This window comes from Sus scrofa, chromosome 1 (assembly GCF_000003025.6).
Source record: "Sus scrofa isolate TJ Tabasco breed Duroc chromosome 1, Sscrofa11.1, whole genome shotgun sequence".
NCBI classification, from domain to species: domain Eukaryota; kingdom Metazoa; phylum Chordata; class Mammalia; order Artiodactyla; family Suidae; genus Sus; species Sus scrofa.
This window is the reverse complement of record NC_010443.5, coordinates 99,835,009-99,970,187: the sequence shown is the minus strand read 5'-3', so window position 1 is coordinate 99,970,187 and position 135,179 is coordinate 99,835,009. Positions and strand designations below refer to the sequence as shown.

Here is a 135,179-nt window from a genome sequence, read left to right as displayed (position 1 = left end):
AAGGTGGCCAGCCACAGCCAAGGAGAGAAGTGTGGAATGGATCCTTTCCTCACAGCCCTCAGAAGGAAGAAACCTGCCCACACTTTATTTTATTTTATTTTACTTAATTAATTTTTCTTATTTTTATTTGTTTATTTATTTATTTACGCTTTGCTTTGTAGGGCTGCACCCAGGGCATATGGAGGGTCCCAGGTTAGGGGTCAAATTGGAGCTGTAGCCGCCGGCCTACACCACAGCCACAGCAACACCAGATCCGAGCTGAGTCTGCGGCCTACAACACTGCTCACAGCAAGGCCAGATCCTTAACTCACTGAGCGAGGCCAGGGATCAAACCCACAACCTCATGGTTCCTAGTGGGATTCATTTCCTCTGCGCCATGTAGGGAACTCCCCACAATTGATTTTAAACTTACAGCCTCCAGAACTTGAGGCAACAGATCTCTGTAGTTTAAGCCACCCAGTCTGGCATTTGTTATGGCAATCCTGGCAAACCAATACAGGGCATACTGTAAGAAACAGATATATCATGCCCTAGAGTTAGGGAGCCTGGGCTCTTGCTCATGACAGAGCTATTTTAAAAAACATGAGCTCTAAAAGTTAGGTTGTTGTGTCTAATACATTCATTTTAAGAATCAAGTGAAGATGTTCATTTAATTTTTATGTAATTCTTTTATTTTTTTAATTTTTATGCCTGCAACCATGGCATATGGAAGTTCTTAGGCTAGGGACACCAGGAATCAAAAACAAGCTGCTGTAACCTATACAACCTGTCACAGCTGTGGCAACATCAGATCCTTTTAACCCATTGTGCCAGGCTGAGGATTGGCCAGGTATGGAACATGTACCTCTGCAGAGATCCAAGCCATTGAAGTCTGATTCTTAACCCACTGGGCCACAGTGGGAACCCCAATTTTTATGTAATTCTTTGAGAATTAAGCTTTGAGTGGGAAACTGAATTCCAAGAAAATGCCAAAAGGTTGAGATATTACCATGCAACAGAATAGTTTATGTGTTCGGTTTCAATAAGGTTTCAACTAAATCAAACTTTTACCTAGAACACAGTGTATTTGCTGCCTTCACATTGTTGAAATGCTGGTTGGAAGGCACCCTTGCCACATGGCCACTAGAGGGCAGGGAAGCATCATTCTTCTTGAGGGCACTAGCAAAACAAAATGTCAACCAAATGTGTGGTCACAGATACAGTCTACCTGCTATAAAAATGTTTGAAAATAAACTTTTAGAACTTGCTTTTTCTATCATATAATAAGCACATGTTTTTAACTGAAAACTTGAACATCACAGAAAAGTATAAAAAACAAAACAAAGGAGTTCCCTGGTGGCTCAGTGGGTTAAGGATTCAGTGCTTTTCACTGTTGGGGCTCAAGTTGCTACTGTGGCGCAGGCTCCATCCCTGGCCCAGAAATTCCTGCATGCTGTGGGAACAGCCAATAAAAAAGAATACAGTGAAAACTCTCATTATTCTACCTGTTAGAAACAAACATAGGAGTTCCCGTCGTGGCACAGTGGTTAACGAATCCGACTAGGAACCATGAGGTTGCGGGTTCGGTCCCTGCCCTTGCTCAGTGGGTTAACGATCCGGCGTTGCCGTGAGCTGTGGTGTAGGTTGCAGACGCGGCTCGGATCTGGCGTTGCTGTGGCTCTGGCGTAGGCTGGTGGCTACAGCTCCGATTCGACCCCTAGCCTGGGAACCTCCATATGCCGCGGGAGCGGCCCAAGAAATAGCAACAACAACAAAAAGACAAAAGACAAAAAAAAAAAAAAAAAAGAAACAAACATAGAGTCCTGGGCTACTCCTAGGATAAAATGGATAAATGTGGACCATTCCTAGAATTCTCTGTAAACATCCTCTGCTCAGGCCTTCCTTCTCTCTCACTATCTATGATATCACCCAAACCTAACCATAATGCCACTTCCAATCCAACATCAAACCATAAGCCCCCTTTTAAATGTAGAATGGCTATTTTTTTGAAATTTGTTAGCACTGTGGGTGAAAGGTTTCATTTACCACTGACATCACTCACCATGGATACCAAATCGTGTGACAACTGCAGCAGCAGGTATCCATCTAAGTAAAACTGATAAAATGTCGTTTTTGGATATATATATATATATATATATATAGCACTGACATCTGAAGAGATTTCACAGAACAACTAGGCTTTGATAAAATGTCCATTTCAATCTACTGCATATATTTTAAGATTGGATTGTTGAGCTTTTCTTATTATTGAATTTTGAAAGTTCTCTCTATATTTTAGATAGCTGTCTTGTGTTGGATGTGTGTTTTTCAAATATATTTTCCTAGCCTTTGTCTTTTCGTTCTCTGAACAATATCATTCATAGAGCAAAAAAGTTTTGAATTTTTTCTTTTCCCTTTCTTTCTTTCCTTCTTTCTTTCTTTCTTTCTTTCTTTCTTTCTTTCTTTCTTTCTTTCTTTCTTTCTTTTTTCTTTCTTTCTTAACTTTGGCTACACTCATGGCATATGGAAATTCCTGGGTGAGGGATCCAATCCAACCTGCAGCTGTGACTTATGGTACCTACAGCTGTGGAAACACCAGATCCTTAACTCACTGGGCCACAGTAGCAACTCTTAAAAGTTTTGAATTTTAATGAAGTCCAGCTTATCTACTTTTTTGTATTTACTTGGCCATACTTTGATGTCATGTCTAAGAACTCTGCATAACTTTGGGTCATGAGGATTTTTCTCCTATGTTTCCTTCTAGAAGCTTTATATATCCATGCTTTACATTTAGATGTATTTTCAGTAACTTTTTGTGTAACATGTGAGGTTTGGGTTGAAGTTCCTCTCTCCTCTGTCTCTTTGCATGTGAAAGTCCAACTGTTTCTACATTATTTATTGAAAAATACTACCTTTTTTCCCATTAAATTGCCTTTGCGCCTTTGCAAACAATCTATTGGCTATATTTGAGCGAATCTAGTTCTCGACTTTTCTATTCTGTTGCATTAATATCGTTCCCTTCACAAATACCATCCCACCTTAATCTCCTTAGTTTCATGTCTTAAAACCACGTTGTGTGAGTCCATCAAATTTCTTCTTTTAAAAATTGTTTTGGCTATTCTAGCTCCTTTGTTTTTATGTAAATTTTAATATCAGCTTATGTTTATATACACCAAAAAATCCTACTGATATTTCACCTGGATTGTGTTGGATCTGTAGCTCAACCTGGGGATGATTGACATCTTAAATTTATTGTCATCTAATCCATGTACTTGGCCTGTTTCTCCATTTAATTACGTGTTCTTTGATTTTTTTCTTATTAGCATTCTGTAAATTTCAGCATACTGATATAGCACATATTTTGTTAAATGTATACCTATGAGTTTCATTATTTTGGAATTATTATAAATGGTATTATTTTAAAATTTTTGGTTTCAAGTTGGTATGATGTCCATATGGATACATGATTAATGTGTCTGTTGACATTTTATCTTGTAGCATTGCTCGACTACTTATGTTCTAGGAGTTTTTTTAAAGAAATTTTCAAAATTTTCAATGCAGAAAATCATGTTTGAGAATAAGGGAAGTTTTATTTCTTCCTTTCCAATCTGTATGCCTTTAGTGTTTTTATTGTCTCATTTTCCTGACTATGGTGTTTAACAGGAGTGGTGAAAGAAGATATCAGGCAAGGGACATCTGTTGCATAACAGTGATAGTCCCAGAGTGTCAACCCTGTGTGGTTTGGAGGTGTCAGAGTAGTAGAGAAAGACATGACTTGCATAGATGGTGAATGGAACAAGGCATTCCTCATGCAGAGAAGAGACAGACCAAGATCAGCTTCAATGGTGAGTACCTGCCCCTCCCCACCAGCAGGGCTTATCCCACAGCTGACACAGGGAAAGATACTTCCAAAGAGATACGCCTAGCACTGGCCACGAGGGCTCTTTATCTCTTTGCCAGGATTTGTTCCAGGCCCATAGGCCACTCATATACCACTGTGCAAGGAGCAAGAAGCTGCACATGACTGCCTTTCTCAACAGCAGATATCCTTTCATTGTTTCCAATCTTAAGGAAAAAGCTTTCAGCATTTAATTTTTTTTTCTTTCTCTCTCTCTCTTTTTTTTTTTTTTTTTTTTTTTTTTTTGGTCTTTTTCCCTTTTCTAGGGCCACTCCCACGGCATATGGAAGTTCCCAAGCTAGGGGGTCTAATCAGAGCTGTAGCCGCCAGTCTACACCATAGCCACAGACGGCAACGCAGGATCTGAGCCGAGTCTGCGACCTACACCACAGCTCACGGCAAGGCTGGATCTTTAACCCACAGAGCAAGGCCAGGGATTTGAACCCAGAACCTCATGGTTGCTAGTCGGATTCATTAACCACTGAGGCATGATGGAAACTCCTTTTTTTTTTCCTCACTATTTTTTAAGTGTGATAGAGTTTTTACGGATGCATTTTATCAGGTTAAAAAATTGACCTTGTACCTTGTACCTTGCAATTTTGTTTAATTTGTTTATTAGTTCTCTCTCATAGCTTATTTTTTGTGTATTATTTGGGATTTTCTTTCTTTCTTTCTTTCTTTCTTTCTTTTTTTTTTTTTTTTTTTTTTTTTTGTCTTTTCTAGGGCCACACCCGCAGCATATGGAGGTTCCCAAACCAGGGGTCTAATTGGAGATGTAACCGCTGGCCTAAGCCAGAGCCACAGCAACGCAGGATCCAAGCCACATCTTCGACCTACACCACAGCGCATGGCAACGCCAGATCCTTAACCCACTGAGCCAGGCCAGGGATCAAACCCACAACTTCACAATTGCTAGTTGGATTCGTTAACCACTGAGCCACAATGGGAACTCCTTTTTCCCATCTTTTCTAAGGACTAACTTTTGTTTTTGTTGATTTTCTATATTATTTTTCTCTTCTCTGTTTCACTTATCTCCCCTCTAATCTTGATGACATCCTTCCTTCTGCTAACTGTGGGTTTAGTTTGCTCTTCTTTTTCTAGTTTAAAATGTAAAGTTATTGATTAGAGATCTTATTTATTAATGTAGGCATTTATAGATATACATTTTTCTCTGAGCATACCACAAGTTTTGGTGTGGTGTGTCTTCATTTTTACCTTACCTAAAGAGAAGCAAGGGTAAGAATTTACTTGGACTGCTCTTCAGAAACTGTAAGCAAGAAGACTAGGGTGGGAGTTCCCGTCGTGGCACAGTGGTTAACGAATCCGACTAAGAACCATGAGGTTGCCGGTTCGGTCCCTGCCCTTGCTCAGTGGGTTAATGATCCGGCGTTGCCGTGAGCTGTGGTGTAGGTTGCAGACGCGGCTCGGATCTGGCGTTGCTGTGGCTCTGGCGTAGGCTGGTGGCTACAGCTCCGATTCGACCCCTAGCCTGGGAACCTCCATATGCCGCGGGAGCGGCCCAAGAAATAGCAACAACAACAACAACAACAAAAAAAAAAAAGACAAAAGACAAAAAAAAAAAAAAAAGAAGAAGACTAGGGTGAAATACTTAGGGTGTTGAAAGAAAAAAAATCACCAATCTAGAATTCTGTGTCTAGTGAAATTGTTATTCAATGTGAAGGAGAAACAGAGACTTTCTCAAACAAAATTTGAGGAAATGTGTCGCCAGTAGAGCTGCCTTACAAGGAATGATAAAATAAGTTGTTTAGAAAGAAGGGAAATGATACAGGGCAGAAATTCAGATCTATGTAAAGAAAGGAAGAACATTAGAAAAGGCAGAAATGAGGGTAAAATAAAACCTTCTATTTTTCTTATTCTTAATTGATCTAACAGATAATTTGTTCAAAATAATAATGATAGCAACAATGTTTTTGGTAATTATAGCTTCTTGATAAGTGAAATGAATGATATAGGAACTTTCATATGCGGCATGTAAATATGTATGTGCTCAACAACTGAAATGCACATTTATAATTAAGCACACCTGGCTGTTCTCCACGGAGACTGAGCAGACCTTCAGATCTACAACTCTTTTTTTTGTGTGTCTTTTTTTTTTTTTTTTTTTTTGTCTTTTTGTCTTTTTGCCTTTTCTAGAGCCACTCCCGCGGCATATGGAGGTTCCCAGGCGAGGGGTCTAATCGGAGCTGTAGCTGCTAAGCCTATGCAGCCACAGCAATGCCAGATCTGAGCTGCATCTACAACCTACACCACAACTCACGGCCTTGCCAGATCCTTAACCCAATGAGCAAGGCCAGGGATGGAACCTGCAACCTCATGGTTCCTAGTTGGATTCGTTAACTACTGAGCCATGACGGGAACTCCCAGGTCTGCAACTCTACTTGTCAGAATTTATACAAGGCAACAGAGCTTTCTATGTGGTTTTCAGGTTGTTCACTGAGATGGGTAATCTCAGGTAGCAGGGCTGGGATGGTGTAGCCTGACTCCTTCTCTCCTTGTCCTCAAGGCCCCCAGGACAATGGGGACTACTACAACCACAGAAGATTCTCTAGGAAGTGGATGTTCCAGGTGTTCTCAGGTGGCCTGACCTAGAGGACTGGTGACACAGACCCTGTGCTCCAGCTTGGCCATGAAAAGGATTTTTTCAACTTTGCACTCCTGGTTGTGTCACAGTCTCCTGAGGCCCTTGATGCCCTTCCTCGATTCTGAGAGGTCAACCCTGTTCCCACCTGGGGCTGCTCCTCATTGCACCTGTGTCCAGACTGGAGCCAGCTAGGCCCTACTGCGATCTGCCTCTCCTGAGGAGGAGCTGAAGTTGAGTCCTTCAAGGAGGACCCAGGTTTGAGCGTGAATGAAGAATTCAAGTGGTGGCTACAGACCCTGCAGAGGAAGGTATCCCACCCCACCCTACCCCCTACCCCACCTGTCCTGGGTCCCAGGGGCTGGGCTGAGAGCCACCCCGGGAATGGGAAGCATCTGGAGGAGTCTCCTTGGGAGAGTGCCTGGCTTGGGACGGCCTGGGTCTCTGGGTCTCCCGTTGCGGTGCAGAGACCCTCCAGCTCTGGGTGCCTGCTGAGCATCAGGGAATGAGGATTCTTTCTTTCTTTCTTTCTTTCTTTCTTTCTTTCTTTCTTTCTTTCTTTCTTTCTTTCTTTCTTTCTTTCTTTCTTTTCCTTTCTTTTCCTTTCTTTGTCCCTCCCTCCCTCCCTTCCTTTTCTTTCTTTTTTTCAGCTGTGCCTGGGGAAGGTGCAAGTTCCCAGGTGCAGCAGCCACAGCCTCTGGAAATGCATCTTTCCCAGGAGTGGGTTCAAAATGGACAGTTGCCACTCTGCTGGTAGGAGGATTCCTGGCAGTGCATTGTGCCCCTATGGCCCCCAAGATCTCCATTTGTGGCCCCTCCCGCCTATGCCCTGGGGTGGAGCTGCATGAGGAGGGCTTCTGAGTGGGCAGGGAGGGGAGGGGAAGCTGCAGCCACTGCAGGAGGGAGGGGGACGGTAACCCAGGGAGAGCGTGATAACAACAATCTTCCCCACGTACTGTGAAAGCCCCAGCTCAGCATGAAATGGGATCCTCTCTGCCCTTTCTACTTTGGGTATTCTCTTCTCTTTCAGCATCTCTGGCCGAAACCCCCAAGGGGACTCCAGGATGCAGAGCTGAGTTCACCGCTGCTTGGAAGAGAGAAAAATCACAAGTTTTCCATTCCCGTGGTGAGGGGTCCAGTCCCCACCCCACCCCCACCTCCCCACACCCTTCTCTGCATGGTGCTGCCTAGGCAACCAAACTTCCTGTTACTGAAGGACCAGTAAATTGTCCAGGCAGCCACTTGGCACCTTGCAGTGAGAGATGAAAAGTCCCACTCCAAAGGCTATCATCATGGTAAATGTTGCTGTGTTGGGGATACATGTGGGACCTCAGGCCTGGCCCAGAACAGTGGACCCAAAATCAGGCCTCCCCTTAAAGGGAGAAGGGAATCCAGTGTGTCTTGCTATTTAAAAACTCAGGAGAGCTCCCGCAGTGGCACAGCAGGTTAAGGATCCAGCAGTTGCCTCTTTGGCCATGTGGGTTGGATCCCCCACCAATGCAGTGGGTTAAGGATCCAGTGTTGCTGCAGCTATGGCTGTATGTCTGCAGTTGCAGCTCCGATTGGATCCCTGGCCTGCCAACTTCCATATGCTGCCAATGCAGCCATACAACCAACAATCAAAAAAAGTTCAGGAAAACCTTTTCCTACCCACAACCAGCATGGGCTCATTTTATACAACCTGCCTATTTGGAGAACTGTCATCATCTGGAGTGTTGAAAGGCTTTCACACTCTTAGACAACCCTGGGAGATGGTAAAAAATGTCCTAAAATCCTTTGGTGATGGTTGCACAACTCTGAATATCCTACAACCATTAAAAGTTATACTCTAAGTGGGTGGATTTTATGGTACGTGAATTATATTTTGATGTAGGTGTTTAAAAAGCCTCAACAGTAATACTCAAAACTCATCACTTTGTTATCACTCAACTACGTTTTACTCTTATTTGGTTCTTTTTTTTTTTTTTTTTTTGTCTTTTGTCTTTTTTCTTTATAGGGCCGCATCTGCTGCATATGGAGGTTCCCAGGCTAGAGGTCTAACCAGAGCTGTAGCTGCCAGCCTACGACACAGCCACAGCAACGCCAGATCCGAGCCATGTCTGCAACCTACACCACAGCTCACGGCAAGGCCGGATCCTTAACCCACTGAGCGAGGCCAGGGATTGAACCCAGAACCTCATGGTTCCTAGTCAGAGTCATTTCTGGTGCACCACGACGGGAACTCCTCTTATTTGGTTCTTGATGTTACTTTGTTGTATCTATGGTGGAAATGTTCTACAATGCTGCTACTGCCCATCTCTTCCAATTCTGCTTTCAGTCACATTGGGTTGGAGGCTTTCACTTTGCCATGGTTGATGTATTAACCGAGGAAAACAGTAAATGTTACAAACCCAGTCTCCTTTTATTTCCCCAGAGAGCAAAGTTTTAAATATTTTCCAGCAAACCACTGATTAGGGGTCATCAGTCTCTGGAATACTCTTCTGCGTTTTTGCCACATCTGGCTCCTAACTCAAATAGCTCTGCCACACTTCTGTGCCCACCTCCCCCCTCAACACTGCTTTCCCCTGTTCAGCCAGAGTCTAGGCAGCTATGTGTGCAGCCAGAATGCTGAATCCCCCACTCAAAACTGCTGCTTTTGATTTGTGAACTGTAGTAAGTTTTTAATTTCACCTATATATATTCAAAAACACAATCCATCCAAACCAAATAGTTCTGAGTACATTAAAAAAATAAAGAATGGGGAATTCCCATCATGGCTCAGCGGTAATGAACCCAGCTAGTATCCATGAGGACATGGGTTCAATCCCTGGCCACTCTCAGTGGGTTAAGGATCTGCTGTTGCCATGAGCTATGGTTTAGGTTGAAGACGCAACTTGGATCTCCTGTTGCTGTGGCTGCGGCATAGGCTGGAGCTGTAACTCCAATTAGATCCCTAGCCTGGGAACTTCCCATTACCCTCAGCAGGTCCTGGCCTTCCATTCAAAGACTGGGAGCCAGCCTCCTCAGACTTCCAAGGACAAACCTGGAAATACCTGTTTCACCAAGTGTCCCCCCAAAAGGAGCTTGCACTCCTCTAAAAGACCAATCTGTTCTCTTGAGCCAAATCCCCACTCTGTTTTTTTTCTTTTTCTTTCTTGCAGAAATTCCCCAAGCCAGGAATCAAACCCACACCACAACAGCAGTGACAACACCTGATCCTTAACCCATTGAGCCACCAGGGAACTCCCCTACTCTGATTTTATATAGGAGTTTGCCCCTTAGAGTCTCCCCTCTCTTTTCTGAATAATTATCCACTTCTTCATCAGGGAGTCTTTTTCTCCCATTTCAGTAGAGATGCTCCCACTCTGTCAATCAGCCAATGGGCTAGTCAAAAAAATACTACAAAATCTCTCACATGGAAGGTGTTCTTAGAACTCCATGGAAGGGGTCCGTATTGTCTATCATTCCTTACCCTGTCTGCCAGGCCAAGGAGGGGCTGCCCTTTGGGGCCTCAGTATCCTGTCTTCTGAGAAGGGAACAGGAAGGACATTCTGGGCCACCTGATTTTCAAGAAGGTTTTTTTTTTTTTTTTCCCCCTACTCACTACTCGGGTAGCTCAGAGTGTCATAGCTCAGTACCAGTTATGACCAGTATGGCAAGAGCCTGGCCTTTCCAGTGGCCCCTAATGGCTCTGTTCTAGTCAAGCTCCTTCCCTCTCACCAGACTCCAACCTTCTCACCGAGCCACGACTATGACTATAACCTTGCCCCTGGACCAGAGCACACAGAATCTGTCATCAGAATGGAGTGTCCTCACCAGCCTCTACCCTCTATAAAGTGGTCCTTGTGCTTGGGAATATTGGAACCTGGTAGGAGGCCCCATCGTGCTGTGTTGGCCCTTTCTCATTGAACTTGCCTCTCCCGTGGAGGAGTTTGTGTCAAGAGTCCCAGATAAATAAACCACCCACAGAACCCCCTTTTGAAAACCCCAACTACAGTTTAATTTTGTTGTTTCTTGCAGGGCATGTGAACTCCCAGAAGGAAGTGAGTATTTTGCCAAATTCAATTGAAAGAACAAACAACTAAAGAGGGGGGAAAAAACAAGAGAATGTCAAAATATTATAAGAAAATAAAGTAACAGATACAGATTTTGTGGCTGAAAACTAGACAAGCAATTTGGGTAGGGTAATCTACATCTAGAAAAATATACATACAGAATCCAAGGTATATGGATTAAAAAGGATTTCAAAATGGTTATTTATAGTAACAGCCTTAAGAGGGTATATTAATCAGTGAATGACACTACTACTGGTGTTGTCTGTCTTTTGTGAAGGGGGCTGACCTTCAAATTAGAAGGGAAGTTCCAAAGCATGCTAGCATCTAACCTTGGCTTTGCTGTTGGCAGGAAGTGCTGGAAGTACTTTTTTTTTTTTTTTTTTTTTTTTTTTTAAGCTGGAGGAAAAGGGAACCCTGTTGTGTACTGGTAAAGCAAAATAGTCATCCACCATCATATGAAAAATAGAAATTTTTATCTAATGCAATGGATGATCTAGCTCAAGATGAGACAGGAGACAGTGTGCTAAAATCTGATGGCAAACAAAGGTAAGATTAAGAAATGGCTTCTAGGAATTCCCTTTGTGGCTCAGTGGAAATGAACCCGACTAGTATTCATGAGGACATGGGTTCAATCCCTGGCCTCGCTCAGTGGGTTAAGGATCCCCAGTTGCCACGAGCTGCAGTGTAGGTTGCAGATGCGGCTGGGATCCTGAGTTGCTATTGCTGTAGGGTTAGGCCAGCAGCTGTAGCTCTGATTTGACCCCTAGCCCAGGAACTTCCATATGCCGCACTTGTGGCCCTAAAAAGCAAAAGGAAGGAAGGAAGGAAGGAAGGAAGGAAGGAAGGAAGGAAGGAAGGAAGGAAGGAAGGAAAGAAGGAAGGAAGGAAGGAAGGAAGAAAGGAAAGGAAAGAAATACCTTCCATGCATACATCAAATCCATGGCACTGTCAGAAAAAAGCTGGTCTAAAGTTGAACCCAGGTGTATGATTGTTGTAAACCCCTTTCTTGTGACCTGGAAGATTTAAGCTGATCTGCCAAAGAGACGAACTTTTTAAGGGGTTGTATGAGTGTGATTTTCAGGTCCTCTCTATTAACATTAGGTTTCTAAGAATGGCAAGGGCACTGCCCCAGAGCAGACTTAAATGAAGCCCACAGTGGAGTGGGCTTAAGTCTTGCTTATCTGACAAGATTTGTGTGTGGCTTTTTTCCAATGGAAGGAAGCTGAAAAAACAAACAAACAAACAAAAAAACACCTCGGGGTAGCTGAATATATAATAATGATAATTTCCATTTGTAAAAGCAGTTAAAGTTAGTTTCTAGTCTTGTAACCAGAAACAGGCTCCTTTGTCTGACATGCAGCAAGCCAAATGCTGAAATGCTCAGGTTGATAGCAAAGAAAGAGATTATTCATGAGGCAGCCAAGCAAGAGGATGGAAGAGCAAGTCTCAAATCCACCTCTGTGAAGGTAGGGAGCTCAGGATATTTACGAGTGAAGAGTATGGGATGATCGGAGGTGGAGGAGAAGACTGGAGGCAGAAAAAAAAAATGAGGTTATTCGCTGCTCTGCACAGTTGCATCTGAGTTACATGGTTCTGGGACACATGTTTAGAAAAACACAGCGTTAGCATGATCTGATGGTGGAGTTTCTGGTCCTCTGACCAAAAGTTCATCCATCAGACATTCTTAAATGGTTGGTGATCTCAACCAGTTTGAGCTGGGAAAGAGCTAGCTCCAAGTACCTGAAAAACAATTGAGGTAACTGTGGCTATAGTGACCCAGACATCAGAGGTGTTATCTATAGAGGGCAGATAAAGGAGTCTTGTGACATATCAAGATGCATGAAGATTGGAGTTTGCAAGAACAATTAAAGTGAGCTTGATCAGTGAAGGCAGGTTACAATTTACTATTTATTAGGCAAGCAAATTATAACTTAATGGACCTAATTCTTGGTTTCAGTATGAAGAAATACCACTTAAAGAACTATAAATCTTTAATAAAGATTTTTGCATTTCATGTAGTGAACCATTAAAATATTATACACTTGTAAATTCAATCAAATGCTATAATTTCTCCTTAAGATAATGTAATTTTTCTTAAACAGGTATGCATAATCCTCAGAAGTTTTGGTTTTGGTTTGGTTTGGTGTTTTGCATTTTAGGGCCAAATATGCAGCATATGGAAGTTCCCAAGCTAGGACTCGAATCCGAGCTACAGTTGCCAGCCTATGCCGCAGCCACAGCAGCACTAGATCCAAGCTGCATCAGCAACCTACACCATAGTTCATGGCAACACCAGATCTTTAACCCAATGAGCCAGGCCAGGGGTCAAACCTGCATCCTCATAAATATTAGTCGGGTTCACTACTGCTGAGCCACAGTGAGAACTCGTTCAGAAGTTTTAAAAACCAGATCCAGATGTAGATTTGTTATTCCTGATGACTCATCCTGAGTTCCTAGAGAAGAGCTACAAGGTGAATCTTTCTGCACACACAGAAGCACCTTCTTTGATTTTTCTGGTTACATTTTTCCCAACTCCCCTTGGCTCATTGGCATGTAGGTCTCCATGCTATTTATGAAAGGGAGGGCAGTGGCTTGTTGTAGGAATCTCTAAGTTTCCCCTTGGAATATTCTTTCTTTCTTTCTTTCTTTCTTTCTTTCTTTCTTTCTTTCTTTCTTTCTTTCTTTCTTTCTTTCTTTCTTTCTTTCTTTCCTTTTTTGGCTGCCCCATGGCATATGGAGTTCCCTGGTCAGGGATCAGATCCGAGCTGCACATTGGATCCTTAACCACTGAGTGATACCAGGGATTGAACCCATGTCCTCATGGATAACAGTCGGGCTCGTTACCACTGAGTCACAACAGGAACTCCATCTTTCTTTCTTTTTTTGTTTTGTTTTGTTTGGCCACACTTGTAGCATATGGAAGTTCCTGGGCCCAGGATTGAATCTGAGCCACAGCTTCGACCTACACCAACACTGGATCCTTAACCCACTGTGTTACAGTAGGAACACTGAGCAAATTCTGTATCTTGAGTGTGGTGGCTGTTATATGATTGTATTTGCTCAAATTCATGGACCCATGAAGTAAAAGGAGTAAATTTTATTTTCTGTAAATGAAAATAAACGTAAAAAATATATTTAATTCTGACTAATTTAATTCTGTTCCCATCTTTGTAAGTGAAGGGCACAGTTTTAGGACTGCAACAAGCATTTCCATTGTTACTTTCAGTGTAAACACAGCTCATATACTATGTACAGGCAAGATTAGCAAAGAGCTAGGAAAATGAAGTGTGGATTGAGGTCCATTTGGGAAAGCGTCCGCCATCTCAGAAAGTGATCAGTTAGGAGAACCTGGGGCAGGAGTTCCCTTTGTGGCTCAGTGGTTGACGTGTCTGCCTGGGAACCCTGAGGTTTTGGGTTCGATCCCTGGCCTTGCTCAATGGGTTAAGGATCCGGCATTGCCATGAGCTGTGGTGTAGTAGGTTGCAGACGCGGCTCGGATCTGGTGTTGCTGTGGCTCAGTCGTAGGCTGGCATCTACAGCTCCGATTAGACTCCTAGCCTGGGAACCTCCATATGCTGTGGGAGCAGCCCTAGAAAAGGCAAAAAGACCAAAAAGAAAAAAAAAAAAAGAAGAAGAAGAAGAACCTGGGGGCATCTGAGGGACCAAGAAGTATTCTTGTTGGCACAGGTGCTGCAACTAGAGAGGTGGTGTTGTCACTGCATAAAAAGCTGATCTTTTCAGAAATAAGTAAGGAAGAATGAGCCTATGGAAAAATAATCGCAGGAAAGACAAAGGATGTATTTTAAAAATCCAATTTATGAAGTACAGAGAAACGGATTGCAGGGGCCCAGACAAGAAGAAAAGGTCAAATTCCAGCTCTCCTCCCACCAAGAATCACCTCTGTCCTGATTGCCAAACTGAAGGCCATAACCAAAGGTAATTAGCAAAGGGCCTGTATGTGTTCAGTGACTAGATTTCAGAGTGTGTTCAGTGACTAGATCTAGCTTTTAGCAATAGACACATCAATGCTGTTTTCCTCAGCAATTGGATAAAGCTTTTCATGTCTGCAATCCTCATTTGTGTCATTTTACACCATGCAAGTTTTAACATGGCATTTCTTGTGTCACTCACTCTCATAAACAGTGTAATTATGTAACATGTAACAACAAAGGAGTTTCAAACATCATAAAAAGAAGGGCTCAGCCCAAAGATTCTTCCTGATAATACATGTATGTGTGACTGGGTCACCTTGCAGTACAGTAGAAAATTGACAGAACACTGTAAACCAGCCATAATGGAAAAAATAAAAATCATTATTAAAAAAAAAAAAAGATTCTTCCTAATGGATTGAAGCAGCTGCTTGTACAGGGCTGAGATTAAAATCACCTACATTATTTCTTTTTATTTCTTTTTTTATGTTTTTACTTTTTAGGGCCGAACCTGGGGCATATGGAAGTTCTCAGGCTAGGGGTGGAATCAGAGCTGTGTCAGCCTACGCCACAGCCACAGCAACACAGGATCCAAGCCATGTCTGTGACCTACACCACAGCTTGTGGCTATGCTGGATCCTTAACCCATTGAACAAGGCCAGGGATCCAACCTGCGTCCTCATAGATACTAGTCGGGTTCGTTACCGCTGAGCCACAGTGGAAACTCCAAAATCACTTACATTATTAAAGAAGAGTTGCAAGTAATCTTAAAGTACTATAATGATAGAAAAAAATCAGTGACTTCCCTCTTCTTATTCTTGTTAGATTAAAGGAAAACATTTATGAAATGAAACAGCAACCTTTGAATTTGAATTCTTTTTGCAGTATTACAAATGATTTCTCAAAAAATCTTTTATATAATGAAGAAATATAAGCAAATATATTGTAAATTTATAAAGATGACATCAAATAATACAGTTAAGAAAAACAATACAAAATTTTATAGCTGCATTTGTTTTGTTTGTTTTTTTGTCTTTTTGCCTTTTCTAGGGCCGCTTCCCAAGGCACATGAAGGTTCCCAGGCTAGGGGTCGAATCAGAGCTGTAGCCGCCGGCCTATGCCAGAGCCACAGCAATGCAGGATCTGAGCTGCGTCTGCAACTTACACCGCAGCTCGCGGCAACACCGGATCTTTAACCCACTGAGCAAGGCCATGGATCGAATCCACAACCTCGTGGTTTCTAGTCAGATTCGTTAACCACTGTGCCACGACAGGAACTCCTGCTTTTGTTTTTTGAAATGCAAACAAAAACACGTCCATGTTAAGTTAAAACACTAAAAACTATTCCAAACTATTTCAAAGAAATTACACTAGAGTGATTTTTTGTTGTTGTTGTTTTTGTTATCAAAAGAATACTGGGGCAATGACAGTTTTTAAAATAGGCACAAAGCAAAGACATAAAATGATAGCCTACCATAAATAGTCTGAAAATTGCAAACAATTTGTTTTATGTTCCTAAATAATCAGGAGAAGAAAGTAAGTCAGCAGACAAAGGAGGGAAACAAAGCCACATCCCAAAACTAAAACAGACAACTTGGCAAGTGGTGATAACTTCAATTCAGTCAGGGTATGAAAGGCTTTGCCTGGGAGAGATTAACAATTGTCACACAGTGGCTTCCAGCAGATGCCTCTTCCTCTCCTAGTACTCAAAGCCCCCTGAAGGTAAAGAGGATGGAAGTTGATGCAGGTCCCCTGTCCAGGACACCTGAAGGGATGCAGGTTTTCTCAGGCTCCTGCTCCTTTGTGTGTTGCAGCCTCCTGAGGCCCATGATGCACTTCCTGGCTGCATGTTGTCAACTTCGTTCCCACTAGGTGCACTTTTGGTGCCACTTGTCACCAGACCTGAGCTGGGTGGGGCTGGGTTGGGACTCCGTGATCTGGCTTTCCCTAGGTAGGGTCAGAGGGTTGAGTTCTTGAGAGGGATGGGAGCGGCTTGGCCCAGGGCTCCTGTTTTACGTCCCTGTTGTTAAATTAACATCTATTAAGTAGAGCTTAGGGCACAGGATGGTGAGCTGCTGGTTCAATGATAGACCACAAGAGTAATTGGAATGGAGAAGTTTATTACTCACAGGTCCTGGAGAAAGTGCTACCAAACCAAACTTGAGTCCGCTTGCCCATGTGCTGTAAAGCCAATCTAGGAGTTCCTGTTGTGGCGCAGCGGAAAGGAATCTGAATAGGAACCATGAGGTTGTGGGTTCGATCCCTGGCCTGGCTCAGCGGGTTAAGGATCCGGCACTGCCGTGAGCTGTGGTGTATGTCACAGATTTGGCTCAGATCTGACGTTGCTGTGGTTCTGGCATAGGCTGGCAGCAACAGCTCTGATTAGACCCCTAGCCTGGGAACCTCCATATGCCATTGGTGTGGCCCTAAAAAGATAAAAGGCAAAAAAAAAAAAAAAAAAAAAAAAAAAAAGCCAATCTACTGACACAGGGTTATGGTGAAGGAAAGTTCAGCGTTTACTACAGGGCACCCAGCAAGGAGTCCAGTGTCAGTGCTTAAAGGCCTGAACCCCCAAAGCCTCCCAGGAAAAGGTTTTTAAAGACAGGGTGAGGGAGGGAGTTTGTGCATGTGTGATCAGCTCCTGGACATCCTTCTGATTGGTTGGTGATTAGGTAACCAGGGGTCAACATCATCAACCTTCTGGTTCCAATTGGTCTGGAGTCTATATGCTTAAGGGCAGCATAAAGTTAAGTTGTTCCACCTAGAGGGCCTTTTGTTTTCTACAAAATATCAACCTTCTGGTTTCCAACCTGTTTGCAGTCTGCATGCTTGTACGTAGCATAAAGTTAACTTCCTCTACCTAGTGGGAGCTCAGAATATTATCTCTACTCCTTGAGGAATAACTAAAGGTCCTTGACTTTGTTTAATGGCTTGACTTGTTTAACAGTCTTGCTTGACTGTTTTCCCTTCTCTCTACATTTTCTCACTTTTGTGATTACATTTACTCTTTGACTCAAGTTTCTCTACAGACAAAAGGCAGGCTGAGGACATGGGGGCAGTTGAGGGGATGGGGAGTCTGTTTTGGGAAAGCCTGGTAGGGACCTGCTCTACAAAAGCACACTGCATTTATTCAGTGGCAAGCAGGTCAAGGCAGAGTGCAGAGAGGTACAGGCCTTTATCAGGGTCTCTGGGTGGAGTGCTCTGGGGTTCCCAGGCTTGGGCCAGATTGGTCAATTCAAACTAGAGTGGGGGTTTGGTAAGTCACAAGAGGTCTGTCTAAGGGGTGCATAAGGCACACAGGTGCTGTTAGGAGTAGGGGTGGTGGGGACTGTTGATCAAAAGAGCTGTTGAGGAAGTCATATCAGGGAACTTAGGTTTGCTTGTGACTCTGGCTGCCATCTAGGCTGTGTGCTTGCATGAGGGGGACTTGGGTCAGTTTAAGGCCTCTGCAAGCCACTTGGCCAAACAAAATGAATGAGGAGGCAGCAATACCTGAGAATAGTTTAGTTAAATTCTCCACATGTGACTTGGGAGTGAAGGACATCCAACAGCAGGCTGCAGACCAGCTGTGGACTGGGCCAGGAAGACACAGGCCCCCACTCAGTGCCCAGGGAACTGACTGAGAGCCACCCTGGTCATGGCAGCAGCTGGAGTCTTTTCCCCAGGACAGTTCAGGGCTCTGGGACAGCTTGGGCCTCCTGTCACTGAGTGGAGACCCCTCCTGTTCTACGTGCAGGCTGATGGCTGAAGGGTACAGGATTTCCTTTAAGAAACCCAACCCCCCAGGACCGGGTTCACAGTTTGGACAAATCTGCACAGGGCAGATGGATCCCACGCAGGACTCAACTTCCTGGGGCTCTTCTGGCCATTGCGGGACTCTTGGAGCACCCAGGGCTGCGACTGCTGAGTGAAGAGGGGGAAGGACACGGTGGCCACAACTACGATCTTAGCTCTCCTCCACCTGATCTGAGAGGGGCGCTCCTGACCGCCCACCCCCATTTTAAGCCAGTATAATAAGAGCAAAATAAGAACAATCTTTTTGACGTGCTAAGAAAGCCGGAACTGTGCCCTCTTGGAAACAGGTTATCTAACCAGGCCTTTATACCCATTATAAGATACAATTAGCTGTATAAATTAGAGCTGTATTTAGACCTTCGACTTCTCTAAGATGAAAGATGTGCTAAAACATAGTTTGCCTTTCGGGCAAAATCCGGGAAAATATCCAGCAAGGCTGGCCTAGGTGGAGGAGTGAAACTTGAAGACACAGAACCAAGCGGAAGTAGCTTGTTTCCGCGTCCCAGATTCCCACGGTCACGCTGCCTACTTCTGGCCAGATGTAAACAGGCAGTAAAGGCTAGGCGGGGTGTGGGTATCCCGGAGCAATCAGAATGCGGCACTTTGAAACACTCCTCACTGGTCCATGCGATTTATTGCGTCCTGCAAAGTCCAGTGGCTCTGAAAATATAAAGGCAACTTTCTGGTTTCGTGGGGCACAGGAAGGTGAAAGACCTGACATTCCCTACTTGAGGACCCAGCAACTGAGGAGCTGGAGAGGAGGGAGCTGGACCTGGGGGAAGTAGTGGGGGAGAAGGGAGTAATGACCTGCGCCCTAGACCCTAGAAACTTGTTCCACTGCTTCCAATATTTAGTTCCAGCCTAGCCCAGCTAAGAGTAAAAAAATGCTAGAAGACAACACAGGCAAAACATTCTCTGATATCAACCTTACAAATGTTCTCTTGGGTCACTCTCCCAAAGCAACAGAAATAAAGGCAAAAAATAAACCAATGGGACCTAATCAAACTGACAGGCTTTTGCACAGCAAAGGAAACCATTAAAAAAAAAAAAAGACAACTTACAGAATGGGAGAACATAGTTTCAAACAATGCAACTGACAAGAGCTTAATCTCTAAAATACACAAACAACTTATTCAACTCAACAGCAAAAAAGCCAACATCCCAATGGGAAAATGGGCAAAAGACCTGAATAGACATATAACACATCTATTTTATTACATAATTGGCAGAGTAAGCTATCACAATAGTAGATTAACTGTCCCAGAGGCCTCACCCATAGGAGTCACTTTCATTCCCCCACCCCTTCACTGTGAGTTTTGTCCAAAGGCTATCAGGACATAGTGTTACATTCTAATGAGGAGCTTGAGTTGCTGGAGGATGGTGGAGGCTGGTTGGATGGTTGGAGCAGTTGGGGAGCCTTTTTTTTTTTTTTCCTGTATAGCTGGTTTACAGTGTTCTGTCAATTTTCTACTGTACAGCAAAGTGATCCAGTCACAAATACATGTATACATTCTTTTTCTCACATTATCATGCTGCATCATAAGTGACTAGACATAGTTTCCAGTGCTATACAGCAGAATCTCATTGATTCTCCATTCCAAAGGCAATAGTTTGCATCTATTAACCCCAAATTCCCAATCCATCCCCTCCGTCCCCTTCCCCCTTGGCAACCACAAGTCTGTTCTCCAAGTCCATGAGTTTCTTTTCTGTGGAAAGGTTCATTCACCCTGAATATTAGATTACAGATAAAAGTGATATCATATGGTATTTTGCTTTCTCTTTCTGACTTAACTTCACTTAGTATGAGAGTCTCTAGATCTATCCATGTCGCTGCAAATGGCATTATTTTGTTCTTTTTATGTCTGAGTAGTATTCCATTGTGTATATATACCACATCTTCTTAATCCATTCATCTGTCCATGGACATTTAGGTTGTTTCCATGTCTTGGCTATTGTGAATAGTGCTACAGTGAACATACAGGTGCATGTGTCTTTTTCAAGGAAAGATTTGTCCGGATATATGCCCAAGAGTGGGATTGCTGGGTCACATGGTAGTTCTCTGGTTAGTGTCCTGAGGTACCTCCATACTGTTTTCCATAGTGGTTGTACCAATTTACATTCCCACCAACAGTGTAGGAGGGTTCCCTTTTCTCCACACCCTCTCCAGAATTTGTTATTTGTGGACTTATTTGTGATGGTCATTCTGACTGGTGGGAGGTGGTATCTCATGGTAGTTTTGATTTGCATTTCTCTAATCATCAGTGATGTTGAGTATTTTTTCATGTGCTTGTTGGCCATCTGTATATCTTCTTTGGAGAAATGTCTATTCAGGTCTTTTGCCCATTTTCCCATTGGGATGTTGGCTTTTTTGCTGTTGAGTTGAATAAGTTGTTTGTGTATTTTAGAGATTAAGCTCTTGTCAGTTGCATTGTTTGAAACTATGTTCTCCCATTCTGTAAGTTGTCTTTTTTTTTTTTAATGGTTTCCTTTGCTGTGCAAAAGCCTGTCAGTTTGATTAGGTCCCATTGGTTTATTTTTTGCCTTTATTTCTGTTGCTTTGGGAGAGTGACCCAAGAGAACATTTGTAAGGTTGATATCAGAGAATGTTTTGCCTATGGAGAGTCTTTTTAATCCTTAGGCTCTTTGTCTACAAGATGCCTCCTCTACCCCTGTGCATCTTCCAGTGTCTGGAGAACACCTGAGTTCTGAGGCTTGCTCTTTCTTCCTCCTCACATGCTACAGCTTAGCCCTGCAGTCCTTGGTGCAGTTAGCTACCCCCATGCCCAAAACACCACCTACCTCCATCTACCTTGGGAGAATGATGACGTGGGTATCTGTATTCAACAAAACTATAAAAAGTTGATTCTTTCCTCTCCCTGGAGTTCCCTAGTATTCTTGGTTTTTTCCTTTTAAAGCAGTTAAGGTCAGATTGAGGCAGAGATAAGAGAGAGAGAGGGAGAGGGCAAGAGAGCGCAAGCTCAGAACCAGTAAGCAAGGCTTTCATATACTTGAAGTTACTCGCAGCTGCCCACTCAGGCTCAGCATACAAATTCATAAAGTTTTTAGTCTGCCCAAAGCTCTATATCCTCATTGCTGACATAATTTATTTTCAGTTTTTTGATCCCCTGATTCAACACCCATAGCTCACATTGCCTTTTGACCTAGGTGGAAGGGTCTTCTGTTCCTTATCCTGATAACATTGCTTTCTTCTCTTTCACTGAAGGTGAGTAAACTACCACCAAAGCACCATTCAGTTGGTTTCTTTCAAACCTACTTCTTGCTGCCCAACCTATAAACATCCATTAACAGGCTGGATGATGGGGGACACTTAATCACCCATCATCCACCCCTCAGGCAAGAGCATTTGTTACTGGATCCCAGGAAATCTTAGTGCTCACTGTTCAAACTGTCAAGTGGTCAAGCATTCCCTAACGTAGTGTGGTGGCCAATAAAGCTATATGTATCACTACTACAGCTGTTTAGTTGCTTAGCATGCTTCCATAGACTCAGCTGGTAAGGAGACAACAAGCCCAAATACATTCAGACAATTTATTACATTTAGCAAAAGCAAAATCACCCTAGTATCAATTTCCTGCACCCCTAGTCTCATGGAAAACACTGAAACAGAGGAGCCATATGGTTGGTAGTAAAAATGGTGGTGACTCTTTCGTTGAAAAGTCAGCTCTAAACTGCACCCAAGTGCTTACTGCAGCCACATCCAAAGAGGAGGCAAAATGAATCTGCTACTGAAAAGGAAGATGACAAATGGTCTTTTGGCTATTTCTCTTAAGGCTGCTTGTATGCCTTAGTTTGGGGGAAATCCAGGGCATTCTACCAAGACTCAGCTACATTGCAATTAAACTTTGCCTACGTAGCCTATTTGGAGATGTATAAGGTAAACAGGGTGCTGTGTTGTAACTATTCCCCTGAAGTGCTTCAAATGTTAAATCAATCTTGGATTCCTGGGATCATTCCTGGCATAAATACAGTAGTATATGGTGTATTAACATTTTTATGAATTGCTGGATTCAATTTTCTTATATTTTGTTAATGACTTTTGCATCTATGTAGTATAGAATTTAACCTTGCCCAAAGAGAGGTCTGGCCTTTGCCCTCCCTGGTTTTGGGTGGTATTATATAAGCCCTTCAATGTTATTCCTCACAGGAGTGTCTTTTTTTCCCCCCTGGGTGTCTTTAGTCACTTGATAGTCAAACAATATGATTTAGGGTTGGGGCTGGCCATGCCACAAAGTCTAACAAAGTGATTTAGGGTGGGGACTATGGGTCACCAGGAATCAGCCCTGAGGAGCTAAAAACTGAGATCAGGCACATGGGCAGGCAACAGTGCCTATGTAATGGAACTCCAATAAAGAGTCTGGACACCAAGGCTCAGGAGAGCTTCCCTGGTTGACAATTCTCCATGCATATCGTCATACATTGTTCGTGGGAGGAGCTAACCCTGTCCATGGTTCCTCAGGGAGAGGATAACTGGGAGATCTGCATTTAGAAATCTTCTGGACTCTACTCTGTCCTATGACTGATTTTAATCTGTATCCTCTTCCTGGGCCAACTGTGGGTATAACAACTTTCAGTGAGTTCTGTAAGTCCTTCTAGCAAATTAGTTGGAGACCCCCAGACTTGCAAATGGTGTTAGAAGTAAGCACGGTCATGGGGACCCTTAAACTCTGTGGTGATGTCCAAAATAAAGGTGGTCTCTTGGAGACTGTTCCTCAAACTTTGCAACATTTATGCTTATGGGATACATTATTTTCTTTTCTTGTAATGTCACTGTCTGGTTTGGTATCAGGGAGATGATTCTCAAAAGGAATTGGGGAGTATCCTTCCTCCTTTATTTCCTCAAAGATTTTTATATAGGATTGCTATTTTTTCTTCCTTAAATATTTGACAGAATTTACTAGTGAAGTAGTATGGGCTTCAAGTTTCCTCTGTGGGCTGGTTTTTAATTAGAAATTCAAATAATGTGATATCTATATGGCTACTCAAAGTTTCTATTTCTTCATATCTTAGTTTGGTAAGTTGCCTTACTAAAGACAAGGGATTTGTCCATTTTATCTAAGTACTCAAATATATTACATTAAGTTGTTATAAAATGTGTGAATAATGTTGTTTTTAATATCTGTAGGATTTGTACTGACGGATCTTTTTTCATTCATGGTGTGGGTAATTTGCATTTTCTTCCTTTTTTTCATTAAATAAATCACACTTAATTTAATAAATCATATTTTTAAAATATGGTAACTGACTATAAATTTAGTTGATTGAATGTAATTAATTACATGATATTAAATTTTAGTTTAACGAATTAAAGTGAATTTGAGTTAAAATTTAAATGTGTAAAATTAAATTGAATTAATAAAATGTAAAGCAATAAATTAAACCAAAATTAAATTGAAATTAAATGATACACAAGGCATTGAATTTAATACATTAAATTAATATTACATTAATTTAAACCAAATTAAATTTAATAAATCCAAATTCAATTATGTTAAATTTAATTTGAGTAATTAAAGTTGAATTATATTTTTTAGGTGAGAAATGAAACACAGCCCAAAGGACAGAAAATCAGTATTGTAGTGGGGAGGGGGAAGGGCCCTCCCACAAGAGGGACGACAATATGCAACAGGAGCATCTGTGAGTGCATGCGCAGTTCTGCAACAGTGTAGCATAAGCTGTATCCATGAGTTTAGGCGTTTCTCTAACTGTCTGCTCAAAATTTATAGAACACCTTATATAAGGGGGACGAAGGAATTTAGACGTAGCCGGAAAACTAACAGAATATACAAGGTGACGCCCCACTGCATTCGGGCTCAGCCTTTGGATATGAATCTGCTGAGCCAGTGCCAACATGAATAAACGCTGCTTCCTGCCAAAAAGGATTCTCTGTACGAGAATCCTACAACAGTATAACCCAGACTTACAGACCCCTTCTTAGTGAACAGGCCCATGTAACGAATGAGTTCCCAAAGACAAAGAGAGACCCAAGGCCACAGACTACAAGGCTCAACAAAACAACCCCTGTCTTTAAAAAACCAAGCACTCCCCTGTGGGGGGAGCCTGAGTCTTGCTTGCTCAGAGCTCCCTACTGCTCAGTTGGTCAATAAAGCCTGCTCGCAATCTCATTGCTGCACCCCCTGCCTCCTTCTTCCCCACCGTTCTAACATACTTGGTGCTGGCCCTTTTTAATCCCTAGGCCTCCACAAACACTCCAGGCTTGAAGGGACAATTGAAGACGCCAGCTAGGGCTACTCTCTGGGGTATTCTGAAGGCCCCTCTAAGTGCTAGGGCAAGTAGTTTCAGCCTGAAAGGGTGGAAGCCTCTCTGACCCACCCCCTGCAACCTCTTCTCCCTCCCCATCCTAAGAGTGCCTGTGTGTAAATGAGATATGTCCCAGATCCAAAAGGAATGTGGAGCCCCAATCCACAGTTCTGTTACTATCCCTTGATGACTTTTGGCCCAGCTGAGCCAAAAGACCTAGTTGGGAGTTTATATCGACCTGTAAGAAGCACCTATCCTGGGATTTCCTGCAAGGGAGATGGCTGGAGATGGATGAAATGAAAATACTCTCTCGCCCTAACCCAGTCTTCCAGAACTCATTTTTCCTTGCTTTTGGCTGACTGAGCTCTGAAATTGCAAGCACCCTCTGACGATTCTTGCCATACCATGCCCCACACCAGCCTCCAACTCACAATGCGTGGAAGGCGAGTAGAGGATTGGGGTTCTCTCTCTCTCTCTCTCTCTTCTCTCTCTCTCATTCGCATACCCGGTCTGATCTCATTTCCCATTTTTCCTCTCCTCACCAACAAATCTAGGCACCTAGTCATCTGGGTCTCATCTGGCCTCAGGGGCCATTTGCATGCTCCCCCTCCTCTGGAAAGACTTTTCCTGATCAGGGGCAATCCTCATTCACGTTCAGACCCTGGACTTCACAGGGCAACACCCCTCTGAATGTCTTGGTGGTTTTTCTCCTTCAGATCCTAAGCCCTCTCAGGAGAATGCTTCTCAGAGGGCCTAGGTGGGCTTTTAACCCCTTACTCCAAAACCTGTACTCCCAAATTAATGCTATGGGCACCAACTCCTCTCAGCCCCCACAAGATACACTTCTCAGGCATCTTCTCCACCACCTTTCAATGCTGGGACTTTGCCCAGACGTTAAACCCAAGCACCTCATATTTTTCTGCAATGTGGCCTGGCATCAATATAAACTAGATAACAGAAGCCAATGGCCTGGTACATTTGATTTCCAAATTTAATGCAATCTTGAAAATTTTCTCCAACAAAATGGGAAATGGTTGGAGGTTCTATATCTTCAATCCTTTATTTATCTAAGATCCTGACCCTCTTTTTGTTCCACTTGCAGCTCATGCCAGGTTCTTTACTAAACAAACAACCTCCTCCTCTCATCTCACCCTCCCCACAAACTAAGACAGAAACACCCCCTCATCTGTCTTCTACCTCAGACTCTGACCCTATAGACATACCTTAGCTCCCCTGATCAACTCTTATCAGGAAGCTCCCTCCCTTCCCCCTGCTCCCACAGCTCCCCTTACCCCTTATCCACCTGCCCCTGTAGCCCCTACACCTTCTTTGTCCCCCTCTGTTAATCCTCCCTCTATTTATCCTCCCCTTCCCTGCCCCCAGAGTCCCAATTCTCACCCCAAAAAGTGGTGGCTCTTCTCAAAATAACAAACTCTTTTATCCCCCTTTAAATATAAATGAGTCCTACTAAATTAAGCACATATGTAAATTCTCAAAATATAAAAGGGAACTAACTGGCCAGAATTAATTTTAGGTTCATGCGAACTGGGAAATACTCAGTATTAAATTAATATATTGTGTTAAAGCTAGTTTGTTGATCTAATTAATACAGACATGTTTTTAGAGTTATCAACATTAAGTATAATACCTTATTGTGGAGTTCCCATCGTGGCGCAGTGGTTAACGAATCTGACTAGGAACCATGAGGTTTCGGGTTTGATCCCTGGCCTTGCTCAGTGGGTTAAGGATCCGGCATTGCCGTGAGCTGTGGTGCAGGTTGCAGACGCAGCTTGGATCCTGCGTTGCTGTGGCTCTGGCGTAGGCCGGTGGCTACAGCTCTGATTAGACCCCTAGCCTGGGAATCTCCACATGCCGCGGGAGTGGGTCTAGAAAAGGCAAGAAGGCAAAAAGGCAAAAAAAAATTTAAAAATAAAAAATAAAATAAAGGTCTGTCTCCAGCCTAGATAAAAGGTTTCTTACCAGGAATTCTTAGTGCCATATACACAAAGAAAGAAAAAAAAAATTAACTCTTAAATTCACATTTCTCACTTAAGGGCCTCTACATTGAACTGGCTTATAGAGAGAACTACTGACTTCAAACGCACTCTAAAACAAGGCTCAAAAAAAACCCAAAAAACAAAAACCAAAAACACCAAGGCCTGGACAAAAAGAAGGTGGGATTTGTGAAGCCTTAAAAGAAAGTTGCTGCTTTTATAAAAATATGTCAGGACTAGTCAGAGAAGACATAAAACGTTTAAGAAAACAAGCAATTTGGTTCCAGCAACAAGGAACTCAAAATTTCTGGCCTTCTACCTCCTCCCTACTCTCCTGGCTAGATCCTTTTCCTACAAATCTCGTCTTTATTTTTCTTCTCCTAATAGGTGGACACCTCTGTTTCATATATTTTCTTTTTTACAGAAAACCATTGAATCGATCACAGACAAATGGGTCAACTCCATGCTGGCCTTAAGGACCTACAGGTACCACCAAATTCCTTGCATCTCCTCCACCCCCTAAGTGACAACAGGAAGAAGCTACAGAAGAAAAGAACATCACCCATTTTCCTATTAAGAACAGGGAGGAATCTTATGTGGGAAATGAAACAAGGCCTAAAAGAACAAAAAAATCAGCAAAACCCAGCCAAATCCAGACTTGCAGCCTCCTTCTTATTGAACAGGCCCATGTAACAAATGAACTCCCAAAGACAAAGATAGCCCCAAGGCCAAAGACTACATGGCTCAACAAAACAACCCTTGTCTATAAAAAACCCAGCACTCTCTGAGTCTTGCTAGTCAGAGCTCCCGACTGCTCTGTTGGTCAATAAACCCTGCTTGCAATCTCATTGCCTCCTTTTTCCCCCCGCTGTTCTAACAATATTCCCTTAAGCTTACTTTCATACAACAAATTGTAATTAAGTTAAAATTAAATTATATAATATTCATTAATTGATGTTAAAGTAAATTTATCTTGAGAGTTTTCTTATGGTGTAGTGGGTTAAGGATTGGTGTTGTCACTGCAGCGGCGTGTGTTTAATCCCTGACCTGGGAACTTCCACATGCCATGTCTGTGGCCAAATAAATAAATAAATTTATCTAAGTACCTTCCAACACATATTCAATTATACAAATGTTAATACATTAAATGAAAAACTAAATTAAAAATTAAATGATATTAATTAAGTTACAATCAATTAAGATTAATTCAATGTTAATACATAAAAATAAGGCAAGTCTTATGCTGGATGTGAAAGTCTCTGTTTAGTGGGTTAAAAACCCGTTTTGGGAGGAGGAGAGGGTCACAGATACCCATGTTGTAGCCCCTGTGTCTTTGTGTCTGCGACTGTGTTGAGGGGACCACAAGTAAAAACTCTTAGGAAAGGTGAAAAAAAATCAGATCTAAATGAGTACCAAACAAGTTGCTGTAAGTTACTATGTCCAGAGTCAAGAAATCCAGAAAAAAAATTCTCAGCCAAGCTTAAAAAAAATCTAATTTTTCCCAGACCTCTCTCTCCTCAACCCAAAACCAACAAAGTCACTTTTGACTTTGAATGTGAACATGTGGCCATTTACAATGACCACAACTTTCCCATCCAGTGGTGGGGTAAGGGGAGGGTGTACTGACATTTTTTTAATCTCACTTGATTTCCATGGTTGCCCAGGTTAGATCATTACATCATTACCCTGAGGAGATGCCTAGCTCTCTGATCTGCAGATTTTTTTTATTATACACACTTCCATTTTTTAAAAAATTAAAAATTAACTTTATAGGAGAGAACACTGTATCATATATGAAACAAGAGAACTGAAGTGGACATCACCAGGAATTGGGCAAATCTACACTCTGGTGGTCACCAGTGTTAGCTATGCAGCAGTAGGGAAAGGATAGAGTTAAACCCAAGTGTGTTTGGTTTGCAGAAACTAACCATTAAGTTTCAGAAAGTTCCAGACACCAGATGTTCCAAGAAGGCTAGGATGCATTCTAGTAAACAAGATACTACAGTGAGAACAAGTAATCAAGAACAGACTTGCTTGAAGCTTTGGGCAACCTAGAGCAACCTCTGCCTATTACAAGGATCATGCCTACTCCTAGGCTTAAAAATCCCCCATGGAGACAGAGCTTTGAGGGCTATCTCCTGTCTCCTTACTTGTCATAAGTAATAAGAAATAAATGCTTCCGGTTTAACTGAAAGTTCTTGGTGTGTTCATCAGTGAAGCACCCCAAGTGACAAACTCATTGTGTCTGGTCACACAGGGTCAGGGGAAGACTTGATGAAGCCTTTAAAATTTTTGGTCCATCCATTCTCACCACACATGGTCAGGTCATCATCATTTACTGCCAGTCTGTGGTTTCTCTGGACTAATTCTGAGGGATGAGGGCTGCTGCAGAGGCCCAGAGGCTTAATCTTGCTAAGCCTGGCTAACATCTGATAGGAGGAGTGACAGCTGGAAAGAGTGGTGGGAAGAGTCAACAGAGATAATCAATAAACTATACTAAGGAACAGAAGAGCTGTTGTTATGATTGTGGCACGTGGAAGTTCCCTGGCCAGGGAGTGAATCTGTGCCGCTACAGCGACTCAGGGCAGCTGCTGTGACAACACCAGATCCTTAACCCTCTGAGCCAGCAGGGAACGCTGAAGAGAGTTTTATTTGAGCCAAGCTGCGGACTGGGGCAGGAGTGCAGCCTCCACCAAGGAAGTAAGGGCTCCAGAGAAGCATGGTTTTCAGCACAGTTTCATACCCTGTCAGAACAAAGAGAATACATCAAACACGACAGGGGTACCTTTCTTCAAGGTTTCAACAGACCCTAGTTACAAATTAGCATATAGACAGACAGCGAGCGTTACCTTGACATCTGGAACAGGTACTTTAATCTCCAAGAAGATCTAGCATTGGTGTCATAGGAAGGGAGGCATTTCTCCCTACTGTAAAAGTGGACATTCTTTATATAATGGTTAAAGCAAAATACAAGGTATGTTTGACTGTTCTAGTTCACATAAAGTTCAGGACAAATCAGGTATAAGCCCGGCTGGCTTCATTAGTCCCCAATATGCGAAATTTTCTTCCATCAGAGGTGATATGGGAGGCGTAACAACAGGACTGATTTCCTTCCCAAAGCAAAGCACAGCATGCCTGGAGCCCATTATTAAAATACATGTGGAAGGGAAAAATGACTGAATAAGAGCGTCTCAATCGGGTAACGTTGCCAAAGCTGCCCCTTCGCCTGCGAACATCTAGACAGTACCAGCTGCTGGCATCGTAATCGACCGCCAAGATGGCGGCGCCCTCTCAGAAGCCGTTTAGGACGCTGCCATGTGTTGCCTATGAACGGAGGGACTCTGCCACCTTACGGAATCGGATTTCAAGATGACGGCGTCTGCTTGGAAATCGCTCAGTAGGCGCGACCATATTGCCTAAACGTCTGGGCCGTACAAACAGTCCTGTACGGACAGGACCCGCAGACAAGGTGGCGGCGCCCTCGGTAGAGCGAAATATAGGCGTGGCCATGTTGCTTGCGAACTTATGGACGCGGCCACCGTACGGTCTCAGTAGTCAAGATGGCGGCGCCTGAGAGACAGTCCGGGCTTTTAGGCGTGCTACTTGCTTGTTTGTCGCGGAGCGGACGCACTGGGCCTGCGCAATAGGAGTACCTTGCTTGGGAGGCGCGTCTAAAAGCGGAAGTGCTTGTGGGCGCCTTTGCAACGGCCGCGGACGCCGCCGAGCGGTCTGTGTAGGTTCGCGGGTCTCTGGCGGGGTTTGTGAGGGGCTTCGCCAGGAGCGGAGAAATGGTGAGTGCGAGGTCCCAGGATGGGTCGGCGGTCGAGGTCAGTGGGGTTGGAAGCGGCGGGTTCCATGGGCAAACGCATAGGGGGTCTTTGGTGAACCGTAAGAAGAGTCTCTGGGCAGAATGGAGGGGGCCCGTGGTAAGCCTTAACAGGAGTCTGTGGGTAGAATGATGGGGGGCTGATGGTCAGATTTTTTATTTATGCGTAAGCCACATGGGAGTTCTGTGATGAGGGTCCGTAATGGAAGTTTAGGGGGGATCCGTGGTGGTAGTTCCTTGGGGGTCCGGATGGGGGATTCTTTGTGCGGAGTGATGATAAGCTTGCGAAGAGTTGTCTTGGGCAGTCTGGAGTGAGCAGTGTGAGTCCGTGTGGAGGGACCCAGGGGGCGGGGCTGTCTCCGAGGTTAATAACCGGGCATCTGAGGGGAACCCAGGTGGGAAGGCTGAGGAATAAATCATATGGTGTCTGTGAGACCCTGTGGTGGGGATTTGTGGGGAGCCATGTCGGAGGGCAAAATATGGTGAGTGGTAGGTTGTTTGTAACTAGCCGTCAAGAGTGGGAGAGTGGAGTAATGGGCTATCAGTGGGATGAGTGATTGGAAGTCTGGGGCAGAGTAGTGGGTGTCAGAAGTGAGTCATGGGGGTGATCTGTGGGGACTATGGTGGAGAGGTTGATGAGGAGCCATGATGAGACTATTGGCAGAGTGTTGGGGTCTGTGGTGAACCTTGATGGAACTGTACTGGAGGGATGAGGTGCCATGATGGGGGTTCTCTAAGAAGCCATGGTGGGGATATCCCACAGGAGGGGGATGCTTCAGACCCAGAACCTCCAGATGCTGGGGAGGACAGCAAGTCAGAGAATGGGGAGAATGCGCCCATCTACTGCATCTGCCGCAAACCAGACATCAACTGCTTCATGATGTGAGCTGGGGGAGAGGTGGGCAGGATTGACACCTGGCCAGGTTGCGGGGAGGCCGATGGGGCAGGACCCCTCACATCTCCATCACTCACCCTGTTTTCTGCAGCGGGTGTGACAACTGCAATGAGTGGTTTCATGGGGACTGCATCCGGATCACTGAGAAGATGGCCAAGGCCATCCGGGAGTGGTATTGTCGCGAGTGCCGAGGTGAGGGAGTGGAATGGACAGGGCAGGCAAGTGGGGCTTCGAGGGAGGAGGAGGAGCCTTTATGGGAAGGTGAGTCCTGGGGAGCGGTGATATGTGTCTGGGGACAGAGTGATTATTGGTTGTGCTGAGCTGGAACGGAGGCTTCATTGTGAGCTGTGATAGAAAGTCCCACTGGCAGGGGCAGCTCTTCTGGGGGTATGAAGACAGAGCAGGTGGGTGGGACAGAAGAGGAGAGAAGGGGAAGAAAGACTTCTGGGACCATCCATATCTCCCAGTGCCAACACATGCTGGCTGTATCCTCTGTCCCACAGAGAAGGATCCCAAGCTGGAGATCCGCTATCGGCACAAGAAGTCACGGGAGCGGGACAGTAACGAGCGAGATGGCAGTGAGCCCCGGGACGAGGGTGGAGGGCGCAAGAGGCCTGTCCCGGAAGCGGACCTGCAGCGCCGGGCAGGGACGGGGACAGGGGTTGGGGCCATGCTTGCCCGGGGCTCCGCCTCGCCCCACAAATCCTCTCCACAGCCCCTGGTGGCCCCACCCAGCCAGGTGAGTGGCTTTGATGTCTGGAATAGGTGAGGGGATCCTATCTCAGGCCCTGCTCTGGTTCCTAATTTCTGTTCTGGGCACCTCGTCCTAGCATCACCAGCAGCAGCAGCAGCAGCAGCAACAACAGCAGATCAAACGGTCAGCCCGCATGTGTGGCGAGTGTGAGGCCTGCCGGCGCACTGAGGACTGTGGCCACTGTGACTTCTGCCGAGACATGAAAAAGTTCGGGGGTCCCAACAAGATCCGGCAGAAGTGCCGGCTGCGTCAGTGCCAGCTTCGGGCCCGGGTGAGCATGGGCAGGGCTGGGCAGGGTCTGGGGGGGCCATTGTCTTCAGAAAGAGATGATTAAGGCTAGGGCGGGTGGGCTGGGTGGGGTGGGGCATAATTGTATACAGATAGCTGGGGAGGAGCCCGGCCTGTCCTGATGAATGGGGTGCAACCAGGTGTGCTGGGCTAGCAGGGGAGCCCCCAACCTCAGCTGGGCAGGGTAGGACCAGATGTTTCCAGGTGGTCAAGCATGTCAAGGCAGGTGGGGCAGGGCTGAGCATGTCCTAGTGATGGGGGGGCAGGTGTGTTTAGGGAGTTGGTGGGGTCAAGCACTTGTGGAAAGGGTAAGGGCAGGGCCACCCTCCATCCACCTGGGGCTGACCTGGGCCTTCCTCCTGCCGGCACAGGAATCGTACAAGTACTTCCCTTCCTCGGTGAGTCCAGCCCCCCAGGGCGGGCGGGGCATGCGGGCAGGGCGGTCAGGGCCAGTCCTGAGATTCTGCCCCGCAGCTCTCGCCAGTGACGCCCTCAGAGTCCCTGCCAAGGCCTCGCCGGCCACTGCCCACCCAGCAGCAGCCACAGCCATCGCAGAAGCTGGGGCGCATCCGTGAGGACGAGGGGGCAGTGGCATCTTCGGCAGTCAAGGAGCCACCAGAGGCTACGGCTACGCCCGAGCCGCTCTCGGACGAGGATCTCCCACTGGACCCTGACCTGTACCAGGACTTCTGTGCAGGGGCCTTTGATGACCATGGCCTGGTGAGCAGGCAGAGCGTCCCATGGTGGAAGGGTAGAGGTTACAGAAGCAGAGAATGTCCATAATGAGGAGAGAGGAGGCAGAGGGTATGGAAAGCTGATTTGGGGACCGAGTGGGTGGTGGGGAAGTTAGGAGTGGAGCAGGCGAATCAGTGCCTGCCTCACTTGCAGCCCTGGATGAGTGACACGGAGGAGTCCCCATTCCTGGACCCCGCGCTTCGGAAGAGGGCCGTGAAAGTGAAGCATGTGAAGCGTCGGGAGAAAAAGTCTGACAAGAAGGTGATGGAGGCAATGGAATTGGGGTGGGGAGGGAGGCCGAGAACCAGGAAGCGGGGTGGGTGGGGGTGTAGGGGGAGACAGGACCTGGGGTTGACTTCAGCTCTGCCCTGACCCGACCAGTCTTCTCCACAGAAAGAAGAAAGATACAAGCGGCATCGGCAGAAGCAGAAGCACAAGGACAAATGGAAACACCCTGAGCGCGCTGATGCCAAGGACCCAGCATCGCTACCGCAGTGCCTGGGGCCTGGCTGTGTGCGCCCTGCCCAGCCCGGCTCCAAGTATTGCTCAGACGACTGTGGCATGAAGCTGGCAGCCAAGTGAGTCATTCCTGGAGGGCTTAGGGGGTCAGCGAGCACAGAGTAGGGCATGACCAGAGCCCCCTTTATGCCGACCAGTCAGTCACCTCACCTGGCCACCTGCCACCATTCAGTCAACCAGGCACCCACCTGTCCATCCAGTGACTTACCCATCCATCCATTTGCTCATCCACCCAGCTATCTCCCATTCAGTCACCCATTTACTTGTCCCTTCCCCATTGCATCACCCACCCATTGGGTGTCCACTTCCTCACCTTGTCGCTGGCCTTCTCCCCTGCCTGCACCGATGCTCTGCCTCCCTGCAGCCGCATCTATGAGATCCTCCCCCAGCGCATCCAGCAGTGGCAGCAGAGCCCCTGCATAGCTGAGGAGCATGGCAAGAAGCTGCTTGAGCGCATTCGCCGGGAGCAGCAGAGCGCCCGCACCCGCCTTCAGGAGATGGAGCGCCGATTCCATGAGCTTGAGGCCATTATCCTGCGTGCCAAGCAGCAGGCTGTGCGTGAAGATGAGGAGGTAAGCAAGCACGGGCACAGCAGCTCGGGGCCTGGTACCAGGTCCTGCCTGGCCTCACCGTCCCTTCTCCCCGGTGCAGAGCAATGAGGGTGACAGTGATGACACAGACCTGCAGATCTTCTGCGTCTCTTGCGGGCACCCCATCAACCCACGAGTTGCCTTGCGCCACATGGAGCGCTGCTATGCCAAGGTCAGGGTGTCGGCCTGAGGGGGCGGACGGTGTGGGGACAGCATTGGGTCCCTGGGGACAGATGTGCCGTCTCGCAGGGGCACACGGCATACATCCACAGTTCCCTCCGTTTGTGCTCACCCCTCCAGTATGAGAGCCAGACGTCCTTTGGGTCCATGTACCCCACACGCATCGAGGGGTAAGTGTGGGCGCTGCTGGAGGGTGGGGCTTGGAGCAGGGGGTGTTAGGGCTGGGGTCAGAAGTGGAACGTTGTGGGGCTTGGGCAAGGAGGTTGTGCCCCCTCTGCTCCCACAATTCCCTTCTCTGCTCCACACCACCAGGGCCACCCGCCTCTTCTGTGACGTCTATAATCCTCAAAGCAAGACGTACTGTAAGCGGCTCCAAGTGCTGTGCCCTGAGCACTCACGGGACCCCAAAGTAAGGGTTTCTCTCAACTCTCCCATCTGCTTCTTCCTCCCTCCCTCCCTGCCCCATAGTCACCCCTTCCTCGCCCTCCTTCCTTCCCTGTAGCCTGCCTCCCCACTCACAGCTCCCTGTCCTCTTCACCCTCATTCCTCTCCTCTGCCTGTTGCATCACCTCCTATTCCTCCCTTTATCCTGCCTCTTCATCCTTGTCCTCCCCTTTGCATTCCTTCCCACCTTCCCCCGAACTCACCACTCCCTCTTCCTCCTCCCTGACCACTCCCCACTCCTGCCTCCTTCCCACCTCCCCACCCCCATCTCCCCGCAGGTGCCAGCTGATGAGGTATGTGGTTGTCCCCTGGTTCGGGACGTCTTTGAGCTCACAGGTGACTTCTGCCGCCTGCCCAAGCGCCAGTGCAACCGCCACTACTGCTGGGAGAAGCTGCGGCGGGCCGAGGTGGACCTGGAGCGCGTGCGTGTGGTAGGTTCTGATGCTGGTTGTGGCCAGGGTCAGGCAGAGGTCACCAGAGCCCCTTCTCACGGCTCCTTCTGCTCCCCGGCAGTGGTATAAGCTAGACGAGCTGTTTGAGCAGGAACGTAATGTACGCACAGCGATGACCAACCGAGCAGGCTTGCTGGCCCTGATGCTACACCAAACCATCCAGCATGACCCGCTCACAACCGACCTGCGCTCCAGTGCCGACCGCTGAGCCCCAGTGGCCCAGATGTCCTCTTTCCCTGCACTCCTGGCGGGAAGGGCCCTGGATCCTCGTTTGTCTGTTCTGCCATTCATGTTTCTCCGGTGGCCCCTGAGTTTCTCCTGGTGCACATCCACCGTCTGACTGCCTGTTTGCCCTCACCACAGGGCCTCGGAATTTTCTCACGTTCTTGTGTATCCCTCTGTTTCTCCATTCTCTGTGCCTGGGAGGGACTGTGGAGTCTGCTCACCCTGGCCTCCCCCAATTCTGGTTTTGTTAATAAAATTTTGATGAACCAAGAAAGTCAACTACTGATGGTCTCCAAGCTTTATTTAGTTGCAGCTGCGTTCCCACGCCCCTGGAGTAGAGTGGCACACTGGGACTCAGGAGGGGCTGCAGTACAGGTATAGGCTGTAAGTATCTGGTTGCCACCCACTCCGGTCTGCAGGCCCCCCTTGGGCCGTGGGGATATGACCTGCTGAGGGAGAGCCCAATGACCTGTATTCTCAGCCTGTCATTGTGGGACAATGTGTATACAGTTGGCGCTCATAACATGTATGATTGATTTATCATTCCTGTGTAAACAGGAATGTTCTTTTGTTTGTTTTGTTTTGTTTTGTTTTTAGGGCTGCACTAACGGCTTATGGAAGTTCCGAGGCTAGGGGTCTAATCGAGCTGCAGCTGCCAACCTACACCACAACCACAGCAACCTGATCCTTAACCCACTGAGGCGGGGCCAGGGATTGCACCCGCCTCCTCATGGATACTAGTCAGGTTTATTAATCACTGAGCCACAGGGGGATCCCCCAGGAATATTCTTGTTTACTCCAATTAATATTTTCCAGACTAGGAGACCCCATCGTGGCACAAAGGAAACAAATCTGACTGGGAACCATGAGGTTGCAGGTTCGATCCCTGGCCTCGCTCAGCAGATCAAGGATCCATCATTGCTGTGAGCTGTGGTGTAGGTTGCAGATGTGGCTCGGATCCAGCATTGCTGTGGCTGTGGCGTATGCTGGCGCCTGTAGCTTTGATTCGACCCCTAGCCTGGGAACCTCCACGTGCTGCGGATGCAGCCCTGAAAAGCAAAAAAAAAAAAAAAAAAAATTTCCATCCTAGAGTTGTATTAAGTGATGGACACAAGGTCCATGTCTTTCCCCACAAACCCCTCTTTTGGGATGTGTAAACATCAGGAGCCACTGAGTTTGTGCTCAGAACCCTAGCCCGCCCTCTTGTTGGGTCCAGTAGATCCACAGCGCTCCCTTTCCAGGATGGACCTGCCTTCATGGGTTGTAGGGACCCGCCCTTCTGTTTACCTGCAGCGCAGCACTGTCCCCTCCCCAGCCCCTGCAGAAAGAGGTGTGGCCATTGTGGGGACTGACTTGTCTCTGCACCTCTAGGAACTATTCAGCAGGGAAGAGAGTTATGTTTAAGGCAGGACATGGAAACAAATAGGAAATATTCCCTGCTTCTATTAGGTCCTCCTTAACAGGCAGCGTGCATCTGCATTATACATTAACCAGACCTCCTCAAAGGCAGGAATGTCTGCTCAACCATAAAGATCACTGTCTTTTTTTCTCCCTTCTCTTTACGCCAGCACTGGAACTCCTTAGACGGTAACATTCGTGATCCTTTCCTAATTTTGTAAGGGGTCATGGTGACCTGCTTCTGCTGCCTAAGTGCAGGTCTGGACTATGTATCTTTGGTGAACTTAATGTAAGATGTCAGTGTGTTATTTTAGTATATATATTTTTTTGTCTCAAAAATGTATATTAACTGTGCCTTCAACTTACTAACAGGCAAAATAGTCCTCAGAATTTTCCGAAAGAATGTTTCTGGGGTTATAATCCTCGAATTGGCTCAAATAAAACTATTTCTCCTTTACACTGACTATTGATTACTTTTTCTTCAACCTAAGTCTAATTCTGTTCAATGCCTTTTGTTTAAGTGGATATTGTTGAATACGAGGCAGAGGCCTGGAATTGTGAATGGTTTTTTGTTTGTTTGCGATCTGAGCCTCAATTGCGGCAACACAGGATCCTAAACTCACTATGCCAGGCTGTGGATCGAACCTGTGTCCCAGAGCTCCAGGGACACTGCCAATCCCGTTGTACCACGCAGGAACTCCAACAGTCACTTTAATAGGAGCGGCTGACACAGGTATATGCTGACAGGGAAAGATCTTACAGGTTTACATTTTATAGGTCAGATTGACTTGTTACACAATCATTGGACATGTGCTTTTAGCAAGAGAATTAAAGCAAGTAGTGATACATACACTACTGGGTAGGAAAAAGTAATATCTATAATAAAAATAATGATCATTTGTAAAACAGTGAAAAAAAGACCTAGTCCTGAAGGGAGCCATCTAAACAGGTCCTTAAAAGGGTTTGTTTTTCTTTCTTTCTTTTTTTGTTTTACTTTTTAGAACCACACTCGAGGCATATGGAAGTTCCCAGACTAGGGGTCAAATTGGAGCTACAGCTGCCCACCTACACCACAGCCAAAGCAACTCCAGATCTAAGCCACGTCTGCGATCTACAGCACAGCTCACAGCAATGCAGGATCCCCGACCCACTGTGAGAGGACAGTGATCGAACCCACATCCTCATGGATACCAGTCAGTTTTCTGCTACGCCACAAGGAGAACTCCTTTCTCTCTTTTTTTCTCTCTTTTTTTTTCTTTCTTTCTTTCTTTCTTTCTTTCTTTCTTTCTTTCTTTCTTTCTTTCTGTCTCTCTCTCTCTTTCGTTTTTTTTTTTCTTTCTTTTTCCTTTTATGGCCTCACTTGTGGCCTATGGAAGTTCCAAGGCTAGGGGTCTAATTGGAGCTACAGCTCCCAGCCTACACAGCCATGGCAGTGCTGGATCTGAGCCCCATCTGTGACCCATGCCGCAGCTTGCCACAATGCTGGATTCTTAACCCATGGAGCGAGGCCAGGATTGAATCCACATCTTCACGGACACTGTGTCAGGCTCTTAATCCACTGAGCCACAATGGGAAGTCCAAGAGTTCATTTTTCTTACATCTTATAACCATTTTACCTTTTGGAGAATTTTTTCTGGACACATCTGTACTTCTCCAGAGGTATTGATATAAGTGCAACAAGTAGCATGAGCAATAGCACAAACAAATCCTTGTTTAGCTAGTAGAAAATCCAGGATAACTATTATCCAATACTGCTGGGGCTAAGGAATTTAGGGTTATCTGCTGTACTACAGTGCTTTTTGTAGACTTTTTGACTCTTTGACCAACAGTGGCTGATAGATTTATGAGCACATCTCTGTTTGCATATACTCTAGGAATCAAGATTACCAAACCACTCTGTCACCAGGTATCTTGGTATCCTGATAACATGGATCTCTTGATTTTATAATGGTGAGAGAAAGGAGGTCCATTCGTCTTTTTTATATAGACAATGGGATAACATAACATTCCAATAAGCGTAAACCTTCTACCTGCCAGCTCTCAAGATATCTATGTGCTCATTCTGGGAAGGCGGGTCAATTCCAGTACCACATTTGAAGACAAAACCTGAGAGTGTGACTGCCCAGAGAGCTCTGCTTCATAGCCTCATCAAATGGAAGTTTTGCTAACATGGCATTAAATCACAGGTGCCTTCTCTTGCAGGCTTTTCAAGAGCCATCTGTATGGTATTTGACATAAGGAATTGCTGGCACCAGTTACTTGTGTTTTTCTCTTCAAGACATTTGTTAAGTAAGGGAGGGAGCAAAGGGGTCCTAGGGTATGTTGTGTTTATATGCTGGGGAATTTGATCCTACCAAGTTAAGCCAGAGGAAGGTCCATCCAGTAAGTGATAACATTAGGAACATTTGAAAAGTTAGTGACCAGAATTATGAAGGGTCTTGTTGTGACTGAGGAATTTGATGGCAAACCCAACTGTTGATTAAATTGCCCCCAGTAGCTATTCTATGTGGCAAATTTACTAAAGAATTTTCCTTCTAACCTAAATACTGGGTCAAAAGTGTAGCTGGAAGTAAAATAATAACTCTCAGTGTTGACAGAGAGATAGACAGTTGGTAAACAGTACAATCGAACTAGTAGGAGGGGTCTTACAGGCCTAGTCTAGACTTGGATTAGCCATCTGTTACTGTTGTCGACTTCTCGTTCTAGCTTGGCGATGTTTGTCTTAGTTGCAGCCAAGTGTTTCAGAAACCAGATCACAGTCCATTGAGGAGAAAAACCCATTTTAAAAATGTTAAACATGAACCCAGAAGTTCACTCCTTTGAGCCTTGCAGCACAGAGGTTAGTTAATAAAACCTGGGAGTTCCTATTGTGGTCCAGTGGGTTAAGAACCTGACTAGTATCCATGAGGATGCAGGTTCGATCCCTGGCCTTGCTCAGTGAATTAATGATCCACTGTTATGGTGAGCTGCAATGTAGGTTGCAGATATGGCTCAGATCCTGCATTGTTGAGGCTGTGGTGCAGGCCGGAGCTGCAACTCTGATTTTGACCCCTAGCCTGGACACTTCCATATGCCACATGTGCAGCCCTGAAAAGAAAAAAAAGTGATAATAATAATAATACCTGATATGACCCTTTCCAATGCAGCTGCAAAGAATCTTGTATTTGATGCCATTTCCAATTGTCGAAATCTCCAAGTTGCAATCCGAAATCCTTAAGGTCTTCATCTCCCTGGAGCTCACTGTGAAAGGAATTAGTTACCAGTTTTTTATTTTCTCTAAGTGCCTTAACAAATCCCTGATAAAAATGCAAGACAGCACCCTTAAGCAACGCTGATTCGTACATGCCTTCATCTGGGTGCGTAGGTCGTCCCTGGCTAGAGGTCAAATCAAACCTGCAGCTGCTGGCCTATGCCACAGCCACAGCAATGCCAGATCCTTAACCCACTGAGCGAGGCCAGGGATCAAACCCGTATCCTCACCAACACTATGTTGGGTTCTTTACCTGCTGAGCCGCAACAGGAACCCTGCTGAGCCGCAACGGGAACTCTGCAAGTACATCTTTATAATCCACTGTGGGAAAATGTTGCCAAAACTATTGTTTTCCTCAAAAAACTATCTTTCAGCTACCTGATTAGTTAAAGATGGTACATGCTGGAGTATACCATTGTGCTCTTTCAGGTACTATAGTTTTGTTTTTTTTTAATCGGTTCAAACCATATTTGTGTGATAGGGTCAAAAATTCTCCCCTTTTGTTGCCACCTCTATTTCTCTTCTTTAGTGGCAATTTCTTGAGCCTGTTGAAGGAAATTTTTTACTGGGTTAGCAGGGTGAAGTTTTAAATTTGTTTGGCTGCAGCATCAGGAAGTTTATCTCCTCAAGCTTCCTTAGTGTCAGATTTGGAATATCCTGGTGTTTTAACAATTGCCAAATGTTTTGGTAGTTGTATAGCACTTAATAACACTGCAACCTATTTACCACTCTTTATAGACTCTCCTGAAGAGGTTAAAAACCCTTGTTTTTAGAGCATTCCAAAGTTGTGTGCTCCTCCAAAGACAAAATGACTGCCAATGTATATATTTGCTATCTGGTCTTTAGCTAGTTGACAAGCTCACTTAAGGCAATTAATTCAGCTTGCCACATTGACTTTGTTTCCAGTAAATCAGAGGTTTCAATTAGGTCCACTGTGAATATTATTGTGTAATCCAGCTTGCTAATGTCCCTGTGTTCATTCTTTATGTAGCATCCTTCTGTAAACCAAATTAAGTCAGCATTATCGATAGGAATTTCTCATAAGTCGTACCTGGAGCAAGAAGATGATCTGTTAATATAATGCAGCCACAATTGTTTTCCTGTGGTGCTGGAAGCAAAGTAGCAGTGTTAAGATTATTGCATTGAACAAAAGTACTACTAGGTACATAAAGCAACAATACTTCGTAAGAAGCTAGTCAGCTTACAGAATAGTGCTGAGGGAGGTGAGAGTTTAGAAGAAACTCAACTGAGTGTGAGACATAAACAGTTAAAGGAGATCCTATTATTATTTCTTCAGTAGCCTTACACAAGAAAGACTTTGCTGGAGTTCCCATTGTGGCTCAGTGGTTAATGAACCCGACTAGTATCCATGAGGACTTGGATTTGATCCCTGGCCTCACTCAGTGGGTTAAGGATCCAGTGTTGCTGTGAGCTGTGATGTAGGTCACAGACACGGCTCAGATGCCGAGTGCTGTGGCAGTGGTGTAGGCCGGCAGCTACATCTCTGATTTGATCCCTAGCCTTGGAACCTCTATATGCTGCGGGTGCAGCCCTCAAAAGACAAAAAGAAAAAAAAGCCTTGCTGAAATAACCCTCATTCAAGGTGAAAGTCCTTTGGATACAAAGTCTGACTGCTAAACATAATATTCTATGGGTTGATAGTGATCACCACGTTTTTGAGTAATATACCTAAAGCAATTCTTTATCTTCAAGCACAAAGGGAAAAAAATGGCAAGTTATAATTAGTGTGACCCAGAGCCAGTGTCTGAATTAAGATGGATTTTAAGGTGTTTATGGCCTCTTTTCCTTTCGCATTCATTCAGTCAGATCAGGCTGGTCACACCTAAGTAATGCATTTGAAGGATGAGCAATAAGTGAAAAATTAGGTACCTAATTCCTACAATATCTAGTCAGACCCCCAAATCCCCTTGATTTTTTGTTTGTAGAAGTGAGAAAGCTAATACTCCTTTCAATTTTTTTTTTGGGAATCAATCAAGAGTCCTTCCTAGATATTAGACAGTCCAAATGTTTTACAACAAAAGAGCAAGATTGGACTTTATCATTGGACAATTTGTATCCCTTGGAATCTCGTTGCTGTAACAGATGGAAGGTGTCTTTTTGAGAATCTAATTCAGTTCTAGAACATGAAAGCAAATCATCTACATACTGAATTAAAGTAAAGCCACCAGGGAAGTTGACACCAGCTAAATCAGCTTTAAGAATTTGGGAAAAGTAAGTGGGGCTTTCACTATAGTCCCATCACTTGGTCATGCAGGTGTATTGATGATTTTTGCACACGAAGGCAAAAAGGTATTGACTGTCCTCTACCAGAATACTAAGGAAGGCACTGCATTAATCAAGTCCTGAAGCATAGCAGCAATCAGCTGGAATGGCTGAGAGCAGAGTGTGCAGATTTGGGACCACAGGATATCGTGTGAATCATAATATTATTTACAGATCTCAGCTCTTTAACTCCAACCTTTCCCATTTACCTTTTCTCAGGAGTAAGATAGGTATGCTACAAGGACTAGTACAGGAAATGATAAGTCCCTCAAGACACTTGTGAATAATAGATCTTATTTCATTTAATTTTTTTTTTTTAAGAGCCCTACCCCCAGCATATGGAGGTTCCTAGGCTAGGGGTCGAATCGGAGCTACAGCTGCTGGCCTACACCACAGACACAGCAACGAAGGATCCGAGCAAGCTGTGTTTACAACCTACACAACAGCTCACGGCAACGCCAGATCCTTAACCCACTGAGCAAGGCCAGAGGTCCATCCTGCAACATCATTGTTCCTAATTGTATTTGTTTCCACTGTGCCCCGGCAGGAACTCCCCATTTAATGCTTCTGGTTTAAGTGATATTGTCAAATATTAGATAGAGGCTTGGAGTTGTCAACTATCACCTTAATAGGAGAAGCCAGTTTAATTTTCCCAATATTTGAAGAGGAAGATGACAATAATTTTTTAGGCTCTTGCTAGAACAGGTCATTAATTTTTTCTTGGTCTGTTTGAACTACTGATTTCATAACCACCTATTTTTCAGTAATTAGATTTTGATCAGCATTAAATTTTCTAAATCTAGAAGTATCTTACCTTTTTATGAAAAGGGAGTATGAGCAGCGCAGGCTTCTAAAGGGTCTCTTCCTTATCGAATGAATCAGGACACATTTTACTAGGAGAAATACAAGTCTCCCTGTGATAGTTCCTAATTGAAAAGTTATCAACTCTGATTTAAAATTTTGCATAAGTAAATTAGAAAGCCCTACCATTCAGATTTACTGTTTTCCCTGAGTAGAAGGTGATGTATAAATGCAGGGTAAAGAACAGAGATTGTAGCCCCAGTATCTAAAAGAGCCTTTGAAGTTTTCTCTCTGATTGATATTCCAATTTCCCCTAACTTATTCTTGCCAAGGAGGGGAAATATCCTCTTATAATCCCGGGAGCACCCTGATCCCTTTTTAGTTTTGTCATGTTCCAAATCCTGTTTAAATTTATGGCACTCTCACTTGAAGCGACCAGGACTTTTGCAATAAAAACAAATGCAGTTATTTTGATTTTGGCCAGAGTTAGAAAAAGGTGATTTAATAGGACCACTAAGTTGTTGTAGTTGTCCATTAATACTTTAGTGACTCCTTTTCTTTCTTTGGAAGGTCTGAGAAGGTTTCTGCAATAATGACAAGCACATTAGCATATATTTTGGCTCAGTCATGTCTTTTAATTAGCTTTGCTATTGTTTAATCTAATCCTTTTCAGAATTCCCTTGTGGCACAGCAGGTTAAGGAACCAGCCTTGTCACTGCAGCAGCTCAGGTTGCTGCTTTGACCCAGGTTCAGTTCCTGGCCCAGGAAATTCCACACACCTTGGGTGTGGCCCCCCCAAAAGGTAAATAATCCTTTTTAAAGATTGAATCTAGAATTTGATCATTTTGATGATTTTGAAAACTTTCAAGAGCTGTTTTCTGGAGTGCTGTTTGAAGGTTTTCTCAAACCTCTCAAAATGATCAAAAATAGTTTCTCCAGACTTTTGATTATATTGGTGGACCATTGTGGAATCTATTTTCTCAGGTAAAATTTGGGGGATTGCTTGGTACAAGTTATTAGCAAGTTCTCTACACCTCTGGAGATGTGTCTGCTAGTGCTTCTGAAAATCTTCCATAAGTACCTTCCATTCTGCCATTTGTAGTCTTTCCTTGGCTTTACATATGGACACCAGCAAACACACAAGCTATAACAAATCTGAGTATCCTGGCTCTTGTGTCCTAACAGATTGAATCCTCTAGCAAACCCTAAAAGATCTTGTAAAGGGTCTGGGAAATCTTTAGTTAAATTTTTAAGTTCATCCATGTTGCTGCAAGTGGCACTATTTATGAAATAATGCCATTTTCAGGAACATGGATGGAACTAGAGACTCTCATACTGAGTGAAGTCAGAAAGATAAAGACAAATACCATATGATATCACTTATATCTGGTATCTAATATACAGCACAAATGAACTTTTCCACAGAAAAGAAAATCATGGCCTTGGAGAATAGTCTTGTGGTTGCTGGGGTGGCAGGAGCCCGGGGAGGGGCGGGGGAGGTGGGAAGGGAGTGGGATGGATTGGGAGCTTGGGGTTAACGGATGCAAACTATTGTTTTTGGAATGGATTAACAATGAGATCCTACTGTGTAGCGCTGAGAACTATGTCTAGTTACTAACGATGGAGCATGATAATGGGAGAAAAAAGTATGTATACAGGTATGTGTAACTGGGTCCCCATGCTGTACAGTGGGAAAAAAATTGTGTTGGTGATATAACAATAAAAAATTTAAGTTCAGTTGTAGTCCAGGGAGTATGCATTACTGTAGGCTCATCTCTTCCTGTAGGTCACTATTTAAAGGGAGCTGCAATGACTTTAGTGCTCTCAGCATTTATCCCCTGGGGTTTAGTTAATTTCTCCTTTGGAGGTGGAGGAGGAGGTCAAGCAGACAAGTTGAGGTATGGAGGTTCAGAAAGGAGAGGATATAAAGGTGTCAAAGGAGGATAAGGAGGGGAAGGAGGAGGAGGAAAGAATAGGTTACCTTCTGACCTTTTCTCCAATTTAGCAAAAGTTTCTAATAATTTTCAATTAGTTTCATGCCAAGATGACATTATATCATTACCATGCTTCAAAGCTGCTAAGTACCAATTGAAATATGCTTCCCAGCCTGTCTATATAATTTTATTACTGGCTTTTTCCAGTGGTGCACACAAGCAAACTATTTTGGTAAGATGAATGTTCCCCACTTTGGCCACTTAAGAGTTATCTTTAATTAGATCATCCAATTTACCAAGCTCTTGCAAGTTTCAGCTCCATACATATTGTACACAAAGCCAGCCAGAGTTCCATGGATGGCTGCCCCCCTGGGAGCTGGTTGGCTTTAGAAGCACAATTTACTATTTCTTTTTTGTTTTGTTTTTTATTATAGTCACAGTTTCTAAGGGCAGTGCAGTCGGCCAGAAGCTTAGCACCTCAAGGAGTCACCCTTGAGTCAGTTCAGATCTTTTGTGTCTCAGTTTCTTTCCTGTCAGCTGTCTAAAGCCACCAATAGTGGCTTGGACCACTGAATGACCAATTCCTTCTCCTTTTTTGCTGTTTTTTTTTTTTTTTTTTTTTTTTTTTTTTAATAGGGCCGCACCTGCAACATATGGAAGTTCCCAGGCCAGGGGTTGAATCAGAGCTACAGCTGCTGGCCTATGTCACAGCCACAGCCACACGGGATCTGAGCCACATCTTTGACCTACACCAAAGCTCACCACATTGTTGGATCCTTAACCCACTGAGCAAGGCCAGTGATTGAACCCACATCCTCATGGATCCTGATAGGGTTCGTTAACTGCTGAGCCACGAAGGTAATTCTTGACCAATTCATTCATAAATGCATCCCCAGTTGAATTGTAAATTACCTAGAGTGTTATAAGGGTGTTTCTTATATGATAGCTACTCATTATAAAGATGAATCCTCAGACACTTATGCTAGGTTCTCAGTCACCGGAGAAGGTCTTATGGCTGGAAGGAGGGAAAGTCCCTTTTCTTCAGAGCCGAATAGTCCCTCATTTCACTGTTAAACAGTTTGTTCAAGCCATCTATACACAATCTTTCCAACTTGAGCCAAATTAAAAAGTCCAGCCAACCAAGTTCACTCCAAAGTTCCTTCTTGACTTTCTCTGCTAAAGAACTTCTAAGTCATCACCTAGGAAGTTTCCCCTTGGTTCCTTTCACCTGAAAATGTACTGGTACCCCTTAAGGTTATAAGTCTTAAGATTTTGACAGACATCATGCAGATATCAGGAGACCTCACCAAAGCAAGTGAGGAATACAAAAAACTAGTGGGGCTCAAAGGGCCAGGGCTGGTACCAAGTGCTGGTTTGGGATAGACTCCAGATGTCCTCTGGTGGGTGTCTTTTTTTTTTTTTTTTTTTTCACTTTTGGCTGCCCTGTGATATATGGAGTTACCAGGCTAGGGATCAGATCCAAGTTGCAGTCACCATCTAAGCTGCAGCTGCAGCAATGCCAGATCTTCAATCCACTGCACCTGGCTGGGGAGAGAACTTGCAACCTAGTGCTAAGACACTGCTGATCCCGTTGCACCACAGCAGGAACTCCTGGGTGTCTCTTATACCCTATTAACTACACCAAGCAAGTGTAGACAAAAAATGGATCAATAGCGATCTAAAGGAGAAATAGAGAATTTTAGCTGAGCCAATCTGAGGATTATAAGCCAGAGACAGTCTTTCAGAAAATGCTAAAGATTGTTCCACCTGTTAGAAGTTGAAGGCATAGTTTTATACATTTTTAAGACAAAGGATTGTATATAAAATGAAAACTGACTGGAGTTCTCTGATGGCTCAATGGGTTAAGGACCCAGCATTGTTACTGCTGTGGCTCTGGTTACAGTGGTGATGAGGATTCAATCCCTGACCCAGGAACTTCTGCATGCCACAGGTGTGACAAAAAAGAAAAATGATACATTGACATTTTATGTAAAGTTCACCAAATTTTTTCACTGCACTCAGAAAATATGTGCTCTGTTTATTATCGTGATTATTGTGGGTATTATTATCCTTTTTCTGGCAATCAAGCTACTCATGGTATGTATCCCTGTTTGCTTTAATTTCACTGCTAAAAGTACAAGTACATTGTGGCTCAGCAGTATGGAACCCAACTAGTATCCATGAGGATGTGGGTTCAATCCCTGGCCCCTCTCAGTGGGTTAAGGATCCAGTATTGCCATGATCTGCAGTGTAGTTTGCAGACATGTCTTGGATCTGGCATTGCTGTGGCTGTGGCATAGGTTGGCAGCTGCAGCTCCTATGGAACCCCTAACCTGGGAAATTTCATATGCCACAGGTGTGGCCCTAAAATAATAATAAAAAAAAGTACTGTACAATGACTTTGTAATAAGTTAATATGACTGATAAAATATAAGCCTATAAAATGTTTCCCTGTTAGCATATATCTCTGAGTTGGTCACTATGTTCAATTAATTAATTTCTCCTTTAGTTTGCTTAATTCTGAAATTTTTATGATAAGGAAAGCAGTGTTGCAAAACCAATTGTGTTTTGACATTTTAACTGCTTGGTAAAGAACCTATACTATAGTCCAGTGTAACTGTTGTTTTTCTTACTTAGATGAGTCCTCTAATATAACATCTATATGAATCACACGAAAAATTGAATTTTTGCATTAAGAGATTCCCTTCTTAGTCTATTTCTCTGTACATGGGTCAGCTCTGGGGGCTCATACCTTAAATCTCTTCCTATGACTTTATTATTTTTGTTGGTTATATTTATTATGTTCTGTAATATTTATAAAAGTAATAATCTATTGTGTCTTTGGTGCATATCCAAACCTGCAATTAAAATAATGACTTGAAATTATTGATCATATTTATAATTCTATATAAAGTCCTGAACATGAACAAAGTGCATAGGAGGGTAATTGGACAATAATTGGCATGAGTTCTATTGAACAGCCTGAGATTGACAATGAGTCCTTGCCTTGTATTTTACTGGTACTAAACCCCTGAATGATGGAAAGAAGTGGGCTAATGGGACCTGCTATTGAGGGATAGGATGGATCCAGGACAGGGAAGCAACCACCCTGGTGTTGAGGGACCAAGCAGTTGCTCACCTAATACTTTCTATTGAAAGATTAATGATCAAAAGGGGAGAATGATGGAATAAAATTTATGTTTTTTTCTTTGTTTTGTTTGTTTTTTACTTTTTTTTTTTGTCTTTTTGTCTTTTTCAGGCGGCACCAGTGGCATATGGAAGTTCCCAGGCTAGGGGTCTAATCATATCTGTAGCTGCCGGCCTATGCCAGAGCCACAGCAACACCAGATCTGAGCTGCGTCTGTGACATACACAATAGCTCATGGCAATGCCAGATCCTTAACCCACTGAGTGAGGCCAGGGATTGAACCCACAACCTCAAGTTTCCTAGTTGGATTCATTTCCGATGCAACAGGATGGGAACCCCTTAAATTTATGTTTTGAGGCAGGCCAAGAAAATTTAAGCATAATGTACTCTGTGCTTATACTGGTCCCTCCCTAATGGGCAATGTCTATCTGCATTACACATTAACAAAACCTCCTCAATGGAAGGAATGTCTGCTCAAACATGAAGATCATTTTTCCTTCTTCTGTTGCCAGCAATGTAACTTTTTAGAAGATTAGTTTTTCTTTTCCTAATCCTGTAAGTGATAATAATGACCTACCAATCTTGGTGCATTCATAGTTGCATTCTGCACAGCTGAAAAGAGTTTAAAGTGGCCAAAGTTAAAGATAAAATCATAATACTAAGGGAAAAGCATGTTGACACAATTGAAACTGGGGCTTTTCCTCTCCCTGAGGGTCTCATGACCATTATTCCTCATCGTTGGAGAGCACTGAACTGCTGAGCTCTGCAGAAGGCAAACTTGGTGTATGTGCAAAAGCACAATAAGCCAAGGAATGCTCATGGTGGCAAAGCCAGATAAGCACTTCTGCTGACATAGAGTTCTAAAGTACAAGGTCTCCTGCTAAGATAAGATAAGGAACTTATATGATCACTTTGTTGTTCTGTAAGCATCTGCATTATGTCCTAGATGTATGCACCAGTGACTTTGTTGCTAGTAGTTTTCTTTTCTTTTCTTTGTCCCTTTTTGTCTTTTTATCCTTTCTAGGGTTGCACTGGCAGCTTATGGAGGTTCCCAGGGCAGGCATCTAATCGGAGCTACAGCTGCTGGCCTATGCCAGAGCCACAGCCATGCCAGATCCAAGCCGTGTCTCCAACCTACACCAGAGCCCATGGGAACGCCAGATCCTTAACCCACTGAGTGAGGTCAGGGATCAAACCTGCAACCCCATGGTTCCTAGTCAGATTCGTTAACCACTGATACATGACAGGAACTCAAGCTAGTAGTTTTCTTTAATCTCACAAGGAGGTAACTTTGAAACTGCCTGTGCCTGTTTCTGTCCACTAACCTAAATACATCATCTTCTCTAATAAAAGTCATGTGGGCTAAAGCCTAGGGGCCTTTGTTATACAGAATGGAATGCTTCCTGGTCCCCCACTTTCTAACTGTAAAAGAGTCTCATGTGTTTTGTTATACTGCACCATTCCTCTTTCAGGATCTCCCATTGCCCTGCTGCACAGGATGCAGCACCTCATGGCCTGTTAACCATCTGTGTCAGCAAACAAACAAAACACCATTCTTTTAGTTTTCATATAAGATATATGGGTATATACATGCATATATACAAGGGTAAAAGTTAATAGGGAATTTATCTGGCTTGGCCATATTCCCTGTGAGTAGGCTAAAGCTCAGGTACACAGAAAGTCACGGGGTTAGGACTGCAGGCCTAAGATTGACCTGAAAAAATGGAATCAATGTGGTTTAGCCACACATTCTACCCCTGACACCTATATGGCCCACAAAATCTTATCTGCCATTCTTCCTTGAATATCCTAGGGCCAGATATTGGGAGGTAGCCTGAATGCCTATTCTGCAACAGCAATATAAAGAACAGCAAACACAATAAATCCCTGCTAAGACAATGGAGACTGCCTAACACAGCCATGCCCCATTTGCCTGGTAAGGAGTTTCTCTTTACTTACTGCTTTGATTAGAATGTCCAGCAACACTATGGCATTTTGGGTGTGTCATCATACTCATGCATCAGTTGAAAGTGTCCCAAAAACTTGGCTAGATCTTCCTATGTGGCCATCCTAGGATTTCCCCCACTGACAACACAGTCTCTTTACCCATGCCTGTTTCATTTTTTGGTCTTCTGGCTGGCTCACCAATTGTTCAAATGCGGAGATATTGAACATCTTCCAAAATGAGGAGATATTTTGAGGCTGAAAAAAAAAAAAAAACAGCAGGCAACTCCATAAAGTACACTTATGAACTTTATTGTGGGTAACTTATATACAGGTAAGGTTGGTGAGATTTTGACCCAGAATCATTCATAGCTGTACTACACACTGCTGGAAAAGGTATAGAATTTAAAAGTGTCAAACCTAAAGATAGACTCTGATTACTGTTACCAGGCCAGGTTCATTTGCCCGATATGTAGCAAGCCAAATGCTGAGATGATGAGGTTTGTAGCAGAGAAAAGTTTTATTCATGAGGCAGTCAAGAAAGAAGATGAATCTCAAATGCACCTCCTAAAGATAGGATTTGGGAATATCTATGGTATAAAGAGGTGGGATGGTCTGAGACATGGGAAAGGTGATGGGAAGTAAGAAAAGTGAGGTAATCAGCGGTCTGTACAAGTGTAGTTGCGCTTCATGGCTTTTCATAGGACATGTGTTCAGAAAATGGCAGTGTTACTATGTTCTGAGGGTGGAGTTTTTGGCCTTCTACTGTTACAAGATTGTCCATCTGACACTCAGGCCAATTGGATAGTCTGTGGTTTCAACTGGTCTGAAAAAGGGAACCTAATTTCCTGAAAAACAACATAAGCAAACATTATTACAGTGACCCTTATGTCTGGAAACTAGGGGGAATTTAGTTTAAAATCAGCTAACATGAGTTCCCATTGTGGCTCAGCAGGTTAAGACTAGTATCCATGAGGATGTGGGTTCAATCCCTGGTCTTGCTCAGTGGGTCAAGGATCCAGCATTGCCATGAGCTGTGACCTAGTGTTGCTGTGGCTGTGACCTAGGCCAGTAGCTGCAGCTCCCTTCCACCCCTAGCCTGGGAAATTCCGTATGTCATTGGTGCGACCACAAAAAAAAAAAAAAAAAAAAAAATCTGCTAACAGCATGGAACTAAAAGCAAGCAAGGCAGGTTAGATTTGGTGGGCCTACTCAAGTTAGCTTTCAGTTTCCCTACGAAAGGAGAAGAACGTTCATGCTCAGAACTGAGTTTTTTTCCTCCCCTCAGGGGTCTTATGAGCATTATTACTCACAGATCATTAACCATCTGCGTCAGCAACACGTGGTCTCCCAATTTTCATATCAGATGAAGGCAAGTGTAGAAGTTGGTCAGGAAACTTCTGTGGCTCTGGTACATTCCTTGTGAGTAGGCTAGAGCTCAGTCATGCAGAAAGGGGAGGGGTTAGGACTGTGAGTTTGCAATGGAGCTGAAAAAACGGAGTCAATGTGGTTCAGCCACAGTACCTTCGCTTTATGTAAGGTGCTGGTCATTCTGATTTTTTTCTTTTTTTGGTCTTTTTGCCCTAGAAAGGGCTGCTCCCGTGACATATGGAGGTTCCCAGGCTAGGGGTCGAATCAGAGCTGTAGCTGCTGGCCTACGCCACAGCCAGAAAAACGCCGGATCCTTAACCTACTGAGCAAGGCCAGGGATCGAACCCACAACCTCATGGTTTCTAGTCAGATTCGTTAACCACTGCGCCATGACGGAAACTCCTGGTCATTCTGATTTTTCATCCTTTGTCTCAAATATATATGTGTATATATACATAAACGGTGTATTCGGGAGTTCCCATGCAGTGGTTAACGAATCCGACTAGGAACCATGAGATTGCAGGTTCGATCCCTGGCCTTGCTTAGTGGGTTAAGGATCCCGCGTAGCTGTGATCTGTGGTGTAGGTTGCAGACGAGGCTCGGATCCCGCATTGCTGTGGCTCTGGCATAGGCCAGCGGCTACAGCTCCGAATCCACCCCTAGCCTAGGAACCTCCATATCCCACAGAAGCGGCCCAAGAAAAATGGCAAAAAGACCAAAAACAAACAAACAAAAAAAAGCCGGTGTCTTCGACTTCTAATAGGCGTAATAGGTCTCGGAGTTTTCTGATAGACTATCTCCTGGTTTATAATTCTCAGCTTGGCTCAAATAAAATTTTCTATTTCTCCTTTAGATCGACTATTGATTATTTTTTCCTTGACAGGAGGAACTTGAGAGCACAAACGCGACAGAGGCAACAGGTGGGAGAAGAGAGCTCCGGCTCAATCCCGGCCTTCTTCTCCGCTCCCTCCCATTACTCCAGTTGGAGGCCGCCAGCAAAACAGACGGCAAGACCAACCCCAGTCTTCCTTGTCCTCTTGGGCTGGGACTGGAGAGAGCAAGCGAAAACGAGTCGTGCAAAGTAGGGCAAAGCAGGTGCGCATGCCTAGCAGGTCTCGAAAGAGGCGGGAGCTGGGGATAGATGCCAATACGCAAGCGCAGCAGGTCCCCTTAAAATAGGCGCGCGCTGCGCTAGGACTCAACACGCAGGCGCAGAGGCATCCCATAGAAGGGCCAGCGCCAGAGGGCATTAGCGCGCAGGCGTCCCGCCAGGGGGGGCGGAGCCCGAGATGTGGGCAGCGGATTTCCGGTTCCTGGAGCAACGAACGGTCGCGGCGGCGACAGCTACCGCTTCGGAGGAAGCGGCTGTGGAGAAGGAAGAAGGGAAGCTGGACGGGGCGGGAGTCAAAACCGGGACCCTCGTCATGGGTCCGCGAACCTAGAGCGGCGGAAGGTACCGGCCGGGAGCCGAGCTGGTGAGACAGTGGTGGGGGTGGAAATGAAGATCGCTCAGGCGGGGAATGGGGAAGAATTGAGGCTCAGAACGCTGATCGAGAGCAATGAAGGGCCCTCAGGCCGATGTGTAGGAGGAATGGCGGCGTCGGAATATTGAAAGGGAGTAATGGGGAGATTTAGGCGGAGGACGGGGAGGAATGGGGCTCAGAAGGCTGACAGGTGGAAGTGTCGGATCTTGGACGAGGACGGAGAGGAAAAGGGGAGGATCCGAACGCTGAGCGGGACATATCGGGGCCTCTCAGGTTAAGGAAAGAGAAATGGGGGTTTAGAACGCTGAAGGGGAGAAAAGAGGGATCTTCAGGCTAATAACGAGGGAAAATGGGGCTTTGGAATGCTGAAAGGGAGGGACGGGGTTCTCCTATAGAGGATGATGAGAGATAGGGGGTCAGAACACTGACAGTTAGGGATGGCATGATCTGGACCAAGAGGAAGAGGGGTGGGGAGTTCAGAATGCTGAAGGGAGAAATCAGGGTTTCTCAGGCTGATGAGAGGAATAGAGGATGAGGACGCTGAAGGGAACTTTTTAGCTTTGGAAGATGGAAATAGGGAGGTTTGGGGGCTTGGGAAGGACTTGAGTCTCAGAACACTGACAAAGGGAAAGTAAGGTGGGGAAGTCTTTCAGTTTGAGGAACAGAAGGAATGAAGGGTTATTCAGGTCAAAAATGTGGAGAATTTGGGGGACTCTCTGGCATAGGACACAGAAGAAATTGAGGCAATAACACCAAGGCAGCAGGATAAGAGGACAGCATAGAGGGAAGGAATGGGAAGGATAAAGGATTGCAAGAGAGAAATTAGTGACTCTTGGGTCAAGGAAGGGAATAAATGGGAGGTCAGGACACCGAGGTAGAGTACTGGGACTTTAGTCTGAGGAGGAGTCCTGTGGGGGCCTCTTGGACTGAGAATGGGAGGAATGAGGTCTCTCAGGCTGAGGATGGGGAGGGATGGGGATTAGGACCCTGAAAGTGAGGAATGCATTGAGGGTAGGGACCCTTGAGTTGAGGATGGGGCTACCAGATCAAGAAGGGGGATGAATGACACAAGCTGCTGGGCCCAGGACAGGAAAGAATGGAGTGGCGATGGGGGTTTTTCTCTTCCTTATATTGTCCAGTTGCTTGTGACAGGTCTTAGGTTTTAAACAAGCATTAATTGATGCCACCACACATTTGTGTGTCCTGGGGCACAGCATGTCCCTTCCTAGAGCCTCAGTTTCTCCCACTGCCCCCTCCATGTTGCAGGCCGCCGTTCCTTCCTGTGGCCCCCATGGCTGAGGACTGGCTGGACTGCCCGGCCCTGGGCCCTGGCTGGAAGCGCCGTGAGGTCTTTCGAAAGTCAGGTGCCACCTGCGGACGCTCAGACACCTATTACCAGAGGTACTGGGTGGGTTGTGGACAGAATCAGGGGTTAGAGCTGAGCCCGATTAGGCAGGGTAAAATCAGGGGGTGTGGTTAAATTTATGGGCAGGATTAAATTATGCATGTACAGTTGATCCTTATTATTTGCAGATTCCATATTTGCAAATTTGTTTACTCATTAAAATTTGTTTGTACCCCCAGAGTCATACTCACTGCTTTCATGGTCATTTGTGGATGTGCACAGAGCAGCAAAAAATAAGTTGCCTGATGCATGTGTTCCCAGCCGAGGTTGAATTAGGCTTTCTTCTTTTCAGCCCTTGTATTGTAAACAAGTATTCTTTTTGAGGTCTACTTAGCGTCTTGTTTTTTTTTTTTTTTTTTTTTTTTGCATTTTTTTTGTGGTTTTTAATGGTTATTTTTGCTGTTTATAGTTGTCCCCAAGTGTAGTGTTGATGTGCTGCCTAGTGTTCTAAGTGTAAGAAATCTGATGTGGTATAGGAGAAAATACATGTTAAATAAGCTTTGTTCAAGAATGAGTTGCAGTGCTGTTGGCAGTGAGTTCAATATTAATGAGTCAAAAAGGCAGTATACCTAGAAAAAGAAGAGGAAGTTTGCCAGTTAGTACATGAGACTGCTCTAGAAAGTGCTAAATTAACATCTATAGTATGTGATGAAGCTAAGGAAAAGGTGGGAGTTCTCTTGTGGATCAGCAGGTTAAGGATCCAGTGTTATCACTAGTGGCTTGGGTCACTGCTGTGGCACAGGTTTGATTTCTGGCCTGGGAACTTCCTCATGCCATGCATGTGGCCAAAAAAGGGGGGGGGAGAAGTGGATAAATGTATTGATCCATGAGATGATGACCAAAGTGTAGTAGATAGTGTTGTGAGGCTGAAAGCAAAGGACATTAATGATCATGTTACCTAGGGTTAGGAAAATGTTAAGCCTGTCTCAGCTAGTTCAGGCTGGCTCACACATTTTACAAGTTGATACATCGTGAAAAGTGTTAAATTTGCAAGGGAGTCAGGTTCTGCAGATCAGAGTCTGGAAGAATTTTAAAAACACCTGTTAAGTGTTATATGGATAAAGGGTTATCTAGAAGGGTAGCTAGCTTTTCAATGCTGATGAGATTAGCTTGTTTTAGAAGGACATTGACAAAGGAACCTATATAACACAGATGACTTCCAAAGCTCCTGGCTTTATGTCATTCAGAGGCCATGCAATTAATTATTTGTAAGAATAATATATTAAGCAGAGTGTCTTTAAACATAAATACACAGTATAAACAAGGTTATATACTGATCAATTGACAAAAATGTGACCAGAGGCTTGCAGGACCCTAACCTGTAGTTCCATTAGGCGTATTAGTTCTGTACTCACTAATTCAGTGTTCAAGATGATTTTATAGGACAGAATTACTGTGAATAATGAGAATTGACTATAAATACATGTACATGCATGTTTATAAACAAGCTACATTTAAAGGTTTAAGATCTTTTAGAATATATTATTGGTAGAGTTATTACATTTTCTGAACTTCTTTGTATATAAGTTGCTGGGGAAACCTGGAGAAATAAAGTTGTAAATACAGTTACATTTATTTATAGTTAGTTATATGCTTATTCACATATTTATAATTTGTATAAAACTTTCCAAATTTGTAAATATAAGTGCAATGATCAAGAACTGAAAAGGATCAGAGATTTTACCTTATTAGGGCAAGATAACAAGTGAACAGGTTGCAGTTTTGTGGATGCTGGTGGGAGACATGAGACTCCATCAGAAATGAAAGACAGTTTACTACTCACAGCAATAGCAGTATCCAGTATGTCATCATTATTGTGCCAGTTCCTCAAATGCCAATTCCCACAGGGTAACGTGAAGACGTCTGATTAGCACCTGCCCATGCCCTGGGTTGTGTTGTTGCAAAGGAACCCAGAGCTTAAGGAATCTCATCTTCTATAACGTTAGGACGGTAAGGGTGCCTTCCATTTGCTTTGGAAGGACACCCTATATCTTATCTTCCAAGGCTGATACTGTACACACATCCTTGAAAGGATAGTTCATAACAAAGGATTGTCAGTACTGCTCTTCTAAGGGCATGCAGAAATGCTAGAGACCTGTGGAATATTGTCTCCTGACATCAGTTATTTATACTTTGTATTGTATGTAGTTGCCTTTATTTATTTACAAATGTATGTACATTTACATGTATGCTTGTTTGTATACAGTTGACCCTTGAACAATGCTGGGATCTGGGGTGCCATTCCCCTGTGCAGTGGAAAATCCACGTATAATTTTTGACTCCTTAAAAACTTGATTAGTAGTAGCCTAATGTTGAGCTGCTAATGAATGAATTTTTATAATTTTTTTATGGCATAAAGTGTTGTAATCCTGTTCATAATACAGTATTGGAAACATTGTTACATTTTTAACAATACCACTTACCTGTGATGATAGGCAATTTCTCTAATTACCAGAGAGAGAAGCATACTGTACGGTAATGTAATTCTTTGAAAACAAAGTTGTAAGACAGTAAGAAAACTAATACATTAATTTTGTATTAAATATTACTCACCTCATGCCTCTAAAAGGATAAGCTATCCACTTCAAGTCTTGCACAGATGAATACATGATGATGATGACACAAAAACATCTCATACAGTTCTTGCTGTATAGTTGTTAGATTTTTCACATGAAGATACATGCAAACACGATAAATAAATATTAACTGTACAGCCTGATGATTATTTACTATTCATTAAGTGGAAGTGGATCATCATAAAGGTCTTCATCTTTGTTGTCTTCATGTTGAGTAGGCTGAGGAGGAGGAGGAAGGGAGGGATATGGTCTTGCTGAGGAGGGGTGGCAGAGGCAGAAGGAGGAGGAGGAGGAGGTGAGGAGGAGAGGCAAGCGCATTTGGTATAACCTTACAGAAATACATCATAATTTCTATTTGACTTTTTTTGCTTTTTGATTTCTCCAAAAATGTTTCTACACAGTACCAATCTTTCTTCTACCGTTTGCTTTAGTTTCAGTGTATATCATAGAAGGGTCCATGTTGTAAAAGAAATCAAATCCTTCTGCTAGATTGTCTCATGTCAGTTTTTTCTGGCACTATTTTTCCTTCATCTTCTTCCTCATCATCTGGTACTGGTTCAGCAGCATTTATCTCCATCAAATCATCTAGTGTTAGTTCCTCTGGTGTGGTGTCTCTTAGCTCTTGAATCCAAGATCCATTTCTTGAAACCCTTCATCCCCTCCCTTCTTTTTGCTGAATCTGTAATCTCTTTCATGATTTCCTTGATTGACTTGGTCATAAATCCCATGAAGTCATGCACAACATCTGGACATAGTTTTCTCCAGCAGGAATTTACTGTTTGGGGCTTGATAACGTTCATGATGTTCCCTTTATCAGAATTCTTTTCCATAGTGTTGACAATTCTTTTCATTGAGTACCATGTGTAAAGAGCCTTAAAGTTCCTTGTGACCACCCAATCTAGAGGCTGAATGTTTGAGGGCATATAGACTACTTCATTGCCTTTGGTATTGAACTCATGGTACTCTGGATGTCCAAGGACATTGTCCAAAAGAACTTTAAAAGCTGACTTTTAAAGTTCTTCTTGACTTCAGGGATATAGCATTGATGGAACCAATCCAGAGAAAGGGTTCTCACTGTCCAGGCCTTCTTGTACAATGAAAGACTGGCAGCTGGTGTTTATCTATTCCCTCTAAGGCTCAAGGGTTATCAGTTTTATAGATAAGGACAGTCCTGATCATGAACTTGACTGCATTTGCACAAAACAGTAGAGTTAGCCTATCTCTTCCTGCTTCAAATCCTGTTGCTCACTTCTCTTCCTTACAAATATCCAGGTATCCTTTGCAGTATTTCCCCCCCCCCCCGAATGTGGCACTTTTGTTTGCATTAAAAACCTATTCAGGCAAATATCCTTTCTCCTCAATGATTTTCTTAATGGCATCTGGGAACTTGTCTGCTGCCTCTTGGTTAACAGAGGCACTTTTTCTTTATCTTGATATTTTCTAAGCCAAACCTCTTTGTAAAATTATCAAACCATCCTTTGCTGGTATTAAATTCTTCAGCTTTAGAGCCTTCACCTTCCTGTGGCTTTAAGTTGTCATGTAACGACTTTGTCTGGAATCCTGTTGAAATGTATAGGTATAGCTTTCTTATAGCAATCCTGCACCCACATTAAAGTTGCATTTTCAGTACAAGATTAAAAGGTATATTGCAAAAAGTGCGTTTTCACGCCTGCTGGCGTAGCTGCAGTGACAGCTTCATGAATTTCCTTTTTTTTTTTTACAATAGTCCTTACGCTGGATTCATTAATCTTGAATTGGCGGGCAACCACAGCTGCAGACCTCAATCTACGGTACATATCAAGCAATTCAACTTTTTCTTGTAATGTCATGACTTTTCTTTCCTTCTTGGGAGCATTTTTAGCATCCATAGCCACACTTTGTGTGGTTCCCATAGTGTTATTCAAGGCTTACAGTATTGCAATAAAGATGATGAAAATGACGCAAGGACTGCAAGGGGTCACTTTCTACTGTGATGCGCAATTTACTGGAGAAACAAACTGCTTACTTGGAGATGATTTGCCTTCTGTGGCATTTTAAGCAGATTCTCGCAACACTTGAACTCACTTCAATAGCAACAGGAGGTAGCTATGGGATGATTACAGTGGTACGACATGTACTACAGTTAATTTTATGCAGTTATGATGTAATACTGCATTTTTATGTTTGTTTACATTTCTCTTGACTGTGAATGGTGCCATGTAGTCTTTAAGTATTTGTGTCCATACGTTTTGAAAAATTTTAACTTTTTATGATAGATTTAGGTATATTTTATGGTAGTAAATGATAAAATAGACTTTTATGCATTTATGACATACCTAACTTTATCTTAATTTTTTCAATATGTCTAGGCTACATGGTTCATCACAAATCTCCAAAAATAATTTTCCAATATAGTTACTGAAAAAAATCCATGCATAAGTGGACCCGTGTAATTCAAACCTGTGTTGTTCAAGGGCCAGCTGTTTAAAACATTTGTTTGTTTCTTTCATAAGCTTTCTTTGTTTACGTATTTAGTATGTAATGCTAACACAGTTACATATTATTTAATATATTTGTGTTCCTGTTTGTGTTTATTTTCACTTACATGGAATACCACTAGTAGCACATGTTATAAATAGGTGCATATCTGCACCTATATGTTTATGTTATTCATTAATGTTTGTACACATGTTGATATTTATACACCTTTTTTATTCCTACTGTTTAGGGTTATTTGGGGTAGGGCCTGGATGGGGCTCGTAGGCTCATCTCAGTCTGCCTCCTGTATTCCACCAGCTCTGCAGACCTATTCACCAGCCCAGTGGGAGGGTTGAGAGGGTGGAGTGGCAGTGGCTCCACCTGGGTACCAACCCATCCTGGCTACCCTCAGCCCCACAGGAGACAGGATCCGAAGCAAAGTTGAGCTCACCCGATACCTGGGCCCTGCGTGTGACCTCTCCCTCTTTGACTTCAAACAAGGCATCTTGTGCTATCCAGCCCCTAAGGTACAAGACACTGTGCGGTACCCAGGCTGGGGTGGCTGAGCTACCTAATACCCACCCACTGACATGTGTTCTTCCTGCCCTTGCTCTTATCTCCAGGCCCATTCCTTGGCTGTCCCCAGCAGGAAGCGGAAGAAGCCTTCAAAGCCAGCCAAGGCTCGGAAACGTCAGGTTGGCCCCCAAAAGAGTGAGGTCAGGAAGGAGACCCCAAGGGATGAGACCAAGGCTGACGCTAACCCAGCCCCAGCTTCACTTCCTGCACCTGGGTGAGTGTTGGTCTAGTGAGCCAAATCCATGAGGGTTGTGTTTGGGGGTACATTCAGGGCCCCACACCCATGTCTTCCATCCCAGGTGCTGTGAGAACTGTGGAATCAGCTTCTCAGGGGATGGTACCCGAAGGCAGAGGCTCAAGACTTTGTGCAAGGACTGCCGAGGTGAGTGGCCCCTGGGGCACTGGGAGGTAGAGCTGGAGCAGGCCTGGAGCTCTAAGGCTAGGAAACGGGTGTCTGGCTAGAGGTTGAATGGTAGATGTTAGGGCAGAGGCAGTGGTGAGGTCAGATATCTGATGCTCCCTTTACATTTCTCTTCTACTCTCTCCCTCCCTGAAGCACAGAGAATTGCTTTCAACCGGGAGCAGAGGATGTTTAAGGTAAGCACGACCTGCCTCCTCCTCACAGGTGTGCGGTGGGAGCAGGATGTGATGGGGGCTGGTGAGGGTCTGAAGGAGCAGTGATGAATCCGCAGGGTGTCAGGGTCATTTTGTGGGTAGCAAGCTGAAGTCAGCCGACTAAAGGGAGTGAATGGGCTGTCAGTGGATACAGGGAAATAGTAGACATTGTTACAGCCTCAGTGACGGTGGCTAATCAGTAATTTTCAGACAGTGAGGAGGCAAATGATTAGCAGACATGGTGATGGGGGCTAATATGGAGTCAGCAGACACGTGAGAGGCAGTGCTCCCAGAGCCAGTCTGCGTGGACCTGTGACCTTGCCCCACCCATTCCCGGCAGCGTGTGGGCTGTGGGGAGTGCACAGCCTGCCAGGTAACAGAAGACTGTGGGGCCTGCTCCACCTGCCTTCTGCAGTTGCCCCATGACGTGGCATCGGGGCTGTTCTGCAAGTGTGAGCAAAGACGGTGCCTCCGGATTGTGGAAAGGGTGAGTTGGGCAGGTGGGGTGGGCCCAAGGCTCACATGAGCTCCTGGTCCTCATAATCCTGGCCCCATGCATCATATCTCTGGCTCCCCCTACAGAGCCGAGGATGTGGAGTATGCCGGGGCTGTCAGACCCGAGAGGACTGTGGGCGTTGTCGAGTCTGCCTTCGCCCTCCCCGCCCTGGTCTCAGGCGCCAGTGGAAGTGCGTCCAGCGGCGTTGCTTACGGGTGAGTCAGGCTGGAGGGGCCAGTGTTGGTGGGCTGGGGCAGAGCTCATTCTGCTGTTAAAGCTGCTGCCGCTGCTACTTTCTTCCAACTTGGACTTGCCAACCTCATGTCTTCTTTTTTCTCCCACCTGTGCTCACCTCTCTGGCCCCACCTACCTGCCCCTGTCTGCCAGCACCTTGCCCATCGCCTCCGTCGCCACCATCAGCGATGTCAACGACGCCCTTCCCTAGCTGTGGCTCCCCCTGCTGTGAGTGCCCCCCCACCACACACACTCTGCCTGCCTGTCCCACACGCATGCTTTTTCTGCACATCTTGGGGAAGGAAGGTAGTCCTGTGTCTGCCTGGTGCCGCCAAGCCTAAACTATCCTTTCTGTTTTCTCTTAGGGTAAACATGGCCGCCGCAGGGGAGGCTGTGACTCCAAGGTAGCTCCACGGCGGCGGTCCCGAGCACAGCCACTGCCTCCGCTTCTCCCGTCACAGCCTCCAGAGTCTCCAGAGCTGGTGAGGCCCTAGTAGGCAGGGGGAAGGCACAACTGTAACCCGACCCAGTACCTGCCCTGACCCCACCCCATTTGCCTCTGCAGCACCCCAGAACCCTGGCCCCCTTGCCACGTGCCGAATTCATCTATTACTGTGTAGACGAGGACGAGCTAGTGAGTGGCTTCACCCTACTTGGACAACCCTAGACTCCAGGGCATTTGGTTAACGCCAAAGACACAGATGTTGCAATGGGCCTAATAAGGGAATAGTAAGGCACAGTGATGGATACCAGTATGGGAGGAGCAGACAATGGGGGAGGAACAGCAGGTGTAGTGATAGTACCTAATGTCAGGTGAACCAATACTCTGGCAGGGCTAATAAAGGAAAAGCTGGTACAGTGACTCAAGTTCATGTAGAATGAGCACACATTGCAGGCACAATGATGTGAGCTAACAGAATGTCAGCAAAATCCTGCCGGAAGCAGGCATCAGGGATATTGTCTTGGTGACTAGTAGGGGACTAGCAGGTAGAATGATGGATACTGTACTGGAGCAGCCACAGTCCTCATGGTACTGAGGGCCATCTGGTGCAGTGATGGTGCCCACTATTGGACTAGTGGGGAGTCAGGCTAAGACTAATGTGCCACCAGTTCCCTCCAGTGGGGCTAGTGGAGGAGTGACAGGAGGAACATTGTAATTGTCCTAGTGGCAGCACCCACCATCTCCCTGTTCCCCAGCAGCCTTATACGAACCGCCGGCAGAATCGCAAGTGTGGGGCCTGTACAGCCTGCCTGCGGCGGATGGACTGTGGCCACTGTGACTTCTGCTGTGACAAGCCCAAATTTGGGGGCAGCAACCAGAAGCGCCAGAAATGTCGTTGGCGCCAATGCCTGCAGTTTGCTATGGTGGGTACAGCAGGAAGGGTCATGTGGGTGGGATGAATACAGCCAGGTCTTCCAGTGCCTGGGAGGGGTGGGCAGGACTGGTAGGGGGATGGGAACAGGCCAGATGGGAACTGCAGTTTTAGAGCAGTGAATGGGGCAATGGGTTTGGCTAAGATTTGCAGACATTAGGCTGGGGTAAATGAAGAATCTGGGGGACAATGGCCTTATTAACAGGCTCGATGATGAGGGCCTCATATATAAGCAGATTCTGTGCTGGGACTAATGGGGGGATTTGCCGGCATATTGATTGGGGCAGGGTAGTGTGATTGGTCATTGTACCAGATAGCCATAACACCCCATCTCTCTTCACAGAAGCGGCTGCTGCCAAGTGTCTGGGCAGGGTCTGAGGATGGGTCAGAGCCGCCCCCACCTTACCCTCGTCGAAAAAGGCCTTGCTCTACTCGAAGGCCTCGTCTGGGTCAGACCCTGAAGCCTCCCTTGGCCACACCTACAGCCCGACGAGACCATACCCAGACTTCAATGAAGCAGGAAACGGGCGGTGGCTTTGTGCTGCCCCCACCTGGCACTGACCTTGTGTTCTTACGGGAGGGTGCAAGCAGTCCTGTGCAGGTGCCTGGCCCAGCTCCAGCTTCCACAGAAGCTTTGTTGCAGGTGAGGATCCCATGATATCCTGCCTTTCTCAACCCCACCCAGCCTCGTGCCAGGAAGCTGGGACCAAGTCTGCTGCAATCCTCCTTCACACAGGAGGCCCAGTGCCCTGGCCTGAGTTGGGTTGTGGCCTTACCCCAGGTGAAGCAAGAGAAGGCGGATGCCCAGGAAGACTGGACACCGGGCACAGCCATCCTGACTTCTCCTGTATTGCTGCCGGGCTGCCCCAGCAAGGTGGGGGCCAGTGATGGGTGGTCTGTGAGCAGAATGATGGGGAGCCATGATGGTGGTTCTTTGAGCAAAGTAACAGGCATGCTGATTACAGCCTCTCACAGAATTATCCCGCCTGTCTGATAGATGCCGCACCCTCCTCAGGCAACTAGTTTTGCCTGCTTTGCTGCCCAGCTTACAGAAAATGGAAGTCTAAGAGGAGTGGGAAAGGTTTGTAGGCAGAGAGATGGTTTTTCTGTGCTCAGGTGTGACAAAAGTGGGATTGTCAGCACAGTGACAGGTTGGCTGATAGGAACACTTTCTTCAGGCCAGCTCTGTTCTTCTGACAGCTGTCCATTTCCCACCTCTCCCAGACAGTAGATCCAGGCCTTCCAGCTGTGAAGCAAGAGCCACCTGACCCTGAGGAGGACAAGGAGGAGAACAAGGATGACTCTGCCTCTGACTTGGCCCCAGAGGAGGAGGCAGGAGGGGCTGGCACGCCCGTGGTCAGTGCTGGGGGACACCTCACCCTGCCCTGACTCTGCTTTAGCCCAGCGGCTGTGTTGACCCTGATGTTAATTCTTCCCTAGATCACGGAGATTTTCAGCCTGGGTGGAACCCGCCTCCGGGACACAGCAGTCTGGTTGCCAAGGTGTGCCCCGCACAGTGAGGGGTGGGGTGGGGCGGGTGCTGGTCAGGTGCGGGCCCTGAGTTTTGAAAGTAATAGCCAGCGTTTTGGCATGGTGTAGTGTGAGTTAAAGGCCCCACGCCACTGCTTTGATCACATTTAGTGAAGGGGTATGTACAGGACGCTAGAAATTTCTCCTGAGGTCTAGATCAGGGCTCTCTTTGAGAAGGGTTATGGGAAGTGACTGGGGGGAGAGGACTTGGTACCCTGTGAGGAGATTTTAAAGAGAAAGGAAGATAAGGAAAGCCTATCCCCTATCTAAGAAAATCCACAGGGATTAAACTTAATATATAATTTCTTACAAAGAATCATTATTTGGGGTGTTGAAGGCCTGTGGAGCCTCCAACAGATGAATGAGTGGGCTGAGCAGTGGTGGGAAGGTAGGAGATCTGGGTTCTAAGATGGCTTTGTGACCTGGATCCACACAACTCTATGATCTGGGACTAGTCCTGCCTCTCCTAGAGTATTCTCTGTGGAGGGGGTTTGGCTGTGTTTCTTGAGCCTTTCTGAAACTGTTCCAATTGCTGCACAGAACTATCCCTACAGGCATGGCAGTAGAAGGAAGGATAGGTGCCTTTAAGTACTGGGACAGTGGGAGGAGAACAAGGGAATACTGCCTCCTGCAGAACACAGACAGCCTTGCACAGAGCCTCAGACCCAGGCACATAAACTGTTGGCCTAAGCACCTGGACTCCATTTTTCTTGCAAACTAGTATCTGCAGGCCGGGCTCCTCCACCTGCACTTGGGCAAGTACTGAGGTACTGATTGAGGACCTGCTGTGTACACTGCAGTGTGGCGGGTACAGTGGTGAATCAGTGACTCTGGAAGGCTTATCCTTCAGGAGACACAGGATTCCTGCCTTCAGGAAGCTTATAATCCAACAGGGAAACAGTTTCTCCTCTGCATGAAATCATTACATGTTAATGGAGAAGGTAACAATTTGCTTGTGGGCTATGTTGTTGGTAATGGAAGATTTTCAGAGAGAGAGAAAAGGGATAATTAAGGGGAATTGGATGGCAGATACAGAAGAGTAGGAAATGGTTTTGTAATGCTCCATTGTGCATATAGGGAACTTCATTCAACATACAGACCTGCTCCCTCTTCTCTAGGTCCAAGGACCTTAAAAAACCTGGAGCTAGAAAGCAGTAGACTGGAGGCTTCTGCAGACTGTAGGACTCAAGGTGATATTTACAGACCGACTCTATGAGAGACAACACTGATCTGCTCAGAGGCCGGACCATAGATGGATTGCCAGGGCTTGTGTGGGAATCAATAGGAACTGGGAAAACCTACCACCAAATACGAGGAGCAGGCCTGCTCAGTACTTTGAGCTTATAGAGGAAGTAAGCAGAAAAGGAAAAAAAGAGTAGAAAGTTGTTCTGTCTGCTCCAATCGGTGCAAATCCCAGGAGTCTGAGTGCTAAGAAGTGTGGATATTAAGGAGGGGGGGAGTTGGGGTGGGGGAGGGGATGTAATTTAAAGCCACCTTCAGCCTAAACAAGCCATCATCATAAATAATTTTAAGTGGCTTTGGATGAGACCTGGCAGTGTCTCTAAACATTTCCTCAGGGAGACAGCAGTTGAGAATGTAATGTAAATAAGTGAGGAAAGGAACTGCTCTTTGGTGAGTTCCTCTTATGGACCTAATTTATTTAATACTCAATATAGTCTTTGTAGGAAGGCATTGATTTGGCCCCTTTTTGCAGACAGTAAAACTGAGACTCAAATTAAATAACTTGTCCAGTGTCAAACAGCTAGTGTTGATAGAGCCTAGAATCAAACCTAGGATTGTAAAAGCCTTGTTCTAAGTTAAGCCACTAAACTGTAAACTATAACCTATATCCAATAGTGTATAATAATGTTATAGTAACAGAAGTTTCCAGTGACCTTGAAAACAAGATGGATTTCTCTAAGCATTAAAACAAATCCCTTACATTGCTGCCCCGGGGATGGTTTTAGGGAGTGCCAAGGCAGCGTGGATGTGGATGGTGTCACCTTAGCAGAGCATCTGTGCCTCCCGAGACTGGGTTCTTCCCAGGACTTGGGTGCTGCATAGAATTTCTCAAACACTAAAGGGCATCCTTTCCCACAGGCTGCTGCTTGTTATAGTCACTTCCTATCCTCAGCCAAAGCAATCTTCAGAAGTAAAGCTCCTGACCTGGCTCATCTTTCCTCACAAATTGCGTCCCCTGTTCCTTGGTGACCTTTGTGCTTGGTTTCTGCTCTCAGCCCCTATCTGCTAGGAATCTGAGATCCTGCTTCAAGTCCTGCCTAAGGGCTAGTCTTGGAGCTCAGCCCTGCCTCACTTTTTATTCTTCATAAAGTGCCAAAAAGATTAGACCTGTGATTCATTACTTAGTTAGCTTTACAGGGCTGGAGCTGAGTGCATGCCTCCATAAATTTGGTAGCCTCTCTGCCTCCCTTGCCTTACTCTAGTCCCAGCCCTGTAGCTTTAGATAATTCAGATGTAGATGAAACATTTCTTCTAATTCATACAGTCCTCTGCTGCCCGCCTCTGCTCCTTCTTTTGCCTCACCCTACTTACTTCAGCCAGAGTCAAGACTGGATAATTGTTTTGCTGCCCCCAGGGTCCAGCCACCCAACCCCTAGTATCCTGGTAATTTTAACAGTAGTGTCCTAAGTGAAAGTTATTTGAGTAGCATTCTGACTCGAGAGATAAAAGAGTGTGGTTACTGTGTGAATCAGGATACAATCAGAAAAGCAGCACCACTAATATAAAGATTATACATATGTGTGTGTATTTGTATATATAAAGATGTATTATTTTAAGGGATTTATTATAGGGATTGACCTTATGCAGTGGTGGGAGCATTGAACAGTCTCTTAAGGCTGTCGTCTTTGCATCTAATGCTGGAGCTTGAAGTCTGCAGGACAGGCAATCGAGAAGGGAAGAAGGATGTAAAGTGTGGGAGACCAAGGACACACTGGCGCCCATGAGCACGAGCTGGAACCCACGAGGATGGCCTGGAACCCATGTCAGCCTCTCCCCACCTCCAACTTCGATGATATGGGTGTCCTGCAGAAGAAGCTGGTGCCCTTCATCACAGAGTTAAATATGCATCTGGCCTAGGAATTAGAGAAGCTGAAGGAAGATCCTGGGGAAGGTGGAGTAGCTACAGGCCTGGCTGCAGGTCTGCCTGCTGCCCCATACCAACGAGGTGAGCCAGCAGATAAATGACAACATGTGTGAACTGCAACAGTGCCTGGTGCCCCTGCACCAACCTTCCAAGTAAAAACAATGTGCTGCTGCTTCACTTCTGCCCTCCAGTTATGATGCTAAATGTTTCTTGTGGCCCGTCCTAACCGGAAGCATACGGGGAAGGGAGTACTGGGAAACGTAGCCTAGTCAAGGTGACACATTACAAAGCTACCCTGCCGTGAATCAGCTCCCAAGGGTCTCACTACTCACCTGAGGATTACTTGATAACGCTACGTTGCTGAAAATGCAGAGCTGAAGACCATGGATTTCATGGTGATCCCAGCAAGATCAGAAATTCTGTCAAGCCCAACCAGAAAAAATCTTGCTGGTCTCGGTATTTTTGTGTCAGTCAAGTCTTGAGAACCTGGCCTATGTAGGGACTGTACTTAATACTGGGGTTCAGGAATGAACAAGATAAAGTCCATGCATTTTTATTAAATACATCCGTATGTATTTACAAATGGTGAATGGATTTCCAGCTTTATCATGGAACTTAATGGTGAAAATACAGAATTCGGGAAGCTGTTGGGAGGACCTCCCTTGTGTGAACCTTGTTGGGGCCCAATAGGCATTGGGAATAATATAAATAGTTTTTATCTTTATGCTGTTCTATTTTAAAATTATTTTTAAATGATTTTATTGTCCCATGTACTGATTTATACACTTAGTGTTTCTTTTGAGAATGTCTTGATGGTGCTTAAGTGTTGATTGACTGCCTCTGAGAAAGTGGTATAGTGGTTCACAAGCAGGATCAAGGTCAGGTTCTATCCAAGGACCTTAGATGAATCACTTCTCTTAGGCCTGCAGGGGGACTTGGTCCCACCAGGCTTGGCACCTGGCCTGGCTCCTCCACTCTCTGAATGTGCCCGCCAGGGGCCACTGGGATTTCGGTCTTACCACCAGGGCTTGAAAGACGCTGTCCGTCATCCCTGGCTTGGGCAGCCCTGGGGCGTGACCTCCACCTGGCAAGACTTTCTGTCCCTGAGCTGGCTTGGAGGGGGAAGCCAACTCTCCTCTTCGCAAAAACTCAGCAGGCAAAACCAAACTGGAACTAAATTATGGGGCGCGCCAGGGTGAGGGCACGGCACGTGCTCAGGACTGATGCTGGGATGTTCCAGGGCAGCCAGGTGTCGCCAAGGGTCTTCTTCTGATGCTGAAAATTCAATGGGATCCTCTGAGCTGTAGGACCTTGGAGGTTCCTGATGAGTGCCTGAATCTCAGTGGCTTTTACCAAACCCTTACCCCCTGTTGAGGGCATTTTCATTGCCTCCCATTTACCCCAAGGCTGTGGTGTCAAGGGTGGTTCCATCCAGACCAGCCAGCTGGCCAGGTACTCCTGGGACACGAAGATCAAGGAACCGGCCCTCAGGCCCCCCACCAGGAAACAGACGACCATCTAATTTCTTTCTTTTTTGTTTGTTTCAGGCTACGTAAACTCTTAGCAGTAAATGAAAATGAGTATTTTACTGAACTGCAATTGAAAGAAGAAGCATTATAGGAGATTAAAGACAAAATGAGAATTTTTAAAAGATTGTAAAAGAGAAGAGAGACACTATTTTGTGGCTGAGAAAGGCTGAACCAGCAATTCAGGAAATGGAGTCCAAACCTAGAAACGTACCGCATACAAAATCTGAAGTAGGCGGATTATAAATGATTAAGGAATGCCAGTCTATAGTAAATTGCGGTGTTAAAATGGGATGCACAGTATTAGTTGTATTTTGGTTATTACACGTTAGTGACCGACTAGGTGCTGATTTTTTTTCTGTGCTGTAATAATAGTTTTATGTTCGCCATCACTTTAGAATGAGAGGACCAAAGTGTCATTCTTATTTGGCTTTTAGGTAATTAACTGCCACCTTGCTCTTGACCAGAATTACAGCTGTGGTCTCCGTTTGTGCTGAGGGCCCCTTCTGGGTTTCCTGACCTGTGTTTGTTTTCCTGCCTGGGATCCGGAATCTCAGAGCCTGATTACTTTCCATTCTGATCCACATACTAGCCCTGGCCCTGGTTTTTTCTGCTTCTGGCCAGGTTGTATCACTGCACTGCCAGCCCCTCTGATCTGCCCCTCCCATTCCTAGGGTACTGTCAAGTCTAAACCCTTGTTTCCTGATGTTATTAACACATTTTTTGGTTACCGGTTGGGTTGGCCGACAAAGCAGTTGGGCACGCTCAGCTTTAATCGTTTTAACTGTAAAATCAGGATAAAACCTGCTGTCCCATCAACCTTTTATTTGTGAGGCTCAAAGTTTTTATGTGTGAAAATACCTTGCAAATTCCTGTAAAGAACTAGGCAAATAAGGATGTCCTCCAAATTTAACCCGCCCACAAAATGCCCATTAACCTTTCTCATGCTTTTAGACTGATTACGGAATATAAATAGCAAAGTCAATTTTAATGAAATTAGATCTTCGACTTCACTTCGGGTTAAGGAGGCCTCTTTTTTTCCTGCTATTCGATGAACCTTATGCGAAGGGAACGAGGTCGGCGGGAGGCCTGGCCAAGGGCGGGGTGAAGACTGAGCCGACTCAGCTCTTCCGCTCCAAGAGGAAGTCGCGAGTGCTGGCGTCTCTGGTCACCATGGTGACGGGACCAACTTCCGTCCCACTCACCTGCCTCTAGCCCCGCGAGGCGCACCATGGCAACCAGGCTTGTGCGTCGCGGAAGCTGGTCACCCGGTTTGCAGTGGTTGGGGAAACGGCGGACGCCGTCCCCCATCCCTAAGGGACTCGAAAATGTACAGTCAGCGGTTTGGCATCGTACAGCGGGAAGTTAAGGGCCCCACTCCCAAAGTGGTGATCATGGTAAGCACGGGGTGTGTATGCGGGACCCTACCGCTTTCTGCATCTTCCCCCAGCTCAGCCCACCCTGGACTCTCACGGGAACAGGTGTCTGATGCTGCAGCTTGAATTTTGGAAGAGGGCAGGGTAAGGTCTCTTGCCTAGCTCTCCTGCTCTATCTCTCCCTATCTCCCCAAACCCCGTGTCAGTTAAAATATTTAGTTTCTGTATTTGGAGAATCACCGCTTGAGATCTTGAGGATTTTCAGTCTTACAAGACTTCTGAAAGAGATTGTCCTCTTGAGGTGAGAAGTGTGTGTCAAGGAAAGGGGGCTGGGCCAGGTGACAGGAAATCTGGGGTCTGGGCTGCCAGTGATTCAGCTGTTTGATCCTGGGCTATGTGTAGACCCCTTGGAAAATTGTGGAAGGAGGATTGGGCTGTGAGGGGTTGTGTGTGGTTGTAGAGCCTTTCCTTTGTTGACTCAAGGGTAACAGAAGTATCCCTGCAGGCCTGGAAATAGGAGGTTGCTTGCCTTTGCCTTTAAGGCTGGGGTGGTGGTAGGAGGGCAGGGGAATGCTGCATGCTGCAGGATTTGATGGGTCTAGCTCAGAACCCCAAACACTTGGCCCCTGCACCCACATCCCTTTGTTCCTACACACTACAGGCTGGAAAACCTCCATGTGTAGTTAGGCAATTGTAGCGGTATTACTTGAGTCCCTGCTGTATGCACAGCTCTGTGGGAGATAGAGGGGTGGATACAGGGGAAGTCTGCTCCCTCTTCTCTAGGTCCAAGGACTATAGGATCCGGAAATCAGTTGCCTGTAGTCTATTACAGTCTACAGGGTTCAAGGTGATCATTATAGACAAATTTTATTAGGGACAGAAATTGATGTACTTTGGCTTCTGTATCCAAACACAGAGCTTAGGGACTGGGCTGTTTGTCAGGTCTTATTACCTGTGTTGGGACCCAATAAGGATTTCTGTTCTACCAACTTATTACCAACCAGAGAAGCAGGTCTGTTGAATACTTTGAGTTATAGAAGAATAAAAAGGAAAAGGAAAAAGTCAGAGCTAGTATGTCTCAGATGCCAGAGTTGATAAGAAGTGTGAGTGGTAGTGGTTGCAAAGTTGTGGTGGGAGAAGAATTAAAGCCACCAGACATGAGACTCGGATGCTAAACAATTCCTCCAGGAGAAGGTGGTGAAAGATGTATTGCATGAAGTAATGGAGAAGCAAAAGGAGCAGCTGTTTGGTGAGTGCCTCCTAGGACCCAATCATTTACTTCTCAAAATAATTTTTTGGGAGAACATTTATTTTGCTCATTTTGACAGATGAGAAAACAGACTCAAAAGAGATTAAGTAACTTTCTCCAGATCACACAATTAGTCATCAGTAGAGTCCAGAATCAAACCTAGAATCTGTAAGACTTCATTCTTTAAGACATTAAACTATAAACTAATAATAGAAACTAATCTGAGATGTTATAGTTACAGAAGCCTTCAGTGACCTTAAAAGTACAGGGTAGTTATTTAACCCTTTTTTTCTGATTTTAGCATGGTTTAAGAATTTTGCAGTGTACAATACGGTGGCCACTAGCCACAAATGGCTTTTTAGCACTTGAAATATGCCTAGAGTCACATGTTGAGATGATAATATTTTGGATAAACTGGATTAATAAAAATCTATGATTAAAATTAATTTCCCCGGTTTCTTTTTACTTTTTAAAATACAGCTACTAGAAAATGTTAAATTATAGATCTGGTTTATATTATATTTCCGTTAAACAGTACAGGTTTTGAGTACATAATGCCAAGACCGTGCATGGATTGGCACCACCCTGATGTTAGAGAACTCCCAAATCATACCTTATTCATCCTGGTACAGGATCCTTCCTAACCACAGAGTCCTACACAGGATGCCCAACCTTAGTGGGCTTCCTAATCCCCTGTTACTGCTCAGGGTGTTTCTCATCACCTTCCACCCCTATTCTTCTCTTCAGTCAAAATGTACTTAGGCCTGGTTCTTGCCCTGACAACTTAAAACAATTGGTTTCTGATGACCTTGGTGCTTTGTTCCTATTCTCAGCCCATATGTCTATTGGGAGCCTGAGTTCCTGTATGTATCCTGCCCAGAGTGCAGTCTTTACCCTGTTCTGCTTTGTTGTCACTGAATCTGCATTCATAAAATGCCATGCATATTGGAGAATGGTAGTTTGTTAACTAAATCTAGGCTCTAAATAATTTGGATAAATTTGCTATTTCCTGTGATGTAATCCTCAACATCATCTTCTGTCTCCAACCCACCTCTGCCTTGCATTATTTTGTTCAACTAAATCTAGGTGCTTATATGTATACCCTGAACCCTGAATCTTTTCATGAAGCTATCTTCAAATATTGATTTTCTTTCCCTAGGAGACTCCTTTAAGTCCCAATGCCAGTGTCCTTTTAATCCTGACAGTGATGTTCTAAGTGTAAATGATCAGATTGATTCTCTACCACATGGGTTAAAAGCTTTGTTGCTGTAAATCAGCACACTAGAATCACACTACTCACCTAAGGACGATTTGATAAAACTGGCTGAAAATTCAGAGTCCAAGACCATAAATTCCTTGCTGGCCCCAAGGGAAGCAGGAATCACATCATGCCTAGTCATAAACATTGTTTCATTCATTCATCTTTCTCATTCATTGATTCACATTGAGACTCTCATGCTGATAGGCATGCAATGCTAGGAATACAGAAATGAAAAAGATAAATTCCATATGATTTTACTAAATGTGTCACTATACATTCACAATGGTGTATGCATTTCCAATTTTTTGGTGGAAGTTTGTGTAAAATGAATATGTTTACAGAAATTCAAGTTACCTAAAAATGTCAGGAGCACAGCTGTTGCATTAAACTTCTGGGCACAAGAGAAATAGGAATAAAGTTCTTCCATTAGTCCCCCCCCTTTTTTCCTTTTCCTTCTTTACCTCTCTCTCTTTGTATCTTCCTACTTCCTTTTCAGTGAACGGCTTTTCATTGTCACAACTCATGTATATCCTATATAACTAGAGAGTAGTATCTTAACTGAAAGAGTTTTTGATGGTGATAATTATGCTGTCTGCTGCTGAGAAATCATGTGGGATAGTGGGTGGCAAGATCAAGGTCAGGAATTAGAAGACCCCTCATTCTTCTATACAGGTCTGCCCTACCAGTCTAAAGCACTTTGGGCAATAACTTAATGTTTCTGGTTTGACTAGATAATCTCTGAGTACCATTCAAATTTTTAACTTTATAATTCTATGAGCTTTTACTCAAATGGCATTTGAGAAATACTTGAGACTGATTTGATAACATCTTAGGTATGGGTTTAAAGAATTAAGTTACATCTTAAGCAACTGTTTGCAGTTGTAACAGGATATATTAGTTTTATATACCAAGTTTTATTTAATATGAGAATTTGTGGAGGTCACGATTAATTGAAAATATGCAGTTGATTTTGGATCTATCATAAGTGATAGTTGCTATTTGTTTTCAGAGAGCCAAGCCTCCTAAAGGCCAAGGGGCAGAGCAACATCTGGAAAGAATCCGACACAGCCATCAGAAACATCATGTTATTTTGGCTTCCACCAAGTCAAATGAGCGGGATCGCTTGAAAGCTGAGTGGGACCAGCACAATGACCGCAAGTTTGTAGACAGTCTTGTGAAAGCAAGAATCAAGGATGCCATGCAAGGGTTTATCATCAACACTGAAGAAAGACGAAATAAGTAAGGCTCACAAACCAGCTGACCCAGACTATGAAACATTCCTAAAACCACAGTCAGAGATTGACCTATCGAAAATCATGTGAATTTTTATAGTAAGGATCATAGCTAGGCTATTCATATTCCTACCGAACCAATAGCTATTGGTTATTTTAATTTTCACTTGTGATAACCGATGTTTGATAGAAAGCAAAATAACATATTGTTTCATATTTTATTTTCATTTTAATCTCAATTTACTTTTTGGTTGAATATATCCATTACATAATCTTATCTGTATGTAATCAAATAAAGTATGGCACAGATTAGTCTCTTTATTGTTTTAAATGGAAACTAGTCTTATTTTATGGAATACTATAATGACCTTTTGCTTCCTAGAAAATTTATGACTAAACATGTACTTCTGAAATCGAATTTAACAAAATAAAAATCAGTTAGAGAAATGGTGCATGTAGCATGACAGTTTTAATTTCTTTTTTTGTTGTTTTGTGAACTTAGGTTACGTGAACTTTTAGCATCAGAAGAAAATGAGTATTTTACTGAAATGCGATTGAAAGAAGAAACAATTGAGGAGAAAAAAGATAGAATGAAAGATAAAACCAGATTATTAAGAGAGAAGAAAGAGAAAGAGAGACAGGATTTTGTGGCTGAAAAGCTAGACCAGCAATTCAGGTAATGATGTCAGAAAAACACACACAATCTGAAGTTGGTGTATTAAAAATGATTTAGGAAAGTTAATTTACAGTAGAGTATAGCCTTAAGAGACTATATGCAATAGTTATATCTTTAAGTCTTGGTAATTATATATACATCATTGCATAATTCAGGCATTGAGGAGTTTTGTTTTGTGGTAAGAATGCGTAAGATTTACTCTCAGTACATTTCAAATACACAATATATTACTGCCTGTATATGTACATACTGTACATTAGATCCATCCCCAGAACTTATTTATTCATCTTATAATCAAAAATTTATATTCTTTGATCAATATCTTTCCCTTTATCCCAGTCGTAGGCCCTGAGAACAGCATCCTACTCTCTGTTTCTGTATGTTCATCTTATTTTTTTTCCCCTAGATTTCCACATTTAGTGGGATCACACAGTATTTTTCTTTGTCTGGCTTATTTCACATAGTATTATTTTCTCCAGTTTTCTCAAATGGCAAAATTTTCTTTTTTTATACTGAATAATACTCCATTACGCCACACCTTCTTTATATATTCATATATCATATATCAATGGGCACTTAATTTGTTTCCATATGGTAGTTTTAGTTTTAATTTTTTGAGGGATCTCCACACAGTTTTTCGTAAATGCTATACCAATCAATATTCCCACCAAGAGTATACAAAGGTTTCCCTTTCTCTACTCTTTCTACAATTTCTCAACTCTTGTCATTTCCTGTTTTTTTTTTTTTCAATAATAGCCATTCTAACAGGTGTGAGGTGATATCTCATTGTGGTTTTGATTTACATTTTTTTTTTTTTTTTGGTGATTAGTGATGTTGAGTATCTTTTCATGTATTTGTTGGCCATTTGTATGTCTTCTTGGAAAGATATCAATTCAGGACTTTTGCTCATTTTTTAGTTAGATAATTTGTTTTTTGCTATTGAGTTATGTGAGTTTCTTATATATTTTAGCTATTAACCCTTTCACAGATATGTGGTTTGAAAATATCCTCTCCTGTGCTGTAGTTTCTCCTTTTATTTTGTTGATTGTTTCCATTGCTGTGTGGAAGCTTTAGTTCAATATAGTCCCACTTGTTTATTTGGACTATAGAATTATTGCCGTATCCAAAAAATCATTGTCAAGACCAATGTCAAGGAGCTTTTTCCCTATGTTTTCTTGTATGTGTTTTACAGTTACAGGTCTTTGTTTTGAATCCATTTCGAGTTAATTTTTGTGAATTGTGTATGGATCCAATTTCATTCTTTTGCATTTGGATATCCAATTTTACCAAGACTGTTTATTGAAAAGACTATCCTTTTACCATTGTGTGTTCTTGGTCTTCTTGTAAAAGATTAGTGGGCCACATATGCATGGATTTATTTTTGGACCCTCTATTCGGTTCCACTGGTCTATGTGTCTGTTTTTTTTAATGCCACTACCATACTGTTTTAATTACTGTAGCTTTGTGATGTAGTTTGAAATCATGTGTGTGATGCCTCCAGCTTTGTTCTTTCTCAAGATTGCCTTGGCTATTCAGGATATTTTTGCAATTCAATCCAAATTTTAGGATTTTTTTTCTATTTTTACAAAAATGCCATTGGAATTTTGACAGGGATTGCATTGAATCTGTAGTTCACTTTGGTGGGCATATGGACATTTTAACTATTAATTCTTCCAATCCAAGGACAAAGTATATCTTTCCAATTATCTGAGTCTACAATTTCTTTTGTCAGTGTCTTACACTTTTCAGATCTTTAACCTCTATTACAAATGGGGTTGTTTTCTAAGTTCTCTTTCAGATATTTTGATTTTAGTATATAAAAATGCAACTGAGGAGTTCCTGCTGTAGTGCAGTGGGGTCAACAGTGTCTCTGCAATGGCATGGATTTGGGTTTGATCCCTGATCCAGCACAGTGGGTCGAGGATCTGGCATTGCTGCAGCTGTGGCATAGGTTGCAACTCCACCTCGGATTTGATCCTTGGCCTGAACTCCATATGCCACAGGGTGGCCAAAAAAGAAAAAAAAAGTGCAACTGATTTCCATTTGTTGTTTTCAAATCCTATAACTTTATTGAATTGATTGATTAGTTTTAACAGTTTGCGATGGAGTCTTTAGGGTTTTCTATATATATATATATGATCATGTCATCTGCAGATGACTATTTTGCGTCTTCCTTTTCATTTTGGATGTGTTTCATTTATTTTTCTTGCATAATTGCTTTGGCTAGGATTCACAGTACTATGTTGAATAAAAGCGGCAAAAGCAAACTCCTGTGTCTTATTCCTGATTTTAGAGGAAAAGTCTTTAATTTTCTACTTTTGAGCATGATGTTAGGTGTACACTCATTATATATGGCCTTTATTGTGTTGAGCTACATTCCTTCTATACCTAATTTGTTGAGAGTTTTTATTATAAATTTTTGAAACTTTTTTCTGTTTCTATTAAGGTATCTATCTAATAATATCTATATTATTATATATATTTATCCTTCATTCTGTTAATGTGTGTATTACATTTATTAATTTGCCTATGTTGAACTATCCTTGCATCCAAGGATAAAGGATAAATCCTACATGGTCATGGTATATGATCCCTTTAATGTGCTATTAAATTTGATGTTCTGGTATCATATTGAGAATTTTTACATCTGTGTTCATCAAGGATATTGGAAGTGTTCTCTTTTCCAGTATTTTGGGATTGAGAAAGATTAAGATTAATTATTCTTTAAATGTTTGGTCAAAAACACCAGTGAAAACATCTGGCCGCTGGGGCTCTTCTTTATTTGGAGATTTTTTTTTTTTTTTTGTCTTTTTTCCATTTCTAGGATTGCTTCTGTGGCATATGGAGATTCCCAGGCTAGGGGTCGAATTGGAGCTGTAGCCACTGGCCTACACCAGAGCCACAGCAGTGCGGATCCGAGCCGCGTCTGCAACCTACACCACAGCTTACAGCAACACTGGATCCTTAACCCACTGAGCAAGGCCAGGGATCGAACCCACAACCTCATGGTTCCTAGTTGGATTTGTTAACCACTGAGCCACGACGGGAACTCCTATTTGGAGATTTTTGATTGCTGATTCAATCTTCTTACTCTTTGGCCTTTTCATATTTTTTATTTTGTTAAGATTTAGCCTTGGTGGGTTATATAGTCTAGGAATCTATCCACTTCTTTTAGATGGCCTAATTTGTTTGCGTGTAATTGTTCATAATAGTCTCTCATGATCTCTTGTATTTCCACATTATCAGTTGTAATGTTTCTTCTTTCACTGTGATTTTATTTATTTTAGTCTTTTTTCTTTATTTCTTAACTAGTCCAACTATACGTTGTCAGTTTTGTTTGTCTTTTCAAAAAACCAGCTCTTAGTTTACACATTGTTATTTTTTATTATGTTTCTAGTCTCTTTTCCATTTATTTCTTCCCTGCTCTTTGTTATTTCCTTCTTCTTTTTTTTGCATATTTTGGACTTAATTTGTTTTTTTATGGCTCCTTGAGGTTTAAAGTCAGGGTTTTTTTTTGAGATCTTTATTTTTTCTTTTATCTTAATATAGGTGTTAATGCTATAAACTTCCTTCATAAAGCTGCTCTTGCTGCATCCCATAACTTTGTGTATGCTGTATTTGCATTTCCATTTAACCTTATTTTTTAATTTCCCTTATTTCTTCTTTGGCCCACTAGTTGTTTGGGAGTATGTTGTTTAATTTAGACATATTTGTTAATTTTACAGTTTTGTCCCTGTTAAGGGTTTCTAGTTTCATATCACTGTGGTTAGAAAAGATGCTTATATGATTTCAATCTTCTTAAATTTGTTATGTTTTGTGACCTAGCATGTGATCTATCCTGGAGAATGTTCCATGTATATTCTGCTGCTGTTAGATGGAATTTTCTATGTACATCTGTTAGGTTCATTTGATCAAAAGTGTAGTTTAACTCACTGTTTCCCTATTGATTTTTTGTCTGGATGATCTGTGCACTGTTGAAAGTACAGCATTGAAGTCCCATACACTTACTGAATTGCTGTCTGTTTTTCCCTTCATATATGTTAACATTTGCTTAACATATTTAGGTGCTCTGATATTGGGTGCATATACAGTTGATTCCTTGAACAATATAGATTTGAACTCTTCTGGTCCATTTTAATGTGTTTTTTTTTCAATAAACACAGTATGATATGACTCAGTATTAGTTGAATTTGCAGGTGTGGAACCCTGGATATAGAGGGCCGACCAGAGAACTTGAGAATTCATGGATTTTGGTATCTGTGGCAGGTCCTTAAATCCAATACCACAGATACTAAGGGATGACTCTATACTTAAAAATGATATATCCTCTTTATGAACTGACCCTTTATCAGTATATAATGACCTTCTTTGTCTCTTATTAACAGCTTTTGAGTTAAAGTCTATTTTGTCTAATATATGTATAGCTATCCTTGTTCTCTTTTGGTTTCTGCTTGCCTGGGATATCTTTTTCCAGCCCTTAACTTAAAAGATATATGTATCCTTAAAGCTGAAGTGAGTATCTTGTAAGCGATATATTGTTGGATCTTATTTTTATCCATTTAGACATTCTGACTGGATAATTTTAAATTACCTGTTTTTGAGTTCTCAGATTTTTTTTTCCTCTACTTGTTCATGTCTGATGTCAATGTCATCTCTTGGATTTTTCCTTTCATTCATTGTATTCTTCAGCTCCAGAATTTGTTTGGTTCTTTTAAAATTATTATCATTTAAGTACAGTTGATTTATAATGTTGTGCCAATTTCTGCTGTACAGCAAAGTGACCCAATCATATATATATATATAACATAATATTGTTATATATAATATATACATTATTTTTCTCATATTAACTTCCATCATGTTCTATACCAAGAGGTTAGATATAGTTCTCTGTGCTATACAGTAGGACCTCATTGCTTATTCATTCTAAATGTAATAATTTGCATCTACTAACCCCAAACTCCCAGTCCATCCCATCCCCTCACCCCCACCTTGGGAACCACAAGTCTGTTCTCTGTGAGTCTGTTTCTGTTTCACAGATAGATTCATTTTAGATTCCACATATAAGTGATATCATAAGGTCATTTGTCTTTTTCTTTTTGACTTACTTCACTTAGTATGGTAATTTAGTTGCAACCATTTTCCTACAAATGCCATTATTTCATTCTTTTTTATGGCTGAGTAGTGTTCCACTTTGTTTATGTACCACATGTTCTTAATATATTCCTCTGTCAGTGGACACTTACGTTGTTTCCACATCTTGGCTATTGTGAATAGTGCTGCTAGGAACATGGGGTATGTGTATCTTTTTCAATGAAAGTTTTGGATATATGCCCAGCAGTGGAATTGCTGGATAATACAGTAATTTTGTTTTTATTTTTCTGATGAACCTCCATACTGATATTCATAGTGGTTCCACCAATTTGCATTCCCACCAGCAGTTTAGTAGGATTCCATTTTTGCCACACCCTCTCCAGCATGTCTTATTTGTGGACTTTTTAGTGATGGCTGGTGTGAGGTGGGTACCTCATTGTGGTTTTGATTTGCATTTCTCTAATATTAATTAGTGATGTTGAGCATCTTTTCATGAGCATAGTGGCCATCTGTATGTCTTCTTTGGGAAAATGTCTATTTAGGTATTCTGCCCATTTTGTTGTTGTTGTTGAGTTGTATGAGTTGTTTGTATATTTTGGAGATTTATCCCTTGTCATTTGCATAGTTTGCAAGTATTTTCTCCCATTCCCCAAGTTGCCTTTTCTTTTTTTTTTTTTTTTTTGTATGGTTTCCTTTGCTGTGCAAAAGCTTGTAAGTTTGATTAGGTCCCATTGGTTTATTTAAAAAAAATTTCTTTTTGCTTTTTTTTTTTAGGGCTGTACCCATGGCATATGGCAGTTCCCAGGCTAGGGGTCAAATCGGAGCTACAGCTGCCATCCTACACCCCAGTCACAGCAACACCAGATCCGAGCCTCATCTGTGGCCTATATCACAGCTCACAGCAACACCAGATCCTTAACCCATTGAATGAGGCCAGGGATCAAACCCACAACTTCATGGTTCCTAGTCAGATTCATTTCCACTGTGCCAGGATGGGAACTCTGGTTTATTTTTGTTTTTATCTCTGTTGCCTTGGGAGACTGACCTAATAAAGCATTTGAATAATTTATGCCAGAGAATGTTTTGCCTATGTTCCCTTCTAGGAATTTTATGGTATCATGTCCAATGTTTAAGTCTTTCAAGTCATTTTGAGTTTATTTTTTGTCTATGCTGTGAGAACATATTCTAATTTCATAGACTTATATGTAGCTGTCCAATTTTCCCAGCACCACTTGCTGAAGAGACTTATTCCCATTTTATCTTTCTTCCTTTGTCGAAGACTAATAGACCACAGGTGCATGGGTTTATTTCTAGGCTTTCTATTCTTTTCCAATGATCCGTTGGTTTTTTTTGTTTGTTTGTTTGTTTGTTTTTTGCTGCTTCTGTGGCACGTGGAAATTCCTGGGCCAGGGATTGAACCTGCACCACAGCAGCAATCCAAGCCACTGCAGAGACAACATCAGATCCTTAGCTTACTGTGCCACAAGGGAATTCCAGTACCATACTGTTTTGATTACTTTAGCTTTGTAGAATTGTCTAAAGTCTGGGAGAGTTATGCCTCCAGCTTTTTTTTTTCCCCTCAGGATCACTTTGGCAATTCTTGGTCTTTTATGGTTCCATATACATTTTTGGATTATTAGTGCTAGTTCTGTGAAAAATGTCATGGATAATTTGATAGGGATCATCTGAAATCTGTAAATTACTTTGGGTCGTGTGGCCATTTAAAATTTTTTTTGATTTTTATTTTTTGTATTTTTAGGGCTGTATGCACAATATATACAGGTTTCTAGGCTAGGGGTTGAACTGGAGCTACAGCTGTCTGCCTCCGCCACAGCCACAGCAACGCAGGATCTGAGCCATGTCTGTGACTCGGATACACCACAGCCCATGGCAATACCGGATCCTTAACCCACTGAGCAAGGCCAGGGATCAAACCTGTGTCCTCATGGATGCTGGTCAGATTCATTTATGCTGAGCCACAATGGGTACTCCCATTTTAAAATTATTAATTTTTCCAATCCAAGAGCATAGGATATCTTTCCATTTCTTTGAATCCTCTTTAATTTTCTTTATTAATGTTTTATAGTTCTCAGTGTATAAATCTTTCACCTCCTTGGTCAGGTTTATTTCTAGGGTTTTTTTTTTGGGGGGGGTGCTATTTTAGAAGGCTTTTTTTTTTACATTCTCTTTCTTATATTTTATTGTTAGTCTACAGAAATCCAACTGATTTCTGAATTTTAATTTTGTATTTTGCTACTTTGCTGAATTCCTTTATCAAATCTAGTGGTCTTTATGTGAAGTTTTTAGGGTTCTTTCTCTGTCTTATATCATGTCATGTGCATATATTGATAATTTCACCTCTTCTCTTCCAATTTGGATACTTTTTATTGCTTTTTCTTGCCAGCTTGCTGTGGCTAGGACTTTCAATACTGTGTCGAATAGAAGTGGTGAGAGTGGGCATCTTTGACTTGTTGCAGACTTTAGCAGGACAGCTTTCAGCTTTTCTCCACTGAGTATTATATTGGTTGTGGGTTTGTCATAAACGGCTTTTATGATGTTGAAAAAGTTCCGTCTATAACCACGTTGGTTGTCATGAATGAATGTTGAATTTCGTCAAATGCTTTTTCTGCAAATATTGAGATGATCATCTACTTTTTTTGTTAATATGGTGTATTATATTGATTGATTTGCATGTGTTGAATGATCCTTATGAACTTGGGATGAATCCCACTTGGTTGTGGTATATGATCTTTTTTTGTGTTGTTGGATTCAGTTTGCTAGAATTTTGTTAAGAATTTTTGTATCTCTTTTCATTGAAGATATTTGCCTATAATTTTCTTTTTCGGTGGTATCTTTGTCTAGTTTTAATAGCTATTTATGTTCTTTTTGATGATATTCATTTGGACAGGTACAAGGTGATATCTCATTGTGGTTTTGATTTTCATTTCCCTAATGATTAATGATGTTGAGCATCTTTTCATGTGCCTGTTGGCCATTTGAATGTCCTCTTTGGAAAAATGTCTATTCAGCTCTTCTGCCCATTTTCTAGTCTTTTTTTTTTTGTTATTGAGTTGTATGAGCTGTTCAAATATGTTGGATATTAACCTCTTATCAGTCATATCCTTTGCGAATACTTTCTCACATTCACTAGGTTATTTCATTTTGTAGGTGATTTCCTTTGCTGTGCAAAAGCTTTTAAATTTAATTAGGTTGCAGTTGTTTATTTTTGCTTTTATTTTCTTTGTTTTAGGAGACAGATCAAAAAATATTGCCATGATATATATAAAAATTTTCTATGTTTTCCTCCAGGATTGTTATGATATCCAGTCTTACATTTATGTCTTTTTTTAAAATGACTTTTATTTTTTTCCATTATAGCTGGTTTACAGTGTTCTGTTGATTTTCTACCATTACAGCAAAGTGACCCAGTCACACATGCATGTATACATTTTTCTCACATTATCCTCCATCATGCTTGATATAAGTGACTAGATATAGTTCCAGGGCTATACAGCAGGATCTCATTGCTTATCCATTTCAGAGGTAATAGTTTGCATCTATTAATCCCAGATTCCCAGTCCATCACACTCCCTACCCTTCCCCCTTGGCAACCCCAGGTTTCTTCTCCAAGTCCATGAGTTTTTTTTCCTGTGGAAAGGTTCATTTGTGCTATATATTAGATTCCAGATATAAGTGATATCATATGGTATCTTTCTCTTTCTGGCTTACTTTACTTAGTGTGGGAGTCTCTAGATCCATCCATGTTGCTGCAAATGTCATTTTGTTGTTTTTTATGGCCGAATAGTATTCCATTGTGCATATTTACCACATCTTCTTAATCCATTCATCTGTCAATGGGTATTTAGGTTGTTTCCATGTCTTGGCTATTGTGAATAGTGCTGCAATGAACATGTGGGTGCATGTGTCTTTTTCAAGGAAAGTTTTGTCTGGATATATGCCCAAGAGTGGGATTGCTGGGTCATATGGTTAGTGTCCTGAGGTATCTCCATACTGTTTTCCATAGTGGTTGTACCAATTTACTTTCCTACCAAAAGAGCAGGAGGGTTCCCTTTCCTCCACACCCTCTCCAGAATTAGTTATTTATGGACTTATTTGTGATGGCCATTCTGACTGGTATGAGGTGGAACCTCATGGTAGTTTTGATTTGCATTTCTCTAATAATTAGTGATGTTGAGCATTTTTTCATGTGCTTGTTGGCCATCTGTATATCTTCTTTGGAGAAATGTCTATTCAGGTCTTTTGCCCATTTTTCCATTGGAATGTTGGCTTTTTTGCTGTTGAGTTGTATAAGTTGTTTGTATATTTTAGAGATTAAGCCCTTGTCAGTTGCATTGTTTGACACTATTTTTTCCCATCCTATAAGTTGTCTTTTTGTGTTTTTTATGGTTTCCTTTAATTCATTTTGAGTTTAGTTTTATGTATGGTGTTAGAGGATGTTCTGATTTTATTCTTTTACATGTAGCTGTCTAGTTTTCCCTACACTACTTATTGAAGAGACTATTTTCTCCATTGTATATATTCTTGCTCCTTTCTCTTAGATTAATTGACTGTAAGTGCATGGGTTTGTTTCTGGGCTGTCTAATCTATTCTGTTCCATTGATCTATGTGTCTGTTTTTATACCAGTACTGTACTGTTTTAATTATTGCAGCTTTGTAGTATAGTTTCTAATCTATTCTGTTCCATTGATCTATGTGTCTGTTTTTATACCAGTACTGTACTGTTTTAATTATTGCAGCTTTGTAGTATAGTTTGAAGTTGGGGAGCATGATTCCTCTAGCTCTGTTCTTCTTTCTCAAGACTGTTTTGGCTCTTTGGTTTTTGTGTGTGTGTGTTTCCATAGAAATTTTAAAATTGTTTGTTCTATTTCTGTGAAAAATGCCATTGGTATTTTTATAGGGATTGCATTGAATCTGTAGATTGTCTTGGTAGTAGTATGGTCATGTTAACAATATTAATTCCTTCAATCTAAGAACATGAATCTAAGAACTTTAATCTAAAAACATATCCTTTCATCTGATTGTGTTGTCTTCATTCATTAGTGTCTTATAGTTTTCAAAGTGCAGGATTTATAGCTCCTTAGGTAAGTTTATTCCTAGGTAATTTTTCTTTTTGATGAGGTGGTAAATGGGACTGTTTCCTTAATTTCTCTTTCTGATAGTTCACTGTTAGTATATAGAAATGAAACGTATTTCTGTATACTAATTTTGTGTCCTGCCACTTTACCAAATTCATCAATAAGCTCTAGTCATTTTTCTGGTAGCATCTTTAGGATTTTCTTTGTGTAGTATCATGTCATCTACAAACAGTGAGTTTTACTTTTTTTCTGATTTGGATTCCTTTCATTTCTTTTTGTTCTCTGATTTCTTTGGCTAGGACTTCCAAAACTATGTTGAATTAAAGTGGTGAGAGTGGGCATCCTTGTCTTGTTCCTGAACTTTGTCAAAATGCTTTCAGCTTTTTCGCTGTTGAGTATGAAGTTAGCTGTTTGTCATATTACATTGAAGTGTGTGCCCTCTATGCACCAAACTTCTTTTTAAAGGTCTTATATTTGAACATATTTAGTGATTGGGCCCCAGATTAAGGAAGGCATTTTTGGCTTTGTTTTGTTTTGGGGTGTTTTTATAAAGTGAATACCCTAGGATTTGTGGTCAGATATCACTTGATGATATAATGAAGCACCAAAGAACTCCAGGTCCAGACTGCCAGGTCTTCAGTCCCAGCTCCACTGCATATTGAATGCCTTAAATTACTTAAGATACTTAACTGCTCTGTGCTTTCATTTCCTGATCTGTAAACTGGGGATAAAATAATACTAATAATGAACTTGTAATAGTGTTTGTTGCAACATTGGTTGTTATGAATATCATAAGAACAGTGCCTGGCAAATAATAAGCACTTAGTAACTGTTGCTGATATTATTACTACACCTGGCTCTGTGAATTGGGAAGATACTTAGGCTCCCTGAATTTCAATTTCTTTAACTCTTCTTTAACTCAAGGGTTAATACTTGCTGCCCTATCTAAGTTATAAGGCACTTATATAATAATATTTTATATGTGAAAGTACTATCTGAAGCACTGATAAAATGTTTTTCTCGTATCAGTGATTATCATCACTAAAATAGATATTCTAGTTGATATTTTTATCTCATCTTTAATTTTTGCCTATAAATAATTTATATGATATAGTTATAGAATAATAACATAATACAATTTATAAATAATTTTTTGTGGGTGCATAGAACATTTTTACTGAAAGATACACATAATCAAAAGAATTTGAAGACCTACTGATCTGAAGATATATTTATATATGAGCTCCTTCATGCAGTGTTAATTCTGGCATTCTTGGCAACATGCATCATCAACTAACTTAAGAATGTTTTTGTACTCTTTAATTTTACATTAAGGAAGGAATTACCTTAAGAAACTCTTTTTTTTTTTTTTTTTTGTCTTTTTGTCTTTTTTTTTGTTGTTGTTGTTGCTATTTCTTGGGCCGCTCCCGCGGCATATGGAGGTTCCCAGGCTAGGGGTTGAATCGGAGCTGTAGCCACCGGCCTACGCCAGAGCCACAGCAACGTGGGATCCGAGCCGCGTCTGCAACCTACACCACAGCTCACGGCAACGCCGGATCGTTAACCCACTGAGCAGGGACCGAACCCGCAACCTCATGGTTCCTAGTCGGATTCATTAACCACTGCGCCACGACGGGAACTCCAAGAAACTCTTTAGTAATAAACAGAAAGAGCCACATTTAAGAATGTTCCTTGCAACATTATAATAAAAGTCAGAAGTAACCTATATGTTTATCAAATAGGGAAATGTTTAAATAAGCTGTGATATATTTATTGACTCTAGCCTATGTTATGCAGCTTAGTAAACTATAATAAAATTTTGAAATTATAAATTATTTTAAGGAATATTTCATGAGGAAACATTCCTAATATAGTGATAGGTGGAGAAATTAAGATATAAGGAGACATAGATATGTAAAATGATCCCAACTCTAGAGAAAATGCACATGTATAAGACTGGAAAGAAATTTATCAACATACTAATAGTGATTATCTCTTGATAGTAGGAATAAGTGCTATTTTTAGTGTCTTCATACTTTTCTATATTTTCTAATTTTTATGCAATGAAATATACTTTTTTACTTTATATTTACAGAGAAAGAATTTTTCTTAAAAATTTAAAAATATAAGCCATACTTCTTATTATTCCTAGGCTTTATATTTTCATTAATTGAATAACTTTGTTGTTAGAGTATGACTCATAGGATTAGAAAAGACATTAATAAATTATCATGATCAATTCTGAGAATTTCACTGATGAATTTCAGACGTATGAAGGTGGCTCAGTGAGTTAAAGATCTGGCATTGTCACTACTGTGGCTCAGGCCTCTGTTCTGGTGTGGGTTTGATCCCTGCCCTGAGAGATTCTGTATACCATGGACACAGCCAAAACAACAACAACAACAACAACAACAACAACCACCATAGGAATTTCTAACTGCAACTGCAACTTCCCTAAATTAAATTTAAAATAAGCAAATGATGTGCCTATTGAAACAAAAGAAAAACATTGTCTTCCATCAGAAGTTTTCAGACTTGCCTATATGTCAGAACCCCCTGGGGATCTCTGAAAAAAATACAGATGGGTCCTGTCCCTTTATATTCTGATTTAACGAGTCTGGTCTGAGATGGGGAGAGAGAGGGAGGAAGAGGAGAGTGGAATTTTGAAAATATTGCTAAATAATTCTCAAGTGCAGCCAGTGTTGAATATCATAGCTCTTAAGTTAAAAAAGGATTCAATGAAGAACATGTGAAGAAATTTAAATTACTAAGACTGAAAGGAAGGTTGCGGTCTAAACAGTTATTGAAATAGCATTTCTTCTTGAATGGGGACTTAAGCCCGGGTGTGAAAAGGCAACAATAGGGCTGTTTTCTCAACTCTGGCAGAAACCCTTTCAGTCAATGTATGTCCTACCAGGAATCTAGAGACAGTGAAGACACTTCACTATGATATGCTGATGCTATCTGTGGATCTTTTCTTGGGTGTACACGTAGGGTCTCTTCCTACCAAAGCCTTAATCTACTGGTAGTGTTGCAGAGACTTGTCCCTCTTCTATTTCCTCTATAGTGATAAGAGTAGTTATCATTTACTGAGTTCTTATTATCTACCAGGTGTTTATATCTACTTAGCTCTGATCCTTACCAGAACCTTGAGAAACAGTTGTGTTTTTTTGTGTTGTTTTTTTTTGTTGTTGTTGTTGTTGTTTGCAAATACAGAAATAGGCTCAGATAGATTGAGTTTTTGATCCAAGGTTACACAGGAAATGTCAAAGCCAGGATTCAAAGCCTGCTCTGCTTGACTCTTGCCTGTTACATCATGGTGCCTGCCTCCCTATTGCTCCCTAATGTTTTTCTCCCGCTCAGATGTCCTACGTCCAGGTCTTTAACTTTCCTCAGTGTCTGTGCAGATTTGTGCCTAAAGAGAGCAATGTCTTATGAAAGGCTGGTTTCTTTTTTAAATTGTCCTTTCAGGGAATGCTGTGAAGAGCTCCGTGTTGAGTTGTTTTGTATCCATCAGAAGGCAGTGTGTGAAGAGCGGAAAGCTCAGATAGCATTTAATGAGGAGCTGAAAAGACAGAAACTGGTGGAAGAGCAGATGTTCTTAAAGCTCTGGGAGGAAGACCGACTGGCGAAGGAGAAGCGAGAAGTGGAAGAAGCAAGGAGACAGAAAGAACTGGTGGAGAATACACGCCTGGGGCTGAATGCTCAGATCACCAGCATCCAGGCACAAAGGCAGGCAGCACGGCAGCTGAAAGAGGAGGAGGCCCGCCTCGTGGTGGGTCTTGTGAAATGCTTGTGATAGGGTGATCAAATCAGTGGGTATAATACACAGTTCACAGGCCTGCTGTTGTACAGTTTGCCTGATAGCCATGGCTGGTTCACAGAGCAACAGGCCATTATCAAAGTCTTAGATTTCAAGGCCCAGCTGATAGTGCCCTCTCATTCTATAGGGCAAGTTATTTCACTACTGTGACTCAGTTTCTTCATCTGCAAAATGAGGCAAAAGGCACTTGTCTCTGTTGTGAGGTTGAAATGGGATAATCAGTGGCAGTGCCATGGAAGGCTAGTGGCACTTTTGCAACATCCCTCCCCTTCTTTGATATGGATAATTGACAGTTTCTCAATCCTGTATAAAGCACTATACAGTAGCTACAGTGAGCCCACCAGACCACCGACCTCAATACCTTTGTTCCTCTAAGATCATTGTCACTGCTGTATAGAAATTAGCAGTGTCACTGGAAATGTGTGAAAGCACTTGAAAAAAATAGCAATTTTATGTGTGTATAAAGCTTTCGACAACTGATACTTTAATACTATAAAATATAGGAAGAAGGTAATATTTTCCTGGGAAATCCCAAGTATTGAAATTTGAAACCATAGGAAACTTCAAAGGTAAGCTATTTGTAGAGCCTCAGGAATCTTCTCTGGGTTTAAGACTATTTTATTTTGAAGATAAAAGATCTTATCTAAATAGAAGATCTCTAAGAAAATCAAAATAGTGGCCCCCAAACTGCCATATATATATATATCCCCTCCTCTGGTATAAGATACTTAGTGAACTGTTTTTACTTACAACAATTCTGACCCCAAATGTGTGGGGTTTTTTTCTTACTCCAAACAAGTCTCTGAAGACACTGGTTAGGTGTCCTACAATTTGATTCAATTCTGATACTGTCTGGAGTTAGCATCAGACTCCATGGGTTGAAGGGCTCAGTTCCACAAGACTTTCCTCACTTCAGATGCCACTCACAGGTATAGGTTACCCACAGGTATGTCTAACTTGGCTACAAAGTCCAAGATTCTTATGATTACAAGTCACTAAAACAACTCAAAAAACTTAGGATAAGTGCTTTACTTACCATTACCAGCTTATTGTAAAGTATACAACCCAGGGATGGTCAGATGGAAGAGATGCATAGGGGAAGGTATGAGGAGTGGAACAGAGAGCTTACATGCCCTCTCTGGGCACACCACACTGCCACCACCTTCATGTGCTTACCAACCCAGAAGCTCTCTGAACCTTGTCATTTGAAGGGTTTATGGAGGTTTCATCACATAGGCACATTTGATTAAATCCTTGGCCTTTGGTGATTGAACTCAGTCTCTGGCCCCTCTTCCCTCCCTGGAGGTCAAGGGGTGGAGTTAAATGTTCCAACCTGATCATATGGTTTGGTCTTTCTAGTTATCAGCTTCAGTCCTGCAGCTGTTTAGGGGCTCCAGCCACTGATCATCTCATTAGGCTGCAAAAGATAATCTTACCACCTTGCAGATTCTAAGGGTTTTAGAATCTTTGTGCCAGAAACCAGGGACATAAAATAATTTTTATTATAATGCATTGTTTCTGCCTCCTTTAAAAATTTTTTTGGGGGATAGTTCCTGATGTGGTACAGTGGGTTAAGGATCTGGAATTGTCTATGTGGCAGCAGGGATCACTGCTGAAGGCATGAGTTTAAACCCAGACCTGGCACAGTGGGTTAAGGCTCTGACTTTGTTGCAGATGTGGTGTGGGTCACAGCTGCTGCTCGAATTCCATCCTTGACCTGGGAACTTTCACATGCCGTGGGTGTGGCCAAAAAATACATATTTTTGGAAATAACTTTAGACTAATAAGAAATTGCTTGGGGGGGGGGTGTTCCTGTTGTGGCCCAGCAGAAATGAATCTGACTAGGATCCATGAGGTTGCGGATTCAATCCCTGGCCTCTCTCAGTGGGTTAAGGATCCGGCGTTGCCATGAGCTGTGGTGTAGGTCGTAGATGGGCTTGGATCTGGTGTTGCCATGGCTGTGGCATATGTAGGCCGGCAGCTACAGTTCCATGAGACCCCTACTCTGGGAACCTCCACATGCCGCATGTGCAGTCCTAAAAAAAGGCAAAAAAAGAAAGAAAGAAATTGAGTGTGTGCGTATGCGCGCGCGCGCGCACACACACACACACACACACACACTGCCAAAAATATTAAGAGAGTTGCTATGTTCTCTCTCTATATATAATATATATATTTATAAAACACAAGAATTAATATTGGTATAATACTTTCAACTAAAGTTATTCCTTTAACTAAAAACTGTCTTTGGATTTACACTCTTTGAAAGAAGACATATAGTTGTATGAAATTTTATAACCTGTGTGGATTTATGTAACCACTGCCAAAATCATAGTATAGAACCATTCCATCATTCAAAGAAAAACTCCTTCCAGATACTCCATTATAGTTATAACTTCTGTCAATGAAAACTCAGTTAACAATCAAGTTAGGAGGAAAAAAATTTTATTCAAGCCAAACTAAAGATCATAATATGGGAGACAGACTCTCAGAAGCTCTGAGTATTGTTCTGCCTGTTAGTAGTTGGAGGCACAGTCATATACATTTTCAAGACAAAGGATTTTACATCAGAATGACACACATTTTATATAAAGTTCACCAAAAGATACATAGGCCAGATAAGTTTGTACAAAGCAAACAGTAAGTCACCATGACCCCTTACAGAGTTGGGCAAGAATACTAATCTTCTAAGAAGTTATACTGCCGGCATCAGAAGAAAGAAAAAAAATTGATCTTTATGGTTGAGCAGGCATTCCAGTCTCTGAGGAGATCTGGTTAATGTATAATGAAGATGCACATTACACAATAAAGGGGGAGAGAAGATGCCCAAATGGACAGAAAGAGAGTTTTATGTTTACAGTTTTTTGTGCTGCCTTAAAATATACATTTTATTTCATTACCACCCTCAACCCTAACCTCTGGCAACCACTGATATGTTCTTTATCATTATTTTGAAATTTCAAGAATGTTATATAAATTCCACCTTTTAAAATGTTATAATGGAGTTTCTGTCATGGCTCAGCAGAAATGAATCTGACTAGTATCCATGAGGACGCAGGTTCAATCCCTGGCCTCTCTCAGAGGGTTAGGGATCCAGTATTGCTGTGAGCTGTGGTGTAGGTCACAGATGCAGCTTGGATGTGGTGTTGCTGTGGCTGTAGCATAGGCCAATGGCTACAGCTCCGATTCGACCCCTAGCCTGGGAACCTCCATATGCTGCAAGTGCAGCCCTAAAAAAGACCAATAAAATAAAATAAATATCATAGCAATAACATTTGTTATAACAATACTGTTGTATTAAATAATGATATGAACATTTTCTTTTTTTATATTTTTATTTTTTGTTATGTTGATTTACATTGTTCTGTTAATTTCTGCTGTACAGCAAAATGACCCAGTTATATATATAGTTATATATATACACACACATATATATATACTTATACATATACACATTCTTTTTCTCACATTATCCTCTATCATGGTCATTCTGACTGGTGTTAGGTGGTACCTCACAGTAGTTTTGATTTGGATTTCTCTAAAAATCAGTGATGTGAAGCATTTTTTCATGTGCTTGATGGCCATTTGTATATCTTCTTTGGAGAAATGGCTATTTAGGTCTTCTGCCCATTTTTCAATTGGGTTGTTGGTTCCATCACAAGTGATTAGCTATAGTTCCCCGTGCTATACAGGAGGATCTCATTGCTTACCCACTCCAAATGCAATAGTTTGCATCTACTAACCCCAGACTCCCCATCCATCCCACTCCTTCCTCCCCACCCCTAGGCAACCTCAAGTCTGTTCTCCAAGTCCATGAGTTTGTTTCCTTTCTGTAAAATAGGTTTGTTTGTGCTATATATTAGATTCCAGATATAAGTGATACCATATGGTATTTTGGCTTTCTATTTCTGACTTACTTCACTTAGTATGAGAGTCTGTAGTTCCAGATGAGAGTCTATAGTTCCATGTTGCTGCAAATGGCATTATTTTGTTCTTTTTTATGGCTGAGTAGTATTCCATTGTGTATGTATACCACATCTTCTTAATCCATTTATCTGTTCATGGACATTTACTCAAAGGCAGATGAACTCTTCTGGAGAGACAAGCCCTTGGACTAATGCCTCAGTTTATACCATGATCAGATTTTCTACCAAACTCACAACACCCAACAGTGTTGATGCCCCAGTTAAAATTGCTTGGTTGGCCAGGCAATTTAGCCAGTTAGGAGGGTCTAATAGATAAGAAAATGAGAGTACTTATAATGAACAAAATTCTTAATTTAGCTGATGTGCACATTTCCATTTTTGGACTCATTGCTGTGTAATAATGTATCCAAATCTAGATGTGCTGAAGTGCATGGAAGACTAGTCTGGAAGGTCAGTGCTCTGAAATTTTTAAAATTGGTAGTGGGTGAATGGGTTCTATGATTAAAACTTTATATTTTTCTGCATTTTCAACTCCACAACTGTTTATTACTTTATAATCATTCACACACACAGTAATTTCACAAAGCCCTCATACCTATTCAGCAATGAAAAGGCAAGTTTTATTTCTTATACTCCATTTATATCCAGGAGTGTATGTTTCCAAGAAACCCTGTATTCTTATCTCTTAAATGAAATGTATTGACATCTTTATTTTGTCCAACTGTGCTAATGCATTATCTCTTATTTTTCTACCATAGGAAAACAACAAAGCACAGGTGAAACTTGAGAATGAACAGGATAAGCTAAAGAAACAGAAGACAAAACAGGAAATAAGGGCTGTTTTGCAAAAAGCCCTCCAAGAGAAAATGGAGCAAATTCAGCAGGAATACAGAGAAGAGCAGGACTTGAACATGAAACTCACACAAAACGCCCTTCAAAACCTACAGGAAGAGGCTGATAAAAAGAAGCAAAAAAGAGTAAGATATTTGTTTAGTGTTGTGTGCCTTGCAAAGTTCCTCGTTGAGCTTTCAGTCTCGGCCAGCTACACGTAGAATAAACTGTAACAGTGCTCTGTTAAGTATGGTCCATGAACCAATAGCATCATCATCATCTGGGAGGATGTTAGAAATAGAAATTCAGGAGTTCCCGCCGTGGCGCAGTGGTTAACGAATCCGACTAGGAACCATGAGGTTGCGGGTTCGGTCCCTGCCCTTGCTCAGTGGGTTAAGGATCCGGCGTTGCCGTGAGCTGTGGTGTAGGTTGCAGACGCGGCTTGGATCCCGCGTTGCTGTGGCTCTGGCGTAGGCCGGCGGCTACAGCTCCGATTGGACCCCTAGCCTGGGAACCTCCATATGCCACGGGAGCGGCCCAAGAAATAGCAAAAAAAAAAAAAAAAAAAAAAAAGAAATAGAAATTCATAGGCTCCAGTATCAGAATCCACAAATCCACATCCTGGCAGGGACAATAAATCTGTGTTTTAAAAAGCTCCCCCAGGTAATTCTGATGCTCGCTAACTTGAGAACTCCTATCACATGTTGTTAGTACAGGATGGGATCTCAGGAAGTGGAGTGACTAGGGGTGTCTGGAAGTTGGAGAAGACATCACTGAGAAAGTGGTGTTCAAGTTGGACTTTGAAGGATATGTAGTCTTGACAGGCAAAGAGAGTAGAGAAAATCATACCAGTATTTACTCAGCTGTTCCTTTGAAATTTGTAAACTCTTTATGGGGTTGTGCTTTTCCTAAAGATACTCTGATTTGCTTTGGTAGACTTTATTTTTAGAGCAGTTTTAGGTTCACAGCAAAATTGACCAGCAGGTAGAGAAACACCTGCAGCCTTCCCCATTCTCAACATCCACCATTAGAGTGGTTCATTTGTACAGTCGATGAACCTACTTTGACACATCATTATCACCCAAAGTCCATAGTTTACATTGGAGTCTGCTCCGTGGTGTTGCAAATATATAGGTTAGGACAAACATATCATGACACGTATACAACATGAAAGTATCATGCAGAGTAATTACACTGGTCTAAAAATCCTCTGAGCTCCACCTATTCATCCCCCACTCCCCTCTACCCAAACCCCTGGAAATCACTGGTATTTTTACTGTCTCCATAATTTCACCTTTTCTAGAGTGTTCTATCATTGGAATCATACAGTATGTAGGCTTTTCAGATTGGTTTCTTTCACTAACTAATGTGTTAGTTCACTCCATATCTTTTCGTGGCTTGATAGCTCATTTCCTTTTTAGCACTTGAATATATTCCATTGTGTGAATGGCTATACCACAGTGTATCCATTCATCTTCTGAAAGATGTCTTTGGTTGCTTCCAAGTTTTGGTGGTTGTAAATAAAGTTGCTATTCACATTGTTGTGCAAGTTTTTGTGTGGACAATAAATTTTCAACTCATATGGGTAACTACTGGATTGGTGGAATGTGATTGCTGGATCATATGGTAAGAGTATGTGCAGTTTAATAAGAACTGCCAAACTGTCTTCCAAATGTCTATACTATTTTGCATCCCACCAGATGAGAGTTCCTGGTGCTCAGTGTCCTCGTCAGTATTTGGTGTTGTCAGTGTCCTGGACTTTGGCCATTCTAATAGGTGTGCGGTGGTATCTCATTGTTGCTTTAATTTTAATTTCCCTAATGTCATGTGATGTGGAACATTAAAGGCTCTGAATCCAATTCCATTGTGTGGAGTGGGAGTTAGCCCTCCACATCACCAAACGATGCTCAGCACATCAGCTGGGCGTCCTGTAATTCGACTCAATTCTGGCACTATCTACCTGGAGATAGAATCAGATTCCATAGGTAAGGGCCTGGTCCTGTAAGACTGCCCTTTACTTTGGATGCCAGTCGCAAGCCCAGATTGTGACCTGTGCTTCTGACCAACTGGCTACAAACTGGAAGTTCCTGTGACCCTCCTCTAACTCAGGATGCCAACTGTGAATCCAAGTTGTTACATAACAGACCAGCTATAAATCAGATGTTCCCACAACCCCCTCCTTGGGTTCAGTTAATTGGCTAGAGTGGCTCACAGAACGCAGGAAACCAGTTTACTCACTAGATTACCAGTTTATTACAAAGTATATTAAGGATACCAACAGCCAGATGAAAAGACATAGGATGAGGTCCTGAACAAAGAGCTTCTGTCCTTGTGGAGTATGGGGTCTGGCACAGAGAGAGTGTTCTGGTTCCCCAACATGAAGCTTTCTGAGCCCTCTCCTGTGGTTTTTTTTTTTTTTTTTGTCTTTTTACCTTTTCCAGCGCTGCTCCCGTGGCATATGGAGTTCCCAGGCTAGGGATCTAATCGGAGTTGTAGCCGCCAGTCTACACCAGAGCCACAGCAATGCAGGATCCGAGCCGCGTCCGTGACCACACCACAGCTCATGGCAACACCAGATCATTAACCCATTGAGCAAGGCCAGGGATCAAACCCGCAACCTCATGGTTCCTAGTCGGATTTGTTAACCACTGCGCCACGACGGGAAATCCTCCTTTGGGATTTTTATGTGGACTTCATTACATGGACATGAGTCATTGGTTATTGGTGATTGATTCAGCCCCCAAACCCTCTGTCCTCTGCAGAGGTCAGGGAAGTGGGACTGAAAGTTCCAACCCTCTAATTCACAGGGTTGGTTGGTTCCCCTGACACCCAGCCCCCAAACTTAGACATAGTCCCAAAGTCACCCCAATAACAAAACAAAAGACAATTTTGTTGCTCTCATCACTCAAGAAATTCTAAGAGTTTTATGAGCTCTGTGCCAGAAAGCCCAAATATGTATTTCTTACTATAAATCACATTATCACAAGCATCTTTTCATATGTTTGTCATTTGTATATTTTTGGTGAGGTGTCTTTTGTGTGTGTTTGTGGTTCAAGTAACATTTTAATTTATTTGGCCTAAGCCCTTTAACATTATTTGAAAACACAAAGAGAATGGCTACAAGGTAGTGACAGAGCCCTGATTGCACAGCCTGGTCTGCAGTGCTCTGAGGGGTTCATAAAACATCAAACAGGAATCCTCCATGCTGCTTTTCCTCTTTCTGTACATTTGCTCTAAATGCATTGTATCCTCTTTCCTGCCCATTCTTTGAAACTATGTAAAGTTTTTGTTTTTGTTTTTTTAAATATTTCCCAGGAGTTCCTGTTGCGGAGTAGTGGAAATGAATCTGACTAGGAACCATGAGGTTGTGGGTTCAATTCCTGGCCTCGCTCAGTGGGTTAAGAATCTGATGTTGCTGTGAGCTGTGGTGTAGGCCAGCAGCTACAGCTCTGATTAGTCCCCTAGCCTGGGAACCTCCGTATGCCACAGGTGTGGCCCTCAAAAGCAAAAAAAAAAGTAAAACATTTCCCAATGATTCATTCAGACCTCAAATAACTGTATGTGGGCTTTGTTGGGACAGGTGACCGATCTGAACAGCTCTTCCACCAGAGGAAGCTGGGTGGGTGGAGGGACATCTGCAGCTCAGGAGCTGCTCTTTGCAGGCTGAGCTGAGGTTGGTGGTATCTTCTATGTACCGGCTGCCAGTGTCGCTCAGGCTGAGGACTTTGGAGGGGATGCAGGAGGGGCACCTCTCTGCCCTCTTCATGATGCTGTACTTGTCCTCATCATTGTAGGACTAGATAATGGGGTTCATGTTGGAGCTGAGCAGCACCAGCAGCAGGAACCACCTTTCCACAGGCTGCACATTGAATTGTGTGCAGTTTAGGACTTTGAGCAGCAGAACCACCAGGCTTGGGGTTCAGCACATGATGAAGGCTCCTTTTATTTTGAAAGAATAACAAAAGGCAAGTCTCTGACAGACTGGCCCAAACACACTGCACTATTGAACTGGAATGGCTGCTTTAGCAGTGTTGTCCAAAGTGAGGACTACACTTGGCTTTGGCTTGTTTTTTGGAAGTTTTTGTTTTCTTGTTGAGTTTTAAGAGTTGTTTGTATATTTATCAGTGCTTTATCAGATAAGTTTTTACCAATTATTTTCTCCTGTCTGTGACTTGTCTTTCATCTTCTTGATAGGAAATTTCACAGAACAAAAGTTTTCAATTTTAATTAAGTCCAGTTTATCAGTTCTTTCTTTCATGGATTATACCTTTGGTGTTGTATCTAAAAACTTATCACTAAACCCAAGGTCATCTAGATTTTCTCCTTTGTTATCTTCTAGGAGTTTTATAGTTTTATATTTTACATTTAGATCTTTGGTCCACTCAAAAAATTAAATTTTAAGATATTTAAAATTAAGAGGCTAGGGGTCGAATCGGAGCTGCAGCTTCTGGCCACCACCACAGCAACAGCAACGCCAGATCCAAGCTGTATCTTCTACCTACACTGCAGATAGCAACAATGCTGGATCCTTAACCTACTGGGCAAGGCCAGGGATCAAACCCTCGTTCTCATGGACACTATGTTGGGTTCTTAACTTGATGAGCCAGAGGAAGTCCTGGGTTAATTTTTTTCTTTTTTTTTTTTTCTCTTTTTGCCTTTTCTAGGCCCGCTCCTGCAGCATATGGAGGTTCCCAGGCTAGGGGTCAAATCGGAGCTGTAGCCACCAGCCTACGCCAGAGCCACAGCAACGCGGGATCTGAGCCACATCTACGGCCTATACGACAGCTCACGGCAACGCTGGATCCTTAACCCACTGAGCAAGGCCAGGGATCGAACCCACAACCTCATGGTTCCTAATCGGAGTCGTTAACCACTGCGCTACCATGGGTTAATTTTTGTTACGGTGTAAGATCTGTGTCTAGATTCTTTTTTTTTTTTTTTTTTTTTTTTTTTTTTTTTTTTTTTTTTGTGGCATGTGGGTGTCCAGTTGTTCCAGCACCATTTGTTAAGAAACTCTCTTAACTCCTTCGTATGGCCTTTGCTTCCTTATCAAAGATGAGTTGACTATATGTGAGTTTGTTTTGGTTTTGGCACTCTGGGTTCTTTTCTATTGATCTGTTCTTTAACCACTTCCATACTGTGTTGACTGCTGTAGCTTTATAGTAAGTGTTAAAGTTAGGTGGGGTCAGTCCTCTGACTTTGTTCTTATTTTACATACTGAGTTAGCCAATCTTACACCTCTTAAGGATCAGTTTGTTGATTTCCATGAAATAACTTGCTGGGATTTTGATTAAGATTATATTGAATCCATAGATCAATTTGGGAAAAACTGACGTCTTGACAATATTGAGACTTCCTATACATTAACATGGAATATGTCTCTATTTAGTTCCCCTTTGATTTTTTGCATCAGTTTTGTACTTTTCCTCATATAGGTCTTATACTTATTTTGTTAGATTTATACCTATGTATTTCATTTTTGGGGCACTGATGTAAATGGTATTGTGTTTTTAATTTCAAATTCTACTTGTTCGTTGCTGACATATAGGAAAACAACTGACCTTTGTATATTAATCTTATATCCTGCAACTTTGCTTAAATTGCTTATTAGCCCCAGGGGTTTTTTATTGATTCTTTGAGATTTTCTGCACAGGCAACCATGTTATCTGTGAACAAAGATGTTTCTTTCTTTCTTACCTTTTTCTTTTCTTTTTGGCCACACGCATGGCATGTAGAAGTTCCTGGGCCAGGGATCAGACCTGTGCCACAGTAGTGACCCAAGCCACAGAAGCGGCAACTCCAGGTCCTTAACCTGCTGAGCCACAAGGGAACTCCTAATTTTCTTTTCTCATTTAATAAGCTAGAACTTTCAGGATAATGTGAAAAGGTGTGCTGAGTGGGGACAGCCTTGCCTTGTACCTGATATTAATAGGAAAGCTTCTAGTTTCTCAGCATTAAATATGATGTTGGTTGTAGGTCTTTTATAGATATGCTGTATCAAATTGAGAAAGTCTCCCTTTATTCCTGGTTTATGGAGTTTCTTTTTAACATGAATGTGTGTTGGATTCTGTCACATGTTTTTTTCTGCATTTATTAGTATGATCATATGGTTTTTCTTGTTTAGCCTGGTGAAGTGATGGATTATATTACTGATTTTTGAATGTTGAACCAGCCTTGTTACCTAAGATAAATCTTACTTGGTCATGTTATATAACTCTTTTATACATTGTTGGATTTAATTTACTAATATTTTGTTGAGGATTTTTGCATCTATGTTCATGAGAGAGATTAGTGTATAGTTTTCTCATGTCTTTGTCTGCTTCTGCTATTAGGGTAATTCTGCCTTCATAGAATGAGTTAGGAATTATTCCTTCTGCTTCTATCTTGTGAAAGAGATTGTAAACAGTATTTCTTCCTTAAATGTTGATAGAATTCACTAGTGAACTCATGTGAGACTGGTGCTTTCTATTTTAGAAGTTTATTAATTATTAATTCAATTTGTTTAATAATATATATAGGCCTATTCAGGATTGTCCTTTTCTTCTTAAGAGGGTGAATTTTGGCATATTATATCTTTCAAAGAACTGCTTCATTTCCTTTAGGGTATCAAATTTATGGACATAAAGTTGTTCATAGGATTTCTTTCATATCCTTTTAATGTCCATGGGATTTACACATGAAGTGATGTCCCCTTTTTCATTTCTAATATTATTAATTTTGTCCTCTCTTCTTTCTTAGTCTCGCTAGAGACCTATCAGTTTTACTGATCTTTTCAAAGAGCTTTTGTCTTTTGTTGTTGTTGTTGTTGTTGTTGTTGCTATTTCTTGGGCCGCTCCCACGGCATATGGAAGTTCCCAGGCTAGGGGTCGAATTGGAGCTGTAGCCACCAGCCTACACCAGAGCCACAGCAACTCGGGATCCGAGCCGCGTCTGCAACCTACACCACAGCTCACGGCAACGCCGGATCCTTAACCCACTGAGCAAGGGCAGGGACCGAACCCGCAACCTCATGGTTCCTAGTCGGATTCGTTAACCACTGTGCCACGACGGGAACTCCCTCAAAGAGCTTTTGAAAAGCTTTTGCTTTCATTGGTTTTTCTTTTTGATTTCCTATTTTTTATTTTATTCATTTCTAGTTTTTATTTCTTTTCTTCTGCTTACTTTTGCATTTTTTTTGTTTGTTTTGCTTTTTTAAGGGCTGCACCTGTGGCATATGGAAGTTCCCAGGCTAGAGGTTGAATTGAAGCTATAGCTGCCAGCCTACACCACAGCCACAGCAATGCAGGACCTAAGCTGTGTCTGAAACCTACACTACAGCTCATGGCAACACCGGATCCTTAACCCACTGAGTGAACCCAGGACCCATGAAGATGCTGATGCTGGGATTGTACCAGCATCAGCATCTTCATGGATATGAGTCAGGTTTGTTAACCAGTGAGCCACGACGGGAACTCCTTACTTTGCATTTAATCTGTCCTTGTTTTCTAGTTTAGATTCTCGATTTTAGATCTTTTTTCTTTTTCTTTCTTTTTCTTTTTTCTTTTTTTTTTGGATTTTTAGGGCCACACCCCACAGCAACACTGGATCCTTACCCCACTGAGCGAGGCCAGGGATTGAACCTGTGTCCTCATGAATGCTAGTCAGATTTGTTTCTGCTGAGCCACGATGGGAACTCCTAGATCTTTTTTCTGTCATAATATATGTGTATATAATATATACATAATGTATTTGCTGCTATAAATTTTCTTCTAAGCATTGCTTTTGGTGCATATGTTATGAATTTGTCAAGTTAACACTTATTAAGTGTAGCACAGGGTGATGAATGGTGAGCTATGTTTCAACAACAGATCTATTTAAATAGAGAAGTTTATTATTCTCAGGTTCTGGAGGAAGTACATGGCATGCCTCCAGGGACCACATGGGGTGGTCAAAGCAGAGTACAGACAGAAAGACGCAGGACCCGGGGCATATGCCATTATTAGGATCCATGGGTGGAGTGTTTTGAGGTTCCTGTACTGAGGCTGAATTGGTCAACTCAAATCAAAAGTGTGCGGTTTTGGTTAGCCCCATAGGGGTCTCTTTAAGGGGAAGGCATCAGGAGATGGGGAGACTTTTGACTACAGAGCCTGATGGGGAAGTTATATCAGGAGGTTACTCTGTGGGCTGCTATCTAGAGTGTGCATATTCATGAGGGGTTTATTTTGGTTTAAGGTCCCTGTAGGACACTTAGCCAAACAAAATGGATATAGAGGCAGTGATGTAACAGAGTAGCTTAGCAATCTATCCTGTGATGCCTTGGCATCAGGAATAACAATCACTTGTATAGTGGATATGTTAAAGAACCTAGATACTATTTTCTGAATCCACTGTAAGGCACATTTAACCAAGTCAATAATGATGAGGCAAATGATAAATAGACCTGCTGTTGTTTGGAATACCATTCTTAGCCATTGCCCCCAGGTGGCTGCTGAGAGCCATGAGAATTTTTTCAAATATTTTAGTTGTATTAGGCATGACCTATATCTCTTGACATCTTCTGGAAGTTGACCTGTACCTGTTCTGAATCATTTTTTTTATCTTTTATTTATTTATTTATTTATTTATTTATTTATTTATTCCACTATGCATCATGGTGACCCAGTAACACATACATGCATACATTCTTTTTTCTCACATTACATGTTCCATCATAAGTGACTAGACAGAGTTCCCAGTACTACACAGCAGGATCCCATTGCTAAACCATCCTGAAGGCAACAGTCTGCATATATTTACCTCAAGCTCCCAGTCCCTCCCCTTCCCCCTTGGCAACCACAAGTCTATTTTCCAAATCCAAGATTTTCTTTTTTGTGGAAAGTTTCCTTTGTGCTGTATATTATATTGCAGATATAAGTGATATCATATGGTATTTGTCTTTCTCTTTCTGACTTACTTCACTCAGTATGAGGGTCTTTAGTTCCATCCATGTTGCTGCAAATGGCATTATTTTGTTTTTTTTTATGGCTGAGTAGTATTCCACTGTGTATATATACCACATCGTCTAATCCAATCATTTGTCAGTGGACAGCTGGGTTGATTCCATGTCTTGGCTATTGTGAATAGAGCTGCAGTGAACATGTGGATGCATGTGTCTTTTTCAAGGAAAATTTGTCCAGATATATGCCCAAGAGTGGGACTGGTGGGTCATATGGTAGTTCTATGTATAGTTTTCTAAGGTACCTCCACACTGTTCTCCATAGTGGTTGTACCAGCTTACATTCCCACCAAAAGAGCAGGAGGGTTCCCTTTTCTGCACACCCCCTCCAGCATTTGTTATTTGTGGACTTATTAATGATGGCCATTCTGACTGGTATGAGGTGGTATCTCATGGTAGTTTTGATTTGCATTTCTCTAATAATCAAGGATGTTGAGCATTGTTTCAAGTGCTTGTTGGCCATCTGTATATCTTCCTTGGAGAATTGTCTATTCAGGTGTTTTGCCCATTTTTCAATTGGGTTGTTGGCTTTTTTGCTGTTGAGTTGTATAAGTTGTTTGTATATTTTAGAGATTAGGCCCTTGTCAGTTGCATCATTTGACACTATTTTCTTTCATTCTGTAAGTTGTCTTTTTGTTTTCTTTTTGGTTTCCTTTGCCATGCAAAAGCTTGTCAGTCTGATTAGGTCCCATTGGTTTATTTTTGCCTTTATTTCTGTTGCTTTGGGAGAGTGACCTGAGCAAACATTTGTAAGGTTGATGTCAGAGAATGTTTTGCCTATGTTCTCTTCCAGGAGTTTGATGGTGTCTTGTCTTATATTTAAGTCTTTAAGCCATTTTGAGTTTTGTGCATAGTGTGAGGATGTGTTCTAGTTTCATTGCTTTGCATGCAGCTGTCCAGGTTTCCCAGCAATTCTTGCTGAAAAGACTGTCTTTTTCCCATTTTATATTCTTGCCTCCTTTGTCAAAGATTAATTGACCAAAGGTGTCTGGGTTTATTTCTGGGTTCTCTATTCTGTTCCATTGGTCTGTCTGTCTGTTTTGGTACCAGTACCACACTGTCTTGATTACTGTGGCTTTGTAATATTGCCTGAAGTCTGGGAGAGTGATGCTTCCTGCTTGGTTTTTGTTTCTCAGAATTGCTTTGTCAATTCTGGGTCTTTTGTTGTTCCATATAAATGTTTGGATTGTTTGTGCTAGTTCTGTGAAAAATGTCATGGGTAATTTGATAGGGATCGCATTGAATCAGTATTAAGTTGAATAACAGTGGTGAGAGTGGGCATCCTTGTCTTGTTCCAGATTTTAGTGGGAAGGCTTTCAGCTTTTCTCCATTGAGTATTGTATTTGCTGTGGGTTTGTCATAAATGGCTTTGATTCTGTTCAGGAATCTTCCCTCTATACCCACTTTGGTAAGAGTTTTTATCATGAAGGGATGTTGGACTTTGTCAAATGCTTTTTCCGCATCTATTGAGATGATCATGTGGTTTTTGACTTTTCTTTTGTTAATGTGCTCTATGACGTTGACTGATTTGCATATGTTGAACCATCCTTGTGAATCTGGGATGAATCCCACCTGGTCGTGGTGTACGATCTTTTTGATATGTTGTTGGATTCAGTTGGCTAAAATTTTGTTGAGAATTTTGGCGTCTAAATTCATCAAAGATATTGGTCAATAGTTGTCTTTTTTGGTGGTATCTTTGGCTTTGGAATTAGGGTGATGGTGGCATCATAGAATGTCTTTGGGAGTGTTCCTTCTTCTTCAACCTTTTGAAAAAGTTTAAAGAGGATGGGTATAAGTTCCTCTTTATATGTTTTGTAGAATTCGTCTGTAAGCCATCTGGTCCTAGGCTTTCATTTGTAGGGATTGTTTCTATGACATATTCAATTTTGTTTCTAGTGATTGGTCTGTTCATTTCATCTATTTCTTCTTGATTCAGTTTTGGCAAGCTGTAAGTCTCTAGAAAGATGTCCATTTCATCTAGGTTGTCAAATTTGTTAGCATATAATTGTTGATAGCATTCTCTTCATGGTTTTTGTATTTCTGTGGTATCCATTGTGACTTCTCCTTTTTCATTTCTTATGTTATTTATTTGGATTTTCTCTCTCCTTTTCTTGGTGAGTCCAGGCAGAAGTTTGTCAATTTTGCTTACCTTTTCAAAGAACCAGCTCTTGGTTTGATTGATTTTTACCTATTGTTTTTTGAGTCTCTACTTCATTGATTTCCTCTTTGATCTTTATGATTTCCTTCCCTTTGCTGACTTTAGGTTCTGCTTGTTCTTCTTTTTCTAATTCATTTAGGTGGTGGGTTAAGTTGTCGATTTGAGATTTTTCTTCTTTTTTGAGGAAGAACTATGAACTTCCCTCTGAGCACTGCTTTTGTGGCATCCCATAGATTTTGAGTGCTTGTGTCTTCATTATCATTTGTCTCAAGGTATTTTTTAATTTCCTTCTTGATTTCCTCATTGACCAATTGGTTTTTTTAGTAGCATGTTGTTTAGTCTCCATGTAGTAGGTTTTTTCTCACTTCTTTTCCTGTGGTTGATTTCCAGTTTCATGCCATTGTGGTCAGGAAGATACATGAAATAATTTCTATACTCTTAAATTTGTTGAGGTTAGTTTTGTGCCCCAGTATGTGATCAATTCTTGAGAATGTTCCATGTGCACTTGAGAAGAATGTGTATTCCAATTTTTTTGTATGTAATCTCCTGAAAATGTCAATTAAGTCTAACTTTTCTATTGTTTCCTTTAGGGTCTCTGTTGCTTTATTGATTTTTGTCTAGAGGATCTGTCCATTGGTGTGAGTGGGGTATTAAATTCTCCTACTATGATTGTATTCCCATCAATTTCTCCTTTTATGTCTGTTAGTATTTGTTGTAGGTATCTGGGTGATCCTATATTGGGGGCATATATATTGATGATTGTAATATCCTCTTCTTAAATGGATCCTTTAACCATTAATTAGTGTCCTTCTTTGTCTTTCTTTATGGGCTTCATTTTAAAGTCTATTTTTTCTGATATGAGTATTGCAACTCCTGCTTTCCTCTCTTGTCCATTGGCATGAAATATCTTTTCCTATCCTCTCACTTTCAGTCTATAAGTGTCCTTTGCCCTAAGGTGAGTATCTTGTAGGCAGCAGATTGAAGGTTTTTGCTTTTTTATCCAATCTGCCACTCTGTGTCTTTGATTGGAGCATTCAGTCCATTGACATTTAAGGTGATTATTAATAGATATGTATTTATGGCCATTTTAAACCTTGTTTTCCAGCTGATTCTGTTTCTCTTTTCTACCTTTTCTTTTTTTGGTTGAATGGTTTCCATTTATTTTATGCTTGAATACTTTTCTTTTCAGTTTTTGTGGATGTAATGTTTGGTTTTGATTTGCAGTTGCCCTGTTTTTTAAGTATGTTAACCCCTTCCTATATCTGCTTGCTTTAGCCTGATAGTCATATAGGCTCAAACACATCATTAAAAAAATTAAAAAAGAATCTATTTTTTCTTACTTCCATTGCCCATATTGTATGATTTTGATGTCTTATTTTTTTTTTTTTAACATCTTCATGTTAGGTCTGTATGCTGGCTTATTTAAGTGACTGCTTTCCAATTGTGGTTTCCTCCATCCTAGAACTTCCTCTTTTTTTTTTTTTTTTAATTTAGAGAAGCCCTTTCAGTATTTCTTTTAGAATGGGTTTCATATTGCTGTAGTCTTTTAGCTTTTGTTTGTTGGAGAAATTCTTTATTTTCCCATCTATTTTAAATGATACTCTTGCAGGATAGAGCATTCTAGGTTGCGGATTTTTTCCTTTCAGTGCTTTAAGTATACCACTCCCTCCTGACCTGTAGTGTTTCTGTAGAGAAATCAGCTGATAGCCTTATGGGGGTTCCCTTATAATTAACGCTTTGCTTTTCTCTTGCTACCTTTAGAATCCTCTTTTTATCTTTAACTTTTGCCATTTTTATTATAATATGTCTTGGTGTGGGCCTGTTTGGGTTCAACTTGTTTGGGGCCCTCTGTTCTTCCTGTATCTTTTTTTTTTTTTTTTTTCTGTCTTTTTGCCTTTCCTAGGGCTGCTCCTTCGGCATATGGAAGTTCCCAGGCTAGGGGTCTTATTAGAGCTGTAGCTACCGGCCTACGCCAGAGCCACAGCAACGCGGGATCCGAGCCGCGTCTGCGACTTACACCACAGCTCACGGCAACGCTGGATCCTTAACCTGCTGAGCAAGCCAGGGACCGAACCCGCAACCTCATGGTTCCTAGTCGGATTCGTTAACCACTGCACCACGACGGTAACTCCCTCTTCCTTATCTTGATAATCAGTATCCTTTAGATTTGGAAAGTTTTCGGCCATAATTTCTTCAAATATATTTTCAATCCCCTTTTCTTTTTCTTTTCCTTCTGGAATTCCTATTATGTGTAGATTGGCCCGCTTTATATTATCCCATAGGTCTCTTATATTGCTTTCATGTTTTTTATTTGGTTTTCTGTCTGCTGTCCTGTTCGGGTGATTTCCATTATTCTATCTTCCACATCACTGTTTTGTTCCTCTGTATTACTCATTCTGGTCTTTATTGCCTTTAGGTCAGTTTGTATCTCTGCAAATGAATTTTCTAGTTTTTCTTGGCTCTTCCTTATATTTTCTAGTTCCTTTCTGAGGGAATCTGCATTACTGTTCATATCCTCGCTTAATTCCTTCAGTATTTTCACTATCTCACTTTTGAACTCAAAGTCTGTCAGACTGCAGAGGTCTGTTTTACCATTTGCTGCTTCAGGTGACTTCTCCTGTTCTTTTAACTGGGAATGGTTTCTGAGCTTCTTCATCTTGCTTGTGTTTTTCTTTTTCTGTGAATTTGGGGAAGCCAAAGTGTAGTCTTGTAAGTCTATTTCTATGCAAGAATACCCCTTTGTATTTTTGGGGGGGTATTATATTTATACTATTTATATTTATATTTAGTGTGGGAGTTTGAATCTTTGCTGTCTCTTTCTTTGGTGTGAGCAGTCGGTTATCCCCAGGATGCTCAGTGTGTTTTCAGGGAGAAGGAGGCAATGGGTAGGGCCAGCATTCAATGCCTGGTCGTTGGGATCTCAGTAGCAGCAAGGACCTGCAGGGAGATGGCACAGGTTACTCCTATTTGCAGGGCCCTGGGAAACGGTAATGAGCTCTAGAAAGATCTGTAAAGTGACCACAAAATTTGGCTGTAGTTGCAGCAGGGTCCATGAGTTCCCAGGGGGGTGAGAGCAACAACAGCTTGTGTTGGATTGCAATGCCCTCCTCTGAGGTGATTGGAACCATAGGTGGTGCCTGGTCAGAGACCTCTAGTGGGAGTGGGCCGTGACTGTCTCTAGCTTCAGTGATAACTGTGGTGGTTTGCCTCCACCACCTGTAGACCATGCATTTGTGAACTGTCTTACTTAGCCTACATAGGAGGTGCTGCACAGGCTGTTCCTAGGTGTAGGATCCTGGGAAGTGACAGAGATCCGGCATATGGGTACTGCCCTGAACATTTAGCAGTGGCAGCAACAGGCCCAGTGTGTTCCCAAGGGTGCAAGAGCACCAATAGTTAATTCGGTCACAATGCCTTCTTCTGTGATGCCCTTTAGGTGAATGGGGCTGCAAGCGGTGCCTGTTCACTAACCCCTAGTGGTGTCGGGCCACTGCCACCTCTGGAGCCAGAGATAACTGTGGTGGTTTGCCCCCGCCACCTGTAAATCGTGGAAGAAGCACCTGGTCCTGCTTAGCCCCCACAGGATGTGCTGAACAAGGCACTCTTAGTTGCAGGTTAGTAGGAAGGGACAGTGATAAAGCATCTGGGCACCTCCCTGAATGTTTGGCAGTGGCAACTGCAGTGCGGGTATGCTCCCCAAGGAGCAAGAGCAATATCAGGTGGTGTTCCATTGTAGTGTCCTTCTCTGTGATGCCCTCTGAAGTGGTTGGGGCTGCAAGTGACTTTTGTTTAGATATCCCCAGCTGTTGTGGGCCATGCCCACCTCTGGAGTCAGGGATAATTGTGGTGGTTTGCTCCCGCCACCTACAGGTCTGGTCCGACGTGGGCTAGCAAGTGGCTTCCCACTGCTGGAGACACCAGGTCTATGGTGGGCTAGCAAGTGACTTTTGACCATGAGGGGCTGCGCCTGAGATGCACTGTCCACGGTGGTGCAGCGCGTGGCTTCCTGAGGGTGGGGCGGCCCCAGCGTGGTGGCCACCTAGGGGCTTCTGGCCTCGGGCATGGGGGGTTGCCGCGCTGGGGGTGCTCCACCCTCTGTGAGCCCTCAGGCAAGCACTCACGCTGGGGTGCAATGGTGCCTTAACTACTCTGGGTCTGGACCTTCTCCCGGGTTCCCTCTGCCATGGCTTTTTACTCTCCAGCTCTTTATGTACCACTTCCCCTGCCCCAGAGTACCGCTCCCTAGCCCTTTGGCTATCTCCTCACCATGGACCCCAGCCCGCTCCCATGGACTGACCACCAGAGCCTAAGTCTTAGCACCCAGCCCCCACCTGAGCATCACAGGCTGTGGTGTCTGTGCCAGTGGTTCAGATGATCTGTCCTCTCACTCTGCTTTTCAGTTTTCAGACCTGCTGCTGTACTTTCCTTGGCATCTTGGAGATCCCTCTGACTCAGCTGATCTTTCTGTCGGTTAGGTGGCTTTCCAGGGTGTGGGTTCCTTTTCTCCTTCACAGCTCCCTCTCGGGAATGCTAGTCCCATCCTGATTCCTTTTCTCTCTCTCTCTCTTTTTTATTTTGTTCTACCCAGTTATGTCAAGAGTTTCTTGTCCTTTTTGGTGGTTTAGGTTCTTCTGCCAGCATTCAGTTGATGTCCTGTGCGAATTGTTTTACACGTAGATGTGTTTTCTTTTTTTTCTTTTTCTCTTTTTCTTTTTTTGTCTTTTTAGAGCCACACCCATTGCATGTGGAAGTTCACAGGCTAGGGGTCCAATCAGAGTTGTAGCTGCCGGCCTACCCCACAGCCCCAGCAATGATAGATCTTAGCCACATCTGCGACTTACACCACAGCTCATGGCAACGCCAGATCCTTAACCCACTGAGTGAGGCCAGGGATTGAACCTGCAACCTCATGGTTCCTAGTCGGATTCGTTTCTGATGCGCCACAACAGGAACTCCTAGATGTGTTTTTTTGATGTGTTTGTGGGAGAGGGTGAGCGAGTCCTCTTACTCCTCTGCCATCTTGCCTCCTCTGTTCTGAACTGTTAACGTACATTCAGCAGTGGTGCCCTGTATAGAACAGATTCCACCTCATTCTGCCAGTAGGAAATCTAATACCAGTCAGTTATCTATCATCATTTTTGCTAGTGAATCTTGCTAGCACATATTGTTGCATCAGACTCAGAGTGTGGTACAGTGTCTGTATGCGGTTTGTTAGGGGGACCGATAGTTGCTGCATGGCTTTTTTTGTTTGCTTGTTTGTTTTTTAGGGCTGCACTCATGGCATATGGAGGTTCCAGGGTAGGGGTCGAATCAGAGCTGTAGCTGGTGGCCTACGCCACAGCCACAGCAACTCGGGATCTGAGCCACGTCTGCAGTCTACACCACAGCTCACGGCAGTGCTGGATCCTTAACCCACTGAGTGAGGCCAGGGATGGAACCCGCGTCCTCATGGGTGCTAGTGAGATTTGTTAATCACCGAGCCACAACAGGAACTCCCTGCATGGCTTTTTAATATTTGATCTTTTGGGGCTAGGGTAGCAGCACCTGTTCCTTTACCTGCCAGTCTGATGGTGATGGCCAATACCAAAAGGATAGGGATAAGAATAGACTTTTTGGCATAGGAGCGTGATATCTCTAGCAGACATTGCCAGGAAGGTGAGCATGGCAGGAGTATTAAAGTTAACAGTGTTGTGATAATAGGGGTCATCTCCATGGACAGCTTGCAGACTGGGAAGTCAAGTACACCTCCTCTTGGAGGAGGAGTGCACAACAGACTATGAATGAGGTACTATTTATCATTAAGAGGCAATGAGTGTATAGGGTGAGGTCTAGTCTTTGTGTTTGAGCATAGCTGGTAGCCCTCAAAAAGTACTGCCATGGGAGTTTGGTTACCTCGATGCCTACTCCCTGGGTGCCATATGTAGGGTCTAGATTAGGGGTTTGGTCCAGCCTAAATGAGGTTCAGGGTATTTTGGAGGGAATTAGCACAAGTGGCTGCTCACTAGGGAGAGAATGACATGGGGCTATAGGTCTTGCCCTCAGTGCTGACAGACTCAACATCTTTTTACTTGCAAGGTCTGGGCTGCTACCGTGCAGGTTTGTGTGAATATATTTGTCATGTAGGATCTGGAGTTGTCGTGTTGGGCAGGGTTGTGGCATGTAACAGGAAGGGAGTTAGAGATAAGATGTAGAGCAGTGTGGAGGTGGCTTTTTGGGTATGGAAGAGGTGCTGGCAATTGTAACGGTGCTGGGAATAATGAGAGGTGTGGCCGGTCCTGGGATTTTATGTGAGGCAAGAGCCCATCTTTTCTGCTGTAATGTGTTACAAGGTATTCTTTCCAGATGGCATCCTCAAAGGACCCCTGTAATAGAATGCCATCCATATAATGCCAGAGGTGGCAGTGGGTTAGATTTGAGTTAATTTATATCTTGTCAGCATAAGTTTTGTGCTATGGCAGGACTATTTAGATAACCCTTGGACAGTTAAGTAAAAGTATACTGGGTGCCCTTTAAAGTACATACAAGTTGAGATTGTGAGTCTTTAGTTTTCAGGACTGAATGAAACATATTGGCTAAGTCTAGTACAGCAAAGAAGGGGTCCTGAGCCTTTTGGATATCATAAACATCAATATAATTTTGGGGATGGGTGCCTCATGGCGGGAACCTGTGCATTTAAGTTTTAGTCATCAGTTGTTCATCTCCATTCATTGGTGTCTTGTTTTAACACCAGCCAGATCAGGCTATTAAAGGGGGAGATAGTGGGTCTAATGACGCCAGTGTCAAACATATGTCTAATAATGCACCAAAGGCTCTCTATACATTATATCAGCTGATTTTGTGGTAAATTTACTGTTTTCACTGAAGGAAGCAATTGAACAGCTTCCCATTTGGCAGCTCCTGAAAGAATTACCAGGAATTTGGATTTGTTCTACCAGGTATGTCTCTAGGTGAGAGCATCCATACCAATAATAGGAAAAGAGAGAGCCAGGAAGGGCGCCACCATTGGCAACTGTTTTAGAAATATGGTGCCAAAAGGCACATCCAGCTTAATTTGTAATCCATTTACAGTTTTACCTGCTATGCCTTATAGGCTGTTTTACGTCACCTTGGGGAATTTAGGAGGTTTGCTTGGAATTACCATGACTTGGGCTTCTTTGTGTAATAGATCCAGGAATGTCTGATTATGTTGCCTTTGTCCCAGTTGACCATCAGGGTTATAAATGGGTATCTGAGGAGGTGAGACAAGCCCCAAGGAGCTGCCAAGTCCCTAGGGTAATTCTGTGGGGAGCTGCCAGGCCCACAGGTCAGGGAAGTTGTTTGAGGTAGGGGGAGTCTCAGGACTCTCAAGTCTGCTGGATTGTTAAGATTGGACTCTGTAATGAGGTAATCACTTGTTAAAGAGAGGAGCTCGCTCCAGGGCTGTCCAAATATAACATTTCTGGGGACCCCCAGTCAGTGAAGCTGCCAGTGCAAGGCCTCTGCTGTTTAGAATCATCCCAGCATTTCTTCCTGATGGTTTGGCACGAGAGCTCCAGGGCCAGGAGTTAGGAAGCGGGTATACAGGGCCCGGCACCTGAAGCCTGGCCTTGGGGTTGTGGGCTACCTTGGTACTGTAAAACCTGGGTGTCTGAGTGAGAATCTCCTTCATGGCAGGCTACTGTGTCTTCTCCTTTCAAGTTTTTACCTCAGAGTTATACACACTGAGCCTCCAACCAACAGATTCAATCTTTCTACCCCAGCACTGGTTCCCACAGAAGTTTCTTTTCATGGGTTTCTAGTATGGCTTAATTTTTTTTTTTAGGGTCACACCCATGGCATATGAAAGTTCCCAGGCTATGGGTCAAATCATAGCTGTAGCTGCTGGCCACAGCCATAGCCACAGCAACACGGGATCCAAGCTGCGTCTATGACTTACACCACACCTCATGACATGGGACCCCTAACCTACTGAGCAAGGCCAGGGATCAAACCTGTGTCCTCAGGAATACTAGTCAGGTTCATTACCACTGAGCCACTACAGGAACTCCTGCTATGATTAATTTATGATTCTCTGTATTCACCTTTCTGTCTCTCCAGTTTGGGGGGTGGTGGTTTGCCCTGTGACCTCACTTCTCTTATGGATATAAGTTGCTGATTTTTCAGTTTGTTCAGCTTTTTACTTGTCGTTAGGACAGAGTGGCACTTCTAAGCTCTTTATATTCCAGACTGGAAGCCAAAAGTCTGTTGCTATGTTCTTTAAACTTTTTATTTTGGGATAATTGCAGATTCAAGTGCAATTATGAGAAATAGTACCAAGAGATCCCATGTACCCTTTACTCAATTTCTCTCAATGATAACTTCTTGCAAAACTATAGTACAATATCACAGAATATTGACATTGATACAGGCAAGATAGAGAACATTCCGTCAACACAAGGATCTTCTCCTCCATGTTTTCCTTTTATAGCATACCAACTTCCTCTTGTCCCCACCTTCTTCTTAACCCTAGGAAACCACTAATCATTTTCCATGTCTATAATTTTGTCATTTAAAAAATGTTATATAAATGGAATCATGTAGTATGTAACCTTTTGGGATTAACATTTCTCATTCAGCATTTCTCTGGAGATTTATCCAGGTTGTTGCTTGGATAGGTAGTTCATTTCTCCTTATTGTTGAGTGGTATTCATGGTGTGACTGTACCACAGTCTGTTTTTACTATTTACCTTTTGAAGGTCATCTGGCTTGTTTCCAGTTTATGGCTGTTATGAGTAAAGCTGCTATAATCATTCACGTACTGAGTTTTGTGTGAACACAAATTTTTGTTTCTCTGGGAGAAATACTCAGAAGAGCAATTGCTAGGTCATTGTACTTGCATGTTTAGTTTTTTGAAGAAATGACAAAATTGTTTTTCAGAGTAGCCATATCATCCCACTGATAGGTACATTCCCACCAACAGTAAATGAATGAGCCAGTTTCTCCACATCCTTGTGAGCATTTGATGTTGTCACTGTTTTTATTTTAGCCATTTGGATAGTTGTATTGTGACATTTCATTGTATTTTCAATTTCCATTTCTATAATAGCTAAGGATGTTGGCCATTTTTCATGTGCTTATTTGCCATCTGTATATCCTCTTCAATGAAACATCTCCTGATGTCTTTCACCCATTTCCTAATTGGATTATTTAATTTCTTTCCTTCCTCCTTTCCTTCCTTCCTCCCTTCTTTTCTTTCTTTCTTTCTTCCTGTTTTTCTTTCTTTCTTACTATTTTTGCTATGAGCTTTTTGTTCTCAATTGGATAATTTTATTTTTTTAACAGCTTCATTAAGGTATCATTCACAAAACATACAATTTACCCACTTAAAATGTACATTTCAGAGTCCCCTGGGGGTGCAGCAGGTTAAGAATCCATGCTGTCACTGCCGTGTTATGGGTTCAATCCCTGGCCTGGGAAATTCAGCATGCTGCGGGCATGGCCAAAAAACCAAAATGAACCAAAACAAAAAGAAAAAAAAGTGTACATTTCAGTGGATTTTAGCGAAACCATCACCACAGTTGATTTTAGAACTTTTCCATCATTCCACATTCCCTCTTCCTCACTTTCTACCCCCAGTCCAAAGCATCTACTATATACCTTCTATCTCTATTGATTCCCTGTTCTGGTCTTTCATATGAATGAGATCATATATTATGCAACGTTCTGACTGGCTTCTTTTACTTAGCATAATGTTTTCAAGGCTTATTCATGTTGTAGCTTGTATGAGTACTTCATTCCTTAATATGGCTGAATAATATTTCATTGTGTGGATATGCCACATTTTATTTATACATTTGTCAGTTGATAGACATTTGAGTTTTTTCCACTTTTCACTATTATAAGTAATGCTAATGTGACATTCATACGTGAATTTTTGTTTGGACATATGTTTTTGTTTCTCTTGAGCATATACCTAAGAGTGGATTTACTGATTCTATGCTTAACCTTGTGAGTAACTGCCAAATTGTTTTCCAAAATGGCTTTACTATTTTACATTCTCATATACTTAGGAGGGTTCTGATTTTTTCTACACACTCATTAACGTTTGTTATTGTCTATCATTTTTATTTTAACTATCCTAGTTTGTCTAAAGTGGTACGTCATTGTGGTTTTCATTTGCATTTTTGTAATGACTAATGGTGTTGAGTCTCTTTTTCTTTGTATATTGGCCATTTATATATCTTATTGGAGTAATCTATTTAAAGGCTACCAAAGGCTTGAAGAAGTTGACATTCAAGTTTTGGGGCCAGTTTTCAATTGGGTTGTTTTTTTTTTGTTGTTGTTATTGAGTTGTAGGAGTTTTTTATATGTTCTAGACACAATCCCTTATCACATAAGTAATCTATAAATATTTTTCTCATTATTTTGGTTGTCTTTTCACTCTTGAGGATGTTCCTCGAAGTACAGAAGTTTTAGGTTTTGATGATGTGAAATTTTTGATGATGTCTATATTTTCTTTTGTTGCTTGAGTTTTTAGTGTCATATATGAAAAACATTCTTCTTACCCTAAGGTTATGAGTTTGTCCTGTGTTTTCTTAAGTTTTATAGTTTTAGCTCTTACATTTAGGTGTTTGACCCATTTTGAATTAAATTTTGTATATAACATGAGGTAGAGGCCCAACTTCATTCTTTTGCTTGTGGATATCCAGTTGTCCCAGGACCACATTGAAGAGACTATTCTTCTATTGCATTGTCTTCATACTCTTGTTAAAAATCAGTTGGCAGTAAATGTGAGGATTTATTTTGGACTCTCAGTTCTATTCTGTTAATCTGTATATCAATTCCTATGTCAATACCATGTATCTATATGTCTTGATCACTATAGCTTTATAGTAAGTTTGAAATCAGGAAATGTGAATTCTCCAAATTTGTTTTTCTTTTTCAAATTGTTTGGGCTATTCAAGCTCCCTTGCATTTCCATATAAATTTAGGATCAGCTTGTCAATTTCTCGAAGAAACAAATTGGAATTTTGATAAGGATTATTTTGAATTTGTAGATCAATTTGGGGACAGTTGCCATTTTAACAATATTGTCTTCTGATCCATGAACATTGGATGCCTTTCCACTTATTTAGGTCTTCTTTAATTTCTTTTCAGTAGTATTTCTTAGTTTTCAGAGTATATGTTTTGCATTTCTTTTGTTAAGTTATTCCTAAGAGTATGAGACTATGTATACAAGCTATTCTGAGCTTGCAGTTATACCCTCAGTCTTTGCTAGTTGTAACTCAGATCTATGATATTCTCTAAAGAGGTCAGTTCAGAAGTTGGATAGACAGCAAGATTATAATACCATGAAAGATGGAAGCCAACTGAAAACAATATGTAATAAAGTCTCGTTTAGAGCCTTAACTGCACATTCAAATCACCTGGTAAACTTAGAATTACCCATTAGTTAGTAATCTCTGGGGATGAGACTTAGCCCTTAGTAAAAAAACTATTCTCATGATTCCAATTGTAGCTAAGATTGAGATTTGCTGTTGTAGAGTATCAGGTAACTCATCTTCTAGTCAGAGACAGTGCTATAATAGTAGTAGTGCCTTATTTTTTTAGAATAATACTTAATCTACCTAAGTTAAAATAAGTGAAAATAAAGTATGATTGAAAATTATTTGGAAACTTCTTTGAGAAACACTTTGAGAGAGTGTTTGAATGATTACTATTTGAACTGTTTTAAAATGTGTTACAAAACATTTCAAACAGAAAGAATAGTACAATGAATCCCCATGTGTCCATTACCTAGCTTCAGGAACCATCAACCAGTGACCATTCTGGTTTCATTTATTCCTCCCATGCATTCCCAACTCTGGCCTCTGAATATTTTTAAGTAAGCCCGAGAGATAATATTTCATTTATAAATGTTTCAGTATATAATTCTAAAAGATCGGAATTGTAGCTCTAAAAGATGGTTTTAAAACTTGCCTTCTGTATCATCACACCTAAAAGTTTTAACAGCATGAGGTAATTTTTATGTTATGTAGGAAGATATGATAAGAGAACAGAAGATATATCATCAATATTTGGCACAGCGGCATGAGGAAGAAAAAGCTCAGGAGAAAGAATTGGACAGAATATTAGAGAAAGAGAAGGAAAAGAAATTTGCTGAGAAGGACAAGGAGCTGAGACTTCAAAAGGAGGCAAGAAAACAACTTGTGAATGAGGTCATGTGTACAAGAAAACTTCAAGTTCAAGAAAAGTGTAAGGAAATTAATTATATTTGGGCCTTAGTTCAATTTAAGTAGTAATCAAAATATGTATGAAATAGCTATTATATGTGAGATACTCTGAGGAATGTAAAAAGGATTAAGGCAAGATCCCTGCTTTGTGGACCTTACCTAATTGTGTATACTGAATATCTTCCTGTAGGTGTCTCCATACTTGCATACCTGCATACATTTGCTTGGGTAGTTTTTTCATTCTTGAAAGATCCTGGACATCCTTCAAGGCCAGCTTAAATATCTCATTCCTTGAGAGGCCCCACTGTGTTCCCCTATTCATAATGAATCTTTCTGTGGTTCTCATTGCGTGGTCACCTCTCTGTCTTAGCAAACCATTTTATTCCCTCAGCATGCTTGGTCACAAAAGGAAATATTTGTTGACAGGATTTCCACCATTCCATGTCTAACCTAGTGAGCCAGAAAGGCAATAGTTGAACAGATTTACTAGTAGGGTACCATTGGACTTTAGACTAGTTGCCTTTGCAAGAGAAAGCTCATCTGGGTTCATTGACTAATTTTTCACTCTAGGAATTATAATGATAGTTGAAAATTACTAAGCCGGTATTAGATGGAGTTTTAAGAAATGAGAAGAAAGCTCTATGCTAAAAAGATTTCTGTATTCACTCATGATAAATGTTTTAGAATATATTTAGAAAACATGGAAAATTTAAGTATTTGGCACCATTTATAATAAGGAAATAAAATCAACCGTAATTCCACTAACCCAAGAATAGCTACTGTTCTCAATTTTGTGTATTTCCTTCCAGTATTTTTACCATGTATGTCATTTCCCCTCACAAATTAGGGTCTTGTTGTATATGTTGTTTTACAGCCTGTATTTCCCACTTGTCATAAACATTTTTCCAGGTCATTTTTCTTCAGTTATAAGATTTATAATGCTGCCTAGAAATCCATTATAAAAATGCACCATAATTTATTTTACCTAAATACAACTAATGGACCTTCAGCTTGTTTTGAATCTTTTTGCTGCTGTTTTAGCATTGCAGGTTACTACTTCTGTAAGTAGGTGGTTTTTTTTTTTTTCTTTTTTTTTTTTTTGACTCACCTATGATTAAGGTAAATTCATGTAAATGGATTTGGAGACCAAAGATACGTACATTTCAGATGTATATTGCCCAGTTATGTTTATTCTTTTGTGAACTCTGTTTTGTCTTTTTTTCCCCACTGTGATGCTTAAATTTTCCTTATTTAATTTATAAGAGCCTTATATACCATTTCCAATATTTATTTTGTAATGTATTATCTCCCTTATTAATATAAATGGCAATAGAACTGTTTGTCCTCAAGAAGAAAAAGGTGAGACATGTTCTAACAATGATAATCTAGTATGAAAAGACTGATCATAGATTTCAGTAGAAAATGATTAACATAAAATCTCTGCAGGTCTCAGCACATATGAACTTAAACATATCCTTTCCTCAACAGAGATGACTATTTCTTAGTGAATTAAGATCGAGCCCAGTGATTCTAAGCTCTGCCTTTCTAAAGATAACATGGCATCGATGCCCAGAAAGATGTTAGCAAGTCTTTTCTGAGAAAAATTGTTTAGCAAAAATTACTTTTGTCTTTCTCAGTGCAACGAAAAGCAAAAGAACAGGAGGAACGTGCTATGGAACAGGAACGCATAAATGAAGGTCTTAAAGAGCTTAACCGTGAAGAGCAGGAGAATTTTGCAAGGTGTGATTTTATTTTCTTGATTATTACTAACTGCCTAAAAAAAAGATTTTTAGCATTGAGGACAATGCGTGATAATTCATATATTACCGATGTTAGATTACATCAGTATTACATTTGTGCTAAAAGCTCAACTCAGTTTATAAAATTTCATATATAAAAAAAGCACTAACATTGTAAATCAACTATAATTTTATTTTATTTATTGTTTTTCTTTTTAGGATCGTACCTGTGGCATATGGAAGTTCCCAGGCTAGGGGTCTAATTGGAGCTACAGCTGCGGGCCCACACCACAGCCATAGCAACACGGGATCCGAGCCATGTCTGCAACCTACAGCACAGCTCATGGCAACGCCAGATCCTTAACCCACTGAGCGAGGCCAGGGATTGAACCTGCAACCTCATGACTTTTTCTTTTTCTTTTTTTTTTTTGTTTTGTTTTTGTTTTTGTTTTTTAGGGCCGTACCTGTGGCATAGGGAGGTTCCCAGGCTAGGGGTCAAATTAGAGCTACAGCTGCCAGCCTGCGCCACAGCCACAGCAATACAGGATCCACGCTGTATCTGCGACCTACACCATAGCCCATGGCAGCACCGGATCGTTAGCCCACTGAGCAAGGCCAGGGATTGAACCTGCACCTCATGGTTCCTAGTCAGATTTGTTTCCACTGCTCCAAGATAGGAACTCCCATAATTTTATAACTTTGACATTTCTAATATTTTAGGCGCTCCAGTTTAGCCCAGGAATACAGGAAGCAACTTCAGATGCAAATATGCTCTCGGCAGCAGGCCCGGGAAGCAGAGAAAGAAGAGGAACGCCGAGAGTTTGAAGCGGGGATAGCAGCAGAAAAGAATTTCCAGGACAAGATTGAGAAGATCCTGTCCACCCATCAAGTGCTACCCCGAAACATTCACCCCATGCGGAGGGCATGCCCTAGTAAGCTTCCACCGTAGTTTCATAAATATCAATCTGTATTTTTTCCAGTCTTTTATTATTTTACACTACTCATATGTCTCTTTTAACTCATGGGTAAACTGTTCTTTTATTCTCTGAGTTTACGTAATTATATGCATAATTATTACATAAATTAGACTTTGCTCTTTTTTTTTTTAGATTTTATAGATTGACAAATCTGAATGATCTACTTCAGATCACATTGTTATTTTACTGACTTAGCTCCATGCCTCCCGTTCTTGTTCATTTATTAATAGCTTCTCTTTCTTCCATCCACCTGTCCATATGCCCATTTCCTATTGCCTCCCTTCTCTTCTCTCTCATAGACCTGATTCACAATACTAGCAGGACATCTTTCAGGCAGAACTGGGACTATTCAGCCAACTTTCATTAACCCACATATTCAATCATTAAACAAATATTTACTGAGTGCTTGTCATGTGCCAGCACTACTTGGGATCCTGAAACTTCATCAAACTTCCCTTGCTCTTATGGAGATTATATCCTAGTGGAAGAAATCAGGTGATAAGTGTTAAGTGCTATAGGCAGGAAATGGTAGGAGTGCTATTTTATTTATATGTATGGTCAGAGGAGCTGATATTTGAATGAACTAGCCATGTGGTTGTCTGGGGGGAAAACATCCCAGGGAGAGGAAGGAGCCAGTGCAAGGGCCCTGGGGCAGAAGTCAGCTTAGTGCATATGAGGCATAGCCATTGTGCTAGAGTAGAGTGAGTGAGGAAAGAGTGGTAGAAGATTCATCAGAAAAGTGGTCAGGGACAGATGGTGTAAGGCCTTGGAACTGTAATAAAGGCCAGCTTTTACTTAGCAATAGGAAGCTATTACAGGGCTTTGAGCAGAGGAGCAAAATGGTGTTATGTTAGAGGGTTGCTGGCTCCCACGAAGAGAGACAGAAATAGGGATTCAGTTAAGAAGTGATCACAATAACCCACTCAAGTGAGGGGTGTTGGTAGTGTGATAGCCAGCCTCCAAGATGGCCCCTAATGATTCTCTCCTTCTGTGTTTATGTCCTTGGGACCCCCTTCCACCCCGAATCTTGGGAACTATGTAAAATATGTGCATTTACTCATTTAAAAAAAAGGTAGAAAGAAATCAACATGCTCATTTTTGCTTCTTTGTGTTCCCTCCTAGGCTTTGTTTATATGGATACTCATTTTTACATTACGAACACACTGCTCACCTATCATATTTACAAACGGCTTCATAATAGTCTACTGAGTTAGTGTACTATAATTTATTAAACATTAGACCTTGAATTTGTTTCAAAATTGTCACTATTATAAATTATTCTGTAACAATAATAATCATTTGAATTATTTCCTTAGAATCAAGTAGTTCCCTGGAGTGGGATTTCTGGGTCAAAGGGAATGAACATTTAGGTACTTTCAAGCACCACATTTGCAAAAACAGTTTTTAAGAGTTGTAGACTTTTTTCGGGAAGTATTTTCAAGGCCACTTGGTATTCTCCCTGAAGATTTAAAATATATTTAAGCAAATTGTCTGCTAGAATGTCTGGGAGGTTCTTATCTTCTTTTTTTCTTTTTTTTTTTTCTTTAAACTTTCTACCCATTCATTCACTCTTGGCCCCAAACAAAACAAAACAAATACTATCCTTTAAGTTTTGTTGAAAATCAACTGACCATTATGTAAATGTTTATTTCCAGACACACTACCCTGTTCCATTAATTCGTTTATCCTTACAATAACACAACACTGTAGTGATTATTATGTAGCCTTTTAAGTCTTGAAATTGGTGATGTAAGACATCCAACATTGTTCTCTCTCTCTCTTTTTTCCCCAAAATCGTTTTGTCTATTCTAGGACCTTTAAATTCTCATGTAATTATTAGGATCGACTTGTAAATTTATACAAAAATTCCTACTAGGATTTTGATAGAGATTGCATTGAATCTATAGATGAATTTGAGGAGAACTGCCGTCTTAGCAATAATGAGCTTTCCAATTCATGAAGGCCTCCCCGTTCACTTAGGTGATTTTTTTTTTTTTTTTGCTTTTTTTTTTTTAAAGAGCCACACCTGTAGCATATGGAAATTCTCAGACTACAGCCACAGCCACACCAGATCCTTAACCCAATGAGTGAGGCCAGGGATCGAATCATGGATACTAGTTGGGTTTGTTAAAGCTGAGCTACAGTGGAAACACTCATCTTAACTTTAGCAGTGTTTTATAGTTTTCATTCTGCAGGACTTTTGCTTCTTTTGTTAAACTTATTTCTAAGTATGTCTTTTTGAGGCCATTGTGAATGGAATTGTTTTCTTAATTTCATTTTTGGACTATTTGTTGTTAATGTGTAACAGTATAATTGACTTTAGTATATTGAGCTTGTATCTTGTATCCTGTGACCTTGCTAAACTCAGTTCTAGAAAGTTTTTGTTGCTGTTGCTGTTGTTTTTTAGATTCTTTAGAATTTTTTACATTCAGGATTGTGTCACTTGCAAATAAAGACAGTTTTATTTATTTATTTCCAATCTGGATATTTATTTTTTCTTTTTCTTGCCTTATTGCAATGTCAGTTGACTAGAGATAGAAAGAATAGACATTCTTAACTAGTTCCCAGTTTTAAGGGAAAACATTGATTTCTGACCATTAAGTAGGACATTGTCTGTAGGGTTTTCCATAGATGCCCTTTAGTAGGGTGGGAATGTTTCTTTTTCTTCCTGTTATTGAGAGTTTGTATATAAAAAGGTGTTGGATTTTATCAAATTGCTTTTTCTGTGCCTATTGACTTGAACATGTAATTTTTGTTCTTTGTTCTATTATTATGGTATATTAATTTATTTTCAGATACTAAACGAACCTTGCATATCTGGGATAAATGCTACTAAGTCATGGTTTAATTTTGTATAAGTTGCTGTATTTCATGTGCTAATTTTTTTTTTTTTTTACTATATTCATCTTGATCTGTTGTGTATCTTAGATCTAGGTCTATTGTGATGCCTTCTCTGGGTCTGGTATCAGGATATCCTTGGCCACATGAAATAAGTTGGAAAGTATTGTTTGTCCTTTATTTTTGGAAAGAGTTTGTGAACAATTGCTATTATTTCTTCCTTAGATGTGATAGAATTCACCAGGATGCTTCCTGGACTTTCTTTATGAGAGGATTATTTTTTATTGCTAATTTAATATTTTTACTGAGTTGGCTCTAATCAGATGTTCTATTTCTTTTTGAGTCAGTTTTGGTAATTTGTGATTTTTTTATGAATTTGTATACTTCATCTAAGGTGTCTAATTTTAAACACAAAAAGTAGTTCATAAAATTTTCTTATGATTATTTTAACTTCTAAAGGTCCATAGTAATGTACCCATTTTCATTTTTCTTAGAATTTGGGGGCATTTTGGTACTCTGACCAGAAAATAGATGGAAAGTATGGCCTCTCTCTATCCTTATTACTGAAGGATACTTTCCAGTATCCTTCCCTGCCCCCAACCCAGAATATCTCTATTAAAGAGCATGGTATTTGGATAATTAAAGCAATTTTTAAAAACAAAAAGTAAAAATGATTTATTGTTAAATTATGCTGCTTATCTTTTTCTTATTTTTATGTAAGGGAAATTAGCCTTTCATTATATGAATGCAAACTTTTTTTTTCTAGTTTTTTTTCTTTATTGATGGCAGAGCAGAAAGCTGTAAAGGGCCTGAATGCCTGACATTTTATTATCTCACAGGGTTGATTTAAACTTCTTTGGCCTCCTTTAAAAATTTTTTCAGAGCTATCATATAGGTTTTTTTTTTGTCGGATCAGTACTAGTTTCATTTGGTTATCTCAGTAGTATTTTCATTCATATTGCCTTGGGTTTATAGATTAGTTCAAGGATGCTGTCAACTTTATATTTATTTTTCCCATCCATAAATCACAATGTGGCACTATTTAGATTGTTCATTGCCCCCAAATTTCCATTTCCTCTTCTCACTCAAATTAACAGGACCTCAGTTTTTGTGAATGTGTGTGAGTTTGGCTGGGCATTCTGTTGTGCAAATAAAAACTACATTTCTTGCATTCTGGACATAGTGTTTGTCCAGAAGCCTAAAATCTGGCCAAAGTGATGTAAGTAAAAATATTATATGAGTCTTCCAGGAGCAAGGGAGGAGAGGAAAATTTTGGAATGGCTAGGTAAGGAGCTCTGCAAATTCACTCCCCATGAGGCAGTGATAAAATGGGAAGAAACATCATCAAAAACTACAATTTCAGGATACTGGAAATTGACCAAAGTCATGCAATAAATTGAGAAACATTTATTCAAAATATCTACTAAACCTTGGTAAGAATAGGGTGAGTCAGTGGAATTTTGGCCTGGATCTACTTCCAGATCCCCCTCAACTGCATGAAGCAATAATAGTTTTTTGGGGGCAGGGCAAGTTGTGAGGACCTGCAGCCTCACTGCCAGAGGAGGGCTTACTTGATTGGAAACAAAATTTGGAAAAATCCTTGTGTGAGACATTGCAATCTTGATGGCAGCTAATCAGGGCACTCCTGAGGTTGTGATACTAGTTGGGGCAAGCAACAGACAGACTAGCCAGAAAGTTCACAGGAAGATCCAAGGAACATGACAGCCATTATGGGCTTTGATAAGCTCCCATATGTTCTTGGTGGTGGGTAGCCATATAGACATAAAACTACATGCATGCTTATGAGAGACCCAGCAGGCCATAGTAGATCATTGGCCAAATGTGGGGTTTTGCACAGACAAAAAGTGAAGGCTGAGGCAGATTTCCTAGTGGTCTAGACTGTGAATGTGTTCCCCATCCCTCACACAGATGGATCAGCAAAAAGGTGGAAGCCTTACTGGCTCAATCACTCACTGACCACTAAGCTTTGGTGACCCAGGGCAATCCCTAGGAAGCCATACTTAAAAGTAAAAATAGGAATTTTAAAAATGAGCAGCGATACCAATGTTATTTTGTCAAGTAATATAAAGGATCAAATGAAGTCAAGTATGTGTAAATAACTTGATCTATATATATAATGTTATACGTATATGGGCATTATTATCTGGTCCATCCACCTAGAGCAGGGATTCACTCCTCAATATCCCAAATTTGTAGCCAACTATTCTCCAACACCCTCCCCCAACACCTTCCTTTTAATTCATTCTCAAGCTATTAACGTCTTTTTTTTTTAATTTATTTTTTGTCATGCCTGCAGACTATAGTGACAATGCAGGATCCTTAACCTGCTGTGTCACCAGAGACCCTCAGCTATTCGCTGTTTGAACTAGTTCAGTGATAGGGAAGTTCTTTGAAACTGACTGAAATCTGTCTTCTGGAGAAAATGTCTACAAAACATACATTCAACAAGGGACTCATATACAGAGTATGCAACAAACTGCTGCAATTGACAATAGAAAGAACTCAGTAGAAAAATGGACCAAAAACTCTTGCAGACACCTTGCAAAAGAAAATAGGAAAATGGCCAACGAACAGATGAAGAGATGCTCAAAAGTATTACTAATCATGGAAATGAAATTAAAACCATCATGTGTACAGAAGGGGGATATTTCCCCCTTTACCCTTCTTGAATTCTTGTGGTGGAGTAATAATAAATTGACACAAGACAGATTAACAGAAGAAAAAGAAAAATTTTAACTCATGTGCATGAAGGTCTCGTAGAAATGGGGCTTAAGAAATGACCAAAGCAGGAAGCTTTTATACCTTTTAGGCAAAGAAACAGTAAATTTGTGAGGAATTTTTTTTTTTTTTAATTTTAGGGCTGCACCCACAGCATATGGAGGTTCCCAGGCTAGGCATCTAATCTGAGCTAAAACCACTGGCCTATGCCACAGCCACAGCAACACCAGATCCGAGCCGCATCTGTGACCTACAGCTCACGGCAACTCTGGATCCTTAACCCACTGATCGAGGCCAGGGATCACCTGCGTCCTCACGGATGTTAGATTCCTTTCTGCTAAGCTATGATGGGAACTCCAAATTTGTGAGGAATTGACAGCATGAAGAAACTTAGGCTTTGGATGCTTAATTAGTAAACACCATAAACAAGAGTTTGGGCTTGGGGTAGTAAAGCAGTAACAAGGGTTGTTTATACTGAATTCCCAACTCTGATGATAATGGTGTCCTTTTACCACCAGATGAGTGAACTCCAGGGAGTGTACCTTTTGCATGAGAGATTTATTTCTTCTCTTTGGGGAGACAAAGAGAAGGGTGAGTTGTTTCTCAAGTAACTAATTCAAAATGATCAATATACCATTAAGGTATAATACTTGGAGTGACCTGCCCTGGATCCCAACAGTTCCTGCCTCTGAACTTCCCTGTAAAGTTCACATAACTAAAAAATTGAATTGGTAGATTGTTACATCTCATTGAATTATTCTCTTAGTATTAACAATGGGTAAGTTCAGTTAAACTCATTTTAGGAGGTGGTGATGCAGGTGGTCAAGATTTCCAGATATTAGGGTCAAAGTATCTTTTGTAGTTTGAAGTGTCTCTGCTAATGTCATCGGGTTTTCAGGTAAACTTTCTGAGGGGCTCATGTAGCAACAGACGTGAAGATTATTTAAATATAAGCTATTCTGACAATTTCTCTAAAGTTTATATCAAGTCATCTAGCTTTAGTTTGCAGTGCTTCAGGAAAAGGATAGTTTTAGTTGTCAGTGATTTCAAGTCAAAAGGGAGGTGGTAAACTTGAAACGTTAGTTTAGAGAGTTGTGGCCAGCTATTGGAGAAAACGGGAAAAATTCAGAATTCAGTCTGATTTTCAGGTAAATGATAAAGCCTCAAAGAAAATTAATAGCATTAGAATCTAATATCCACAAACATGCATTGTAGTTTCTACTGAAACATAGTTTTTCTCTTTAAAATCATTCTCATTTCTACCAAAAATAGCCAAATTAAGACTTAACTTGAAAAATAAGTCTAGATTTAATAAACTTGACCTGGTTATTTATATAAGTATAGCAAGAATGGCAGTTGACCAAACAGGCTTTTCTAAATTTGCTTTACTGACACTTTTTATAAGAAATCTCAGATTGAACTTTTAAACTTTTGAGGCAGGAAAGTTAAGCCAAGGATGTGCCATCAGAATTCACCTGCAAAACCTATACATTCGGGTGAATTCTTGTCTTCTTGAGGTCCCAAGAATATTCTGAAGTTCCTGGGTCTGTCAGGAAGTGACCTTTCTTACTCACCTGGTAAAGCTTCTGGGATCCCTTTAAGCAAGATACTAGGCTCTTTTTTTCAAGTTTTATTGGCTCCGCAGGGTCAGTCTTAGTTCCTTAAAGTTGTCTGGTTATATCTGATTCTTTGTATGTCTCTCTCAAATATGATATGCCCAGTCAAAGCTTTGGTAATAAAATTAATGTTTCCAACTGTGTCCTGTTATAAAGAAAACAGATTCTTATTTAACTTATGCAAATAACTATATTCCCAAGAAAATAAGAATACATCACTGAGAGTTTGTGAATTCTGCAGAGATCAAGTAGGGAGAAAAAGATAAATGTTTCAATTCTGCCTACAAGGTATAATGTACCAAATTGTTCTAAGTTATAACTTAAGAGAAAAGAGAGAAAGTTTTCTTTAAATATGAAGAAACAAAACATTTTTAAAAATTAAGCTATGTTTTAAGGTAAAAAAAATCATAATTTATAATCATCTTCCTCAGTTCATTTAGTCCCATGTAATTAATTCTTGTTTTGATTGATTTTTTTTTTTTTTTTTTTTGGTTGCACTAAGAACATGTGGGTATTCCTGGGCCAGTGATCAATCCTCTCCACAGCAGCAGCCTGAGCCACTGCAATGGCTCTTTAACACTCCTTAACCCACTGTGCCACAAAGGAACTCCCTGCTTGATCTTTTGTTAGAAGTTTTATGAAACCATCAGTTTCCCCATTAAGGTCCATTATCCAGTGCAGTGTTATAGCTTGAAAGCCATCAGAAACTTATTTCTAGAATACTTGTTAGATTCTTTTTCATGAATTTCTCTAAAGATGAAACACATTTGCAGGAAGCTTTTGTAAAAGCATCTGAGTAAAATAATAACGGAACATAAAAAATAAAATTCTTTGAAATACCTGGTATTAAAGATCTGAGTAATTATAATGGAATTGAAAAGGAAACTTGGTTAACTCTGTGACGCAACATTTTAAGATAATAACTAGAGTTATGACTAGGACATTATACAATTAGAATTATACAAGGACCTATCCAAATTTTAGGATTTCATTTAATTTCTAGAACATTTATATAAATAGCATTTACCATTAAGTCCACAAATAACAAATGCTGGAGTGGGTGCGGAGAAAAGGGAACCCTCCTACACTGTTGGCAGGAATGTAAATTGGTACAACCACCATGGAAAACAGTATGGAGGTACCTCAGAAAACTAAATAGAGAACTACCATATGACCCAGAAATCCCACTCTTGGGCATATATCCAGACGAAATTTTCCTTGAAAAAGACACATGCACCTGTATGTTAACTGCAGCACTATTCACAATAGCCAAGACATGGAAACAACCTAAATGTTCGTTGACAAATGAATGGATTAAGAAGATGTCATATATATACACAATGGAATACCACTCAGCCATAAGAAACAACAAAATAATGCCATTTACAGCAACATGGATGGATATAGAGATTCTCATACTAAGTGAAGTAAGTCAGAAAGAGAAAGATGAATACCATATGATATCACTTATATATGGAAACTAACGTATGGCACAAATGAACCTTTCCACAGGAAAAAACTCATGAACTTGGAGAACAGACTTGTGGTTGCCAAGGGGGAGGGGGAGGGAGTAGGATGGACTGGAAATCTGGGGTTAATATATGCAGACTTCTGCCTTTGGAATGGAGAAGCAACGAGATTCTGCATAGCACTGGAAACTATGTCTAGTCACTTATGATGGAGCAAAGTGGAGGATAATGTGAGAAAAAGAATGTATGTATATGTATGTGTGACTGTATCACTTTGCTGTATAGTAGAAAATTGACAGAACACTGTAAATCACTTATAATGGAAAAAACAAAATCATTTAAAATAAATAACATTTACTCATACAATATGACCCAAGAAAGTTTATCATCCTTTATTTTACATGCTTACCATGTAATTTAACAGACCATGTAAACCTAATTAGTTTAATATCTCTCTTTTGTAAGAAAAGATAATAAATCTTTTGAGGTGTTCAGGGGGCCCTCTGGAGTACCTCAGATTTATTTCTAGGTGAATAAGACTTCATTTAAAATTTGATTTTTAGGAAGTTTGTCAAAAATATCAAAAGTTTAAATACAAGTAGGATCATAGGTCACTGTGAAACAATACTTAGTTATCCATTTAATCAAAATGACAAAGATTTCACAGGCAAATTCATAAAGTTAAATAGTTTTAAAAAGTCTTACCTCTTTTAATATTGAAAAAAAATAAGTTTTCTTCTAAGTATCAGGCTTGATAAAGGACAAAATATAGAATCTTTGTTTTTCTAGACAGATTGCATTAAAAGTAAAGAAAACCTTTGTTTATAATTTCTCATTAATACCAGAGCAATAGTCTAAGAAAACTGCTCTTTTTGACAAGGGAAAAACCACATTTTAATTTTGTACCAGTTTGCTTTTTTCCCTCCCACCCTGCCTGACCTAATCTAGGCAGGGTCTTGCCCTCCTCTCCCCTTTCCTCTAAGCATCACCTCTGAACACCCCCTCCAAACCCTCTGTGCCCACTGTCCTTCCCCTGGGGAAGAAGCCTCAGTCTAGGGTGGGACCCCAAGAGCTCCACCCTCTTGGAGTATATATTTGTTCAGGTCACATCCAAGACCACACAGTCTGGTGGGAGAACTGTCTGAGGACCTGGCCCTTGAACCAAATCAGAACCTCAGACTCAGGTAAGTGGGGATCCGGGAGGAGGTAAGATGGGGGCTTCTTGAGCCCATGCTCTGGTCCCAGCTTAGGTGTCCACCTCAGAGGGAATCCAGACTGGAGTTTGGCTTCTGTAGAGACATGCTATTTATTAGGGCCGCCAGGCCCTCAGCAGGCCTTTTCCATGTGACCTAAAGGCTTGCTGAGAGCACAGATGCCCTTGTCGCTCAGTTCCTAAGGGAGATCCAGAAACCTGGGCGGGATTTAAGTTATTCAACATCTAGGCTGGGTCTGAGGTGGTATTAGGAGATGCCATTGTGGTGGGTAGCATGGAGGATACAGTTAAGTGTGGGATGCAGATTACTAAACCTGTGTCAGTTGACAATGGTCAGAGTGAAGAGTTCCTGGTGTCCTTATTGCTCAGTCTCATTTTTGGGGAGGAGGTGACACCCTTATTGAATCTGGGGAAGCTGGTTTCAGGAGGAGGTGACAAGTGAGCTCTGAGCTGGCTGGGCCAGGAGACAACAGAGGGCTCTGCATGTACAGAAGTGCTGGGGCCAGAGGGAAGTGAACCTGCAGGCAGAGGCCAGGAAGGTAAGTGATCAGAGAGCTTGGTGCTGGGAGAAGTTAGTGTACCAGTTTGCTTTTGATATTAAAACTCCTTTACTTAATTAAATCCATTCCAATCTTAGCAAGTCCTGACCATAAACAATTTCTAAAGATTCCTTTTTCATAAAGGTTTTACAACTTTCTGTGTCATTTTTGTTTGTTCCTTATTTTTCTTCCCATTTAGAAATAACCAGCTTTAGGACAAAATCACTTTCTTTTCCTCAACAAAAACGTCATACTTTATACCTTTTCTTACCCCAGAGCACATCCTATTTTCCTTATTATTTCTGGTAGATTTGACTACATATATTAATTAGAATTCTTAATCCTTTGAAATCTTAGTTTTTTAATGAAAACAAAGAGGTAAACTATTGTGAACTGTATTAATATTTTGTGGCTTGTGAGCTTATACATTTTATAATTTTTAGAACCATATTCTACTTTATAGTACACTCTTTCTATAAAGCACAGATATATTTACTAAGAGACCCAAATGTCTCTGTAATAAGAGGCCAAAAGTAGGTAAACTTAGACTTGTTTAGCAATTAATGTTTCAATGTTTTATCTTGTTTCAAAATGATCTAGAATTCAGTGAATTTGCATCGCATAATATAACTTAGCGAAACTCTAAGAATGTAAATTACCAAAGAGACTTATGAAACCATTTTAGTAGACATGTCATAAAACAATTATTAAAAAAATTCATCTAAAAATTCTTATATACCTCTATTTAGTTCTTTTGTTGTTGTTGTTGTTGTTGTTGTCTTTTTTAGGACCACACCTGCGGCACATGGAGGTTCCCAGGCTAGGGACTGAATCAGAGCTACAGCCTAAACCACAGCCCCAGCAATGCCAGATCTGAGCCACATCTGTGACCTATACCACAGCTCATGGCAACGCTGGATCCTTAACCCACTGAGTGAGGCTAGGGATCAAACCCGCGTCCTCATGGATGCTAGTCAGATTCATTTCCGCTAAGTCACGACAGGAACTCCTAGTTCATTTGTTCTTAAAAGTCATTCTTAGATGACTAATAAAAATTTCATGAGGAGTTCCTGCTGTGGCTCAATGGGATCAGCAGTGTCTCTGCAGCACTAGGTTGCAGGTTCAATCCCCAGCTCAGCACAGTGGGTTAAGGATCAGGCGTTGCCACAGCTGTGGCATAGGTCACAACTGTGGCTCAGATCTGATCCCTGGCCCATGAACTCTGTATGCTGTAGGGCGGCCAAAAAAAGAAAAAAAAAAAATTCATTAGACAGTCATTATCTTAAGTGTTTTGTTTATTTGTTTTGTTTTGTTTTCTAACAAATTTTGCAACAGAGACAGGAACCTATTTGACTAGTAATCCCAGGTAGAATGAAAGTTGTTTATCTGCATTATATTTGATGCTGATAACGCTGAAGATGTACCTGTATTAATCAAACCTACAAGCTTAAAATTAGCTTTTATTTTACACAGATTATTTTAGATCATGTGAACTTTAAAGACTTTTGGGTTTTTATTTTTGTGAATTTTTATGTAAACGCCTTTTTATTTAAGCCATTAAATAGCATTTTTAGAGATTAATCTTGGCATTATCATCCAAGGGTAGAAAAATGCCATGTTAAATAACATGTGTACATAGATATACATACATACAGATAGACACAGAGATATCATAATTTTCATTCTGAAACTAGTCATGAATCAGGTACAATACAAAACTCACTAGTCTATAAATAACAATTCAAATAAATTAAGCTATTCACATGATAAAGTCTTACTGCTTGTAGAGAAGATTTTTAAGATCTGTATTTACCCTTGGCAAGCAGTTTTTAAAAGGCTGGGCAGAAGAGTCCTTTTAGCAGTTTATTTTTAAAAAATCCCTCTTCCTCCCCGCCCACTTATTTTTAGTTTCAGGTTCTACCAATTTAGCTAATCTAGGCTCAGTGTCAGATTATGTGGACCATATTTACATTTTAAAGATGTGATAAGATTTATAACTTTAAGGGAGAGAGAAAGAAAATGTAAGTTTTCTCCTGGGGTTTTGGAGTATATTTGTCTATTATCATAAATCTTAGGATAATTACTATTTAGACAAAAGGAAAAACTAATCAGACCAATGGTTTTCCTCCTTATGACAAATGATGCAATAGGCAGAAACAAAGAAAACAGTGACTATCTCTGAGAGGAAAAGAATCCCCAGGAGTCCCTAAGTCTAAAGAGCTCACTCCCCAAATATTTCTTCCTGTTAATATAAATTGAGGGAGAGAGAAAAGGGATTCTTGCCACCTTGTCTTCTATCAGAACTTGCAGGCAGAGATCTGCGAGGCTCATGTAAGAAATTTTACTTTCTACTAGCCTTTGTCATATGTCCCAGGATCTCTCAACTGCAGTAGCCTCAGGGAAGGAAGTAGGGGTCCAGACAGTCTCCTGGCTGGCTTGCCACCTGTTGGGGATGCAGAAATTTCTCCCTCTACTCCTCTTGAGTTCTTGTGGCTGGATTAATAATAAAATTGACATAAGACATTAACAGAAGAAAAAGAAATTTTAATTTGTGCACACCAAATTTCACAGAAATGGAATCAAAAAAATGGCCAAAGCAGACCGCTTTTATATCTTTTAGATAAAGAAATAACAAATTTGTGAAAAATGGACAAGACAAAGAGACTTAGGCTTTGGGCGCTTAATTTGTGGAGAATCTAAAGAGAGTTTGGTCTTGGGGTAGTAAATTCTAGAAGTAACAAAGTTTGTTTGCACAGGCTACTTGGCCTAATTGCTCTGTCTCTGGTGATACGGGTGTCCTTTTACCTATAGGGGTAGGAAATATACCTGTTGTTGAACCCAAATTTGTGTGCCCAATAAACAATGAGGCCAAACAAACTGAAATGTTGGGAGTTTGGAGCAGAGAAACGTTTACTGTAGGATCATCCAAGGAGAAAATGGGGTGGCTCATACTTAAAAGACCTAAACTCATGGAGAGTTTCAGGGAAGCATTTTTAAAGGCAAGGCGAGTTGCAGGGTGTGTGATTAGCTTATGCACAGTTCTCTGATTGGTTGATGGTGAGGTCACAAGGCAGTGTCACAGGAGGTTAACAGGGTCAATCCTCGGACTCCAGCAGGTCTAGAGGCTACATGTTCACAGTCATCAAGTGGTTAACTTCTTCCATTTGGTGGGGGTTTTAGTGTGTATATAGAACAGCAGTTTTTCTAACCCAACTGCTATTTCTGTCATTATATGTTCACATTCTTTAAATCATTAATTCTTGAGCCAGCCTTCTGTGACTCAGAGAGGAAGCCCAGGAAACTACTTTTCCACAAAGAAGAAGAAGGCAGAGGACATGGGGGGAGGTCCATCATGGGAAGTCCCCCTTGAGTCCTGCTTGTTTACACTACCTTTCACATGAGGGATTTATTTTCTGCTTTCAAAGGGACAGAGAGGTAGGTCAAAATGTCCTTCTTGCATCAGTCACTTCTTAAGTAACTATACTTCAAAATAATCAATATACCGTTAGGGCATATTTTGGGATGGCCTGCCTTGGACCGCAACACAGGCAGTAACTCTACATTCACTAACATGAGTAAAATGATAGGCAAATAAACATCAGTGTGAATATGAAGCAACTGGACCTCTCATACACTGACAGTAAGAATGTACATTTAAATAATCACTTTGAGATGCTAAACTTGAAAATATATGTACCCTGTGATCCAGAAATTCTACTCCCGTGTATTTACCCAACAGAAATGCATACATACATGCAGTAAATGACATGTATGAGATCGTTCATAGAAGCATTATTCTTAATAGGCCTAAATTAGAAATATTCCAAATGCTTATCCAGAGTAGAATGGAAAATACTACACACAATGTGTATAAATGAACTTTGTTACATGCAGCAGTGTGGATGAGCCTCACAGACATAATGATGAACAAAACAAGTCAGACATAGAACATGTGCTATGTGGTTCTACCTAAGAAAACCTCAAAAGCAAGCAAACTAAGTTTTGGTGTTAGAAATTGGGTAATTACTCTTTTGGGGAGAATGGAAGGGGCCCTTCAGGTATTAATGTTCTGGTTCTTGATTTGGGTGCTGATTATGCATTGTATTCATCTTGATAACATTCCCCAAGTTTTACGTTTAAGATTCAATGCACTTTTTTGTACATGTATTGTACTTCCATTAGATTTTTTTCCCCTAACATTCACAAAACAACTCCCATTAGTCATTAGTCATTAGTGCTGGTTTCTGGAGTTTTACAGGCTAAATCTAATATTTGGAGGTTACTGTCATGTGTCTTGCCATTTTGTCCAGGTTAGCATCTCTAATTTGTCCATGTACTCCAGACCCTTCATCACCAGCTTGCCCTCTAGTGGTCATATCTCATTTTTCTATGTTTGTGTTAAAACAGGATGCTCAGAATTAGATAAAAGCTGTCCAGAGGAGGTCTGCAGAGCAGAATACAATGGGACCATCACCTCTTTAATCTGTGCATTATAATTCTTTTAATGCAGCCCACAGTTAAATGCCCACCTCTAGTCACAATTGAAAAAATGTAGGCACAATTGTCTTGTCCTTGGCAGGCCCCACCTGCCTGTCATAAACAAGACAGTGATGGTGTCAATATTTACTTAACAGGACAAAGTATTTTCACTCACTTTATCAGCTTATATTTGGGTATAAGTTACCAGAGTGCTAACTACTGTGAGTCTACTTAGTTATTAATGAAAACCTAGCAAAACCACTATCTGGTAATACTTTGTTAACGTTTAATTTGAATTACTTTATACATTTTTATAAACGGCACTTAATTTTCTGAGCCATTCTGACTTTTCTCTTTTTCAAGTTGACCTTCCCCTCTATCTTTCAGTTCTAAATTTAAAAGATTAAATAATGACAACTAAACTTTGTATAGGGCTTATCAAGTACTAGCTACTACCCTACTGCTTTTTACATGTGTTTACTCATTTAATCTTCATTACATTTCTTTGAAGGAAGCACTATTATTAACATGCCCATTTTGCAACTGAGGAAATTGAGGTACGGCAGGTTAAGAAACTTGCCAAAGCCACATGGTTAGTATGGTTGTAATAAATACTTGGTCTTTGTTCCCAGTTCCTGTCACAGAGCCCTAAAATCCTTGGAATTTCCTGAGTGATGGGAATGCCTTTTGTTCTTCACAAGGAGCTTCTCTCCCCCCACCCCCCTTTTTCCTGGCTGCACCTGTGGTAGTGACAAGGCTGG

General features: G+C 41.8%; 3 protein-coding genes across 53 annotated transcripts; all 3 read left to right on the top strand.

Moving 5' to 3' along the window:
* On the top strand, positions 30,063-35,695 carry CXXC1 (CXXC finger protein 1). Of its 2 annotated transcripts, XM_003121437.4 has the most exons (15): positions 30,063-30,298; positions 31,097-31,215; positions 31,320-31,420; positions 31,732-31,967; positions 32,059-32,253; positions 32,642-32,668; positions 32,745-32,990; positions 33,159-33,266; positions 33,399-33,583; positions 33,889-34,096; positions 34,176-34,286; positions 34,415-34,464; positions 34,607-34,703; positions 35,017-35,169; positions 35,252-35,695. In XM_003121437.4, the coding sequence occupies exons 1-15, from the start codon at positions 30,296-30,298 to the stop codon at positions 35,396-35,398; spliced, it is 1,986 nt and encodes a 661-aa protein (XP_003121485.1). In that variant the 5' UTR covers positions 30,063-30,295; the 3' UTR covers positions 35,399-35,695. The 2 variants fall into 2 exon arrangements, with proteins under 2 accessions (XP_003121485.1, XP_005654484.1); XM_005654427.3 differs by lacking the exon at positions 32,642-32,668 and having other exon boundaries at positions 30,092-30,298.
* On the top strand, positions 52,841-121,995 carry MBD1 (methyl-CpG binding domain protein 1). Of its 50 annotated transcripts, none has more exons than XR_002344345.1 (24): positions 52,860-52,997; positions 54,295-54,429; positions 59,879-59,993; positions 60,090-60,256; positions 60,342-60,424; positions 60,599-60,639; positions 60,998-61,144; positions 61,240-61,368; positions 61,541-61,615; positions 61,753-61,869; positions 61,953-62,021; positions 62,585-62,752; positions 63,104-63,403; positions 63,497-63,634; positions 63,985-64,116; positions 64,201-64,262; positions 67,183-67,477; positions 68,944-71,547; positions 73,818-74,047; positions 74,543-74,716; positions 88,378-88,681; positions 93,414-93,632; positions 118,447-118,549; positions 119,269-121,995. XR_002344345.1 is itself a non-coding variant. In XM_021093120.1 (18 exons), the coding sequence occupies exons 2-17, from the start codon at positions 54,320-54,322 to the stop codon at positions 65,446-65,448; spliced, it is 1,845 nt and encodes a 614-aa protein (XP_020948779.1). In that variant the 5' UTR covers positions 52,867-53,019; positions 54,295-54,319; the 3' UTR covers positions 65,449-65,480; positions 67,183-68,152. The 50 variants fall into 50 exon arrangements, 37 of the variants coding, with proteins under 37 accessions (XP_020948836.1, XP_020948878.1, XP_020948845.1 ...); XR_002344346.1 differs by having other exon boundaries at positions 52,867-53,019; positions 62,588-62,752; XR_002344347.1 differs by having other exon boundaries at positions 52,867-53,019; positions 63,542-63,634.
* Positions 70,187-122,004, top strand: CFAP53 (cilia and flagella associated protein 53). Its single transcript, XM_005654423.3, has 8 exons — positions 70,187-70,319; positions 73,818-74,047; positions 74,543-74,716; positions 88,378-88,681; positions 93,414-93,632; positions 116,615-116,831; positions 118,447-118,549; positions 119,269-122,004. Exons 1-8 carry the CDS (start codon positions 70,251-70,253, stop codon positions 119,495-119,497), a joined length of 1,545 nt encoding a protein of 514 aa, XP_005654480.2. The 5' UTR covers positions 70,187-70,250; the 3' UTR covers positions 119,498-122,004.

Bases quoted from the DNA above. Each gene is read 5' to 3' on its own strand.
- CXXC1 (XM_003121437.4), top strand. The intron at 32,254-32,641 runs GTGAGCATGGGC...CTGCCGGCACAG, and splicing joins AGTGCCAGCTTCGGGCCCGG to GAATCGTACAAGTACTTCCC. The intron at 34,704-35,016 runs GTAAGGGTTTCT...ATCTCCCCGCAG, and splicing joins AGCACTCACGGGACCCCAAA to GTGCCAGCTGATGAGGTATG.
- MBD1 (XM_005654404.2), top strand. From the start codon at position 54,320: ATGGCTGAGGACTGGCTGGACTGCCCGGCCCTGGGCCCTGGCTGGAAG. The intron at 60,425-60,598 runs GTGAGTGGCCCC...CCCTCCCTGAAG, and splicing joins TTTGTGCAAGGACTGCCGAG to CACAGAGAATTGCTTTCAAC. The intron at 61,145-61,239 runs GTGAGTTGGGCA...CTCCCCCTACAG, and splicing joins GCCTCCGGATTGTGGAAAGG to AGCCGAGGATGTGGAGTATG.
- CFAP53 (XM_005654423.3), top strand. From the start codon at position 70,251: ATGTACAGTCAGCGGTTTGGCATCGTACAGCGGGAAGTTAAGGGCCCC. The intron at 93,633-116,614 runs GTAAGATATTTG...TATGTTATGTAG, and splicing joins ATAAAAAGAAGCAAAAAAGA to GAAGATATGATAAGAGAACA. The intron at 116,832-118,446 runs GTAAGGAAATTA...TGTCTTTCTCAG, and splicing joins ACTTCAAGTTCAAGAAAAGT to TGCAACGAAAAGCAAAAGAA.